The 144,179-nt window shown below is 42.9% G+C and overlaps 1 protein-coding gene across 1 annotated transcript; it reads right to left on the minus strand.

The window, feature by feature from the left end:
* Window positions 1-23,920: 23,920 nt before the first annotated feature.
* Window positions 23,921-82,754, minus strand: LOC126482164 (uncharacterized). Its single transcript, XM_050106141.1, has 2 exons — window positions 82,618-82,754; window positions 23,921-24,209 (listed from the first exon to the last, which is right to left on the minus strand). The coding sequence occupies exons 1-2, from the start codon at window positions 82,752-82,754 to the stop codon at window positions 23,921-23,923; spliced, it is 426 nt and encodes a 141-aa protein (XP_049962098.1).
* Window positions 82,755-144,179: the final 61,425 nt, after the last annotated feature.

Consider the following 144,179-nt stretch of genomic DNA (forward strand, 5'->3'; position numbering starts at 1 on the left):
ATCAGGCACTGTATAAATCCTGAGAAAAAGGCAAGAGTAGCAGAGTCACTATGTAACTTAATCTCTCTCTCATGAAATCCGTCAATTAAATATCCAATTGGCACAAAACCTGCCAGAATTAAACATCTTATACACAGTCCACTTTCCTTCTCCTCTCTCCACATATGACTTGCTTACCCGCTGTACCAGTATAAGAGGAAAATGCACTATTCGTTAAAACATCACCTCTTAACGGATCACCTGAAAAGAAGACACAACTTTACCAGGAAACATCACAAATATCCACAGGAGAGAATATACGACAAAAATCGATGTTTTTGATGATCTAACAAAGTACATAATACAATTACATCCTACTTCTCACTAAGATACATACAATAACGAAAACTTTTCACAGGAGAAATAAATTCTAAATGCCACATTTCAACAGAGAAATAAATTTTAAATGTCACAGACAAATGTTAGCCATTTCAATGTTTTGTTTTTAGTCGACCCAGTTTCACAGAAGTTTCCAGATATCGAAGACTGTTGAATGATTGCAAAAATGTAACAGAAACAACACCTCATTCTCAGAAGGCTTTCCTGGATATCAGTTGCCGCCAACTTTTGTAATTTCGTCACTGAAATGGGAGAAGGTGGTGACTGAATCGATGTGATGGTGGGCATTGCTTTGTGAGAAGGTTTGCATATTGACAATATTCAATAAAATACTTATGTTACTAATATGATGCACACTCTATGAATTCTTTCACTTAATTCCTTCCACTTAATCTGCTTTCACATACGCAGTCCTCCGATTCCACAGCGATCCACTATACAAAGAGATAAACTAGTGATACAATGCTTTTTGTTCATTTGATGACTAGCGCGACCTCACTAAAACCTTCTGACCCACTGTGAACTACCTTACAGCTGCCTCCAGGTTAGTACATTCCTTCCGACTTCTTGTGGCATGTTTAATGTGATGTAGAGGCAGTGATTATACAAACTTACGGCATAGTGACCGTTGCTTTGAGAAATATACCCATTCCAATGGACACTTGATTCTTTAGCACTGTCGTTGGTATAAGTGATGTGGTAGCTCATTCATAACATCTTGGAAGTCTGTTAGGGAAACATGCTGTTTGGTGTGATACAATCTTCACAGAGTGTGTAACTGTCACATAATACTCCCTTCGCAATTTGAAGTTGGGTGGTACATTGAAATGAAAACTGGCAGTACTATTAGAACCCACTGTCTTGACTTTAATAGCAATGTATTTTCGGAAATCGCCTGTTCCACAAGTACAACATCATTTAAAAAAATTTTGTGACATGTATCTGCCCGCAGCCCTGGCAGTGGTGTTCCACAGTTCAATCAAAGTTGTAAATTTGGACGTCAGTGGCTACCAAACTATAATAGAAACCACCCCTCATTCTTCGACAGGCGCCCAGGAGATGAGTTGCGGTTTACAGCCGTAAGTCCAATGGAACAACAGAAAAAACTGGTGCCTAATTGGATGCAGGTCCTTCCCTTGTGATAAACTTTGTAGAAGGACAGTATTTTTGGGACTGATGACCTCAGCAGTTTGGTCCCTTAAGAATCCATCACATTTGAACAATATTTTTGAAATACAGGCTCCATACAGTTCAAGTGACATGACGTTTTCTATCTAAGGAAACACTTCTGGTAAGGTATAGTATTGTTAAGCAAGGTATATGAGCTGCTGCGGTGGAACGCTGACCCTATTTGAGGATACAAAAATTCATTTTCACCACGTTAATTAAACCAGAGCAATGGTAACAATACAATGATCAATTAGCATTTGCAAATTGCGGTGAACTACACCGATTATCCAATTGTGTAAAAGCAATGAGAATAATTCAAAAAATATTGAAAGGAAAACAGCCTTATGGTCCCACCTTTGAATTAATAAAAAAAATTACTTTACGCAAATATAACTTTAACCTAACTGCATATCTGAGCTCACTAGTTGTGAAATTAAGTCAATATCAGGCCTTGTGAAAATGAAAAATAACAATTTGTAAAAGCTGTTAGGTTCCAAAAATACTCAAACAGCAAGATCATGTAAATACGTGAATTAAACATTACGTAAGACATTCGGCAATATGATCTTAAGATAGCCTGAAAATTCTACACAAATATCAGCATATTCTCGACGACTGTCAATCACATAGGGCACGCGTCTGAATTCCGTGCTCGATACCTGCAGTGAAAACAACAGGAAACAGGCCTGCACACCCCAATTACAGCTTTTAGAACACACAAACCCAGTATTGAAACACAGTTTACTAAGACACTAAACCGACAGCCAAGCACTGGGTAGCGCCAAATGCAGGAAGAGATGTTAAACGTTATGGTGTGACAACAGCAGTTAGTATTGAAGCAATGGTTCATTAATCAATATCCAATGACGTGAAATTTCACTTGATAAATTTATAAACCACGACTGTTAATGACCAGGCAATTCGCACACAACCTTAAATACCAAAGCACCGGTCGACGGCTCAAAATTGTTAGTATTATAGTTGCCAACAAGGAAGAAGTTTGTAATTCCAACATAAATTAGCGGCTTAAGTTTTGTACAGAGAATAAACTTTGATTCATAAATTTGACATTTTACATATTAACAATGAATGAATGAATGGATGAATGAAATAGCCTGTGTTGTCACACGGAGGGCAAAGGCCTCCTACAAGTAGGGGTAGCTGCTTTTAAAGACTCACGCGGTGAGCTAGTCCGCTAAGAGGGTGACGCACACTACTCATTGAATTACACTTGATAACTTAGTTGTAATTCTAGTTCTTTCCACTCCCTTCTGTATTTAGCTATTCTGGTCCACTGTTTTTCTGCTTGTTTCTTGAATAAGTCTGACCATTTGCGTTTTGCTCTTCTTGGGAGTCTCTTGCCGATGTAGGGTTCCCATGTTAACAACAATAACATATTAAAAATAATAATAAAAAAAGGAATCGCCGAGAATCGTCCACACTTGTAATTCAAGAGAAATGCAGTGGAACCAGGACTTGCAATACTATGTATCCCGAAACTACGTTCAACTGTCTTGAGGAATGACTAGCGAAAATCAAAGTGGCTACACGAAGCAGTCACATACGAAAGTTCCACCATAAAATGGCTCTCCATTTAAAGTTAGCCCTGGAGCTCCCTGTTAACATGCACGCCAGGGTAAACTCCCGCGCTCTCCTCAGGATTCGAAATAGACACCACTCTTTAAACAGAGCGTATGGTGACCAGTGCCGCCTCCGCACTTTAGTTCTAGAGATGGGTCGTTCGCGAACTACCAGATAAAGGAACGGTTCCCCAAGTAGAACGGAAGGAGCGAGGAACGAATACCAAGGAACGGTCTTTCATAGGTCACTTCGGTCGCTGCTTTCTACCTATAGTTCCTGGGAACGGAAACGGTCGGTCACGTTCCCTCATCGACACGTCGGCCGGTCTCGTTGTAGCCTCGGTCCCGTTGAAACCAGCCACAGAGTGTCTTACAGAGTGGGCTCAGAGCTGTCAGAGTTATTAATGCGGAGATCTACAAAGCGCTGCCAACATAGAACGCATGAACAGCCTACTTACAGTGACACCTGCTGCTCTCAAAAAATTTTACAAAATAGTTTGGGCAGTGGCCAAGACTAATTCGTTAACAAAATTTCATAATAACAATATCAAATAGATTAAATGCACACAATCAAAATACACTGTTGATCAAAAAAATAAATTAAACTTCCTGGCAGATTAAAACTGTGTGCCCGACCGAGACTCGAACTCGGGACCTTTGCCTTTCGCGGGCAAGTGCTCTACCAACTGAGCTACCGAAGCACGACTCACGCCCGGTACTCACAGCCTTACTTCCGCCAGTACCTCGTCTCCTACCTTCCAAACTTTACAGAAGCTCTCCTGCGAACCTTCTGTAAAGTTCATAAATTTGACATTTTACATATTAACATATCGTCGCACACTCCGCTGCAGAGTGAAAATCTCATTCTAAAAAAATAAATTGTCCTCACAGTCCCTAAAGACAGTCCTAATCAATCATCAGAAGAGTAGCCTATGACAGTTTTATGCACAAAGTCTGAGTAATAAACGAAAATGCACTCCTAAGTAGTGGTCCTCCATGCAGTATTGAAGAAGTAGTGTTGTCCTCCCATGGGAAACACAGTGCTGACTCTTGACCTGAAGATTGGTAATGGGCCACAACAGAGCAAACCCACAGCAGAGTCAGTCGAAGTCTTGCAGAATATTGGTAGAAATGGAAGGTCACCACAGAGCAAAACCCACAGTACTTCTTGTAGAAATTATGGTAGTAATGAGCCACCAAAGTTGTAAACCAACTGTAGTCCTTAAAGAGGTTATGGTAGTAGTGGTCCAACAATGGTGCAGACCCACTGTAGACCATTGAAGAGATGGCCATCAGCCATCCGTTGTGACTGTGCGGGTGCACAATCACAATTGAAGAGTTTTGCGGATAATATGGCAAGTCCGTAAACCACCACTTGTGCACTCACTAATTTTTTGCAATATCCTTAGGACCAGCAATCCTGTTAACCAGTCCCTTATTGAATTATCAACAAATGTGCAAGCACTAACACAGTCATACAACCTTTGTCATTTTATACATATCGTATGACCAACAGAAATCTGTGCAGTAAAGTGAATCCCAACTATTTACTTGATTTGAAGAACTGGTGTCTATACATTACGGTTTTACAGCATAAGAACACAATTAGAAAGTACAGGAAACATCATTACAGTAAAGAACATGATAATACAAATAACATTTGTAGTAATTCTGGCTTTACAAGGAATAGAAATAAACATATACATGAGTATTACAAGAATTATGACCCATAAGTAAATGAATAAAAAATGAGAATATTCTTTGAAACATTAACTTGATCATGAGCATTAACAGAAAACAGAATAGAAAAAATAATGCCTGAACATCTTTACAAAGTAGAGAAAATGTCACAAAACGAAACTAGATTTGGGGATAACAGTCCCATCACTGCTGGCGATTAATTTCGAACTGCAAGTCCGATCAGCCACAGAGTCTCTCACACAGTGTGCACAGCACTGTCAGAGTTATTAGTGCAGAGCGCTACATAGCGCTGCCACCATACAAACGCATAAACAGCCTACTTAACACCGTTCCCGTCTCTGCCTCGGTCTCCCTTGGCCAGACTCGCTTTTCTTCGAGTGGCCACTCGTCGCAGTTCCACTGCCGACTGCTCCTAGTTAGTTCGGTACTGAGTTGTTCGTTTCGATCGCCACGCGCGCGCATCTGTTTCAAACCTTTTTTGAACTCTGGGCGTCTGGTTATTTTCGTATTCTATTTAGCGTGCACGACTGCTAGTTAAGAAGTATTTTATAATTACATAAATTACAAAAAAATTACTTGGTTTGTAATACATACATCTATTCAGTTAACAAAAGGGCATATAAATTTGCTTCACTATTTCGATAAACAGCGGAAGACCTACTTATAAAAAGGCAACTTTTTTGTTATTACATACGCAAAAGACGTCGGCACGGCACACAGGAGTGGCCATTTTTCGTCTTTTTTTGATCCAAAGTAAAACAGCATGTTCATTGTTATGGTAGGCAGATCGGCTTACAACCGAATGAAGCCCACGCTCCATAATCGAGAGTCTGGTGTCCATTTTGTAAAGAGGACCCGGTAACTTCTACAATATTATTTCAGTGGTACAGGGTGGCGCACAAAAAATCGGCCCCGAGTACTAGACTGCTCATTGTCGTCCCCCAATCATCATCTGCTGTTTCGAAGTTGTTTGCATTAGCTTGTTTGTTTTTTGTTTGTTGCGTAATCATTGCATATTTAGCTATTCTGCTCGTAGCTGTCAACAAATCGTGCGTAATTAGCTAGCAGTCTGTACTCGGGGCCTGTTTTTCTTGCGATCATTCAAATAACGCTACAGTTGGCTAAACGAGAGATTTTGAAGAATCACGAAAATTACTTCTACAAGTGTATGTGAATTCTGTAATGAATAAAAACTCTGTACTCCGGAGGGGAGGCAAGTGCCACTCTCAGCACCTTCCATATTCAGTCACCTATGCCACTAATTTTCAAAAATGGCTCTGAGCACTATGGGACTTAACATCTGTGGTCATCAGGCCCCTAGAACTTACAACTACTTAAACCTAACTAACCTAAGGACATGACACATATCCATGCCCGAGGCAGGATTCGAACCTGCGACCGTAGCGGTCACGCGGTTCGAGTCTGAATTGCCTAGAACCGCACGGCTACACCGGCCGGCACTAATTTTCAGTTTTTCATTAGAACCATATACCATGCTCATATGAACGGTGAAGGAGTAAAAATGAACGCTTCCCAAAAAACAGCGATCACCAGTGAACTAGTTCGCAAGGATGAACGAGTTTGCCCGTCTGTATTGTGTATGTGCAATACGAGTTTGTTCAGTAACCCATCTGCTGTACACAACGTCCAGAGTAGAGCTTCAGTTTTTGGCAACGAGGCGCTGTCATGTTGAACGATCGGATTTCTGCCAGTTTCTTGCACGATTTTTCAATTGAGTGACTCACAGTCCTTTCAAGTGTTGTCTGATACTGCACTTGAAGAAGACAGCGAGTCACGCAGTTGAAGTATCATGGAAAAAAGCCACGGATAACCGGCAGAAACTCGATCGATCAATGTGATAACATCCAGTGACTGATTCAAATTCGTTTATCGAAATAGGACCCCTTTCAAGAATAAGTAGTGCTACCTAACTACAGTTTGCTCTTTATTTCCACTTACGTTTTTGAAATTCAAACGGGAGGGTTCTCCTTCTTGCTTCTTTGTAATTTCTGCTAGAGCGGTAGACACATAATTTTCATTCACGGCATTCCTTAGCTAGTAGAGGCTAAAATTCCTTTCTTTTAGTTATTTATTTCTTTTTATCTTCTGTACCCTCAAAAATAGCAATAGTAAAGCATTAACTGATTATAATATTGCTAGTGACAGACACCTGCGTGTGTGTGAGGTTGAATTCTGAAGATATAACACTCACCGGGCAGTTTTTCCTTGTGCGACTTGTGGTTGCCAATAACTGCAAAGCCTTACGGTTTACAGATGCTCCTAGAAATGTGTTGTTGTCTGGCTTATCCGGCAAACATTAATGTTATTGATAACAGTGGAACAAGTGCCAAAAATATAAAATACGTCGTCTGCATAGAAATATTTATCTCTCTAAATATCATTTTTTGGTTGACAAATATATCAAACGAATCTATTGCAAAGTATTGACACACGATTTGTATCAGAACTGGATTAAGTTTATTTGAAAAAGCGTAATAACAAAGGTAAAATTTTGTTACACCCTCTATTCATTATTTACGGCTAGTAGTTGCACAAGTTGCACAGGTTACAAAATAAAAACACAACTTCAATAAAATTCAGAATTCAGCTAGCGTAACCCAATACTCAGCTGCATCAACTGATGGTAAAACACCTTCAATAAAATTCAGAATTCAACTAGCGTAACCCAAATCTCAGTTTCATCAACTGATGTTAAAATACAGATACTCAGAACATTTTATTATATCACAAAGCGCACCCTCATCCACAAAAACAGAAAAATTTCTTTTGCTGAACTCTAGCTGGTGGTTCATTTCCTTACAATACCGAGAATATGTACTATAATGTAATAAGGGTGAAGTACAGTAACAATTAAATTGACTTACGGACGTTAAGTTGGTCATTCAATATTCAAAGAATTGTTCTGATTTTAAGATTAAACAGGGAGTGTGAAATAGATCCCAATCCACACACAATTCAAAATGGTAAGACTAGATGCTTATTGACTATAGGATTTCTCCTATGGCAGGGACACACAAGAGGGATAATAGTTGGACACTGCAGCAGGATAGGAACGATATGTCAAAACTGTGGGTGTAAGGAAGCAAAAGTGGTACTGTCGGGAGGGTACAGCAGAAACTACCTTCTTTGGCAGAAGAATAGAGAAAGAATAGCATCGACGACAAAGCGTAAGGATAAAAATCGGATGGAGGTCGGGGGAAGGCAAAATATATATTGTGTAGCCAGCAATGGCGATCGCCCACTGATGTCGACAGAACAGACAAACTTCCCAAATTGCCGAGTGGTCCCTCTGTCAGGTGACTGTGAGCTGTGAACAATCACCTCAGGCGGGAGCGCCCCCTTCTGAAGGAGAAACCCAGTTGGAAGCAGCGCGCCATTCGGGACGCTGGCAGTCTTTTGGGATTTTCACGCAATGAGCCAATCAACTTGTTTACAGTCAACGTCTGAGAAACGTGAACAGTATGAGGCTAACGATTCAAAGACCGTCCCAGCTGCACCAGGTGCCTCGTGGTTTCACATACTGAAGACGGTCATTTCCTTGCTATGGCAAATCCGATTATTAATCAGAAAGGTGCTGAAGCAGTTGCTGGCCCTGTAAAATCCTGCTCTCGTTTACGCAACGGCAGTTTGCTTTTTTAGACCACTTCCGACTCTCAAGCACAAAAACTGATTACAGCTTCGCTTCTCCACGGCTATCCTGCTCGTGTCGAGCCCCATTGAACGCTGAATTCTTCCAGTGGCGTTATTTCCACTAGGCTCCACGAAGGTCTGACCGAGGAAGAAATTCAAAGTTACATCACCGATCAGGGTGTCATTGCAATCCATCAGGTGATGAAAAAGGTAGATGCCTCCTTAGTGCTGACATGGACTTTCTCACTTTTGATGGTGTGGTGCTTCCATCAAAGATAAAAACATGTTTTGAATTTAGCAGACATTACATTCCTAATCCGATGCACTGCTACCATTGTACTCGTTACAACCAAACTCGAGTCGACATACGACAAAAAGTGTCACCTGTGGTAGGGATGCTCACAAGGGCGACTGTCTGCCTCCTCCCTGCTGTATTAACTGCAATGGCGACTATGCCTTCTCCTCCCGAGATTGTCCAATGTATCTCGATGACCGGGCTGACCAGCAGATCTAGGTGAAGGAAAAAGAGTCTTACACGGTCGCTCGCAAGTTGTTGGCTAGTCAGAAACTCTGCATTCTACCATCCGGCACTGTCAGTACTGTTGTTGGTGCTTCTCGCTCCATGAAGAACGTGGCCACGCAGGCATACGACCTCAGATTCAGCACTGCGGTTGTAAAATTCGGCAGTGTCATGGTAGCAGCCACGTCTCCTGCTCCGGCTGTGCAACAAGCCACCAAACTTTCGCCCCATCGCGCGAAGTCAACTGCTATACATGTACAATTAGCAGGCCCGAAAGGTCAGGACGAACATCTGAGTCTCCCTCTGCCAACTCGAAAGATTCCAAGCAGCCAAACAAAGGCAAATGGTCTTCTCCTTCAGTGACGAAGATCCTCTTCGATGGTGTCGCCACGTGGTACCCTCGCCCGGCCGACGTTCATGTTGTCGTTGCACGCTGCAAACCGTTTTTCTGCCCTGGACGCCACAGACCGACAGAAGGATAATGCTGACACCTCTATAGATCTCGCGTAGCAGGTTCTTCCAGCCTCTGTGCCCTGCAGCAATGAGTCTTCATCGGCTGTTACTTCCAGCCTCCGATGTGACAACCCTTCATTTTTTCCCTCCTTCCTAGTCATGACTCTTCTCCAATGGAACATTCGTGGCCTTCAGTGCAACAAACAGGACTTATGGATGCTCTTAGAATTGCAGTGTTCACTTGGTCTCTGCCTCCAGGAAACAAAATTTCGACCTCAGGTACGTTTTGAGATCCCACAATTCTTCCCGCTCAGCTTTGCCCATCTCACCAAGGACGTCATTCCATCTCATTGGGGAATCATGCAGCTCATCCAGGATTATGTTCATAGTCGTCCCATCTTCCTGACTACCCGGCTTCAGGCTGTTGCCGTTCGTCTTTTCCTCCCTTTGTATTTCTTACATTCCTCATTCATTCGGTGTCACCAGGGGAGACTTCCTCCAGCTAATTAAGCAATTCCCCGCCCCCCTTCTGCTGCTTGGTGACTTTAATGCACACCATCCCCTTCGGGGTTCTCCCAGAACGTGTCACAGAGGTGCCCTCTTGCCTGACCTTCTCAATCAATTTAAACTCATCTGCCTTAAAATGGGAGCAACGACGTTCCTTTCAGTCTCCACACACACCTATTCCGATTTGGACCTCTCCTTCTGCACTGCCCAGCTTTCCCATCGTCTCGTGTGGTCCATTCTCTCTGACACGTACTCGAGTGACTATTTCCCGTGTGCTACCCATTTACAGACACCTACTCCAGCTATGTGGACACCCAGACAGTAGCTTTCTAAGGCCACCTGGAGGCTTTACTCCTACCTGGCGACCTTCCACGAACCACATTTCCCTTCTTCTGATGACCATATAGACTATCGTATATACGTTATCCTTACCACCGCACAACTTTCATTCCTTGCACTCCCTCTTTAATGTTCCTAATTATGGAATTACTGACAGTAAAGTAGTAATTACTGTTGCACTTCAAAATGATATTTGACCTCAAGGTAAAACATATCCTATCCTGAGCCCTTGGTGGACGGAGGTGTGCTGCAACGCCATTCGCTTGCGGAGACGTGCTCTCCACGTTTTTAACCATCATCCTACAATGACAAACTGCGTTCGTTATTAACAGATTGTGCACGGTGTCGTCGTGTTATTCTTGATAGCAAAAAAGCTAGCTGGATTTCATTTACTATTTCTTTCAGTAGGTCCACCACCTCTTCTGTCGTGTGGGTCAACCTCCGATGGCTCTCTGGGACCAAGGTTCATTCACCAGTTTAGGCCTGACGGCAGCAGATGATGTCATAGTGGACCCTATTGCTATCTCCAACATCTTGGCCGCTATTTAGCGGTGATTTCTAGCTCCTCCCACTATCATCCTGTCTTCCTCCATCGTAAACGAACGGACGAGGCTGGGGTGATACCCTTCTCTTCCCACAATCGTGAGTGCTGCAGTATCGCTTTTACTATGAGGGAGGAAAATAATGCTCCGATTTCATGACAGTCCTCCGCCCCAGGGACAGACTATGTTCACGCTCTGATGTTGCAGGACCTCTCTCTGGCGCAGAAGCACTTTCTCCTTCAGAATTACAATCACATCTGGGCAGAGGGCACGTTTTCCAGATGCTGGCGTGAATCTGCTGTCATACCCATACCTAATTCCGGTAAGGACAATCACCTTCCTTCTAGTTATCGCCCCATTTCTCTCACCAGCGGTGTTTGCAAAGTGATGCCCAGATGGTATGGTGGCTCAAGTTTCACAATCTACTGGTCACTGCACAGAGTGGATTTCGAGTGCGCCGTTCTGCAGCTGACCATCTCATCACCTTGTAAAACATCTGGAATACCAGATTTTAGCCACATTTATTGATTTGAAGTAAGCCTACGTCACCCGCTGGAGAACTGGTATCCTCTGTACTGTCTACACATGGGGCTTCCATGGCCGCATGCCCGATTTCCTTCAGGAATTTTTAAAAGACCGAGTTCTCAAGTTATTTGTGGGTTCCGCTTTGTTGGACACGTTTATCCAGAAAAACAATGTGCCACAGTGTTCCGTCATGAGCTTCATCGCCTTTGCTATCACCATTAATTCTATTATGGCCTGTCTCCCACTTGGTATCTCTGGCTCTCTTTTCATTGACGATTTTCCTGGGACTCATGGTCGATAGGAAACTTTCTTGCTCCTCCCACGAGTCTTACCTGGCCGCTCGCTGTACTCCCTCAGTGTTCTGAATGTCCTCAGTAGCACTTCCTGGGGAGCGGATATGGCCACACTCCTCCATTTGTACCCGTCCCTTGTCCATTCAAAACTAGACCATGGGTACTTCGTTTATGCATCTGCACATCGGGCCATCTTATGCCACCTCAGTAAAATCCACCATCGTGGCATCCGTTTGGCCACTGGGGCCTTTTACACTAGCCGTGTTGAGAGACTGTATGCAGAATTTGCTGAAGTACCGCTGTCATACCACAATGACTTGCAGCTCAGCAGATACGCATGTGGTTTGTCTGCCATGCCTGGCTACCCATGCTATGCCTCCTTCTTGGATGACTCCTTTGATCGCCTGTATGGGTCACATCCCTCTTCTGTGTTACCTCCGGGAGTTCGCTTTCGGCTCTTGCTCCAGCAGCTTAACTTCACGCAACCCTCCACTTTGGCATCAGCACCGGTCCTCCCTTCATCGTAACAAGCTCCAGGAAATTTAAGCTCTCCGAGCAGCTTGGACGACCTTCTCTCTGCCCTATCGCCATGAGCAGGTAATTTTAGCTTGGTGGAGCACTGGACACTCTCTATTCAGCCATCGCCATTTGCTAAGTGTTGCATCCCCACCACTTTGTGCTCACTGTCCTCAATCTTTGACGGTTCGCCATTTCCTGACGGAATGACCTGTTTTTTAACCACTTACGTTCCAATTTGTGTTTAACGCCTGAGTTAATGGCCACTTTAGAGAACGCCGCGTGGGCTGTTGGCCGCGTCTTACTTTTTATCCGTCACGGCAATATCACGAAGGACATTTAATCTTTAGTTCAGGATCTCTGTTTCCCTATGGCGCATTTTACGGACCTTTCTCCAAGTACCTGATTTTAGCTGTTTACCCTTCCGTTGATTGGGCTTAACGTGCAGCCACTAATTCAGTATCACTCTAAGTCCCTTCTGCAGAACAACACATGACAAACTGCTAATTTTCATTAATCTTAGGTGGTAAAATTTGAAAATACATCAGGCAAGTACAAAATACATAGGCATGGAGAAACACATGGACAAAAATCTAGAAAAGGTAAATAAAATGTAGGACTCCTTACAACAAAACTAAATACATGGTTGCCCTCTTCAAAAAATTGAAATAGAGGAAAGGAAAGAATGTACTAAGTCCTCAATCAGTTCATAAAATACAGGAAGGTTCGCAGTTTAGATGTGGTTAATCACGATCGACGCGCTCATTTGTAAACAGACTTCCTAGTAACAGACTGATGGCAAAAAACCAGAATGCCGAGCCACTGAAGAAGAGAGACGTTTGTGACGTCACTGGGGACAGTAACACAGTGATGACCAGTTATGTGTGAACGAGGGGATACGGCTTCCAACAGGAGACAGACGTTTCACAGGAGGAGTAGTGGGAGAGGGGACAGGCACGTTGTTGAACGGGCAGCAGGTTGGGGGTGGGAGTGAAAAAGGCTGTGGAGGGAAAGTAGACGGGACACAGCGGTGAGTTGCGTAACTCCCAGTTATTGGCAATAACAAGAATTCGACCACTGAATCAATTCACAACGTTGTTTGATGAACTAGAAACATCGCGTACGACTTCAGACTGATTTACTTCACTTAGGACTGATATCAGGAATTTCTAGGTGGGTCAAATGGCAAGATACTTTGGATTCCTTGTCAGCCAGTATCTCGTGCAGCTGTGGATAATAAGTGTCACAGCTTAATTACTAGTGTCAGATCGCACTTGGAGGCCTTCACGATGGTGTTTGCTACTCTGAGAATTACACTTAAACTCCGCCGTTCGAACAGGCCTCGGAAGGCGCAACAGTACTGACCGACCGCCGTGCCATCCTTAGCCTATAAGCGTCCTTGGATATGGATATGAATGGGCATGTAGTCAGTACACGTTCTCCCGGATGTTATGAGTTTACGCTTGCTGATAGTGCTTGGCAGCTATCCAAGTGCTGGTCAAGCCCGACGGCGCTTAACGCCAGTGATCTGATGTGAATCGGTGTTACCACTGCAGCACATCTTTTGGCAATTAGGCCTACGCTTAAAGGAAGTTCACTATTCACAAGGACAAGGAGAGTTGACTCCTCGGCACTGTGTTGAAAAGATGGGAGACGTGGAGACAGTATGATGTCTGGTGACACTGCGGAAGTTGAAAGTGGCGAATGGGAATGTAAGTTCCAGTTCGCTACAGGAAACGGAAGAAACAATATAAGTGGCTCGCTACGGTATAAACGCTTCCTAACCGTCTAGTGCTCCCGGAGTGTATGCAGTCATAGTAAGTTCTGATGTTTGTTCTGCTTCCATAGCTTCCACCAAATCGTTAAAACTTTTGCTAAGCTGCGATTAACACATTGCCCATTGGTGGTTCCAGCTCTCCTGCTCCACAAACTCCACAAAAGCAGCCGCACAGTCTAGGAAAGTGATTAGCGACTAATTATCGCATCTCACCACGCAGACACATACCAACAAGTTCCATCTGTCGATGCAGCCCTTCCAGAAACGCAATTGGTACAGCACAGAGGAGAAGGTAATACGACCAGCGAGACAAAATGGAGTAAGTGCTACGTATCGACGCAACCCACTAAGCTGTCTTCACCCATGGTCGTGTAAGTTGCACTGCTAGTTTATATAAACGCCCAACAAGCCCACTGGCAACGCATAAATTCTGTGGAACACAGGGGACACTACCACTGTGTGGTCCAACAAGTGGGACTAACTGTACCAACTACAACTCTGCTTTTCTCTTGCTCCAGAGGGTCCCAACACATACCCACCAATGTGAATGATGCATTGTACTGTAAGTTAACTAATGTGCCCACTCCAGTACTACAAGCAGTTTCGAGCCGGATGTCAGTACAAAATATGTTTTCCCCATTCCTTACACCCAAAATGGCCTACAAAATCATCCAATGGAATGCAAGATCGCTCAAGGTAAACAAAGATAACCTGCGGCGTGTTCTGCTCCAAACCAATGTGGACGTTTGGGTCATCACCGGTATATGGTTAAAACCGAACGAACCATTCACACTCCCAGATCAGAGAAGATAGAGTCGATAGCTACGGAGGTGCAGCGTTGTTGGTAAAACGAGGTATCGAGTACTGACACTCAGCATGACCCACTGAACATGGTGGGTATCCATTTGTGGGTGAAGGACCTCCACCTCAATTTCATTTCAGCATACAAAGCACCTAACGACAGACATTTCAAAGAACAGTTAAGAACAATTATTGCCTCTCTAGGAAAACGTCTTCTGCTGCTATGTGACTTTTACGAGTACCATGCACTGTGTAACTGCTGAAATGCCAACACAATGGGAAAAATGCTAGTGTATGTACTAGATTCGGGAATCCTTATAATAATAAATGATGGTTCAAGTACACGGTTACTCTGACCAAATGAAGCCCCGAACGCAGAAGATTTGAGCATAGCATCCCTAGCACTGTCTACCGGAACAACAAGATAAGTGATACCGGTTATTTTAGGATCGGATCACTTGTCAATTGAAATCGTAGTTAACGCACAACACAGAGAGACTTGCAGACACGCAGTCAGCCGCAAATGGAACGTAAAAAAGGCTAACTGGAACCTATAGGAAATGTTACGGGACGAAAAACTGGATCGATCATCGATATAGGAAATTCCGGAATAGACTGTAATGTCTTGGTATGGGATATTAATGAAGCAGCGGAAACCTCCATAATTCAAAAAGGACAGAAGCAAACTATTCATTGGGTGTCACCCTGTTGATGAGATTCAGAATGTGACGCAGTCCTCAAGGAACGAAGGGAGATATTAAGAAAACACAAAATACTCTCTAATGGCATAAATTTTCTTGTTCTTAAGAAAGCACAAGCTGCAGCCAAGAAAATATTGAGGCAAAGAAAAAAGAAAAATCATGACACAATTTCTTCACTGCAGTCTGCAAAAAAAATATATTAATCAGGATCTGAAATTTAATGCGGATCATTAAAACAAATTTGTCAATGAACATGCATATACAACTGCACCATGCGGAGAACTTCTGGAATCATTCTTGTGTATGATAGCTCCACCTGACGTAATGGACGGGAAGACGAGGCGGAACGTGAATAGTAAAACAATGTCGTCACACAACTCCTTTCGCTGGAAGAACTCCAGACTGCCCTCTCCGAAGAGACGAGTACTGCACCAGACCAAGATTACATTGACTGCCAACTGAAATCCTTTTACGGTTAGATAGTGAAATACAGTAACTTCTCTCGTAATATTTAAAAACTATTGTTAATACTTCATTCTCTTTCCTTCACCCCACTGGCACACACACACACACACACACACACACACATATATATATATATATATATATATATATATATATATATATATATATATATATACAGGGTGAGTCACCTAACGTTACCGCTGGATATATTTCGTAAACCACATCAAATACTGACGAACCGATTCCACAGACCGAACGTGAGGAGAGGGGTTAGTGTAATTGTTAAATACAAACCGTACAAAAATGCACGGAAGTATGTTTCTTAACACAAACCTACGTTTTTTTAAATGGAACTCCGTTAGTTTTGTTAGCACATTTGAACCTATAAACAAATACGTAATCAGTGCCGTTTGTTGCATTGTAAAATGTTAATTACATCCGGAGATATTGTAACCTAAAGCTGACGCTTGAAACCTCCGACGTTCAGTTGCGTGTTGTAACAAACACGGGCCACGGTCGGCGAGCAGCATGTGCAGGGACATGTTTACGATGACGACCGTGTTTACGAGTGTGGCTGTAGTGCACTGTTGTGGTTTGGTCTGGCTGTCGCAGTGTCCGCATGTAGGGTTTGCTGCTATTGTTATTCTGCATTCGTATCCGCACGCAGACCAACTGTGGTACACCGTGCTACCAAACGTCTGTGACGGTGTAGTGTTGTAGGAACTGTGACCATGGTGTATTCGAACTCTGAAAGGCGGAGATGATACTCAGCTATGGCGAGTGTCGACGAAATGCAGCTGAAGCCTGCAGGGTGTATGCAGAACGGTACCCGGACAGAGAGCATCCAACGTGCCGCACATTGCAAAACATCTACCGCTAACTGTATGCAACAGGTATGGTCGTAGCACGCAAACGGGTCCGTAACAGGCTCGTCACAGGAGAAGCGGGTGCAGTTGGTGTGTTAGCTGCTGCTGCCATGAACCCACACATGAGTACACGGGACATTGCGAGAGCCGGTGGACTGAGTCAAAGTAGTGTCATGCGCATACTGCATCGTCACCGCTTTCACCCGTTTCATGTGTCGCTACATCAGCAATTACATGGTGATGACTTTAATCATCGAGTGCAATTCTGTCCATGGGCATTAACAGAGAATGCGTTGCAGTTCTACCTGTTTCCGATGAAGCGGGTTTCACAAACCACGGGGCAGTGAATCTACGGAAATGCATTACTGGTCCGTGGACAATCCTCGCTGTCTCAGACAGGTAGAGCGACAGCGACCGTGGACTGTAAATGTATGGTGCGGAATCATTGGCGACCACCTTATTGGTCCTCACTTCATTGCAGGGGCCCAAACAGCTGCAACATACATCGCGTTTCTACAGAATTATCTGCCAACGTTGCTCGAAAATGTCCCACTGGAGACGCGTCGACGTATGTGGTATCAGCATGATCGTGCACCTGCACATTCCGCAATTAACACTAGGCTGACCCTTGACAGGATGTTCGACGGGCGTTTCATAGGACGTGGAGGACGCATAAATTGGCGAGCCCGTTCTCCTGATCTTACACCTCTGGACTTCTTTCTGTGGGGTACGTTAAAGGAGAATGTGTACCGTGATGTGCCTACAACCCCAGAGGATACGAAACTACGTATTGTGGCAGCCTGCGGCGATCTTACACCAGACGTACTGCGGCGTGTACGACATTCATTACGCCAGAGATTGCAATTGTGTACAGCAAATGATGGCAACCACATTGAACATCTATTGGCCTGACATGTCGGGACACACTCTATTCCACTCCGTAATTGAAAACGGAAACCATGTGTACGTGTACCTCACCCTTCATGGTAATATACATGTGCGTCAGTGAAAAAGACCAATAAAAAGGTGTTAGCATGTGGACGTAATGTGCTGTTCCAGTCTCTTCTGTACCTAAGGTCCATCACCGTTCCCTTTGGATCCCTACGTAATTCGGCGCTCTCCGATACACACGATCGAACAGTGGAGGAGTGGTACTCAAGCGTCAACTTTAGGTTACAATATCTCCGGACGTAATTAACATTTTACAATGCAACAAACGGCACTGATTACGTATTTGTTTATATGTTCAGATGTGCTAACAAAACTAACGGGATTCCATTTAAAAAACGTAGGTTTGTGTTAAAAACATATTTCCGTGCATTTTTTTATGGTTTGTATTAACCAATTACACTAGCCCCTCTCCTCACGTTCGGTCTGTGGAATCGATTCGTCAGTATTTGATGTGGTTTACGAAATATATCCAGCGGTAATGTTAAGTGACTCATCCTGTATATATATATATATATATATATATATATATATATATATATATATATATATATATATGTGTGTGTGTGTGTGTGTGTGTGTATGCGTGCCAGTGGGGTGAAGGAAAGAGGATGAAGTATTAACAATAGTTTTTAATCATATCTTACTTATACACATAAGAAATTTAGTGATTTAGATAGTTAGTCTACTTACAGATTAAATTAAAAATATAATTTTATTTACAAGTTGGGTATCATTATTCTGTCAGTTTCAGGCGAATAAATTTGGAGTAATAGGCTAATATACATATTCGGGAATGTTGAATACTATTGATCGTCATGGGACTCTGTGGACAGCCAGAAAATGCACGCTAAGTCATTTCAAAGGAAATACAGTCAAAGACTGTTATTTGATTTGTGAAGCCAGTATACCTAGCGAAAACACTGAGAACCATATGCCTTGTATCCCGATCTACAGGGAAGAGATGCCGCACCTCGTGAGTATGTCCCGCGTCCGGCCATCCTGATTTAGGTTTTTTCGTGATTTCCTTAAATAGTTGTAGGCAAATGCTATAATGGTTCCTTTGAAAGGGCATGGTCGATTTCCTTCCCCTTCCTTCGCCAAACCAGTCAACCCAAATTCATGACCTTGATAGCTAAGATGGCAGCACTAGAATCATAACAAGCGCGAATATAACTTTCTTTTAATACTACCACTCAAACATTTGGAAATGCTTGACTGTTTAGTATATATTAAGAACTAACCGTGACGCTGAAAGAGGTTTTGAAGGGACGTTTACAGACTTACGTCAGTTATTCCCCAGAAGCTTATATAAAACTTCTTCGATAAGCACTTTTATTGTGGTGTGGCTTCCACTGAACAACTGCAGTGCCGATACGTGCACAGTGTCGGTATTTGCCGAAATTACGAGAGGTGCGCAGTCGATTCGTTAGCAGCATCTCTGCCGGATTTACCCTACAGAACGTGCCGTAGACACAACACTACTTTCATGAAAACCACAGATGGACTAAAAGACTAACATATTCTGTTACTCATAATCCGTCTTGATTACAAATTTTTTAAATTCATATGACCGGTTTCGGTTCATTCAAAGCCATCTTCAGATCTGATATTACAGTTACAGGAGTAACACATGTGAAAGTTGCTGGATTACGACGGGTTACTCCTGTAACTGTAATATCAGATCTGAAGATGGTTCTGAATGAACCGAAACCGGTCATATGAATAAAAAAATTTGCAATCAAGACGGATTATAAGCAACATTATAAAATCACTGATTGCTGTTATCCCATCAGACATTTGTCTGTTTTTGCAGAAACCAATATATTCGCCAGTCTGCTGTCCATTTAATCGAAGAAGTAAGCCAGAAAACTGCAGGTTTTCCAGATATGATCAGACTGCATTTGGAACACTGATCAAAGTTGGTTTAACTGTGAAATAAGTTCTGATGCAACACTACTAAAAAGGGGGGGAAATCATTGGTCTCGTTAGTCCAGTCTGCACACAAATCAGTTCTCATTTATACAAGTGATATTGGATTTTCAACGTTGATCGTGAGGGACAAACTTTCGTCTAAAAGTTAAAAAGGCTATTGAAAACAATCTTACTACCATAAACATTCATCTGGAGGCTAGCACAACAGACCATTTAGAATACTTTTTCGTGAATGTTGTTAATGACAATGTCACAAACAAGCAGAAGTGTATACTACGTTGTAATTCTTGGTCTGCTCACAAGGACAGCAGCAAATGGTTAATTTGCCTGTAAAGACACTGAATGCACTATCATTCCGCCAAAAGTAGCAGAATATGTGCAGCGATTGGGCTGGGTATGTTTCTTCCGGCAATGTAAAGTAAATGCAAGAAGGGTTATAGAGTCTACAAGGACTGTTTGCACTGACATCGACACTAAATTAGGAAACAGAATTTTCATAATGAAAATGCATTCTGTTGTTTACAACCAGCTCTGCTTCAGTGTATCAGCCTATGCTTCAATATTTCTAGCATGCAACCGGGTACAATACTCCCCCCACACTTTTCTGAATGCAAAAATATGATTCAAGCTGCATTTGATTTTTTCAACTCAGGGATACGATTCTCAGGATTGTCCAGATACTGCTTTCGCCAAATGGCTCCAAGCACTATGGGACTTAACATCTGAGGTCATCAGTCTCCTAGACTTAGAACCACTGAAACCTAACTAACCTAAGGACATCACACTGCTTTCACCAAATGCGTGTTGTTTCATGCACTTTGCTGAGGATTATCATGTACGTTTTTAAAGTCCGATAGTGGGGAAACTAAGAGTACGACCGTCGAATGTTCTAGCCATCCTAATCGCAGTGGTAAGTAAAGTTTCTAAATAAAATCAGAACACCGAATTTCTGTTCGAACCCAGAGACTTGCCACTCATCTCAACTCATACAATTAACAACATAGTTTCGCTTTATTTACGTTAAACTTCCCAACTTCCACTTACGAAAGGCAAAAGGCATCTACAGAAATTGAATAAAACACGGAGAGAATTAATTTAGTGGGATGAAGAAAAAAGAGAAAGGGAAGACGGAAAAATTTCAATGCTTTTGATCCACAGTCCAGCATGTCAAACAACGTCCCAACTGTTTCGGTAACACAAGTGCTAATCGTGTAATAAAGACTGTGTGTACGCTAGGGACCTATATTCACCTATCCCATCAGTAACCTCATAGACAGTACCAGATTGGCCACAATCTAATAGTTTGCCTACATGCGGATTTTACATGTGTCTTCTCTTGCAATTAAAACAAATTCCCGTCATTGTTCAAATGATTTAGTGCACTAATGATTGCAGAAGGCTTGCAGAGGCGGTACGGAGCCTCAGACGATCATAGAGCCCTTGAAGTGTTCACTTGTGGAACAAGGAGGAAGGAACTACTTTCTTCGGGGGTGCACAGACATAGTGCTTGTAGGAAAGATGAAATAAAATAGAACGGATCATGACACCAAAGCGAAACGGAAGAAATTGCCATGAGCGGCTGGGACAATCCGTGGTTGCCAGAGACATTTCGTTAGCTTCAAGTCCCTGAAGATTAAGAGGAAAATCTATCCTGGAGCCATATTAGCACATACTGTAATACTGTAGAAAATGCAAATGAGCGTATGGCATCGTTGGCCCGGACGTCCTATCGGCCGCCAATGGGTGACTTGCGCCCCAGCCCAGGGACCACCATTTTTGATTACATATTCGTGTAGTACGTAAAGATTACCCAGCCGGTAATCGAACACAGGCCCGCTTGCATGGAAAGCGAGCATGTTACCGCCCACCTAAGCAGGCGGACAACAGTCGAAAATGAACCTATAGAAACTTCTTATCATGAATTACAACTAAGCATGAAATACTTCAAGGAAACCGGGGTACACCAAAAGCGTACACAGTTCCAACAGAGCTGTGTGTCTAAATTAGACAAGCGTTAACTACCCATCCAACCTACCTCTACATGCTAATCTCAAAACAGTTACGCATTCAACATATCTCACAGTAAGTACACTGAGAAAAAGTTACAGCTAAGTCCATCCTAAGTAAAGACTTCTCTAAACAAAAGACAATAACTGAACAAAATTTAACCGTATACATTGTATTTCTAAGTAAAATGTTAAAATGTGTGTGAATTCCTAAGGGACCAAACTACCAAGGTCATCGGTCCCTAGACTTACATACCATTTAAACTAACTTAAACTAAGAACAACACACACACCCATGCCTGAGGGAGGAGTCGAACCCCCGGCGGAAAGAGCCGCGCAGTCCGCGATAAGGCGCCTCAAACCGCGCGCCAACTCCGCGTGGCTGTTTCTAAGTACTGATAGGAAGAAACCCACACAAGCAACAACACTAATGTGGCAAGAAAGCGCAGCCAAGTATCGCAACGTCCAGGAAATTTTTCTAAGAGTATATGGGGCTGTCATGAATTGTGCAGTGACCTTCTAGCACAATGATTCTGACACACAGCATTTTTACATTACAGCTAATTGGGGTCAAAGTAATAGCATTTCATACCAAAAAAATGAGATCTAAAAATCACAGTAGCTACTTCGTCATTTAAAACTATAATTTACTGAACTGAGAGACCTTATTCGCTCTCGACGTTCTCCTCAGAACAAACGGCTAAAGTGCCTAAGTAGGCAGCAACATGTAAGCCCCTGGAAACGATCAAGCATTTTGTCAAACTTGGCTATCTTTGCCAAATATTTGACCATGCACGATGATGTTTGATGTGTTTTTCAAGCATGTATCGTGTTTGACGGGTGCGCGAAAAATTTTGACTGACGGGAAGTTTGACAAGAAGGCGGACGTTGTTTCTGTCGATGTTTCGCCGCATATGTGTAGTCAAAAGTTGTTTTATTACCATCACTCTCACTGTATCGTGAGTTTCTACAACTAAAGCTACGAACACGGATAAATTCCCAAAACGGTAGAGGCATTATATCTTTTCTAGACGTATATTTGTATTAATCACGAAAAGATTGTGAACAAAATCATTATTTTACGCAATACACACAAGCGGGAGTGCATTGAAATAAAAGAAACCGAGTTTCTCCGGTTCTCCTAAAGATGATGTAGGCCACTTCTTCGCACGTAAAAGTGTTTTAACGAGCTGTCATGAGAGTACGATGAAGAATGCAAAAAAATTTTCACATTCCTGCGTCTTCTTTCCCAACATGAGGGCAAAATAAATCGAAACAAGTTATTTAACGTTTCACTGTCTATCTGCAGGAAGTTCATGTAATCATCCGTTTCTGAGTGCAATATTTCCATTAACAGGTCTTCTCCTTATTTTGAACAGTTCCGTGGCCAAGCGCCTTCTTTTCTTTTTCGTTCTTCTTCTTTAAACACATTGCCAGAATCAATGATAGAAACGCTTTATGGGCATTTGTTGCCATCCTCACTAGTGCCAAAATATATCATACACGAAAAACGTCTTCTTCAAGAGCCAGGTTAAATTTACAAGCTTTCTTCGTACGTGTACGGCCTGTTTCACCCAACTATAGTGAGTTTTGTGGCGGTGTTCGTAGCGACAAGCAATTCGCTGTAGAAATGGCTTACGAAGTCACCGCCACACTTTTAATAGCGGGCCGACCGGTCCGCTGGAACAGTGAACAGAAAGATGAAAACTCGGTGGCGAGTATACAACTGAGCGGCGAATACAGAACTGTCCTAGCGCTCGCGACTCCAGCGCTTAAGAAACTCGGAAGCCAGCGGTGGCGCGCGCAGACTTGCGGCGATTTCCTGTCTCGCTGGCGCTGCTTATGCGGACGGCGTCCGGACTTTGATGCTGCCAACCTTTTGGCAGCGGGCTCGGGTGGCATTACTGGCTAGGATAGAACACTCCTCCCCCCCAAATCGCCGCACCGTCGTTGAATAATGACGTGGCGAGCGTCGACGGCGGGTGAGGGGTCGGGCCGCAGGCGTAGCAGAAGAGACCGGGGCGGAGACTGTTGTCGGTGGCAGTCCCCGGTCCGCACCCCAGCATTGGCTGCGCGGGGCCTCGGGAAACACCGACTGAAAACCGAGGTCAGGGTGCACGCCTGTGACCACGGGCGCAGCTTCTGGTACTGGACGCGACGGGGCGTCGGGACCCACGAAGAGAGGCAGCGTCACCTGACGCTGCGTTGACGGCTGCTGAGTGGGCGCCGGACAAGGCGCTGCGGTGTCAGACTCCTTGGGGGTGCCCAAGGAAAGCGGCTGCAGGACAGGCTGCACAGCCACCGCTTGGGAAGGCGGCCCGGCTGAGGGGTCGACGTCCATCAGCTCCGAAGGCGGTGGCGACTGAAGAGGGACCGCAGGCGCCGGAGCGACCACCTGGGGCGCTCCCGGAGGAAGCTGCGCGGGAGGCATCAACGGGACGGGCAGTCGGCGTGGTAGCGGCGACGGCTGCTGCTGCTGCCCTGGGGGCGGCAGCGAAGTCGGAAGGCGCGGCTGGAACCCGCCGCGGACCAAATCTGTGGACAAAGAACGAGCGGCAGAATCCGGGCGGCCAGCGCGGCGCAACTGGTTCTGATGCCTCCTGTGCACCCCAGTAGCACCTTGAACAGTATAAAAACCGCGACCCTGGACACTTATCACGGTACCACGTTCCCAACGACGGCGACCGTGATAAACCCTGAAAAAAACGGCGTCGTTGCGCTGAAAACGCGTGTGATGCTCAGATGCGGCGGGTCGATCCGGGGGGTGCAACAACCGTAGTTGGGTGCGATGACGACGGCCGTGGAGAAGCTCCGCAGGCGAAGGGCCGTCGCGTGGCGTGGTCCGGTACGACGACAGGAACGTGATGAGGGCCTGCTGACGAGAGTGCGTAGCACGAAGGCGGTCCATAGGATCCTTGAATGTACGTACAAAACGTTCCGCTGCATCATTCGATTGAGGGTGGAACGGCGGAGTAAGAACATGGCGAATGCCATTGGCAGAACAAAAACTTTCAAATTCAGCAGAGGTAAATTGTGGACCATTGTCAGACACTAAAACTTCTGGAAGGCCCTCAATACAAAAAATTGAAGTCAACGCCTGTATAGTTTGTGCAGACGTTGTAGACTGCATGGGCACAACAAACGGAAAATTACTAAATGCATCTATCACGATGAGCCAACGAGAATTCCAATATGGACCAGCGAAATCAATATGTACCCGCTGCCAGGGACCGGCAGGGCGTGCCCACTCAAAATAGCGTTGAGGCGGAGCAGATTGGTGTTCGGCACACGTCGAACAATCTGTAGACATCTGCGTAATCTGCTTATCAATGCCGATCCATGTACAATGACGGCGGGCAAGCTGCTTGGTGCGGACCACTCCCCAATGACCTTGATGCAACAAGTCGAGGACCTTGGATTGGAGCACTTGGGGAACCACTACACGAAGCTGGTCATTCTCGGTGCGTAACAGCAAAACTCCGTGCGAAACAGACAACAGATGACGTTGCGGATAATAGCGACGAACCACAGGATCCGATATATCCTTTGCCTTGGACGGCCAACCACGTTGAACAAAACGTAATAGTAAACTCAGATGAGGATCCGTAGCTGTCTCACGTGCCACCTGACGATAATCAATCGAAAAATCCCATCCTCGTCGCCAGTTTTGTGGCGGTGTTCGTAGCGACAAGCAATTCGCTGTAGAAACGGCTTACGAAGTCACCGCCACACTTTTAATAGCGGGCCGACCGGTCCGCTGGAACAGTGAACAGAAAGATGAAAACCCAACACTCTGATCAAATAAAAGTCGGCACTTATCTTTATTAACAAAGATACAGAAACACAGTAGTGAAGTCTAGTTCGAGTCGGAGCGGCTAGGTCAACGTCGGCTGACGACAAACAACAACTCTGCTGCGATGAACACACAACTGTCTAGCAAGTACACAATTCGGTGGCGAGTATACAACTGAGCGGTGAATACAGAACTGTCCTAGCGCTCGCGACTCCAGCGCTTAAGAAACTCAGAAGCCAGCGGTGGCGCGCGCAGACTTGCGGCGATTTCCTGTCTCGCTGGCGCTGCTTATGCGGACGGCGTCCGGACTTTGATGCTGCCAACCTTTTGGCAGCGGGCTCGGGTGGCATTACTGGCTAGGATATAACAGTGAGGGCTTAACAGGTTTGGTTCAAATGGCTCTGAGCACTAAGGGACTTAACATCTGAGGTCATCAGTCCCCTAGAACTTAGAACTACTAAAACCTAACCAACCTAAGAGCATCACACACATCCATGCCTGAGGCAGGATTCGAACCTGCGACCGTAGCGATCGCGCAGTGCCAGACTGAAGCGCCTAGAACCGCTCGGCCACACGGCCGGCCTTAACAGGTTTTTAAAAGTTGCTCTAATCATCGTGTTTTTAGAGTTATAATGTTGTTCGTATATTTCCCTGAGTAGATTTCTCTCTAATTTTAAGCCATTCCCTGGACAAGCGTTGTCTACTTCTTCTTTAAACACAGTGTTAATGTCAATGCTACGACTGCTTTCCCTGCATGTGTAACCATTCTCGCAACTGTCAGTATCCAAATAAACTGGTAAACCAGCTCAACACCGTATAGGTCTCCCGCGAGTGCGCAGAACTGCCGCAACACGACGTGGCATGGACTCTACTGACGTCTGAAGTAGTGCTAGAGTATGGATCCTACAGGGCTGTCCGTGAATCCGTAGGAGTACGAGAGGATGGAGATATCTTCTGAACAGCACATCTCAAGGCATCCCCGATATTCTCAATAAAGTTCATGTCTGGGAAGTTTGGTGCCCAGCGGAAGTTTTTAAAATAAGAAGAGTGTTCCCGGAGCCACTCTGTAGCAATTCTGGACGTGTGCGGTGGCGCATTGCCCTGCTGGAATTACCAAAGTCCGTCGGAATGCACAATGGACATGAATGGATGTAGTTGATGAGACAGGATGCTTACGTACGTGCAACCTGTCAGAGTTCTATGTAGACGTAACAGGGTTCCAAAATCAATTCAACTGCACACGCCTCACACCATTACAGAGCCTCCACCAGCTTCAACAGTCCCCCGCTATGCAGGCTACATGAATTCATGAGGTTGTCTCCATACCCGTATATGTCTATCCGCTCGATACAATTTGAAGCTTCCATATGAAACTGACCGGGCAACTTGTTTCCTGTCATGAACAGTCGGTGTTAACGGGCCCTGGCGAGGAGTAAAGCTTTGTGTCCTGCAGCCATCAAGGGTATACGGGTGGGCCTTCGGCTCAGAAAGCTCATTCGATAATGTTCCGTTCAATGGTTTGCACGACGACACTTGCTGATGACCAAGCAATGGAATCTGCAAAATTTGCGGAAGGGTTGCACTTCTGTCACGTTGAAAGATTCTCTTCAGTCGTCGTTTGTCCCGTTCTTGAAGGTTCATTTTCCCGCAGTATCGATGTCGGAGATTCGATGTTTTACCGGTTTCCTGATATTCACGGTACACTCGTGAAGTGGTCGTACGGGAAAATCCCCACTTCATCGCTTTCTCGGAGATGCTTTGTCACATCGCTCGTTCGTCGACTATAACACCACGATCAGACTTACTTCAATCTTGATAATCTGCTGTTGTAACAGCAGTAACTGATCTAACAACTGCGCAAGACACTTGTTGTCTTATACAGGGTGGTCCATTGATAGTGACTGGGCCAAATATCTCACGAAATAAGCATCAAACGAGAAAACTACAAAGCACGAAACTCGTCTAGCTTGAAGGGGGAAACCAGATGGCGCTATGGTTGGCCCGCTAGGTGGCGCTGACATAGGTCAAACGGATATCAACTGCGTATTTTTAAAATAGGAACCCTCATTTTTATTACATATTCGTGTAGTACGTAAAAAAATATGAATGTTTTATTTGGACCACTTTTTACGCTTTGTGGTAGATGGCGCTATAATAGTCACAAACGTACGTGGTTTCGCGTTACATTCCGATAGTGCGGACGGTATTTGCTTCGTGATACATTACCCGTGTTAAAATGGACCGTTTACCAATTGCGGAAGAGGTCGATATCGTGTTGATGTAAGGTTATTGTGATCAAGATGCCCATCGGGCGTGTGCTATGTATGCTGCTCGGTACCCTGGACGACATCATCTAAGTGTCCGGACCGTTCGCAGGATAGTTGTTATTTAAGGAAACAGGAAGTGTTTAGCCATATGTGAAACGTCAACCACGACCTGGAACAAATGATGATACCCAGGCAGGTGTTTTAGCTGTTGTCGCGGCTAATCCACAAATCAGTAGCAGAAAAATTGCTTGGGAATCGGGAATCTCAAAAAACGTCGGTGTTGAGAATGCTACATCAACATCGATTGAACCCGTACAATATATCTATGCACCATGAATTGCATGGCGACGACTTTGACCGTCGTCTACAGTCCTGCCACTGGGCACAAGAGAAATTACGGGGCGATGACAGATTTTTTGCACGTTTTCTGTTTAGAGACGAAGCGTCATTCACCAACAGCGGTAACGTAAACCGGCCTAAGAGCTAGTGGGCAACTGAAAATCCACGATGGCTGCGACAAGTGGAACATCAGCGACCTTGGCGGGCTAATGTATGGTGCGGCATTATGGGAGGAAGGATAATTGGCCCCTATTTTATCGATGGCAATCTAAATGGTGCAATGTATGCTGATTTCCTACGTAAAGTTGTACCGATGTTACTACAAGATGTTTGACTGCATGACAGAATGGCGATGCACTTCCAACATGACGGATGTCCGGCATATAGCTCGCGTGCGTTTGGAGCGGTATGGAATAGCGTATTTCATGACAGGTGGATTGTTCGTCGAAGCACCACACCATAGCCTGCACGTTCACCGGATCTGACGTCCCTGGATTTCTTTCTGTGGGAAAAGTTGAAGGATATTTGCTATCATGATCCACCGACAACGCCTGACAACATGCGTCAGGACATTGTCAATGCATGTGCGAACATTACGGAAGGCGAACTACTCGCTGTTGAGAGGAATGTCGTTATACGTATTGCCAAATGCATTGAGGTTGACGGACATCATTTTGAGTTTTTATTGCATTGATGTGTTATTTACAGGCAATCACGCTGTAACAGCAAGCGTTCTCAGAAATGATAAGTTCACAAAGGTACACGTATCACATTGGAACAACCGAAATAAAATGTTCAAACGTACCTACGTTCTGTATTGTAATTTAAAAAATCTACCTGTTACCAACTGTTCGTCTAAAATTGTGAGCCATATGTTTGTGACTATTACAGCGCCATCTATCACAAAGCGAGAAAAGTGGCCCAACATTCATATTTCTTTACGTACTACACGAATATGTAATCAAAAATGGTGGTCCCTATTTAAAAAAAACGCAGTTGATATTAGTTTGACCTATGGCAGCGCCATCTAGCGGGGCAACCATAGCGCCATCTGGATTCCCCCTTCAAGCTAGGCAAGTTTGGTTCTTTGTAGTTTTTACGTTTGACGCTTATTTCGTGAGATCAATGGACCACCATGTATAAGCGTTGTCATCCACAGCGCCATATTGTGCCTATTTACCTATCTCTGTATTTGAATAGCATGCCTGTACCAGTCTCTTTGGGGGTTCAGTGTATTCACGAACACGGACAGCGCCTGCTTCAAAGTGAAGTTAAAGTAACAGACTTTTTTTTGTACGTGCATAGTCTTGAGATACCTGCGGCTAGAGAAGGGTACGTTTGACAAACAAGTGTGCTCGGCTACGGGGGCCGTTAGGGTACAGGTGATATGTCTTGACGAGTGGAGAGCGGTGGCGGTGGCGACGGCCGGTCGGCACGTGTGTGCGGCAGCTAAGGACCATAACACACAAGATAACCACGTGGCTACGACTGTGTGGCGAGGGCAGCTGACTGTACGACGGCGAAGATAGCCGCCCTCGTTTTGAGGACAGGACCTTCACGGAGATGGGAGCAGGAGGATGCCCAGCAGCAAACGTGGGGCGTCGCGGGGGCAGACGGACCTCGCGGGGGCAGACGGACCTTGAAGGCTGGTGGTAGCGACAGCATACTCCGCAGCGCAAACATCACGGCTGGCAGGCCTCGTTTCTGCGCTTGCGCACCGTGGCGGCAACGCAGCGTCGCCAGGGCAGCTGCACTCACCGATGCAGGTGGCCGGTATTCGGCTGGCGGACGCCATCTTTCGGCGTCAACCTTAATTAGGGCGCTCGTGCAGTTGGAGACACGTCAGCACCATAGATGTATCGCACAGTAAGGCGCTGCTGGTGTCAGTCAACTGCGCCCAGGGTGACGTTAGTTTAGGGGTAGGAGAAATCGACTGGTTATAATCGAGACCACTATTTTAGACATGAATAAATTTTTTGGTATTTGTTTCGTCTCGGTTACAACAGATGTTTTTCATTTCGTACTATTAACAGAATAAGAAAACCGAAGTATCAATTAGCTGTAGAAGCAGTGGAAAAATTTTTCATTTGTAAATAAATCCTTCATAAAAAGGAGTCATTTTTGTTCGTAAAAATTACATTGTTTTTGAAATACTGAGTTACAATACAAAATGGGAAAAGCGATTAGTGCTCTTTTTACAACACTGCTCACAGAAACAAGCACGTGGCATAAGAAATGGTACAGATTTCCTGAGAGAATAATGTCCCTGTTGGCGTGTGTCTGTGTGACACTTAAGGTGCGCGGGTGTGCAAGACTTCACACTCCTCCCCCCTTACCCCTCCCCCCGCCCAATGCCCAACCCTCCCCCCCCCTCCCCCCACCAATGTGATGGCAGTTTCTCGCTGCCGTCACCAGATATACATTGTACTGCAGAACGGCACCAAGCCTAACAACTGGATATTCTGTCCGAACAGGTCTCGGAAGACTCTAAATACCGTGTCATCATCAGCCTATGCGGAATGGAGGAGCGTGAGGTCAGCACACCAAGCTTCCGGCAGTGTTGGTTTTCGTGATCGGAGCCGCTACAGCTTCGTTAAGCAGCTCCTCAATTGCTGAGCTCTGACCGCTTGGCAACAGCGCGTGGCAGACCAGACGGCCGCCCATCCGTGTGCTAGCCGAGCCCGACAGCGCGTAACTTAGGCGATCTGAGGTGAACCGGCGTTACCACTGCGGCAAGGTCGTTGGCCGGCACTAAATCTCGCCTGGAAATATTTTTACGAGTGACTTAGCAATAATGTACATTGCTTCACTTTCTTTAACAATTAAAGATTGGTCTGGCATTTCTGAGAAATAATAAAAGGGGATGGAAATTTTGACAACAGTAATAAATTACAAATTCAACAGCAATTCACTCAAGGCATAGAATAATAACAGAAAGTGGCTGATCCGCGGCGTGTGTATACAAAAATGCCTTTATCTGCTTGTAGCCCATGAAAAAGGTCAGATTAGCACGAAAAAAATTCTTCAACCTCAGTTTTAGCACTGACTATTTATAATGCCCAAATAGGGGTAATATCGTGGATTATATCGTGATTTTTGAGCAGAGTTTAAAAAATTTGTGTCAGTAGGAGAATACTAGTGACTTTTTGTGGTATTCTTCCACGTAACATTTTTCGAGAAAAGAAGCGAACAATGGACGGACTAAGTTTTCTTTTATATGCTTATTTAATTTCAGTGCTGATTCTTTTGTTGTTGTTGTGCTTGTTGTGGTCTTCTGTCCCAAGACTGGTTTGATACAGCTCTCCATGGTGCTGCATCCTTTGTAAGCCTCTTCGTTTCCGAGTAACTACAGCAGCCTACATCCTTCTGAATCTGCTCAGTGTATTCATCTCTTGGTCTCCCTCTACGATTTTTACTCTCTTTGCTTCCCTCCAGTACTAAAATGGTGATCCCTTGATGCCTCAGAACATGCCCTATAAACCGATCCCGTCTCATCAAGTATTGTCATGAATTGCTCTTCTCCTCAATTCTGTTCAGTACCTTCACATTAGTTACGTCACCTATCCGTGTAATCTTCAGCATTCTTCTGTAGCACCACATTTCAAAAGCTTCTCTTCTTGTCCAAACTGTTTATTCTCCATGTTTCGCATCCACACATGGCTACACTCCATACAAATACTTTCAGAAAATACACTTAAATCTATACTCGATGTTAACAAATTTCTCTTCTTTCGAAACGCTTTTCTTGCCATCGCCACTCTTCATTTTATATCCCCTCTACTTCGACCAACATCTGTTATTTTGCTGCTCAAATACCTCATCTACTGCTTTAAGTGTCTCACCTCCTAGTCTAATTCCCTCAGCATCACCTGATTGAATTCGACTACGTTCCATTATCCTCGTTTTGCTTCTGTTGATGTTCATCTTTTATCCTCCTTTCAAGACACTTTCCATTCCGCTCAACAGCTCTATTGTTACATGTTTATTGCAAACGACATACGGGGTACGCTGCAGCCGTGGATACAAGCTACGGCACCGAATCTTTACATCAGCTATCTTGCCCACGCGCTTTGTATTATGGTAGCTTGCTTTGGGGATCTATCACAATTTTATGTTTCCGTAGCAATGATTTTAAGTTACATCGCTGCTTTCAAAATTATTTTCATTGTTTATACAGTGAAACAATAGAGTTTTATCAGTTCAGAATATGGCCGACTTTAGTTCTGTGCGACATAATATGGCGTGCAGCCATTAGTATTCAAAATTCCACCATTACTTTCGACAATTAATTTTCTTGTGCAGACATTGTCGCACAGCGAGATGAATTTTTACGTTTGTTCTGATTACACATAGGAGTTTAAATTTTTATTGTGTCAAGCATTACGTGTGGCATGGTACTGACGAGAAAACAATTACAAAGATAGAGAACCGGAGGCTACAAACACAGGCGCAATCCGACTCTGGCATGCCATTTAATAATGACGGTGACTTGGCAGTTGACTCGGATACTAACGAGCGACATATTATTGACTATTCTCGTCACTTAAATTTAGAAAATAGACCGTCTACATGTAATATGCCTAAATTTAGTTACGAACGTATTTTGGTGTCTGACGTCATGTCTAACGACATGGCGGGGGCGGAACAGTTGCACATCACTAGCATTGCCAGAATGTTCGATGCTATTTTGAAACAAATGACACAACATAACCAACAGATGACGTCTGTATGAGCCACTTTGAAAAACGACGAGACGAAAACACGACATGATGAAATTAAATCAGATTTAGGTGCACTTAAAACGTCAAACGACACTGTGTAGCCGTGTTGACGAGATAAATAACTGACTGGACAAGTGTCCGCCTTCAACGCAAAAGTTTCAGAGCTTTCATTACAACAAAAAAATCACAAATAACGATGTAACAGATATGAAAGCACAAGTGAACAATCTCAGTAAAACATGCGAGTCTGTAGGTACTCTAAATTTTATCCAGCAGTGCATGATGATATAAAAACACGTATTGCCGATGTCGAAAACAAGGTTCACACAATTGACAAACAGTTTTCTGACAACGATTTCTCACACCTCAGTAGAGAATTTGACAGCTGGATACAGCAAAAAGACAAATATTTTGACTAGTGTTGTCCACGACAATGTCGCAGAATTTATAAGTAAGAACAAACACCTTATCAGTCAAGCACCACAATCTGCCGCTGCGCAATCGAAACAGTTTGACAATTATGCGCAACCAGGTTGCAATGACGGTACTAGCAACCAAAACACACAGTTTGCAAAGAACACAAGTACATTTATGACGCATACACACCACACGCTACGTACTCACAACAACAGTACACACCTCAACATGACTCTGCATTGCAGTCGTGATAATTATCAACATTATATTCCTTGCCATTCGCCAGTTGAACCTTACAGTAATCATTCTGAAACTAAACATTACTATAACGCAAAGGAAGAGGAGAGCCTTCTAAAACACAGTAAATTTCAGCCATTTATACATGGAAAAGAACCGTACATCCTCTCATCAATTCAGAAATGCATTTCCTCGTACGTGGAGGGACCCTAAGAGGATATCTTATGGTATCGGTTATATCCAAGGCGACGCAGCTGTATGGGCGTATAATGAAGCCGACGGATGCGTCACGTACGAACAATTTGAGAGAGCCTTTTATCCAAATTTTGGTCACAATCTGTACAGGATCGACTTCGTAGGCAGACTGTGCATCCTTAACCATTCAGTCCTAAACACAGCAATTGGCGGAGGCATTTGAGAGTAAATATGGGACATTTCCTTGACGAGCCGGTTGCAACGCGCGACATCCTCCGCGCATTGAAGGCAAGACTGCCGTTTAATATGAAAGAAAAACTTCTGCACATCCCAGACAACGACGCAGAGCATTTTCTCACAGTGCCCGATTTGGTCGACACGATTTACGAGTACCACCGTTCCGTAAATTGCCACAATGTTTACACCAGCGTCATGCAAAATACGCAGGGTTGCCAACCCAATTCCGGCGCACCGGCTGCTGTCGGACACGCAAGCCAACAGAATCAACCGCTTCAAATGGCAAATATATATACACAGCAGAATCAACATTTTCAACATAGCACAAACAGCAATTATAACACTCCTTACCCTAATGGCGGCAATCCAAATAAGTGACCACGCAACAACAACAACAACTGCAACACTAATATTAATTAGCAGAATGGTAACAAAAATTTTGAGAGAAACAAAAATAACTATCACTCCCCAGCAAACGAGCAACGGACATGGAGTAACAACTACGCTACCCAGTGTCAGAACACTGCGACAGCACAGCAGCAAAAAAATAATACAGGCCAGTGGCAATTGCCGCCGCCGCAAATGCAAACTCAGAACTGGACTGCAGGTACGAACCCGCAGGTGAGTCAAAATATTAAAACGTAACGACCGCCACGGTTCGGAGATTGGAATAAACAATATTGAAATATAAATATTATCGAAGTAACTAATGATATTCCACCTCCGTCTGTGCCTGCACCCACTACAAATGTGACGACGTAGAACTAAAAACAGTCACTACTGTGCCCCAGGTCCTGGTTGTGGAAGAACTGGGGTTGCGACTTCAGTTTGAATTTATTATTTGACGCACCCACTTTGCAACGGCACAATTATCATGTGCCTGACAGTTGTATAAAGCAACCATTATTATTCATAAAGTATAATCATGACGAAAACTTGTCTGATGAAAAGTTGCGAGGAAACACACAATGGCCTTCGTCAACCAATGAAATTGTTTTGGCCTGAACTACTGGTGTTGTGGGTGCTATTCCCCCTACTATTATTCTGGACACAGGAGCGGCTGTTAGTGTCTTGTGCTATGATTTTTACAAGAAAATGTGTGCGTTTTGAAGCTATACCAGAGTATCTTGTCCAGAAGTGTAAAATTTTAACTGCCGTAGGAAATAAATCTTCTTGGGTTAAGAAACAGGTATTTGTGACAGTCAAGGTAGTTAATGGAATCGTAAAGTGGCCGTTTGTAGTCGTCCAAAACCTGGTCATTAATTGTGTTTTAGGTTTAAATATATTGTGCGAGAAGGACAGGACTATTGACTTCTTCTAACGTAAATGTATACTTAGAGATAAGGGCAGTGAAATTTCAATTGGTCTGGATATCAGGACTCTCAAGCACGATAAATATTGTACAGGGTACAAGGTTCAGTTAACACAGGACACGGATGATGTTGACACACAGAAACACGCACCTGATGCCGAGTTTGAGGACTTGAAAACTTTAATTAGCTGCCACACATGATGAACGTAATGAACTTTATGATGTTTTGTCCAAGTATATAAAAGTATTTAGCAAACGACCAGGTACTATCAACATATATGTGTATAAAATAGTCTCACTAGATTTTTTTCCACAAAACCTATAATGTACTACTATCCCAACGACTGGCTCTGTGGCACGAGTTGAAACAGATGTTAGAGTGGAAAATTATCGAACCTTCCACGTCACCTTATTGCAGCCCTTTACTTATTGTAATGACTTTTCCTAATGTAACCCAACGGGAATATCAGAGTTGTTTTGGATTCTCGTGCACTTAAAGAGACTATTTTACCTGTTCGCACGAATCCTGACAATTTAGTGGAGCAACTCCAGAAGTTGTTCAATTGTATTTATCTACGATAGATCTGACCAATTCCTTCTGACAAGTCCCAATCACGCCGGATTCTAGAAAGTATACTGCATTTCTAACCGGCGGTGGGGGCGAATCTATCAATTTTATGTCCTTCTCTTCGGTCTGAACGTCAGTTCAGGCGCTTTTACCACCGCATTGGATACTGTACATGGTGATGAATTGGATGAATCGTTTACTCACTACATTGATGACCTGCTCACAGCTAGTAAGAGTTGGTCTGAACACATTGATATTTTGCAAAAGATTCTGCGTAAATTCGCACAAGCTGGAGTGACAGTCTCAAAAAGTCGAAATTTGCTTGCAGTGAAATTAAGTATCTTGGACATATTATTAATGCTCAAGGTATACGGCCTGACCCAAGTCAGTTAGATGCAATCAAGACTTTTCCTAGTCCACGGACTAGAAAGCAACTATAATTTTTTCTTGGACTTTGTTCTTTCTTTCGAAGACTTTTACCACACCAACTTTTAAACAGCAAATATCTAAGGAACCTACTAAAAAGAATCAGATGTGGATATGGTCTGACCAGTGTCAGAAAGACATTAATAGTATTAAGCATGCTTTGGTTAATGCAAACATTTTGGATCACACTGATTTTAATTTAGATTTTTATATGACATGTAACGCCTCGTCCTATGGCTTAGGCTGTTGTCTGTTTAAGTTGTAAAGAATGGAGAACAAGAATATGTGAAAATTATTAGTCTTGCGATCCGTACACTTAGTGACTGTACATACTCTACCACAGGACTTGAAACACTCTCTACAGTGTGGGCCTTTTAGAAATTCAGTTAGTATTTGTATGGTAAGCACAATAAAATTTGTACTGACCACTAAGCTCTCACGTTTCTGTTAACTTGTAAGCTTGTACATCCCAGATTATCACGTTGGGCTTTATCTTTGCAAAACTATTCCTTTGAAATTGTATATATTAAGGGCAAAGGCAACATCATTGCCGACGCTTTGCCTCTTATGCCTCAAGGATTGAATGAGTGTAACTTTAACCTGGAGAATGGGGATGATTACCGAATACTTCTTATGCCTCATAAGGTGTATCACCAGTATTATATCGGCTAATGTAGAAATATGTCAACGTTGCAGAAAACTAATCCTCGCTGAAGTAAAGTAAGAGTTTCACTCACAAATCAACCTGGCCATCCTCTGTCCAACCTATATTTGATACATAATGATGTGTTATTTTATCGCCGTCATCCTGAAGCCACTACTTGGTGTGTTTGCATTCCTAAGGATTCCGAACGCAACCTAATTTGGCAGTCATATTTTGTTTGGGGTAATTATGGTACCAAGAAGTGCCTAGCAAAGCTTAGTACCTATTGTTACTTTATAGAATATGAGACGTAAGATCCATATTATGCTCAAAACATGTGCGATCTATCAAAAATGTAAACCCCTGAACTTGTCTACGAAGATTGATTTCCATTCTATTCTGCCCAGTAAACCTCTAGAAATAGAAAGTTGTGACGTAAGTGGTCCACATCCCACAAGCAGTGGTGATGTGAAATATAGTTTTAGATTTTAAGATTTATTCTCCAAGCATGTTAAATTGTATGCTATATGATCTGCTACTGACACTGCAGTCATTTGTCGTTTCTCTTGTGACTACATTCCTCTTGGGGGACAACCAAAAGCTGTTTTATCTGACAATGCTGCACACACTACAGGGTACAAGTGGCTTAAATTTCTCAAAAAATAGTATTAAGAGTATTTTTATCGCAAGGTATAGTCCCCACTGCAGTCCCACTTAACGTGTGTTCCGTGAGATTAACAGGTTTATGAGAACCTACATTTCTACCAAACATACCAATTGGGTAACATATTTGTCTTTATCTGAAGAGGTATACAACAACCTCAGTGTTTATGAAACTCTATACACTACTAATGAGCTCATGTTCGATCGCAAGGAAGACAACGGTTGGACAATGGCGTTACCAAAACTTTAATTTCAGCTAACAACACACGACGAAAATTTAAGTGAAGTCTTTGTGACGCTTACTGCGGAAGCCAAATTAGGAACAAAGCTTATTTGCGCACTGTCAAGAGGAAGCAGGAATAATAGTGCTTTTCCGTACTCACCTTAAGTCGTCTGCTTTTCAGCGTCGCAACAGGAAGTGGTGTCTGCTGTACGACGGTCCTTATGTTATTGTCAGCATTCCAAATCCTGGTGCATCTCTGCTGCAGCATCCTAAAACAAACAGAATTATTGCACTATATGCTCACCGTGATCTTAGAGTATACCATGCTCAACAGTGAATACATCTATGGATCATGCTTAAGTTATACGCAACTATCAAATACACCTAGCTCACAGTACTTCTACAGAGAAGCTATGTAGTAACAGAGTTTTATTTCAGCTATTCTTCCCAGCAGCAGAACGAGGAAGAAGAAATTCGTCTTCGCCGAATACTTACAGAGTCACTTATAATTTTAAAGTAAATTTTATATTAACATTTATACAGGAGTGAAGAACACATATTTTCAGCCTGTGAGACTGACTATGCGCACCTTCAGTCATCGACCACTAACGACTGATTGACGTGAATACTTAATCATTCTACACCCTACACTTTCACCTTCAAACTGATAGGATACGCATCTAACCATTGAACCTACACATACGAATAGCTAACGCCATGCTTACACTGCACACTTACACTCGTGTCGCGAGTATTTTTTGTGTTTGATGTTAGTTCATTGCTTTTGCTATTTGCTTATTTTCAGTTGTGCGCTTGAGCTTCTTGCTGGTGTGGGGTGTCGTGTCTAATCCTTCTCTATTTCAGGTGACATAATTTGCAAAAGCAAAAACATAGATATCTAAACTTGTAATGATTGTAAATACTGTAAATATTGTACACTTAAGTAAAGCTATATGAAAAATATTTCTACGAGAGCAATCATAATTGTGTGAAAACAAGAGGAATATGTCCCTATTTTTATGTAAAGCCAATATATAAAACGTTTGTATCTATTTGTACCTACGTAAAAAACCTATATGTAACATATTTCCATGTATTTATCTGTATTTAGCTAAAGCTAAATGATATATGCTTACTTATATATATGATCTGTACTTGTTATATGTGCCCATATAGGAAACGTTGTGAGACTTACATTACCTGAAACTATTTGTCGATGTTTACCTTACGTCGCTGAACTTGTGACTACGAGGAAACTGTTGTGCAAAACCGAATAATTGAAAAACACTATTCGTGTTATAATACTACGTACGGTCGTGCTCAAAGGTATCCAAACGACCTGAATTGCATTTCGCCTCATTACCATACAACCCTCATAACGCCGCTGTCTAGCAGGTCCTCTAATCGCCCCTCGGTACAGTCGTTTGACTATTGATAATGGTTCCAACAAATCACCACTAGAAAACACTGCTCTGTATCGCAATAACTCAAGATGTAAAGTAATACCACGATACTGCAAATATCAGGGAACACCTTATCACAGATAAGACTGTCCTTAAGGCTTGTAAGCTCACATTTATTACAATAAATGAAATACCTGGAATGTTTCCACTCTCATCATTACGTCGGATAGGTAATGCACGTAGTAAGTTGGTTGTATTCATGATTTCCTCTTCAAAGTAACATACCATACTTATTATTTAACAAAATTACATTAAAAATTTAAGTTTTCATGAGCTGCTAGTTGAGAATCTCTTTGAACTTCAAATGACACGACGAACTGTCTCGTTCTGCGTATGGATTCAAACCCAGGTCATGCAGACTAAGCAAAAATTTCGTGACTGCGGAATCTAACAGTCATTCTTGACTAGGCATACAGAGAGTGATGTATGTCGATTTTAGATAGTATCAGCTGGGAAATATCAACATAAACTTGGCATTATGCGCTCTCCCCATACACATTACAAAAATTTCGAGATGCATCTGCTGCCTGGCCGTCTGTTAAACCTGAAAAGAACAAAATGTCGCAGTAGTTGGCCCATTTTCCACATGCGACTATTTTGGGTTGAGAAGTGAAGGGAATTATATTCAAAGTTCCAGTAGATTGTTAACTTCAGCAGACAGCAGAATTGCGTTAAAAAAAAAAGTAGCAGTGAATGTATTTGAACTCGCGACATTTCGTCAATGGTGAACTACACTTACCATTACGCTACCAGCTAAACCACCGCTACACCAACTCCAGAAGTCAACAACAATTCCTCAAGAACTTCCTCATTCCACAGTGTAGTGAGATAATGCATATGGCCGGATGTAGACTTCTGAGAAACAGACAGTTACAGCTTTTCTTTTACACTCCACGACGTTTTCAACAAACAGATGGTGCAATACAGTAGCTCAAGTGGAAAGGAACACTTCCTATTTAAGTTTCTGCATCCTGTACTGTTGGCAGTTCTGCGTAGGTGGCAGTTACGTGATTTTATTTCGGCGATTACAAAATAGAGTCGAATGTATGCACTGGGTAGCCGAGACAGCTGGTTCATGGCGATTTGGTCAACCAAGTTAATGAATGTACTGAACATGCTGCAAACCACTACAGGGAGCCTGTGTGTCAAAATTCTTATCCAGTGTGGCGCAACAGCGTTACAATAGAAAAATGAGTCAAGGAGAAGAGGAGTTGGTGGTCTATTGGTTTGGTGATAGATTCATGTACTCATGGTGTGGGTACGATTCCGACTTCTGCCAATGATTTTTGATAGGAAGAGACAGATTCTATTGTCTTCTGGTTACGCCAAGTGAATACGCTATAATGGCATTGTGGTCTGACGGATGACATCATAAAAGTAAAAGGAAGAGCAGCTCGTTTTTTATTATCGCGAAATAGGGGAGACAGTGTCACAGACATGGTACGTGAATTGGAGTCTCAATCATTAAAACAAAGGCGTTTTTCGTTCCGACGGTATCTTCTCATGAAATTTCAATCACCAGTTTTCTCCTCCGATTGCGAAAACATTCTGTTGGCATCCACCTACATAGGGAGAAATGATCATCACGATAAAATAAGAGAAATGAGACGTCGCAAAGAATTTTTTTTTTAAGTGCGCGTTTTTGCCGCGTGCCGTTCGAAAGTGGAACGCTAGAGAGACAGCTTGAAGGTGATTCATAGAACCCTCTGCCAGGCATTTTATTATAAATAGCAGAGTAATCACGTAGATGTAAATGTAGGATTATTAGTACCATTCAGAAATTCTCGTTCTCAGCAACTACATACTCCACCTACTTTGACTGCTGAAGGTGAGGAAGGTGCATCTAAACGAACTAAATAGAAAGCTTCACAAGTTGGATTGTGCAACAAAAACCAAACTAGAGATAGTTGTTTTATAAGTAAAAAATTTGCAAGTGGTTTATTTCAAAGTAAAAGAATATGCAAAAAGTGCACTTGAGTAGTCTAGTTAAACATTACTTACTTGTTACAGGATAAAAGTACAATTTCGAATAACTAGGCAATTCTGAGGTTGTAATGTTTGTCACGTGTTGTTGTAGGATTTAAAACACACACATGCAAAACATAAGGAATTTTTACCTCTCATACGGTAAAAAATAAAGTTCATCAGGTTCAAATAACAATGTGCCCACAATGTTGCTATATATAAAAATAGCTAAACCATTTTAATGACAAAACGTACGAAACACAGTTAAATTTTCTAAATTAAAGCTTTTTGAAATGCGATAAAAATCTTAGGGTAAACTGACATCCACTGGGTGATCTATTAGATAAATCTAAGCTAGACGTTCTAGGGTTAAAAGTAATTCACAGAGTGTATGAGGGCTTTTCCGGGCTGGACTATAGAGGTGTATGCCAGTCTGGGTGTTTGAAATATGAGGGAATAGCAAGGAGAGAGACAGTTGGTTCACATTTGTACCAGCTGGTGACCTGTCAGAGAGAGCAGGGACGTAGGCAAGTGGCAAGAGGCCGTCTGCTCTGACAAGAAGGTGGAAAGGAACCGAGAGCGTCTGTCCTGTCTGGAAGATTGATCACAGGAGAGAGAAGCGACAGCGTTCTGCTCTCTAGGATGCGCCCAGTAGCAACTACGTGACACCTTTCTCAGGCTGCCCATTGGCTGATCAAAGACGAATACACCTTTAGTGCTTTCAGCATAAGGCTGAGAGTGTACCCTGTTAGTAACCATTACTAAAAAAGAACAGCTTTTTTCCTCAAGGAAGAGGCTGGTAGGTCACATAGGCCCTGCAAGAACTCATTCTATATTTCAAGGCTTTACTTCGGTTGCAGCTACATGTATGAAAGAAAATTTTGAAGTCTCGATAAGCTGGCAATAAATTACATCCGATTATCCGAAATGACCAGGCGCCATGTACAAGTGGAATCACATTCTTCTTGAAACAAAACACTGCCTATACCGATTTTCGCGATTTCTGTGGTGATGCAGAACTCACGCGATTAATTAGGTACTCCAAAAAAGAGTCAGTAATGAGTGAAGCAGAAATTTCGACGTCAGTGTAAAATTCCCAGAGCGTCTTATTTCCTCTCAGTTTGCACAAGAGAGGTGTTGATAATGTCACCACACTGATGATTATAGAAGGTGAGGAGGGTCTGTAGTGAAATGAAGTGTTCTTACGGCTAAGTGACTGGGAGTCTCCTTCTGGGTAGTTCAGTCACCTGGTGCAACAGTTTGTATTTGACGCCATTTCAATGACTTGCGCCCAATGTTGATGAAATGACAATGAAAACAATGCAAACAATGCACAGTTCCAGTCCTGAGGAGAGAAAATCTCTGACCTGGTCGGGAAGCGCATCTAGGTTCTCGTGACTGATAGCAACGCTAACAAGAAGACCATGACTATTGTCAGATTAGGCCTAAGTATCTCTTAGTGTTTTGGTACCTGGATGTTATCCGATGGCTTAAATTCTCCATAAGGAAGGCGATATTCTTTCCCTTGCAATGTATGTGACCAAAACACTTTATTTGAATGGAGCCAAAACAGAATTGTTTGATGTTTGCAGTGACATGTTGTTCCAAATTGGGTGGAGCAATGATCCCCGTTCATGTTAGTGCTCTTCCCAAGAATACTTCACTATTATTATGTTGTTAATATACCATATCACCCAGTTTTGTAGCGAAACATCAAGGAAACTAATCATACCGTTAGTTAATGCGGCGGAGGAAATTTTTAGTCCAGAGGGAGAGATCGTGTCCAGCTCCATTTCCCAATATCTGTACTGTATATCAAATGATCCGAAAACTTGAAAGCCATGAAAATTCTGTAACAGCTCTTCCAAGTTCTCTGGTCGGTCGGTCTCTGGCACAATGTAAGAAAGAATTTGGCATAATCTTAACAGGAGGTCTATTGTGTCATCCTTCATGGGCACCACTAACCAAGGGCTGTCATAAGATAAAATCGCCAGGTCGGTCACATATTGATTGACGACTGCCCAGAGTTCTTCAAAGAGCTTTTATTTATAAAACATAGGGATGCTGTGGGACCATACAAAGAAATTTTAATGCTCCATTCCTGAAGTTTATACTGAAAACTCCTTGTGACACCCAACTTTGGTAGGGAAATTATTTCATTATCCTATAACATTTCAGATTCCTCATCTGTTTCATGTGAACGCATATGCTCAATTGCCTCTAACATTTCCAGAATTTTGGGTTAACTACTTTCCTCACGGACTCAATAATTTCGGATGCTATTATTCGTTCGGAAGAAGGCTCTCAGGCCATGCATCAGTACCCTCGGTCCTCGAGCTGTTGTGTAGAACGTACGAGTCTGGCGGTACTCCATCTGACTTTAAGAGAAACATCTTCTACACAGTTTCCAAGAATGCAAGAGCCAACAAGTGAGAGAATTTTCGAACCATCAGCGTAACGGTGGTGCATTCAAGATGCTGACAAGAAAAATATACAGGAGAAAGGATGAGACAATAGAGCAATTGTTGATCAGTTTGGCTTTAGGAAAGGTAAAGGCACCAGATAGGCAGTTCTGACGTTTCCGTTCATAATAAAAGCAAGACTAAAAAATCAAGACGCCACATAGGATATGTCGACCATGAAAATGCATTCGACAATGTCAAATGGTTCGAAATTCTTGAGAACGGTGGGTGTACGTTATAAGGAAAGAGAGGTAATATTACAAGGACCAAGTGGGAAGCCCAAGAATGAAGTGGTAAGTTTAAAAAGAGTGTAAGACAGGGGTGTAGTCTGTCGCTCCTACCTTCAGTCTTTACACAGAGGGGGGAAAGACGAAAACAAAAGAAAGGTTGAGGAGAGGAGTGAAAATTCAAGGTCAAAGGATATCAGTAGTAAGATTCGCTTTTGATGCTCAATGAAATTAAAGAATTACAGGATATGCTATGAGGAAGTAGCAATCTAACGAGTACAGAATACGGTCTGAGAGAAAATCGAAGAAAGGCAAAAGTAATGAGAAGTAGTGGAAGTGAGAACAACGAGAAACGTAGCATCAGGACTGGTGATCACGATGTAGCTGAAGTCAAGGAAGTCTGCTACTTAGGCACCAAAAAAAGACGTCACAGGTAGACCAAAGAGGACATAAAAAGCGGACTGGCACTGGCAAAAAGAGCATTCCTGGCCAACAGAAGTCTACTGCTATAAAACATAGGCCTAATCTGAGGAGGCAATTTCTGAGACTGTACGTTTGGAGGACACCATTGTATGATAGTGAATCGCGGACTGTGGGAAAACCGAAAAAGAAGAGAATCGAAGCATTTACGATGTTGTGGTACAGGCGAATGTTGAAAATTAGATGGACTGATAAGGTGAAGAATGAGGAGGTTCTTCGCAGAATCAGCGAGGAGGGTGATGTATGGAAAACACTGCCAAGAAGAAGGAACATGATGGTAGGACATCTGTTAAGACAGCAGAGAATGAGTTCTATGGTACTAGAGGGAGCTGTGGAGGCTAAAAGCTGTAGACAAGAACACAGATTGGAATACCTCCTGCAAATAATTGAGGACGTAATTTGCAAATGCTTCTCCAAGATCAAGAAGTTGGTACAATAGAGGAATTCGTGGCTGGCCGCAGCAGACCGGTCAGAAGAATGATGACCCCCCCCCCCCCCCCACCCACAAAGAAAAAGAACGTACTGCTTTATCACCACTTACAGCTGGCACATGTTTAAACGCTCATTTTTCTGCCTCAGTATTCTACAGCTTGCACATTCAACTCTATCTCTTTCAAGAGTTGCTGATAACACTGCAATCAACTGTCCATACAAATTATACCAGCCCAATATCTATACTGTGTTCATATTGATTTGAGTATTTCCCAGATTTTATTGCCTCCTATATTGCCTATACAATTTTCTACTTCATTACATATTTTTTGCCAATATCATTCCTTATTTTTGTACCCTTTGACAGGAGCTATTCCTTTTTCACGAGATGTTCTAAGATCCTCATCCACTTTGGTAGTCAGTCAATTCCAATATGATCACATACATACTACCATTGACCGAAACTGTTGTTCACTTCTCTTCTAAATTCATCTAAGGTTTTCAGAAAATTTATGAAGAACTTACTCTATTCTTCCTGTCTCTACTTTTCACTCTTCACTGTTTCCTGATGCCTTTTCATTTCCTTCTATAGCTTTTGTTCTTCTGAGCATTTGTCCAGAAACGTCCTCATGTTAAAATATACACATTCATAAATTCTACAAATCTTAACTGAACACTGAACGCTTTTCGCAGTGCACAAATTACGGGGACTACTGAAATCATACACATACTCTATACAGCAAATTACAAATTAGTAGATCGTAATACGTAGTCTTTACTGCAAAAGTGAAACCTTCTAAACTGTCGTTACTTACACTGTTCTGTTTTCTTCTTTCACTCAGTCTGAACCTATTGCAGCACACCACTTGCAACTAACTTGTCTCTACACAAACACAGCTGTCCAAATAATCGTCGATTTCTCCTTTCAGGTGCTCTTGTATTCCAATCATCCAACCTTATTTAATTCTACTAACAACAGTTCTTTATTTCCGTCGGCTGTACAGCACGAAGCTTCTGGCTGGCTGAGAATTGGAAAACCAGACCAGTAATGCGTAAATACTGTGAGAATCAGTACAGTCTTAGAAGAACAAAAGATATTGCAAACTGATAAAGATAGGAAACCTGCATGGCGTGAAAGGCGGCAACTGAGTAAAATATGAAAAGTGTGCTGTCATCCACATGAGTACTAAAAGGAATCCGCTAAATTTCGGTTACATGATAAGTCACGCTAATACAGAGGCAGTCAATTCAACGAAATTCTTGGGAATTTCAGTTACAAAGTATTTAAATTAGAATGGTCACATGGATAATGTTGATGGAAAGAGCACCAAAGACTGCGTTTTACTAGAAGCAGATCTAATAAAGAAACTACCTACACTACGCTTGTCCGTCGTCTCTGAAGTATTGCTGCGTGGTATGGGACGAATATCTGATAAGATGGACGGAAAAACTCGAAGAAGTTCAATTCGTAACTGCCGTCTGCTTCACATCTGCTGTGCAGCGAGCTACGTTAATTTAAGTATTAACTGTATTTTTCTTACTTGTCACTTCTTCTTCAGTGTGTTTTTGCATTTAGAAAGCTTTAATTTTCGAGTACTAGTAATAGTGTTCCATAGATTTCGTGTTTGTTTTGAATACAGTCAGAGAGAGTCCCTTTATTCAGCTGTAGTGCCAGTAGTGCTACTGTTTGTTTTGAATACAGTCCACAAGCAGGTAGTGCTTATTTTCATTGTTTTCAACAAGAAGTGTCTAGTAACCACAGTTTAGTCGGCTGTCAGCCGCCTTTTGTGAATTAGCAGTCTAGTTAAAAGTTGATTAACTCTCTACAGTAAATTGATTTCTTAGGATGGATAGGATGTGTGACTGCTGCGTACGGACGCAGGAGGAGCTGGCTACTGTTTGCGAACAGCTGAGCGTGCTGATGGCTGCGGTCAGCTGCGGTCAGCTGTCTTCAGGCTGCTGCCTCGGAGTGTAGCGGCAGTGGGGAGTCTGGTGCGTCGCATGGTACACCCCAGGTGTTATATGCTTCGCCCACGGTCCCTGCTGTCGAGACATCTTCGCGAGTACCGGGCGCGGTTGGGCCAACCACCCCCCAAGGGGAGTGGCGGGTTCAGCGGTGTTCGCGGCGCACGAGGCGGAGGGTCAATGTGGAGGCTGGCCGTGTGGCATCGCCCGCTCTGCCTGTGAGTGGACATGTGGCCGCTTCTTCAGCAAGGTCCGAGCAGGCACACGGGGGGAGGGGTTTATTAGTGATTGGGAGCACCAACGTTAGACGGTTGATGGAGCCCCTTAGGCAGACAGCGGAAAGGTCGGGGAAGAAGGCCAGTGTTCACTCTGTCTGCTTGCCGGGGGGTCTCATCCGAGATGTGGAGGAGGCCCTGCCGGCGGCGATAGAGAGCACTGGGTGCACCCGACTGCAAATTGTTGCTCATGTCGGCACCAATGACTCCTGCCGTCTGGGTTCAGAGATCAGCCTCAGTTCATACCAGAGGCTCAGACGATTCTGCGGAGATCTGGGGTGCAAATTTCTCGACCTCCGCTATCGGGTGGAGAAATGCAGGGTCCCCCTGAACAAGGCGTGCACTAGACGCAGGAAGCGGCTACAAGGGAGCGGAGTACGTGTGGAGTGCAAATGTGGGTTTTTTAGTTTAGGGAATTCCCTCCCTAGGCCCGACAAGGCGCCTCCTGAGACGCGACACGGTAGTAGTAGGTAAAACGCAACAGGGAATAACAATATTAATATGCTAGTAATCGATGCAGAAGAAATAAAAACTTTGAGGTTCGCCGATGACATTGTAATTCTGTCAGAGACAGCAAAGGATTTGGAAGAGCAGTTGAATGGAATGGATAGTGTCTTGAAAGGAGGGTATAAGAAGAACATCAACAAAGGCAAAACGAGGATAATGGAATGTAGTCGAATTAAGTCGGGTGATGCTGAGGGAATTAGGTTAGGAAAAGAGATACCTAAAGTAGTAAAGGAATTTTGCTATTTGGGGGGCAAAATAACTGATGGTGGTCGAAGTAAAGAGGATATAAAATGTAACTGGCAATGGCAAGGAAAGCGTTTCTGAAGAAGAGAAATTTATTAACATCGAGTATAGATATAAGTGCCAGGAACTCATTTCTGAAAGTATTTGTATGGAGTGTAGCCATGTATGGAAGTGAACCATGGATGATAAATAGTTTTGACAAGAAGAGAATAGAAGCTTTTGAATTGTGGTGCTACAGATGAATGCTGAAGATTGGATGGGTAGATCACACAACTAATGAGGAGGTAGTGAACAGGATTGGGGAGAAGAGATGTTTGTGGCACAACTTGACTAGGTGAAGGGATCGGTTGGTAGGACATTGTTGAGGCATCAAGGGATCACCAATTTAGTATTGGAGGGCAGCATGGAGGGTAAAAATCGTAGAGGGAGACCAAGAGATGAATACACTAAGCAGATTTAGAAGGATGTAGGTTGCAGTAGCTACTGGGACATGAAGAAGCTTGCACAGGACAGAGTAGCATGGAGAGCTGCATCAAACCAGTCTCAGGACTGAAGACCACAACAACAACAGTAAACTGCAGGAACGTCTATAGAAAGGTCCCAGAACAGTTCTCATTAATAAACGGTCACAACGCCCACATAGTACTAGGGACAGGAAGTTGGCTGAAACCAGATGTAAACAGTAATGACATTCTAAACTCAGATTGGAATGTATACCGCAGAGACAGGTTGGACAGTGAAGGTGGAGGCGTGTTTATAGCGATAAAAAGTACAATAGTTTCGAAGGAAATTGACGGAGATCCGAAATGTGAAATAATTTGGGTGAAGGTCACTGTTAAAGAAGGCTCAAACATGGTAATTGGATGTCTCTGTAGGCCCCCTGGCTCAGCAGCTGTTGTTGCAGAGCACCTGAAGGAAAATTTGGAAAATATTTCGAGCAGATTTCCCGATCATGTTATAGTTCTGGGTGGAGATTTTAATTTGCCGGATATAGACTGGGAGACTCAAACGTTTATACCGGGCGGCAGGAACAAAGAATCCAGTCAAATTTTTTATGTGCATTATCTGAAAGCTACCTTGAGCAGTTAAACAGGGAACCGACTCGTGGAGATAACGTATTAGACCTTCTGGTGACAAACAGACCCGAACTATTTGAAACAGTTAACGCAGAACAGGGAATCAGCGATCATAAAGAGGATCCTGCATCGATGATTTCAGCCGTAAATAGAAATAATAAAAAAGGTAGTAAGACTTTTTCTGTTTAGCAAAAGTGACAAAACGCAGAGTCCAGAGTACTTGAAGGCTCAAAACAAAAGTTTTGTCTCAAGTACAGACAGTGTTGAGTATCAGTGGAAAAAGTTCAAAACCATCGTACAATACGCATTAGATAAGTATGTACCAAGCAAGATAGTAAGAGATGGAAAAGAGCCACCGTGGTACAACAACCGAATTAGAAAACAGCTGCGGAAGCAAAGGGAAATTCGCAGCAAACATGAACATAGCCAAAGCATTGCAGACAAACAAAAATTACGCGAAGCGAAATGTAGTGTGAGGAGGCCTATGCGAGAGGCGTTCAGTGAAATCGAGAGTAAAGTTCTGTGTACTGACCTGGCAGAAAATCCTAAGAAATTTTGATCTGATGTCAAAGCGCTAGGTGGTTCAAAACAAAATGTCCAGACACTCTGTGACCAAAATGGTACTGAAACAGAGGATAATAGACTAAAGGCCGAAATACTAAATGTCTTTTTCCAAATCTGTTTCACAGAGGAAGACTGCACTGTAGTTCCCTCTCTAGATTGTCGCACAGATGACAAAATGGTAGATATCTAAATAGACGACAGGGGAATAGAAAGACAATCAAAATCGCTCAAAAGAGGAAAGGCCGCTGGACCTGATGGGATAATAGTTCGATTTCACAGAGAGTACGCGAAGGAACTTGCCCCCCCCCCCCCCCCTTCTTGCAGCGGTGTACCGTAGGTCTCTAGAAGAGCGTAGCGTTCCAAAGGATTGGAAAAGAGCACAGGTCATCCCCGTTTTCAATAAGGGACGTCAAAGAGATGTACAGAACTATAGACCTATATCTCTAACGTCGATCAGTTGTAGAATTTTGGAATATGTATTAGGTTCGAGTATAACGACTTTTCTGCAGACTAGAAATCTACTCGAAAAAGACGATCGTGCGAAACTCAGCTCGCGCTATTCGTCCACGAGACTCAGAGGGCCATAGACGCGGTTTCCCAAGCAGATGCCGTGTTTCTTGACTTCCGCAAGGCGTTTGACAGTTCCACACAGTCGTTTAATGAACAAAGTAAGAGCATATGGACTATCAGACCAATTGTGTGATTGGATTGAAGAGTTCCTAGATAGCAGAGTGTAGCATGTCATTCTCAATGGAGAAAGGTCTTCCGAAGTAAGAGTGATTTCAGGTGTGCAGCAGGGGAATGTCGTAGGACCGCTGCTATTCACAATATATATAAATGACGTTGTGTATAACATTGGAAGTTCACCGAGGCTTTTTGCGGATGATGCTGTAGTATATTGAGACGTTGTAACAATGTAAAACTGTACTGAAATGCAGGAGGATCTGCAACGAATTGGCGCATGGTGCAGGGAATGGCAATTGAATCTCAATGTAGACAAGTGTAATGTGCTGCGAATACATAGAAAGAAAGATCCTTTATCATTTAGCTACAATATAGAATGTCAGAAACTGGAAGCAGTCAATTCCATAAATTATCTGGGAGTAGGCATTAGGAGTGATTAAAATGGAATGATCACTTAAAGTTAATCGTTAGTAAACCAGATGCCAGACTGAGATTCATTGGAAGAATCCTAAGGAAATGAAATCCGAAAACAAAGGAAGTAGGTTACAGTACACTTGTTCGCCCACAGCTTGAATGTTGCTCACCAGTGTGGGATCCGTACCAGATAGGGTTGATAGAAGAGATAGAGAAGATCCAACGGTGAGCAGCGCGCTTTGTTACAGGATCATTTAGTAATCGTGAAAGCGTTACGGAGATGATCGATAAACTCCAGTGGAAGACTTTGCAGGAGAGACGCTCAGTAGCTCGGTACGGGCTTTTGTTGAAGTTTCCAGAAGATACCTTCACCGAGGAGTCAAGCAGTATATTGCTCCCTCCTACGTATATCTCGCGAAGAGACCATGAGGATAAAATCAGAGAGATTAGAGCCCACATAGAGGCATACCGACAATCTTTCTTTCCACGAACAATACGAGACTGGAATAGAAGGGAGAACCGACAGAGGTACTCAACGTACCCTCCGCCACACACCGTCAGGTGGCTTGCGGAGTTTGGATGTAGATGTAGATGTAGAAGGTCAGCTCGTTATGTATTATCGCGTAACAGGGGAGAGACTGTCACAGATAAGATGATTTGTGATGGCTATCATTTAAACAAAAGCGAACTTGGTTGCGAAGTGATCTTTCCAGGAAATTTCATTCACCAACTTTCACCTCTGCATCCGTATATATGTTGATGACGCCCACCTGCACAAAGAGAAATGATCATTACAATAAAGTAAGAGAAATCATAGCTCTTACCGAAAGATTTACCTATTCTGCCGGCCGTGTTGGCCGTGCGATTCTGGGCGCTACAGTCTGGAACCGAGCGACCGCTACGGTCGCAGGTTCGAATCCTGCCTCGGGCATGGATGTGTGTGGTGTCCTTAGGTTAGTTAGGTTTAATTAGTTCTAAGTTCTAGGCGACTGATGACCTTAGAAGTTAAGTCGCATAGTGCTCAGAGCCGTTTGAACCATTTACCTATTCTGTTTACCCCCTCGTTCTCTGTGAATGGAAAGGGAGATAAATAGTCTGAAGATGGATTGATATCCACTCTGTCAAGCACGTAATAGTGAAACGCAGAGTACTCCTATAGATCTAGATATCAAAATGAAATGTTTAGGTATTATCATACTAAAATTACAGTTTAGTGACTAAACTGAAATTCACTTGCGTTACACTAAGCCTCCTGATTTCAAGCACAGGTAATATTTATGGAAAAAGTCACACACAAGTGCTTGAACTGATAGCCAGCAATTTAAAACACCTGACGCCATTAATAAATAAAATCTCTCTTCATGAATTAGCGGACCAACCCACGTCGGAAGGTGTCCTCACCAGCTGGATTTTTTTTCAGAAGGCTGCAGCTACGTGTCATTCAGTCAATCAATACTGCACCTGGTGGTACAGCCGTTATAAAGCAGTTATTACCATACAATACCTTCTTTGGACATTCGTTAACAGGCTGCGAGACTTAACGTAAGTGGATATTGAAACAAGCATTTACTTTAAGATAGAGCACTGAGCTAGATATACTGTGACTGGAAAAGGAAAGCTAAATTTCACTTTGCTTAATACATGAATTGTTTTACATTTAAATGCTGCTCTAATTAAATCCTTGAAATGAAGTAGCAAAACCACTTTTTAATGCTTTAAAAGTCAGTCTTGTAAATTAAGACAAAATATTCGACAAAGCTCACAAAAGTTTGTCACATAATCATTCAACACATTGTCAATTCTGTACGTTTTTAGTTTTTTTCTGCGGGGAAATTTGTAGAACGTAGAAACTGGCCAACTGCTGAGGTCATCGGTCCCTAGGCTTACACACTACTTAATCTACTTTAAACTAACTTAATATAAGGACAATATACACACCGATGTCCGAGGGAGGACTCGAACCTCCGACGGGGGGAGCCGCACGAACCGTCACAAGGCGCCTAAGACCACGCGGTTACCCCGCGCAGCTTTTAGTTTTTCTTCTACTTTTCTGAGCTTATCATTCAGAGTTTGCAATTAACTTTTAACGTCGCTGTTCCCGGTACTGTGTGAAATATTTGTTGTTTGTTATGAGAGCTGTGCTCTGTGTCGTACGAGAGTGCAGAGATCTTGCTCTGCCTCGCGTTGTCCATGTTAGAAACAAAATAGAGGTACGAAGCTTTAGAACATTATTTTGTATCCATGCATCCATTCGTTACTCATTTACAGATAAAAATTAAAGGGAACGAAACATTTTACTTAGAGTTATATACGCCAGGGTAAACTATGACCAGACAGGGCCTCTCTCCTTGGGACAAAGATCTTTCTACGGCCAAAACATTTGTGGTACACTGCTTGAGAGAAAGACTGAAACACCAAGAAGTGGAGGAGGAGACGCAATGAAATTTCATGAGCTGAGAGGAAAAGTGATGCTATGGCGGCACCTAAAAGAACAGCGTCCAGTTTACAAAAAACTTGGCAGTATGAGGCCACTTATAAGAATGATGTTGCCACTCTCTGGTTGGAAGAGTCTTAGGTGCATCTGAACATCGCGCGGCGCCGAGTGAAAATGTGTACTGGACCAGGATTCGAATCCAGGATCTGCTGCTGACAAGCCAGGTGCGTTACCCACTGCGCCACCAGGAACACAGCTTTATTACAACTGCACATGCTATCTCCGCACGCCTCATGGCAGATTCACACTTCCATCTAGCGCCACATATCCACAGTACCTGCCCACTTCCTCCATGTTCACTACTCTGAGATTCCCTCTGGAGGTCATGTATATTAGTGCATCCACACTGATGAAGGTGGATCAGTTGCCCAGCTAGGTGAGTCAGTTATAAGGATGCGTGTTGTCTGTCCTTTCGACATGTACAAAAGAACAGGCACCACATATTCATCTAAACAAAATTTTGTAACTGTTCCCTGAATTTCTAAATACTCACACCACTGGTTCCGTGCACATGCTATCGGAGCCAGATCTGAGGACTTTGCTAACTGTGAGGGGGAGTACCTAAGCATCATACCGACAGATCATAGAGATGTCCACCATGTGTGAACAAGCACTGTGGTGTTGAAAAATTTTGCCGTGACACTGTCACATCAGAGGTAGTGCGTAACGACACAGCATGTGCGCGATGTCTTGATGTGCCGTCAGATCTGCATCAGTCTCTAGCAGCTGTAACCAGAACTCATGCCTCAAACCTCTGCACACCATGACGTCATGAGATAACACCGCTGTGCCTATCCATAAGATAGAAGGAATCAGAGATTTCTCCAGCTCTCCGCTACACTCCCCAATGATGATAACGCAGGATTGTGTAGACCTGTGATTCATCGTCGAACACAGTGCCATCACTATATCTTTCCCCACTCCAAATGAAGCTTTTTGTGTGTGGTGATAATAGCAGCCTACTGATGAGTGGGTAACTCCTTAGGTATGCTGCTGCTATTCGCCGAATAATGATGTTGAAGGGTACAGAACGGTGCAGGGATTCCATTACTCGTCGACAGACGTCAGGTGCAAATGTGAACTGATACGATGTACTTGGTGAACAACTCGTCCATTCTCCTTGTAGTTGTCAGATGTGGTCGAGGAGAACCTTGACGACAAGTGTCTGCTAACACATTCCCCTTTAGTCCAACAGCTGGCCAATGTCACATCCCATTGCCCCACAAATCTGTATACTGCTCGATTTGACCAACCAGCCAAATGGAGAACCGCAATGAGGGCTCCCCAATCTCTATCAGACACTGATAACATTGTGTTACACGAGTATGCAGCATCTCTGTGTCCTTCACAGTGATGGCTGAACGCTGACAATGTTCATGCTTTTTACATCCCCTATGACACCAGGTAGCAACACTAACAGAGTGAGCCGTGCCGGCTCGTATCGATTGATCGATCGGGTCGGCATGGTGTGATCTTTGGGCTCGGCCGTTTGACGTGGCTTTTGGCCGCGGCGGGCGTGGGGGCTAGAAAGGGGACAGCCGGAGACCGGCGCGGCGTGAGAATCGGAGGAGAGCGTGGTTGAGCAGGCCGGGGCACGACGCAGAGGTTGTAGTGTGTTTCATACGTTTGCAAAACCGAACCTGGCTTGTAGTGTGGGAACTGGACTCAGCCACATTACCCGAATCGAGTCGTGCGGCCCTGATTTGGATCCGTAAAGGATTTTATAAAAGATTTGTGTGTTATAGTGTACTGTGTGCGGCACCCTGTCCAGCTCGCCCGCTTGCTGTGGGTTCTGCGTCTAGCCGCCTCTGGTCTGGGTCCAGTGGGCCCCCCTTCTACTACTTCAATTTGTCCGTGCCTATGTGACGTCACCTATTTTGAAAATGGGTCACGAAGAGGTGTATCTGTTGGTATTTTCTTTTGTGTTAAAAAATTGTGATATCCATTATTGGTTAAACTTTATCTCATTGTTGTAGTCTCCTTTTGGGAGCTTTACTGTGTATAGAATTTAATTAACTTGCAAGTCACTTAATGCTTGGTTAAAGATTAATGTAGTTGTTTGAATAGGGCAGTTGCCCGTGCTTGTAAGGATTTTGAATTTTAAAGATAAAATTTCATTTGGCCAAAGAAAAGTTAATAAAAATGTTGTTGTTATAAACTGTGAATGTTGCTTATGTGGCCCGGCCCTCCCGCTCAACGGCAATTGGCTGATTAGGGTGGATTTTTCACCACACCGTGAACAGCACTAATGCACTCTGTTAGCCATTCCACTGCTTGTGGAGAATAAACAACACTTACCTTTCACAAACTACCTGTAGGGCGTGCATGTAAAAAGTTACATCGACATTCAGCCATGTGTCCAGGTAGTTTCACTTATTTTGTCTGGCAGTATGCAACGAGGTTAATGACACAAAGTGAAACTGGAAACAATGCCTCACCAGAGTTAAAAATCGTAAGAAGTAACATCATACTCTGGCTCCATCTGTCTCCTCTATTTTAGGATACCCACTCATTTGGGCCACGGGCAATCTATATGACTGTGTTAGAAATGCTGATTCCACAGATAGGCCGTCTTCTGAAACCTCAGCTAGCGAGCACAGGCGATGAAGCGGATGTCATGACCGCATCCTCGGCTTTCTCTGTGATGAATAGTTAATTTACTTAAACAAACTCAGTAGGGAATGTTTCCTCCTGTATCATCAGCAATCCGAGGAGCGTTCGCGCATATGTCTGTCGCATCTGGATTTCTGCTGAGCTCTGCGCTCGGAAGACTAAGTTAAACGGGTCGGGCGGCGGCGGCGGCCAAGTTGCATGAAATGTGGTTTCTGCCGTCGCGGCCGGAAGCTGCAGAGCCGCTTCCGCCGGGTGACTGATGGCTGGGCGGCAAGCGAGCGCGGCGCGCGGCGCCTCTGGACTGCTGTCAGCGCCCCCCCCTCCCCCACCCCGCAACCAAACGCCGCCGCGCTAGAAGCTCTCGGCACGCCTCGTCTGCGGAATGCTGCGTATGCTGAGCACCCATTCGTCATCCCACTCGAGCGGCTGTGCTGCGTTGGGCGCTCGTGGGCGTCCGAACACCGAGTAATGATGGAAGATTGATTAGTTTCCCGGCCCGCTCTGGTCGTCCACTTCAACTGTTTTTCCATAACACTTTACTTAATTAGAAAACAGAGACAGCCAATAACGCAGGAAATGGATGACCATGTAGGCGGTATTCACAGACCTGTGGTTTGTCTCCATGACATATGCATTTTTTTTCTTTCAATAAACCTTTCCTCTTCTGTGATGGTAGCAAATTATGTGCCCCGTGTCTTACGTCATCTATGTATGCAATACGTCCAATTCGAATAGGTTTAACCTTTGACATCGTAATAATGAAAATATATATTTGTATCACATCACCCGCGCCCACACAAAGTTTTCAAAGAGGGATCAAAATTCTTTAATAGCCATTTTCATTGTAATTGATTTCGTGAGTTGGAAATGTTGGTGTCCCAATTACCGTGTTTGAAAAATAGCATACAAGACTAATGATATATCAGAAGACTGGTAATCATGCGCGCAATGCCAGTTATTTCGTCTGTAACATGTATCTCTCACTATAACATCCAAATTGTGGAGGTAATTTTTCTTAAAATGAGGCATCAGCATTCTTTATTAGACCCAGATAGGCCAACCCTTAGTATTATCACAGTGATCTCTACGTCTCCTGACCGCTACGGTCGCAGGTTCGAATCCTGCCTCGGGAATGGATGTGTATGATGTCCTTAGGTTAGTTAGGTTTAAGTAGTTCTAAGTTCTCGGGGACTGACGACCACAGATGTTAAATCCCATAGTGCTCAGAGCCATTTATTTCAACATCTCCTTCCAAAACACTGGCATGTACTGCACAGTTCAGTATCATCTGTTAATGAGTGTGATTTGTCGTAAGTCATGTAGGGAGTAACACACCACAGGAAATGTGTAGACTGTGCTAACCTAATATCTACTCGATGCAATATCGGCGTGTTTTACATGAAACGTAGTTGGTTCCGTTAACATCTGTAACGCTTAGGAAGTCGGGATTAGCATGGAAGCTCAAGGCATCTATAATACAATCCGTAAACACAGCAACTAGTAGATCAATAATTTATTGAAGACCACATTTATAAAAACAGCTAACATACAACCAACATGTGGCCATCATTAAGACAATATCGACAACTGACAGCTTCCTTCTTAAGCAAGCAGGAAATTACAATTACTTAACGAACAGTAAATAACATCAGAAGTCTTTCAAAGAAATGTTGAACGTGTCTCCAAATATATATATATATATATATATATATATATATATATATATATATATATATATATATATATATATATATATATACACTCCTGGATATTGAAATACGAACACCGTGAATTCATTGTCCCAAGAAGGGGAAACTTTATTGACACATTCCTGGGGTCAGATACATCACATGATCACACTGACAGAACCACAGGAACATAGACACAGGCAACAGAGCATGCACAATGTCGGCACTAGTACAGTGTATATCCACCTTTCGCAGAAATGCAGGCTGCCATTCTCCCATGGAGACGATAGTAGAGATGCTGGATGTAGTCCTGTGGAACGGCTTGCCATGCCATTTCCACCTGGCGCCTCAGTTGGACCAGCGTTCGTGCTGGACGTGCAGACCGCGTGAGACGACGCTTCATCCAGTCCCAAACATGCTCAATGGGGGACAGATCCGGAGATCTTGCTGGCTAAGGTAGTTGACTTACACCTTCTAGAGCGCGTTGGGTGGCACGGGACACATGCGGACGTGCATTGTCCTGTTGGAACAGCAAGTTCCCTTGCCGGTCTAGGAATGGTAGAACGATAGGTTAGATGACGGTTTGGATGTACCGTGCACTATTCAGTGTCCCCTCGACGATCACCAGTGGTGTACGGCCAGTGTAGGAGATCGCTCCCCACACCATGATGCCGGGTGTTGGCCCTGTGTGCCTCGGTCGTATGCAGTCCTGATTGTGGCGCTCACCTGCACGGCGCCAAACACGCATACGACCATCATTGGCACCAAGGCAGAAGCGACTCTCATCGCTGAAGACGACACGTCTCCATTCGTCCCTCCATTCACGCCTGTCGCGACACCACTGGAGGCGGGCTGCACGATATTGGGGCGTGAGCGGAAGACGGCCTAACGGTGTGCGGGACCGTAGCCCAGCTTCATGGAGACGGTTGCGAATGGTCCTCGCCGATACCCCAGGAGCAACAGTGTCCCTAATTTGCTGGGAAGTGGCGGTGCGGTCCCCTACGGCACTGCGTAGGATCCTACGGTCTTGGCGTGCATCCGTGCGTCGCTGCGGTCCGGTCCCAGGTCGACGGGCACGTGCACCTTCCGCCGACCACTGGCGACAACATCGATGTACTGTGGAGACCTCACGCCCCACGTGTTGAGCAATTCGGTGGTACGTCCACCTGGCCTCCCGCATGCCCACTATACGCCCTCGCTCAAAGTCCGTCAACTGCACATACGGTTCACGTCCACGCTGTCGCGGCATGCTACCAGTGTTAAAGACTGTGATGGAGCTCCATATGCCACGGCAAACTGGCTGACACTGACGGCGGCGGTGCACAAATGCTGCGCAGCTAGCGCCATTCGACGGCCAACACCGCGGTTCCTGGTGTGTCCGCTGTGCCGTGCGTGTGATCATTGCTTGTACAGCTCTCTCGCAGTGTCCGGAGCAAGTATGGTGGGTCTGACACACCGGCGTCGATGTGTTCTTTTTTCCATTTCCAGGAGTGTATATATATATACCAGGTGATCAAAAAGTCAGTATAAATTTGAATACCAGGTGATCAAAACGTCAGTATAAATTTGAAAACCGAATAAATCACGGAATAATGTAGATAGAGAGATACAAATTGACACACATGCTTGGAATGACATGGGGACCAGGTGATCAAAAAGTCAGCATAAATTTGAAAACTGAATAAATCACGGAATAATGTAGATAGAGAGGTACAAATTCACACACATGCTTGGAACGACTTGGGGTTTCATTAGAACCAAAAAAATGCAAACGTTCAAAAAATGCCCGACAGATGGCGATTCATCTGATCAGAATAGCAATATCTAGCATATCAAAGTAAGACAAAGCAAAGATGATGTTCTTTACTGGAAATGCTCTATATGTCCACCATAATTCCTCAACAATAGCTGTAGTCGAGGAATAATGTTGTGAACAGAACTGTAAAGCATGTCCGGATTTATGGTGAGGCATTGGCGTCGCATGTTGTCTTTCAGGATCCCTAGAGATGTCGGTCGATCACGATACACTTGCGACTTCAGGTAACCCCAAAGCGAATAATCGCACGGACTGAGGTCTGGGGACCTGGAAGGCCAAGCATGACGAGAGTGGCGGCTGAGCACACGATCATCACCATACGACGGGCGCAAGAGATCTTTCACGCGTCTAGCAATATGGGGTGTTTTTTTTTTGGTTCTGATAAAACCCAATTACACATGCGAGTTTATCAAACGGGTAGTGACTCCCGGCTGACCTGGGCACAATGTGACTTAACTTAAAATTCCAGAAGCAGCAGAACAACCATCCAAACAACGCCTAAACGCCAGGGCCCAACCGGGAGTCACTTCCCATTAGACGACGCGTCACAGCTTCTGTGCACCGAAGCGGGACGTGGCGCCCCACCCACGCGTCCCAATTCTCAGAAAAACTGGAACACAAATAGACCGCAGAAAACACGCCAGACACCAAGCAAACATCAATTAATATAAGTTAAGAACCAATACATAATAATTTTAAGAAAACCAATAAGTACTTTCAATAAAACGTCCAAGATATCAGATTTTTACACTCTCATAGGCAAAGAATATATGCACGTGTCATTAAGGCTGACAATGTTTACAGAGATGTAATGTAAATTATTTCAAGATAATATTACGTTATTCAAATGCACAAGTGCAGCACAAACTAGGTATTGTGAACTTTAATTTCCTTGCATAGGTCTGCAATTTACTGTCAATAGTGTAAGCTTGGTATACAGAAAATTACAATTAGTCTATGGCCTAATAACGTCAGTAGCTTACGGTTACTACTTGTTTTGGAGACGTTGATTTCCTTAAAGGTAGTAGTGACTGCTGCTCTCCTTACGATCATACACCTTACCGGCTGCTCTTACTTCAACAACACACATTAGGGCAACCAACAAACCCACAAGTGACAGTCGCTACAACGCAAATGGTTCCACGAAACAAAGGCACCATGACAACTTACACCTTCGATGGAAAGCGTTGTTCGAGATGGTCTCGAGGAAGTGGTCTTATCCCAGAAAACAGATACCAAAGCAAGGCGACGAGCAGCGCCCAGAGTTGACATGAGGGAGGTGCAGCACTAACTCGCGACCGCCCTGCAAGGTTAACCGTCCGCGCCGCTGCTGGCCGAGACCGCGTGTTTTGCTCCTTCGTCCCCTGAAGCACGTCCTAGCGCCTCGTAGCTAGTCCGATAACCAACTCTCCGACCGCAAATACCCGCCACCAGATCACAACAGGGGCAAAAGATCGTAGTACAGCCGGGTAATCGATAGTCGTCCAAAGAACTGGTGTCACAGAAAAGGCGCACCTCGGCTCAATAGCTTCTATAATTCGTCTCCTGGACCCACATATCATAATGTGATATTATCGCTGTGATTTAGGATACATTTAGAAAAAGACTGGAATCACAGGAAGTAATCGGATTTTATAACAGAAGTTGGGGAGCCTTCATATAAGTACTAGCTGTATAGTAGTGTTATGACACGACATACTATGTGTGCTTTAATAGGCCGACGGCGACAAAGCATTCTAACTTACACATCAAATTACAAAGTGCGTGGGTCGAGCCAACTATGTAAGATTACGCTATGAAATAAGATAAAACGACAATATAGGGGGAAAATGACAGCACATAGGGGATGCAAGTATTGGTCAGGCAGTGGCATGATTCTCTAAGGAGCTATCGGAACAGTTTGACAGTTGGTCAGTGTAAATGGTTCAAATGGCTTTGATCACTTTGGGACTTAACTACTGAGATCTTCAGTCCCCTAGAACATAGAACTATTTAAACCTAACTAACCTAATGACATCACACACATCCATGCCAGAGGTAGGACTCGAACCTGCGACCGTAGCGCCTTGAACCCCTCGGCCACACAGGCCGGCTTGGTCAGTGCACCTCCTGTGGGATCATACTCGTCGAAAACGTTGCATGTAGGTTGGGGTTTTGCAGTAGGTAACATTTTGCTGCATGAGGTCATAGATGTCTGTCTATAAGAAGGTAGCGGACTGCAGAGGATCGATGATTCCTACGCGGACTTGGACACATGTAAATGTAACAACACCGTGTCAATAGACGAAGAGAGCCATTCTGTATCTGTTACACAATTAGTGAGAAATCGCTTGTGGCTGTGAAATAACAGGGAGGAATTAACCTCACTGGTCTAGAGTGTAATGATTGTATATTAGAGATTGTAAGAAAAGTGCATTACAGAACACTTATTCCACAATTTTTTTAAGTATTGTCTGCCAGTCTTGGTCTTTAACAATGCTGGATCAATATGAAATCCAACCAACATTGGTACATTTTGTCACGGGATCGTTATGGAGATGTTCAATAGAGTCCATAGGCGGTCGCTCAAAATGAGGCATTACGTGTTATGGAGAGGTTTACTATTGGAAAACTCGGTGAGGGTATGTTGTGGGTAATATATTACCTCCTTCAACAAAGAGAAATTAGGGCTGATGCAGGGGTTTTACAATCATTCTTTATATATGAACGGAGCATGTGCTTGGGTTAAAAGTCACATGTAAGGTGATACGCAGTTGTCACGCGTCTCAGTTCTCGATGTATACATTAGCATCGCTTGGGAAAAAACGGTGATTGCATGAAAAACAGTCCGGTCATCCTCTGTGCTCGAGCCCAACTGTCGTAAATCCCGTCCATATGTCTCTTAAAAGCTGTAAATTACAATTCGTCTCCATCTTTGGAAAGATTTCTAAGTAATAATAGATACTATAGCCGAAATCCGATACCAAAGTCGTTAAATTCTCGAATAACAAGTGAGAAAAAAATGATTAATTTGCGTGTTATAATCTCGTGGGGAGGATCTTGTTGTACGATGTGATACTGAACTGTCGATGGTGTACTAAGCAGTGTGTATATGTTACACTAAGCAATGTACAATTATACACTCCTGGAAATTGAAATAAGAACACCGTGAATTCATTGTCCCGGGAAGGGGAAACTTTATTGACACATTCCTGGGGTCAGATACATCACATGATCACACTGACAGAACCACAGGCACATAGACACAGGCAACAGAGCATGCACAATGTCGGCACTAGTACAGTGTATATCCACCTTTCGCAGCAATGCAGGCTGCTATTCTCCCATGGAGACGATCGTAGAGATGCTGGATGTAGTCCTGTGGAACAGCTTGCCATGCCATTTCCACCTGGCGCCTCAGTTGGACCAGCGTTCGTGCTGGACGTGCAGACCGCGTGAGACGACGCTGCATCCAGTCCCAAACATGCTCAATGGGGGACAGATCCGGAGATCTTGCTGGCCAGGGTAGTTGACTTACACCTTCTAGAGCATGTTGGGTGGCACGGGATACATGCGGACGTGCATTGTCCTGTTTGAACAGCAAGTTCCCTTGCCGGTCTAGGAATGGTAGAACGATGGGTTCGATGACGGTTTGGATGTACCGTGCACTATTCAGTGTCCCCTCGACGATCACCGGTGGTGTACAGCCAGTGTAGGAGATCGCTCCCCACACCATGATGCCGGGTGTTGGCCCTGTGTGCCTCGGTCGTATGCAGTCCTGATTGTGGCGCTCACCTGCACGGCGCCAAACACGCATACGACCATCATTGGCACCAAGGCAGAAGCGACTCTCATCGCTGAAGACGACACGTCTCCATTCGTCCCTCCATTCACGCCTGCGCGACACCACTGGAGGCGGCCTGCACGATGTTGGGGCGTGAGCGGAAGACGGCCTAACGGTGTGCGGGACCGTAGCCCAGCTTCATGGAGACGGTTGCGAATGGTCCTCGCCGATACCCCAGGAGCAACAGTGTCCCTAATTTGCTGGGAAGTGGCGGTGCGGTCCCCTACGGCACTGCGTAGGATCCTACGGTCTTGGCGTGCATCCGTGCGTCGCTGCGGTCCGGTCCCAGGTCGACGGGCACGTGCACCTTCCGCCGACCACTGGCGACAACATCGATGTACTGTGGAGACCTCACGCCCCACGTGTTGAGCAATTCGGCGGTACGTCCACCCGGCCTCCCGCAAGCCCACTATACGCCCTCGCTCAAAGTCCGTCAACTGCATATACGGTTCACGTCCACGCTGTCGCGGCATGCTACCAGTGTTAAAGACTGCGATGGAGCTCCGTATGCCACGGCAAACTGGCTGACACTGACGGCGGCGCCATTCGACGGCCAACACCGCGGTTCCTGGTGTGTCCGCTGTGCCGTGCGTGTGATCATTGCTTGTACAGCCCTCTCGCAGTGTCCGGAGCAAGTATGGTGGGTCTGACACACCGGTGTCAATGTGTTCTTTTTTCCATTTCCAGGACTGTAGATGCAATAGCAAGGCCTGTTTGTTCATTGATCTATTAATCTCTCATGTGTTCTTGGAATATGTTTCATTCAAACCACAGTCTTCCTGAGATTATTTTAACACACAACTTGCTTTAAAAGGCTGTAATGGAAGGGGTATTGCAGCCTGCTTGTGTGGGAACTACATTCTACTGTTCCATAGCTTTTAAGAAAAATGTAATTTAAAATTTCACCTGTTCCTACAAGTACTGTAATTCCCCAGGTCATAAGAAAAAAGATAATGTTTTTAACAGGCATAAACAACCCTTTAAAAAAATTACTTCTTTAACTATAGTTAGTACCTTATGTCTATGAAAAAGGAAAAAAGGAAACTCGAAGAGAACGAATTAAGAATACGAAAACTTTAGTTCTTGGCGAAGACCACTGCCGTAATGGAAGCATTTGAAATGTTACTGGAAAAAGAGGAAACCATATCACATATTAAGGCTAACCAAACATGTTACTTTGAAAACAGTTTTTGGAGATATCTGGCTACAAGTGGAGAATATAAGATATTGGCATTTAGTTTAAATGCCAACGGTAAGTGGCCACACATTGGCGTAGTGGGCAAAGGAGGTGGGTTCGACCACATTTATTATGCTAAAGAACGCACGAAAAATCTCTCTATAAAGCTCCAATCCTGTTTGGATCTGCTTAAAAACGTTGGTTACATTGAACCGATATGTAGTGGGTGGAATGTTGTGCATCTGCAACGGAATAGTTAAATTTAATGCGCACTTATTTGCAAAAGTACCAGACAAAGATTTATATTGTAATTTCGCAATCATATGGAGTAGAATAATTCCCAATGTACATCCAAGAAGTTGTGGAATGTTTTATCAATAGTGTAATGGAGGAGATCAGAGGCAAAATCTAAAATACTGAATGGTCTTGGGTCGAAGAGTTGCAAGAAAGAAGAGACATAAGTTAAAAATAAAGCTGAATATTATTAGAAGTACAGAGCAGACAAAGAGAGTGTAAGCACAGATCAATAAATGTTTCCTACTGGAAACTTTTTTTCTAATTTACCACCCTGTCAAAAAATCCTCTTTTCGATGTTTACGTTGCAAAGCAGTTGCAAGTGGATAGATCAAATGCTAGTTCATAGAGTTTCGATGAAATGCGTACTAAACAACAACAGTTAGAATTATGAATGACTTGGTAAAATTATAAAAATCGTTCATCTACATTCTAAAGAAGCTGTGACTGGTAAGTCTGGAAAGCTCTACGAACTGCATAGTGTAGAAAACATAAGATAGTAACATCATCAAAAAACGCTGGAGAAGTTTTCATTCAGTGAATACATTTGCTGTGAGTGTATGTTAACAGAGAGTAGACGACAGCCATTGTGAGCTTAGGTTAGTGGACGATAGCGGCTAGCTGCTGTGGTGAAATGCTCAAATGGCTGAATTAGTTAGCTACAGGGAGCTGGCGAAAAGTGTTACTGTGGTCTGATGAGCTAAGCCAACGCTTCCAGACAGTGTACTTAGTGAGAAGCTACAGGAGAAGACAACATCAGTGCAGGAGGCGGGTGTTCTTTGTCTGTTTCCAGACAAGCTACCAAGCTACCACGACGTGTGGTGAAGCGTGCGCAGCACAACAGCGTATTGTTCGCTACGCTGGCGTAACGTTTTATGTGTTTCCACGTGGGCGGAAGTCGAGGAGAATGCAGCAGTTCATCTCAAGGAACCTCAGGAAGCTGACGCCATCTGCTGTTGTCACTCGTCGTAAGATGTCACTCGTCGTAAGATGTCAACAAACCGCAGAGTCCTTTCAGAGATCTCAGAAGCGTCGACGTCACAGACAATTACTGCAAGCATTAATGAATTACTGGAATCCAAAGAAGATTGGTATATTTCGTTGGTGGATCGTTACGGAGATATTCAACAGAGTGCAGAGGCGGTTGCTCAGAATGAGACATTGCGTGTTATGGAGAGGTTTACTGCTGTAAAACTCGGAAGGGGTATGTTGTGGGTAATATATTACTTCCTTCAACAATGAGTGTGTGTGTTTTCAGAAAAAAGAACACCTTGAACGACTACAGATGGGACGTTCATATTCAAAGGACATGTACGTTAGTATGTTCTGCATAAATGATTAGCATATGAAACAAGACGGCCAGCGGTTCACTATGAAGCGAAGATAATGTATCAGTGTACTTCAGTAGATGTACAGGATGCCTCGCAGACGTATGCGAGAACAGTAATGTCAATTCGGTGAATTTGAGAGAGGGGTATTATTGACATTAGAGGATGTGATATATTCACATATCCACCGGATAATCTGTTGCTCGTGTGGGACAAAGTGTTCTGGCAGTGCAACAGGTGTATGCAACATGATTCACGGAAGGCCGTAAAACGCGAGATGGGTCAGATCGCTCCCCCCCCCCCCCCCCCCCCGAGAAGATCAAATGGCTCCGAGCACTATGGGACTTAACATCTGTGGTCATCAGCCACCTAGAACGTAGAACTACTTAAACCTAACTAACCTAAGGACACCACACATATCCATGCCCGAGGCAGAATTCGAACCTGCGACCGTAGCGGTCACGCGGCCGGCTTGCATAGCAAATATTCATCCTCCTCGCCGCTGACGCAAGAGTGAAACGTGTAACACATCGTACACTATGAGGGGTGACAGTCCGTCGCCGTTTATTACAGCATGGTGTACGTGCACGGCGTCCACTTCCACCTTTAAGGAATGTGCAAATACATGCTAGACGGCAGTGGTGTATGGAACAACGTCACTGCGGACAGGAATGCCATCTCACAATGTTCTCGGACTAATCCCGTTTCTGGTTGTTTGAAAATCATGGCCGGAATTTGGTTCGACACAGACAGGTTAGCGGCATCGTAGTGACCGCATTCGCACAAGACAGACAGCGCCAGCTAAGTCCTTATGGCTTGGGGTGCTGCTGGGTACAACCACAAATCACAGATGGTGCTTATCCAGGGCACAGTGACCAGTGTGATCTACGTGAATGACATCGTGCAACCTATAGCCATACCCTTTCTGCAAAACACCTCAGACGTCATTTTCCAGCAAGACAACGCATGACCACATGTTGCTGCACAAACACGTGTTTTCTTGGTGTCACAGGATGTCAGCCTTTTGCTCTGGGCCGCCAATCGAAAATGTGTGTCTAGTGGTGAAACAACAGGGTCAGTGCTGTGACATAATGCCAACCACCATCGATGAACTTTGGAACCAGATGAATGCAACATGGATGGCTATACCACAGGACGCCATTCCCGACTTTTACGAGTTGATTGCTTTACACATGCAATAAGTGATCTGGGCCTATGGCGGACTCTGGGACTTCTAGGCAATAGGACACATGCTGAACCGAGATGACTGTAATGCTAATAATTTCTGCAGAATACATCAATTTACACGTCCTGAGAATAAGGATCTCCAGTCGTTCAAGGTTTTTTGTTGTTTCTGAACATGTTTGGACAATCGTTACGAGTGTTTCATAACGTGATAAAATCTGTTTTGGAGTCGCGTATTTGAGATTGAATCAATTCAAGTTATGAAAATTAATCAATATTTTGGAACGATTAGAGTGTAAGCTGTGCGCCAGGTAGTGGGACCTCTGCTGTGAGCTGTAATAGTACGTAAAAGACAACAGAAACATAATGTTTATGAAGGCACTGTTTAAACGAAATTCTCTAAGAGGTGTCTACTGATGTACCACTATTGCTTTACCTATCCCTTGAAAGTGATAACACCTGCCACACCATCTGCACTAGTGGATGATGCATTACTAAAGGTATCTGCTACTGTAATCTCACACTCAGCACTCATCATATTTTTCCTTCAATCTCCAGATGGTTCCAGATGAAGCTTGGTGTTTCCTCTAGCCATCGTTAAAGTGAAGCGAAAGTTCCATGGTGCGGATGTATCCTGATACTTAATTTTATGTTCCACGGCTCATTTACATGATAAAACTTAATGGTGTGGTACGAGTAATTTTATAGTGAAATCATAATTTATTTTGTAAATGTGGCTACATGTTGATCATTTTATTTCTATTTTTTTCGATAAGAATGACATATGCATGTGATTTACCAATTCTAACCCAACAGCGTTTATGCATTACACTAACAGAAATTCTTCTACGGAATAGCAGTAGTCAAGCAGAAACTTTTTCAGTTAGTTTGAAACGTCCCCTTAGAACAATTATACATGACTGTGCTTAAACTGACACACAATATTTTGTTAGCGCAACGCAATCTGACTTTCAATAATCCCTACAAAAGAATGGGCCCTGACTAACAGTAAACTATACCTTTCACAAATCACTTACCTCACAAAAATCTTCGCTACTCAAGCTACTGCAATACAGCGAGCGCCAGTACTGCCAGCTAAATAAAAGATTCAAACTACTGAAGGCACTAACTACTGATAGGGATAGTTAGCAAATGAAAGATATCAATAGAGAACAAACAATGTATTTACCTTGATATCATCATACATAAATATAGCAGTTCATGACAAATTTCAAAACTCCACCATCTCTCTCCCCACATCCACCACTGCTGGCGGCTCACCTCCAACTGCGCAACGCTACGCGCTGTTCACATCCAGCTGCCGCTGCCCAACACTACAATGGCAGACAACAATGCAAACTAGCCACAGACTGCACACAGCACAGCCAGTGATTTTCATACAGAGGTGGCGTTACCAATAAAAAAGCCTAAACAGCCTACTTACATAGCCCCCATGCTCCCAACAAAAATTTTTACAAATTGGATTGGGCAGTGGCCAATACAGATTTGAAAAAAAATTTTCATAATTACAATAACAAAGAAATCAAATGCACACACTTATTGATACAATGTTGGTCAAAAGCTAAAAATTTCTCACAGTCCATAAAGACAGTCCACATTGTTCATTACAGTAAAAATGCAGAGTTTTTCTCAAAGTCTGAGCAGTAAAAGAAAATGCACACAGAAGTAGTGGATTTCCATGCAGTCTTGAAGAAGTAGTGTTGTCCTTCCAACGGAAAGACAGTGCTGACTCTCGACATGCAGACAAGTATTGGGTCACAACAGAGCAAATCCACAGCAGAGTCATTCGACAGTTTGAAGAAGAGTATTGGTAGGTAGGTCATCACAGAGCAGACCCACTGTAGTCCTGGTAGAGATTACGGTATTGGTGGGCCACCAGAGGTGCAGACCCACTGCAGTCCTTGTAGAAATAATGGCATGGTGGGTCATCATAGATGCAGACCCACTGTAGTCCTGGGAGAGATAGCCAGCAGCCATCTGTTGTGACTGTGCAGGTGCACAATCACCGTTGAAGAGTCTTGCGGATAATATAGCAAGTCCATAAACCACCACTTGTGCACTCACAAAGTTTTTGGAAACAATGTATTTACCTTGATATCATCATACATAAATATAGCAGTTCATGACAAATTTCAAAACTCCGCCATCTCTCTCCCCACATCCACCACTGCTGGCGGCTCACCTCCAACTGCGCAACGCTACGCGCTGTTCACATCCAGCTGTCGCTGCCCAACACTACAATGGCAGACAACAATGCAAACTAGCCACAGACTGCACACAGCACAGCCAGTGATTTTCATACAGAGGTGGCGTTACCAATAAAAAAGCCTAAACAGCCTACTTACAAGTTCTCAAATTTTACTTTGCTGTCTGTCAGAGATTTTACACCACTGGATAAGTGATCAAAAATTTTGGTTGCGTCATTGTGCAACCCTCTATGTATAAAGATAACTAATGTAGCCTAGGGTGCTGTAATTATTTATTTTTAACCGAGGAAGGTTTTTTTCCTTAAATGTGAGTCACCCCAGAACATTATTCCATATAACATTATTGAATGAAAATATCCAAAAAATATGGCATCTTGTTGATTTGTGCCTTCCTAAGATTTTAAAAGATTCTAGCGGCAACTGAGGCTGAACAAAGTTGTTTATAGGAGTACCAAAGTGTGCTTCTTCCCTTTTTAAATTCTCATCAGTATGCACACTAGTGATGGGCAGCTCGTGAATGAGTCGTTCAAATGAACGCTTCACTCCAGTGAAGTGTGAACTAACCACTCAATTACAATGAACTGGTTGGTACTTCTAACTCATCACAGATAGCACACTCCACACTTTTTTCTAGTTCACTCACTCTCTTCCCCTCTCCCTCTCCCGCTACACCGGCGCTACGTCACTCATTCTCCCTTCACTTGAGTCCGTCCTCTACTGCCTGTCAACGAATCGCGCGGCGATTGTTGGGAACGATAGGTTTTGGTGGGGTTGGGGGGTGAGGGGCGAGGGGCAGGCAGCGTCAACTGCTTCCGGCAGTGCTGACATCATTACCCGTGACTATTTGTGCAGTAATACTTCGCGTCTACGGGTAGCCTACCGTTGGCAGCGCTTGCTGACGAACGAATATTAAACATACAAACGAAGAGGCTGGCTGTGTGAGCACGAACAGCCAACATGAAAATAAAATGCTTACCTAGTGAGTTTGGAACTGAAGCATGAAAGAAAATCGTCCATGTAGGAATGTTTATCTCGTGCACATTATTGAAATAATTACACTAAATATCAATTTTGAATTGTCCTAATCAAATTTAAAAAAATACATATATACTTATGAATAAACATCAACGGATTTGGTGAATGTTCAGAGATTTCCGTTTAAAAACATGATTTGTTCAACATTTTTCCTGTCAGGCGATTTCGTCTGTCAGTTATAAGGTGTCCTGCCTTCGAGAACACTCTTTCACACGGCGTGGCGGTTGCAACAATACACAGTCGTATTTTTGCAAGTTCAAAGAGCGAGGGGTATACTGACAGCCGTTCAGACCACCTCTGAAGAGGATTGCCTTGTCTCTGTAGCAGGGCCTCTTGTAAATATTTATCCACTTCCACTATTGCAGCAGCTCTCGGGTGTGGATTACTCTACAGCCTGGAAAACACTTCAGCAAATTCGAGCCAGAGACTGAAAGTAGATTCAGTGATTGGATGTGAGATTGTTGCAGTAGCAGTGGATGTGTTATTCACAAATTTCTCACAGTGCCTGATCCGGTTTAATTTCACCTTCTCAGCAGAATTTTTATCAGAAAAACCATGTAATTTGAACCGGGGATCCAATGAAGTTGCTTCTGCGAAAATGTAATTTTCCTCTATACTTCGAAATCGTCGTTTTAGGTCTTCAGCTAACTTTTCGGCCACCTACTGCACGTCCACATGAATTTCAGTGTTATTAACAAACCTGCAACACCATTTTTTCAACGAGCAACTAAGGAGTATAACTTTAGAAGCAGTGACAACATTTTCACTTGACATTTCCTCAGTGCAGCCTTTGAAAACTTTCAACAGATCACAGGCTTCTGTTACACTTGCAATGTTCTCTGAAGTCACATTTGGAAGATCCGGATAATTCAGAGTGATAACTGTCATTAGGGAATTCTTAACCTCGATTACTCTTCGCAGCATATCGTAGGTTGAATTCCGTCTTGTAACAGTGTCATGTTTTAGTGTTAGAACTGGCTCTTTTAACTGTTCCTGCATCTTTTTCAGTTTTGTGCAGGACTGCGAACTCCTTTTAAAAAATTCAACTTTTGTTTTACATTATTCAGAAAGGGTTGAATTTGCGGGTGCCCATTCTGCACAATTATAATGAGTGTGTATGCAAAGCAGGGGATGTGTTTCCAGGCTGCGAGTTTTATAGCTGCCAAAATATTAGCAGCATTGTCGCTAACAACACACACGACTTTTTCTTGAATGCCCCATTCCCTAGTGACACATCGCAGTTCTTCGGAGAGTTTTTCTGACGTGTGCCTTTCGTCATATTTAAAGCGCTCTAGGAGGGAAGACGACAGCTCCAGGTCCTTAACGTAGTGTGCTGTCACCAACAAATAAGTCTCATTTGTGGTTGAGGTCCACCCATCCATTGTCAGCACAACCGCTTCCGCAGAATTAATTTTGACTCTCACAATTTCTTTCATCATGGCGTACTGCTGTTGTAGTAGTTTATTGGAAATAGTCTTCCGAGCTGGCATTCTGTAAGCACCATTAAGTTTGCCTACAAAACTTTGGAAATATTTGCTTTCCACTATGTTGGAGGTAAAATAATCCTTTACAACAGTCTCCAGAAGTGGGAATTCTATCTCCTGATTTCTTTTGTTCGAAAGAGGTTTCGGAAAATAAATAGATAAAGTTCCATGATATTGATGTCTGCTGTCTGATAATGAAGTGATACTGTTATTTTCTGGCACCAACTGCTGTTCGCTTGTGCCAGTTGCTGATGTTGGTTCCGGATTTTCTGGGTTATTTGTCGAAGAAATATCGGAAGATGCAGGAGCAGGGGGCGCTAAGCGCCTGACTGACAATGACACTGTTGGATGCAGCACTCGAACATCACGCGCTAGATACTGTATTTCCCACTTTATATGAAATACACTTAAAACAACGGTTGCACTTTGCTTTCCCATCTCCTAAATTGGCGAAGAAACCCAAAATTTCACTACTTCTACGCGATCGCGAGTCGCTAGCCATTGTATAAGAGTGAAAAGACATAAAAACTGCTTTCCGAATAAAATAAAGAGGGACTTTACCTGAAATCGTACCAATGACTACAGCTGACAGTTTACGTTTTGGATTTGGAGCGGGCCGGCCGGAGTGGCCGTGCGGTTCTAGGCGCTACAGTCTGGAACCTAGCGGCCGCTCCGGTCGCAGGTTCGAATCCTGCCTCGGGCATGGATGTGTGTGATGTCCTTAGGTTAGTTAGGTTTAGTCAGTTCTAAGTTCTAGGCGATTGTTAACCTCAGAAGTTAAGTAGCATAGTGCTCAGAGCCATTTGAACCATTTGAACCATTTGAATTTGGAGGGTTATTATTCTCAACAAAAGCAATATCTACTGAAAAACTTCTGAATAATTACTTAACATAGGTATATAGACTTTGTGACAGTGGTAAACATACTCATTCTATTTTGGATTAAATTTTGAAAGGAACATATAATTGGACTGCATTTCGTTGGTAGCCCTAGTTTTCAGTCCATGAATACAACAAATAAGGTTGAAAATGGGTCTGAGCACTGTGGGACTTAACTTCTGAGGTCATCAGTCCCCTAGAACTTAGAACTACTTAAACCTAACTAACCTAAGGATATCACACACACCCATGCCTGAGGCAGGATTCGAACCTGCGACCGGAGCGGTCGCGCGGTTCCAAACTGAAGCTCGTAAAGTCGCTGGGCCACCACGGCCGGCAACAAATAAGGTTTCACTTGGCAGATAAAGACTTTTTTGGTCGCTTCTTAAGAAAATGACGAGCAAGATAAAATGTAATACCTTATGTATATGTGATAGGCTTCTCTGTTCATATTTCCTTTGTCCCCTTCGACCATGCTCTATTTAAGTTAATTCAGACGCTTTAAGAGCGTAAAACGTTTCGTGCACGTTACTGCATAGTTCGGCCATCTGTTGGTAAAATTATGAATCATTACGAAGCTTTATTGTACAAGCGAGGCGAAGTGCGCGTAGCCGCGGTTCAGCGGCGAACTGGGCAACTTCGATAGGCTTCCGTACTTCATGAATGAACTACTTCATTTGAACGCTTCACCGCAAAGAGTGAAATGAATGAAGTAGTTCACGGTAATGAACGAGTTCGACCCATCTGTAATGCACACATGAGAATTTTCAAGTTTCCACTATTTATTATTTCCTCGCCATGTGTTACTCGTACTACGGGTGTGGTAGCTCTAGACGTAGAGAACTGCATGTTGGCCTTTTAAAATTAAATATGTGACAATTCGCAGAGAAGCAGTCAATGATGCTTCTAAGAACACCGATTGCGTTTTCTTGTTTTGCTGTTTTATACTTGGACTGAATACAGTACTAGTGTCATTCACAATAAGATTAAATTCTGCTTGCCTCATATTAGATGGAAGATCCTTCATAGGCAAAAAGAACTAATTCAGCTTTCTTTATCTCTTTCAGGCCCTGGACGCACAATTGTGCGCGTCTGGTCTTGACTGCTTTATTTCTTTGTGATTCACGCGTGGAAGTTGAGACAAACAATTCACAATTGTGCCTTCTACGCCTTTAACACGTGCGATAGGTCTCAGTTCCTTTCCTCTTCCATGGATGGCACCAGAAGTTGGAAAATTTTCAGTTTGAGTGAGGATGGCGTGCAGTGAAGCGCACGATCGAAGTTTAGCCTCTGCTGTTGTAACGTAAGTTTACTTTGAATCGTTTTCATGACATAAATCTACTTTAAATAGATAATTGCTCGTAAATACGTCGTAAGTTTCTAGTTTATTTGAATATTGACTTAGATATGAAAAGAAACGATAGCACACGCACAACTGTGCGTGTTGAGCCTAATGTAACGTTTTTAAGACAATGGCGCGTCAACAGAGTCTCGATATCTATACTTGTTTCGAAGTGTGTAGCTATCATTTCTCAAGCCACTTGATCTTGTGATGTTGTTTAGTAATTCCTTTGAAAATAACATGCTGTCTAATATAATTCTCAGAATAAAAATAAATTACTGGCGTCATTTCAGCACCTTTGAGTGAATCTGCGATCGCTGCTTTGGTAAATTCATCAGATTTAGAAGTTTTAAGCAGTGAGGAAGACACTCTTGATTGAATTTGGCTTGCAACGACAGAGAATAATGCTGAGAATAAAGTGAACCCCTGCAGGATGGAAACCAACAAAAAGAACAAACAACTGCACCAGAAAATGGTAAAAAAATCTAGTGATACACATATTTGGAGAAAGAGGTCTTTTCCATCCCGATAGCCATAACCTTTCGGAGACGAGGTAGAATAGTACATATTTTCACTTGTTTATAAAGCAGAGATTTTACTTCTGTATTTTTTTCTATAGAAAAATTTTATTTCATTTGTTTCAGGATGTTGTCGAAGTGGCATTTATAGCAACTTACTTCCTAAATTATTTTAATGAGCAGTTCTTCCACGAAGCTGCAGCATGTACAAACATTTATTCCAGGACAAAAACGGGACAATAACTTAGAACAACCTTACAGGAAATGAAATGAGCATATGGCATCATTGGTCGGGAGGCCCCATCTGGGGAAGTTCGACCGCCGAGTGCTAGTCTTATTGCATTCGACGCCACATCGCGCGACTTGAGTGTCGGTGATAAGGATGAAATGATAATGAGAACAACACAACATCCAGTCCCCGAGCGGAGAAAATCTCCAACCCGGCCGGGAAGGAAACAAAGCAGTTTTTCAGTGTGCACATTCTAATGGGATGTACACAACATTTTCGTACACGAATGTATTGGGAAACACGTATTTCAGCTTCCATTTGTGGCTAATGCTATGTCAAAAAATATCTTTTTTTTATAGTTGCCAGTGGCTCTTCACGTTACTGATATAGACACTATTTCTGCTGTATAAAACGAAAATAGACGATGGAAAGTTCAGCCAGCTATTGTGTACCTTAAGCCGCCGACAACCTTAAGACAGAACTTTTCCATTGATGAACACATGATACCATTTTGCGGTCGTTGCTCACTGAAGCAGTATGTACCAAAGAAATTCAGACGAATGGGATTTAAAAATTTGGTTCTATCCACAAGCAGTGTATTAGTACTGGACGTTCAAATTTACCAAGGAAAGTCCACTCCTTTGCCAAGAACTGATCTTGGTCTTGGGTCAGGAATTGTCTTTCAGTTAGCAGAAACATTTTGACAGGGAGCATACATTTATTTTGATCGTTATTCCACTACACTGGCTTTCTTGGTTACGCTGAAATCAAAAGGACAGGAGGTGACAGGTACAATAATGAAGACCCAAGTCATGGTTGTTCATTTATTAGAAGGCAATGAAGCGTATTGACATGGAATAGTTCTGTCGAGATGACGACAAAATTGTTGTTGCCCAGTGGAAGGACTCCAACGCTGTTACCCTTGCTTCAACTGCAACAGGATATTATCCTGTCGAAACTGTTTGCAGATGGAGCAAAATAGAGCCAGAGTATGTCATGGTTCCATGCCCATCAATTGTACGCAAGTACAATCAACCAATGAGAGGAGCTGATATGCGTGACCAGCAGATGGAGCCATACCACAAATACACAAAAGCTAAGAAGTGGACTCTGAAGGTAATTTTACATCTGATACACAGGGCATATGTGAATTCGTGGCTTCAGTACAGAAATTACAGGAAAGCTAATGAAGTCCCACATACATGATCTTCTAGGTCTCTAGATGGCTGTGGGGGAATACCTTCTCACATCACAAAGTGGGATGCCACACCGAGATGATGACAAAGAAGAAAAACAAGAGGACGTACATACACTCAGAACAAACAGATATAAACCGTCATGTTCAGCATGCACAGGCAAGAGGCTGAACAAATCTGATTACTGACATATTGTTGACGATTTAAAATCCGCAGGAAGTTGCCACAAAACTGGTTTCCAGCGGCGTACTAGAGCAAGGTTTGGTAAGTATAACATGTAGTTGTTTTTGTCAAAAGATGCCAACTGTTTTCCCTTCCATCACGTATAGAAATAAGGATGAAGACATTTTAAAGTTCGATACTGTATATCATGAAAAATTGTAGTAAAGGACCAAATCGCACAATTGCGTGAGTGCTAAAACTCTGAAAATTTTAGAATATCAATTTATTTTAATTTTTGTAATGAGTTACTCACTGATTTTTTACATCCTAAAAGTTCCTCTTTCCAAAACTTCAACCTTGGGTGTGAAAGCTTTATATCAGAAAGAAGACGGTTTACATATATGAGGAATAATAGTGGACCTATGATTCATTCTTCAGGAACCTCACACGTGATTTCTCCCCAGGTAATGCCCCTGACTAAATAGGTTGAATTATTAATTTATACTTTCTCCATTCCTTTGGTAAGATACAAACTAATGGATTGATTAGCTATACCATCAGCTCGTTAAAATATCAGTTTACCCATGAGAATATTGTGACTCACACTATCAAATGCCTTAGAAAGGTCTCAGAAAATACCAACCGGCGTTAGAAGGGAGATATGGCTAGCATCTCTTCCTGTGGACCTCATCTGACCATAACGTGCAAACAAGGACTGGAGCCCAGCTGTTGTTTTATGTATTACGCCTGTCCATGTCGCCACAGATCCGTCACTCCCCATAAAAGTGACATAAACAATGCATATGTGGACATCAACTTAATGGTGCTGGCTGTCAAACTACAGAGCTGAATGTTAAGTTAGCTTGTGAGCAAACTTACCCACTTACTTTCTAACACAGCACTGGCAATATGAAATAAAATGGCTATGAGTGACCGAGGACGACACGTGTAGGGCTACACCAAGATTAGTAGTACCTCCCATGCTTTTCAGTGCATTTAAATTGGTCCTATACTATGTTTTGCCACAATAAGTAAAGAGTTTACAGTATTCTGAACACCAGTGTATTTATTCGGCGAGTGACAAGCTTCTTGGTGATGTGGTCAAGGTAGATCAAGCTCCGTCTGAACTACAAACATATGTTGAGGAGAATGGTTTCGATAAATCACCTAGGAAGTCTTCACAGGTACAGAGTTGCTGGCAAGGAGACACTGAAGCTTGACCCGTACAAACTAAAAGAAAGTAGTCATATATCTTGGACTCCATACCAACCATTAACTTCGTTGTAATACACATATTATAGACACTGTCCTGAACAGCAAAAAGCCCGTTAATATATTGACCCTATCAGGGATCTTCTGGGGAGCAGATGCTGACATTGGACTGAGATGGTATCTTGCCGTAGTACATATATGCATGGACTATGGTTGCCTTTTTCTAGGGTCAACTCTGGAGATGTGTCTGTGACGACTAGGCAGATATCGGAACAAAGGGCTTACAGTGTACCTGCTGGCCATGCAGTGTACACCGACTAACGCTCTTTTAGTCACAGCAAATGAGCCTCCCCTATACCTCCGCCGTGAGTACCAGAGTGAAATTTTTTACTGTGACCAGATATTACGAGACGTCTGAACCTTAACCTTGTGCTACAAGTCCACATACAGGCTCTTCAAAAATCTTCTTCCAGTTGTTGCTGCACACATGGGTAGTAGTCCATTTCTCAAAAGAAGTCCTCCTGCACGATGATTACTCTACTTTGAAGTAAATTATCGTATCATTGTGTTGAATCCTCAAGTTGTAGTTTACCTGGACTTGTGCTGTGGTTATTCAAATTACGTTTAGATGGTGCACCTCATCAAGCATACAATGCGAAGGTTATCTACACCACAGCTTCGAAGAATGAAGGTGGCGTTGTACTTACTAGAATGGAATCAGTTTTACTGAAATGAAGTTGATGCAACCTAAGGTACTAACGATTATGATATCGGAGCTTTTGTGAATGTAACGAGTCCTTCAATTCTCCGAGATGCATGTGGGCTAAAAAAAATCTTTTCTGGATCTGTATCACCGCCAGAAATATTAAGGCATACATCCAGAGGACGATCAAACTATAGCGTATGACATCATGAACCTGTTATTACAAATCATAATTAGGAATAAGGTATTTACCATGTGTTGGGTAAAAGTGCAGTACTGTATGCTTGGCATGAAACAGTAGACAAGCTATTGTAGACAATGTCATCATCTTTGATGGAGACAGATGACACATTTGCTGAATAAAAGCACGTTGTTGTATTCCTAGCAGTGAAACAGTAGACAAACTATTGAGTGTAGTCGTCTATGGCAGAGAGAGGTGACACGTTGGTTTACCCCTTACAGACATTTCAAACGGAACGTTAATAATCAGAGAGAAGTAAAACACTGAATGGGAAAAGACCTTGTAATGTCCCAAGTATATGTCACACAACGTAGGAATTGTTCCATTTCATACCGTAGAAAGTATTTCGTTATTCTCTGTCATAAGTTAAAAAATACGATCAGCGTCAGAGCAATTGTAAAAACCTTTACAAAGCAAGCAGTGAGTTCATCAATGAGGGCGCATATGCCATCTAATGGCAGTGGGGTAGAATAAGTTCGCCGTTAAGGTGCTGCCACCAGCCTATAAAGTACGCAACCAATATTCTGTAACAGTGTTTTAAATGTGTAGCTCAAAACTATGTTTTTTTTATTAAACGCTATATATTTTTTAGCAAATTTTAGTTTTGTATTATGAACCTTTGCAATAAAACCTTCAACGGATCATGGCTTTAGGATTAGGTTAAAATCAAAGAAACTTCACTGCGGAAGACTAAGGCAGGAGAAACATTGCGACAAAAAGTTCCCTAACAGTCCTCTGTGTGCCAGAAGGGTTGTTAAGTACCGTGTAGTGCAATGCCCATGAAGTGTATTGTGTGATGATTGAAATGAGCACTATCATTGTTAAATGACCCTGGATGGACGGATAATTATTGCTACACATAATTCTTCAGAATGAAGCAGCTACTTGTCAACCAAGCAAAAGTGGAAATGTTATTACGAGGGCCAGTGCGATGTCGTTTCCTGTGGAGGAGGCAGACATTATTTTTCAACATTACTCACTGTACTGACCAAATATTACGATGGAAACTACGACTTCGAAGCCACTGTGTAAAAGCTGCTAAACCATCCAGTAGTTGCAAAATCTTGTCAGAGCGAGCCATATGTTGCGCAACCCCACAAAAAGACTCAAGTATTTATTTCTGTGATGAAGTTTAGTATATTCTATTTTTCATAGTGACAGACATATTGTAAAAATCCTGATTCGTGATCCTCTTGTACATATTAATACAATTTAAATGTTTAAAAGCAACAACTTTATCACAGTGTTGTTTTTTCAGTAGATGTTTAGTGTCTCCTTCCCACATACTGTGTTCTTTAATAAGCAACATTCTCAAACCATAAGCTGTTTACAAACAGTAGGCCTATATAAAGTCCTTAAAACTATTACGGCCATATTAAAGAATGAGATAGTGTAAAAAATACCTGAAACGTTACTACATTTACCATCATAATAAAAGCAGCTGCAGAAAAAGACATTGCTACAAAAAAGATTATTACTGTGGTGTGCAGAACAAACGATTTTACTGTTTCAAGGTGTGTGACAAACTAAATTTATGTTCCAACAAAAATGCAGGAAAGCGTTTTTGTCATCTTACATTGAAGTACTATCAGTTCAAAAATTCTTCACGTTGAAATTTATCAGGAAACATCAGTGTAAAAACTCATTTTTAGTGAGAGGTGAATTCTGTCTAAGGATAATTTTAAAGAATGATGTTTGTAAGCTAAAAAATTATCAATAACACCACAACAGTAGCTGTGCATCTTCAATAATCAGCAGGATCTTTTCGCTCAACATTTCGGTGTTATTTCACATAAAAGTCTCTCAAGGTTAAAATAGATTCATTCTGTACTGATTAAATTGTCTTTTGCTGAGGTAACGAAAGTAATACATGTGTAGGATCCATATTGTCGATATGCAGTGTATGTCGCTATTTAAAAGTGGTTATGACTTATATTGTATGCTCTTTTGCCCCTTGTTTGCTTTTCAGGTTACTATATCGGTTCCAATCGTTCGAAATTAAAGATTGTTTGGTAAGAACTTAGGTCCACAGTGCTTAGAGAGATTAGTAAAATTAACATTGAAGTCTTACTGGACACGAGTGCCCCACCACTATGAGTACATTCGCTAACCACGGTCCTTTATAGGCGAAAACTGATCCATATAAGGATAGAACTGGGTGGGGCAGCGCAACCTTCAAACACAATGACAAAGATTACGTCATAGTGAACTCTGCACTGACTGCTAACATCAGGCACAAGAAACATCGATGCACCAGAAGACTCACGATAAACGTAGAGCGTGTCATATTCAATCACAACTGTAACAGAAACATCTACATCGTGTTGGTCTGCTCGTATCCCCATTGTAAGATTGCAGTGAATCACATATTTTTTGGCTTCTCAAACAGACACAACTACCAAAACGTTCACTTGCTATCGGTTGCTGTTGCTGACGTGTGAGACCATACTGCTCTGCTTCAAAGAGTTTATATGTGTCACATTTTATATGCCTTTCTGTTAAAAGAGCAGATCAAGTTTTAATACGACTCTAATTTAATGACTGTGTTGATGTACGGTGTATATAATCCCATATGTGGTTTACTTCTCTTTGTATTAAACCTAATGTGTAAGACGATGGCTGTTTAATGGTTTCTGAGTACTGCTGGAATGTCAAAACAAGGAAAAAAGAACAGAAAAAAAGTAATTTATTTACTTCCCACGACGATAATCAAAGCAAACTAATTGCTTTCCCATGTTTAAATCTTTGACAGTATGCATTGAAGAGAACTTCATGCTGTCTGGGTGTGAAACTCTGGTGTCGAACTATAGAACAAGAGTGTGCCTGGAGATTCCTGTGACTTGCAGCGACCACCATATTGTACTTAGGCCAAAAGTATTCAACAGATCTTCCAAGGCTTTTACCGTTCTGACAGAATTACAGTTTCATCACCAAAATTCAAACGTATTAATACTTCTCCCTGAACTTTATATTCCTTTCCAGTTTTCTTCATTATTTTACTGCTTACTTAGTTCACACACAGAATAACATTTACGATAGGATATCATTTGTATTTTGGTTGTAGCATGGTGTAAAACGTAGTATGCTTCCATATTTGTGATCAGTATAAGATGATGTAGTGTATGTGATACGTGCAGTGTACAATAAGTAACTGAAAATTTCAATACAAAATTTTAGGAAGAAAAAATTTTATGTTACCTATATTTTTTTTAGTATGGAACAGTATACTGCCCTACATCACATGTGTATGAAAATAATGTGACTTCATCCAATGAGAATCTGTCACCGATTAACCTGGCCAATTGAAATAAGTGAGGGTTTAGATTAGCAGCACCATTATGTTTTCCCAACTGCGGACGACTGAGGAGTAGCGACTGAGAGATCTGAGGCAGCTGAATGAAGGCTAAAAGTTTTGAGAGCAGTTTTACTTGGGGCAAAAGCGCATACAAAGGTGGTGTTAGTACGTACCTACAAATTTTCATGTTAACTGAACGCATCAAATAGTGTCGTCATAGTCTGTGATGTGAAACAAACACTGCATGTATAATGATGGTGTTACAATAACGTATTCGACGCTAGAAGCCGTAGTAACTAGGTAAAAGTAGGGTATTTCAACGTTCCTAGGAGCAGGCTACGTTTTGTGCTCGGTTTATTGACTAAATAAATTTCGAAGCCAATCTCTAAATGTCATAAAGGATGCAGCATAGGTTAGAGCCATTACAGCTTCTCTTTTTGACCAAGTCCTGTACTCCCTACATCATTGCAAGTAATCATGTGGACTTACTAAAGATATATGCCTTAGATCTGAAACTCAGTATGTCAGACCAAATTACTAACTGGTACCTCACTATTAAATTCATGATGGATACCGCTTTCTGAAGCATTTATATTTTGCCATGTTGCCTGCATGTTGAACTGGAGCAGTCTGAGAATGGCTCTTAACAGTTCTGGTATGTCGCTCCTTCCCATACTTCAGCATAGCGACTGCAATGTTTTACTGCTACGCAAAATAAATTGCTGGTTGATTATATGAGCCTATTAAAGGCTGTCACATATGGTACTCAATATTTCTGGAGAAGAGCAAAATGACGTGTTTTGAAAAACCATGACATACGTCTTGCAACATTTCTAAACTCTAGTGTATTGCACAGGCTGTGTTGCCTTCTTATCCTTTAAGGGTACATTCTGTTGGCCTGTAAGATAATGCAATGAGACTGACAGACAAACCTGGTGGCGCTATTTAAATGATTGAGAGTGAGGGCAATAGTTAGTATACTAATAACATTTAATTTCCAAAAACAAGTCATAAATGATGCTAAACAAGTTATCGATTGAATACTCTAAACAACTAAGAGGTTATTTTACTTCTCTACTGGGTGGATCCTGGGTGGCAGAGGCAGTTTAGCTCTCCTTTCGTCGATGGGACGTGTCACTCTCGACACCCTGCTGTGTCGGTTAGGCTCGGCACGTGCATCGACTGTGGTGCCACGTGACTCACTTGTCCCGCGAGAAGTGACCATTTCCCTTTGCAGCAGGTGGTCCCCCACTCCTGGGCTGCTGCAGCTGAATCATTATGGTGGCCCGCTCCGTTCGCCCCTCGCTGGCTGATGTGGACAATGCTGTCGAGTCTGCCATGTTGGTTCTGCACAATCCTCAAGTGAGTTGAAGTGCCATATTACAAAAAAGAAAATAATGATGACTAAATTTTTTTTGCAATATTACTAAGGACTCAATATCCTAAAATAATTTATTGACTGAAGGGCCCTGTTAACGTTGTATGGATGTAAATTACGTGGTGTGAGGTGTCTTTGTTTGTGTGTGCATTTGTCTTTGTTAGTTTTCGGTTAGCTCTACTCCTGTCATGCACCTTAATTTTACGCTGGCTCTACCTCTATACCTCCACCAAACGTCCGTACTTCACCCAATACTAAATACCAACTCTTTTTTTTTCGATGTCTGGCAGTGCTGTATGCTGACGCTGAAGTAGTTAGGAATTGCGTCTACAGACTCAGGTCATGGTGATTTGCCTGAAATCTTTGTAGTGGCATATAATTTTACATAGTACAACGATGCCTCCTGTCTCCTCTGTCAGGATCGCTGCCACTGAAATGAAACACAAGAATACTTCATTATATGTGTATATATTCCTTTTTTCTAATATAAGTCTCATCCGTGGTCCATCATTTCGTTACTGCTTCCTATTTCCGGGTCAGGTGTTTGACACTCTACCGCGACTTGCAATAGTCCGTGATAATCCCCATACTCAATATTTCGCCAATGGCGCTCAGATGGCGTTGGAAAAATTCCACCATGAGACAGTGTTCACCGCATGACAGGCGATGGCTCATAACACGCCAAGTCTTAGCGTCGACACGCGCACAGAGCGTGGACCGCTAGCACCATACGAAACACATCCGAAAATCGAGACGCACATGCTCTATAGCACGATTTACTGTCTTGACACCACGAAAAATATAAAGTGACGTATATCTGTCCGTTGGGCAGTGTACAAGAAACCACGGAAAGTAAACAGTAACGATTTCAGTGGCGATGGTGATACTTGTGAAGGCTCTTCTATGAGAATGCTATGACAGAGTACTATGCTCAATTGCTGTCAAATCACGACAGGTCTCCTTGCTCTCCTGGGATCGGAAATCGGACAAAAATTGTGAGGTCCAAAGAAATAATAGCAGTACTCAGTTGTTTGGTGTACTAAGTATTGCAAAGTGCCTGGTTTGGTATGCCACAAAAAGGGCCATTTGTTGATGACATATAACTTGCAATGTAATTTTGATACAATCTTCCATGTACCAGCGAATGTTGGCGTGAAGATGTCACAAATACGTAACTCATTTGACCATGTTCTACAAGGACTCATGCTGAAAACCGATTGAGGTGAGAAACAAACAAAATAACACTGAACTACAACAAATGGAAAAATATGCTAAGCAACACAATATCAACATGAAATTACGTTAAACAGGTCATCCATGGAGACTACTTACAAACTGCACCTTTTCTTCCAGTAGCAGTTCTCTTGTATCTTCATACTCTAACAGGTTAATATCGCTCGTTCCGATAGTTGCTGCGGCATTGTTTTGAGCTGAGTCCGCAGCGGCTATGTGTCATTTGCTGTTTGAAGTTTCTCCGCGTGACCCCTGCGAAGGGTTATGTGGCCTCAATTATACGTATTCGCTACGTTGGTAATTCCATTGACCTTGACCGTTGTATGTCCCGCTATTGCTTTGCTGTTCGTCCCTAGAATCCTGTTTGTCCTGGTTCGAATTCTGTTGCTGTCTCCAATTTCAATTTCGTTGGTAGTTGTTGTTGTAATGATTATAATTTCCTTGTCTTCTTCGACTTTCCCATGATGGCTGGTCATTCCCCTTGACGTTTGAATTTTGGTTTCCATTCGACCAATGTTTTCCCCCATTTCGTCCAGCGTCATTCCTCCCTCGCGAATCCGGCCAGTTACGATCATTATTTCTACATCTTTCCCTGGAGGTGTGAATTTCATTCACGTAATCGAGTTCGCACAGCGGTCTTGAAAGCTTCGATTGAATCGCTGCATCTACCGATGAGCGGCTTCTGGTAACGTAAAGGTAACTTAATGTAGCAGTGCTTTAGAATTTCCTTGGGACTGTGCCGTTGAACCAAGGATCGGTTCTTCTTGGCCAGGGATTCGAATAATATGACAGGAGTGCGGAATCCTGACGCTTCTAAGTCCTTTCCTAACATAATCTCCTTTTTTTATCATTTTGTGTGTGTCTTGCGACCAGTATATGCTAAGGAATGCGACCTTAAGGATACAGGGTACTATAAATGGTGAAAAAATCGAATTTTTATGACTTTATTAAATTCTATAGTCTTTCCTGATTACATTGATACATATATTATAGGGTTTCCAATGAAAAATAACCTATATATACCAAATTTTAAAGTTACGGTCATGTATGCCACCATGCACCCTTTATTTCTGTTACCTAAACCAGTAATATTTCGAAAATAACTGTGAACTTCATGTTTACAGCGATTATTCGTATGATACATTACATATGTTGGTAACAAAATGGTCAAATGGCTCTGAGCACTATGGGACTTAACTTCTGAGATCATCAGTCCCCTAGAACTTAGAACTACTTAAACCTAACTAACCTAAGGACATTACACACATCTATGCCCAAGGCAGGATTCGAACCGGCGACCGTAGCGGTCGCGCGGTTCCAGACTGTAGCGCCTAGAACCGCTCGGCCACCCCGGTCGGCTGTTGGTAACAGTGATTCAGATTTTTGTGTTAACAAAGTCGCTGTTTGTAGTGGATTTGTTGTTGCTGATGTGGGCATCTTATCTTCTTTGATAAAGGAAGTGGCGGAATGTAAACAATGTGATGGTGTAGGCTGTCTGGAAATAACTGGACAACAAAGTAGCAGGAAGGGTTTAGCGTCAAAATTAGTTGTTCTGTGTAGATCCTGCAATAAATCTACCTCGAAAATGATTTCGAACCTTGTGCATAATTCATATGATGTGAATTTGAATTTAGTATATGCAATGCGCGCAATAGCAAAGGTAAGAAAGGATGCTCAAACGTTTTGTGGTTTGGTGAACCTTCCTCCTCCTCGCAGTAGGTTCAGAAAGTACATAAAACGTACTTTTAGGTGCCTAGACGGTTGTGTCTAAGGTATCTATGAAAGGTGTAGTGGAAGAATCTGTAAATATTAGTGGAGCCAGGGACATTGATGTTGCACTTGATGGGACATGGCAACGTCGAGGACATTTTCCTTGAATGGTGTTGTAAGTGCTACTTCTCTAGAGAATAGAAAAGTTGTTGAGTGCTTATCTAAGTACTGCCACACATGCCATGGTAACACTGAAGTAGATACTGAACATCAGTGTTCTAAGAATTATGATGGTTACAGTGGAGATATGGAGTGTGATGGATCTCTACAAATATTTCAGAGATTGCTGGCCGTTTATATCGTTAGATATCCGAAGTACCTAGGCGATGGGGACTCTAAAGCTTTCAATAAAATTAATGAGTTCAGCGTTTATGGGGATACATTTGTATTAAAACTGGCGTGTTGTGGACATGTGAAAAAGAGGATGGGTGCTAGATTGAGGAAGCTACAAAGAGACATGAATGGAAAGTTGCTATCTGATGGAAAATCTCTTTCTGACTGAGGCAGATTGACAGAAACTGAAATAGACCTTCTTCAGAGCTATTATGGACTCGCCATTAGACGAACTGCACGTCTGAATGACGTTACAGCAATGAGAAAAGCTGTATTGGCCACTTACTTTCATAAGTTGTCCACAGATGACCACCCTGTTCACAGACTTTGCCCTAAAGGAGCAGATTCTTGGTGTGCTTACCAAAAACAAAAGAAAGAGGTCAAATAAAGCATCATAAGCATTCTCTTCCTGAACTAGTTATGAATGAAAAAAAAAAAAAAAACAATTTTTAGAGACCTGAGGGACCCTGTTTTGCTTAGTAAATGTCTTCATGGGGGCGCCGAGAATACAAATGAAAGTTTCAACCATTGCACATGGGAAAGTTTACCCAAGAATGTTTTTGTAGGACTAAATACATTGAAAGCTGATGTACTAGAGGCAGTGATATGTTTCAATGATGGAGTGATAGGAAGGTTGTTAGTACTGTGAAATTTAGGCACAAAATGTGGTTATAATGTGGAAGATCAGTTGCTTGTGTGTGACAGACAACAGGTGCATGAAGCTGAAAGATTCGTTCTTTAAGTTGCCAAAGAAGTAAGAAGTACTAAAAGGAATGCCAAGAGGAAGCTTGAAGATGAAGAATGTAGTAGGATGAAGACTATGCTTCAGGAATATTATGAGCCGCAGTTTGATTGGACTCGTATCTTCATTCAAGTTTCCCACAAGTTATATTTTTCAGAATTCAGGTACAAATATTTCCTGATGTTTATAAAGCATTGTTCTAATTTTTTCTGTAACTTGCAAAAGTCCATACTTATGTAGTAGACCTAAGCTTTATCGCAGAATCAACAAAATTATTGAAGAAATAACATTTTTGGGGAAAAAATTATAAAAATTAAAATGTGAGATGTGATATTTTTTATGCTGGTTATGTACATAATAGGTGGATTTAAATAGGTCCAGTACCTCAGCCACCATGTCATGCATATCTGGTAAAAATTTGGTCTCCTTCAAATTTATAACACTGGATTAAATGGTACCTAAATTTGAGGAAGCATTTTGGGAAAAAAAATTGCATCAATTTCTTTGTAATTTTTAATAACCCTAGGCAGGCTTAAAATATTCAGAATACTTCTGATTTGTTTGGAAAGTGTGCTGCATTACCTGATAATCAACACAAGATCAGTGAAACATATACATTAGAAACAGTGCGTGAAAGAAGTAGGTGTTGATTTTTACATAATATGGAGCCGTTAGGGTACCCTGTATCCTTAAACTCTTGGTAGGAGCGACTACTCTCCGCAACTTCTCACATATTTCTGCAATCGACCCTTCTAAGAAACCACAGATAAACTGAAGCTTGTTCTTCAGTGGCCAAGATTCTGGTAGCACGAGATTTTTGTTTGTAACGGATCTGAAGATGACAGTAGCTGAAACCGGTAATAGTGAAGTGTAAAAAGTCTGTGTGATCAAGATGGACCTGAAAAATAAATTGCCAAAAATATGATCACGGACTCATTTTCAGACTTTATGTTTCCAATTCATAAGTTTGCGCCGAGTCAGGCCAAGAATGTAAAACTGTTCCTAAAAACAAAAATGCACATTAAGAAAGGTATAATGAAAGTAAGGTTTAACAAATTCTGTTTGGATGGGAAAATTGTTCCTAAATACTTTAATATCAGGATTAATAATAATTCTGCAGCAGCAATACGTGTGAAAGGCATAAGTGAAATTCTGTGGATAAGAACTGAGATCAGGGAAGCATACAAGAATAAAGAAAAATGTAATTATAGGCAAATTACTCTCGCCATTACAATTCTCAAGTATGTTCAGAGGTGTTTGTAATGTAGTGGACAATGAACAGAAAAGGACCGCAGTGAGACATAGGAAGAAAATCTCCAATTTACAGACCACGAATAGTGTAAAATTAGATGAAAAGCGGGATGCCAAAATGAATATGGGGACAGGGTGTTTAACCTCACGAACGTATAAATGATGGATAATGAAATGGATCTTCTGAATAAGGATTTACATTTTAGTATTATTCCGAAACTTAGCCCAGGCGTAATAAAAAATACTATTGCGGAAGTAAAAGTTGCTTATGACGTGGCTGAACTCAGTAAATTTGATCATAGGGACATAGCAGTAAAAACTAACAAATGTATATCCAAAGTACATTGTTGCAACAGTGCTTATGGAGTACAATAAATGATCACATTTGTAGATCACAAGAGGTTCTGAGGTACAAAGTAGCGACCCACGTTGAAACACCAGCATTAGTACGTAATGTAGCCTCCCGAGGCGGCAACGCACGCACTGACTCTGGCATCGAATCGACCGTACAAGTGGCGCATACTGTCCTGGGATACGTTATTCCAAGCCTACTCAACCTGCTCATGTAAGAGCTGTTCGTTGTTGAGTAGCACGAGTCACTACTCGTCCCATCATATCTCACATGTACCCGAATGGTGACAAGTCCGGAGATAGTGCTGGCCAGGGAAATTGCTGCTTGTCTTGTAGAGGACATTGAGTTTCATTGGCAGTGTGTTGGCAAGCTTCATCCTGTGTTGCAAGAACGGGAAAAGAGCGTGTCTAACAACATTTTGCAAGTACAGAGTGCTGGTTAGCGTCTTCTCCAGAAACACTAAAGGTGAACGAGTACGAGACACCACTCGCCAGGTCGTACACACAAACGATCGTCGCTTGCACGCAGACAGGACTTCCTTTCATCCCTGAGGACCACGGCGCCCCATTCCAAATCATTCTCTGATGGTGTCTGTCGAGCCATGCTGGTAGATGCTTTACCATGAGCGGAAGACGTATTAGAAGTGTGAGGCCCCTAGTTCCACTGCTAATAACCCGTTCCCAACAGTTCGTGTTGACACATTTGGGCTCGCAAACCCTCTTATCTGTGCTGTGCCAGCTGTACGATCTGCCACTGCTGCCCTTACAATACGATGTTCCTGGTGGGTGTCTCTGGTGCGTAGACGTACAGTAATTCGTTTACAGATGTAAGAATGTTCACATGACCACTGCTACCAGCATCATTGCAGAACTGGCGCAGGACAACCAAAAACCCGTTCTGCGATAGGGCCGTCCAGCCACTAGGAAGGCCGTACGTAGTATGACCCCATTCATAATCGTTCAGTTACCTGTAGGAAGTACGAGTGATCTACTTGGCATGGTTGCCTGCTTGCATGAAACGTTTGTATCCCACTGAGCCTTCCGACTGTGAACATTCCCTGTTAAATCGGAGACACAGATGGCGCAATGGTAACTATGCCACTACCCACTTCGTTGGCGGACGTCTTTGAAACCGTTATCAGTACATATACTATTCCCCAGCTGGCTATTCCGGCATTGGATCGAAATCAACATCGGCTTTCCACGTATGCTAATTTTCTCTGGCAGTGTAGTAATTGTAGTTCTGAAATTTACACTGAAGTCATCTAGCACGTTAGGGGATTATGGTTCAAATGACTCTGAGCACTATGGGACTTGACATCTCAGGTCATCAGTCCCCTAGAACTTAGAACTACTTAAACCTAACTAACCTAAGGACATCACACACATCCATGTCCGAGACACGATTCGTACCAGCGACCGTAACGGTGGCCCGGTTCCAGACTGAAGCGCCTAGAACCGCTCGGTCACAACGGCTGGCGCAGGGGATTAAGATTGAGTTCAATATAAAAAGGTTTTCTAAGAACACAAAGAAATTCGGTCATCTGTTTGTAAATATAATAACAGTTCCATTTTCATTTATTTGACACCCACAGTAATCGAAGTGTTTTCCAACACATTAAACTTTTTCTTTTAACCCAGCGTTTCCGCTCCTCTGCAGTGTAGAGTTCCTAATCGCGTAGCGTCGTAGAAAGTATTTTTTGCAGACGACATTTGTGTTATAATAAATCCCATTAGAGAGAAAGCAGCAGAAGAGTTAGTAAATGATATACGCTGTCAGTTTTTTGGCGTTTCAGTAGTTTGTGCACACGCTATCAGATTTTAGTTATTGTTGTTGTCTTCGTCTGAAGATTGGTTTGATGCAGTTTTTCATCCTATTCTGGCCTGCAACCTATATCTTTCTGAATATGATTACTGTATTCAACTCTTCGTCTCTTTCTACGATTTTTATCCCCCACAGTTCCCTCCAGTACTAAACTGGTGATGCCTCGGCGTCTCAGAATGTGTGCTATCAAGATGTATCACAGATTTCTTATCTCCCCAGCTATATTCAGTACTTCCTCATTAGTAACGTAATCGACGCATCAAATCTTCAGCAGTCTTCTGTAACATCACGGTTCGAAACCTTCTATTCTCTCTTTATCTAAATTGTTTATCGTCTATGTTTCACTCCAAACAAATATCTTCAGAAAAGACTTCATAATACTTAAATCTGTATTCGATATTCTTTCTTGTCATTGCCACACTACATTTTATATCCTCTTCACATCGGCCATCTTCAGTTATTTTGCTGCCCAAATGGCAAATCTCATCTGCTACTTTAAGTGTATCTTTTCCTAATCTGATTCCCTTAGCATCTTCTGATTTATTTCGACTACATTCCATTACCCTTGTTTTGATTTAGATTATGTTCATCTTATACCCTTTCAAGACACTGTCCATTCCGTTCAGCTGTTCTTCCAAGTCCTTTGCCGTCTCTGACAGAATTACAATGTCCTCCGCTAAACTCAATGTTTTTATTTCTTCTCCTGGACCTTAATTCTTACTCCGGACCTTTCTTTGGTTTCCTTTATTGCTTGTTCAATGTACATATTCAACAACAACGGGGACAGCCAGCAACCATATCTCACTCCCTTTTCAACTACTGCCTCCATTGCATGCCTCTCGACCCTCATAACTGCCTTCTGATTTCTGTACAAGTTGTAAATAGCCTTTAGCTCCCTGTTTTTACCCCTGCTGCCTTCAGAATATCAAATAGAGTACTTCAGTCAACATCGTTAAAAACTTTCTCTAAGTCTGCAAAAACATGTAGTTCCTACATTCGTCTGTAAGGAATTTGTGTTAGTATTTTGCAACCATTAATTATCAAATGACAGTTTGGTAATGTCCAGAGATGTCAGCGACTGCCTTCTTTGGAATTGGAATTACTACATTATTCTTGAAATCTGAGGGTATATTGCGTGTCTCATACATCTTGCACGCCAGAAGGACGAGTTTTGTCATGTCTGGCTCTCCCAAGGTTATCTGTAATTCTGACGGAATATCTATTCCCGGGACCTGTTTTCGACTTAAATCTTTCAGAGAGTTGTTAAATTCTTCCCACAGTATCATATCTTCCATTCTCATATTCATCTACGTCCACTTCCTCTTCCAAAACATTGCTTTCATCTTCCTAGTATATAACCCCTACGTATTCCTTCTTTTTTAGGACTCGTTTACCATCTGAGCACTTGATATTCATACAGGTGGTTCTCTCTTCCCCAAAGGCCTCTTTAATTTTGCTGTAAGCAGTATCTATCTTTCTCATGGTGAAATATGATTCTAAATCCTTACATTTGTCCTCTAACCGTTGATGCTTAGCACATTTTGCCTTCCTTTCAATCTCCAGTTCTCCTGCTCCATTGGCAGCATTTTTAAGTTTTCTGTTTTCTTCATTTATGTTCAATATCTCCAAAGCCACGGACTTCTACTAGACCTTATCTTTTTACTTATTTGATCTTCTGCTACCTTCACTATTTCATCTCTTAAAACCACCCATTAGCCGGCCGGTGTGGCCGTGCGGTTAAAGGCGCTTCAGTCTGGAACCGCGTGACCGCTACGGTCGCAGGTTCGAATCCTGCTTCGGGCATGGATGTGTGTGATGTCCTTAGGTTAGTTAGGTTTAAGTAGTTCTAAGTTCTAGGGGACTGATGACCACAGAAGTTAAGTCCCATAGTGCTCAGAGCCATTTGAACCATTTTTTTGAAAACCACCCATTCGTCTCCTACTGTCTTCCTCTCCCCTGTTCTAGTCATCAATTACTCAATGCTCTCTCTGAAACTCTCAACAGTCTCAGGTTCTGTCAACTTATCCGCGTCCTATCTCTTTAATTTAGTATCTTTTTCCAGTTTTTTCAGCTTTAATCTGAAGTGGTCAACGTTCACATCAGCTCCTGAAAAATCTGTTTCCTGTATCTCTGTTTAACCATTACATGTCCATTTTGAAACCTTCCGGTCTCTCCAAGTCTCTTACACTGCTTTTATGATTGTTAAACAAAGTGTCAGCGATGATTAAATTATGTTCTGTGCAAAACTCTGCCAGGCAGCTTCCTCTTTCATTCCTTTCCTCGTCTATTTCCACCCACTGTTTTTCCTTCTCTTCCTTCTCCTACTATTGAATTCCAGTCCCCATCACAACTAAATTTTCTTCTCTTTTGACTGTCTCAATAATTTCTTTTACCTCATCAAACATTTATTCAGTCTCTTCATCATCTGAAGAGCTAGTCGGCGTGTAAACTTGTACTACTGTGAAAGGCGTGTGCATCTTGTCTATGTTGGCTGCTACAATGCGTTCTCTATGCTGTTCATAGTGGCTTACCCGCATTCCTGATTCTTATTCATTATTAAATCCACTCCTGTATTACCCCTAAATGACTTTGCATTTATAATCCTCTATTCAGCTGACCTGGAAGTCCTGTTCCGTCTGCCACCGACCTTTATTTTAATTCCCACTATATCCAACATCGTCGTTGCCATTTCCCTTTTCAAATTTTCCATCCTGTCTGTTCGATTAGTGGATCTGAAATTCCACACACCGATCAGTAGAATTCCGGTTTTCTTTCTCCTGATGACGACATCCTCCTGAGTAGTCCTCGCCCAGAGATCCGAATGGGGGACTATTTTACCCGGAATGTTTTACCGAGGAGGCCGCCGTCACCATTTAACCAAGCAGTAAAGTTGCTTGTCCTCGGGAAAAATTACGCATGTAGTTTCCCCTACAATCTAGCCTTTCGCAGTACCAGCAACGCGAGGCCGTTTAGGTTTATGTAACAAGACCAGACCAGTAAATCATCCTGACTTTTTCCTCTGGGACAGCTGAAAAGGTTGCTCCCCTTACAGGAATTATACGTTAGTCTGTCCCTTCACCAGATACGCCTCCGTTGTTGGTGTACCTATGGTACGGCATCTGTATTGCTGAGTCACTCAGACCATCCCACTGACAGCAAGGTCCATAGTTCATGGAAGGGGAGGGAGTGGTTGCAATACATTGGGTGTTGCACACGGTTATTGATGATTTAAGAAAACACACTTTAAGATAGTTGAGTGTTAGCTGCCTGCGTACTTTTGCGTAGGTACGTACTACGAGGTAGTTTGTTGTGTTTAGAGTAGTTAATTATCGAGCAGTAGTCTCGGGTCCTAATTCATCAGTGGATCGAGCACAGAAACGCAAGGACTGGGATTCATGGTTGTAGTCAGCGTATTTCGTCCGTAACTAGTAACAGTGATGGGTCAACTGAGATAGTAGTAACCTAGATGATCCATTCTGACTCGGGAATCCAACCAGTAGCTGAGCGTGATGAGTGACATTAAATTAGGATTTTGTATGTGAGAATGCGATAACTGAACACCTGAAGAGGCAAAAATTTTGGAACATATGCTTTTAAATTGGGAGCTTAAGTAATGGTGATGCGTTGATTTTTTTGATTGTTCCTCCCGCTTAGGCTGTGAATAGAGTCTCTCGTTTACATTGGGACGTTTTGAAATATCCCCTTAGAAAAATTTTATAAATGACAGTGCTGGAAAACCTCTGCGTTATTTGATTTACAAACAGCTGAGCACAACTGAACGTACTCAGACATTTCTCCCTTTACTTATTCTGATCATCACTAAACTGACACACAATATTTTATATATATATATATATATATATATATATATATATATATATATATATATATACTCCTGGAAATGGAAAAAAGAACACATTGACACCGGTGTGTCAGACCCACCATACTTGCTCCGGACACTGCGAGAGGGCTGTACAAGCAATGATCACACGCACGGCACAGCGGACACACCAGGAACCGCGATGTTGGCCGTCGAATGGCGCTAGCTGCGCAGCATTTGTGCACCGCCGCCGTCAGTGTCAGCCAGTTTGCCGTGGCATACGGAGCTCCATCGCAGTCTTTAACACTGGTAGCATGCCGCGACAGCGTGGACGTGAACCGTATGTGCAGTTGACGGACTTTGAGCGAGGGCGTATAGTGGGCATGCGGGAGGCCGGGTGGACGTACCGCCGAATTGCTCAACACGTGGGGCGTGAGGTCTCCACAGTACATCGATGTTGTCGCCAATGGTCGGCGGAAGGTGCACGTGCCCGTCGACCTGGGACCGGACCGCAGCGACGCACGGATGCACGCCAAGACCGTAGGATCCTACGCAGTGCCGTAGGGGACCGCACCGCCACTTCCCAGCAAATTAGGGACACTGTTGCTCCTGGGGTATCGGCGAGGACCATTCGCAACCGTCTCCATGAAGCTGGGCTACGGTCCCGCACACCGTTAGGCCGTCTTCCGCTCACGCCCCAACATCGTGCAGCCCGCCTCCAGTGGGGTCGCGACAGGCGTGAATGGAGGGACGAATGGAGACGTGTCGTCTTCAGCGATGAGAGTCGCTTCTGCCTTGGTGCCAATGATGGTCGTATGCGTGTTTGGCGCCGTGCAGGTGAGCGCCACAATCAGGACTGCATACGACCAAGGCACACAGGGCCAACACCCGGCATCATGGTGTGGGGAGCGATCTCCTACACTGGCCGTACACCACTGATGATCGTCGAGGGGACACTGAATAGTGCACGGTACATCCAAACCGTCATCGAACCCATCGTTCTACCATTCCTAGACCGGCAAGGGAACTTGCTGTTCCAACAGGACAATGCACGTCCGCATGTATCCCGTGCCACCCAACGTGCTATAGAAGGTGTAAGTCAACTACCCTGGCCAGCAAGATCTCCGGATCTGTCCCCCATTGAGCATGTTTGGGACTGGATGAAGCGTCGTCTCACGCGGTCTGCACGTCCAGCACGAACGCTGGTCATACTGAGGCGCCAGGTGGAAATGGCATGGCAAGCCGTTCCAGCATCTCTACGATCGTCTCCATGGGAGAATAGCAGCCTGCATTGCTGCGAAAGGTGGATATAAACTGTACTAGTGCCGACATTGTGCATGCTCTGTTGCCTGTGTCTATGTGCCTGTGGTTCTGTCAGTTTGATCATGTGATGTATCTGACCCCAGGAATGTGTCAATAAAGTTTCCCCTTCCTGGGACAATGAATTCACGGTGTTCTTATTTCAATTTCCAGGAGTATATATATATATATATATATATATATATATATATATATATATATTCAATATTACAAATTTACTCTTTCTGATGGACACACGTCCAGGTCGTCCGCTCTCGAAATTCTGCCATCTATCTCCCCACATCCACCACTGCTGGCGGCTCACCTCCAACTGCGCAACGCCACATGCTGTTCACATCCAAGTGCCCAACACTACAATACCAAATATTCCAACAATGCAAACCAGCCACAGACTGCACACAGCATAGTCAGTGATTTTCATACAGAACGCTACGTGTCGTTACCATCATAAAATCTATACAGCATACTTACAGTTTTTCATTGTAAAAAACCTTACTGAAAAAGAGAAAAAAATCTAATGTCCTGCGAGTTTTCATTTACGTTCTAATACAGAAATCGTTTTACAACTAATTTAAAAGGGATGGAAGTTAACGAAATTCAGTTTTACCAGCAGCAGGAGCTAGCTTTGTCAGAGGTGAGATACAGACTCCAAATTGACAGTTGTTGATTCAGAGAGGATAGTGCGCAAAAAATCGCTTACTACGCTCCAGTCCATTAAACCAGTAGAAAGATATTTCAAGGAAGTATTGAGATAAAATAAAAGGTGTTTATCATTTGAGAATATTTTACACAATTTTCTAAAGGTGTGACTTAATTTTCTGTCTAGAGGTAGTAATAAGTAACGAATAAATAGAGAACTGAATAACAGAGGTTGTGCTTAACGGAGTTTGTTGTTGTTGACTTGACTACATGCGAGTCTCTGGATTAAGCGTGAGAACTTTTTAAAAATCCATTAATATCGTATATGAACAATGCCCCGAAATTTTGGAGGTGTGAGTAACATATGGTCAGAATTACTTATTTTGACGTCAAAAGTATTCTGAAGTACAGACGATACTGGGAGAGGAAAGGAAGTTTCTGGATTGCGGCTGATTCACATTAGTGTATATTTATTCCTTGTAGTACGATAAATACATCGTGAAAGTGTTTGGAAATATTTTTAGGTACGATTATTGAGTGCTACGTTTACGAAGTTTCCTCCTTAGCAACGGGTTGACTGGTAGTCGTGTTACTTTACGTTCATGATTAACAGGAAGTTAATTATAAAAGAGTTTATATCCATCTAATCCGGACGTCAGCAATTGTGCTCTATTATGTGTTGTGTACGTCTACATTAATCCAGTATTTATACTTACCTGTGTACTTCTGATAAATAGGATGCATCTCTATGGCGTTTCTCCATTATTATTTAGTAACATTAATTTTTTTATTTATTTTTTCTAGATTTTCTTTTGTACTGGAACGACGTTGTGCCTAAACGGTTTAAAACAGGGCAAATTAGGTGGACACTCGCGGGCAGCAATTTCGGCACAATGCAAATCCAGCTCTCGCTGCCACTAAATTAAAACAAGAGAAACAAGAACTTCCAATTCATGACACGGCGCAGCGCACTACTGGGATTTAATTTAGATTTTAACCACAGGATCGTCTGGCAGCACAGTAAGCGCCCACAGTGCACGCGCAGAAAGCGTTTCTGCGGCTCCCGCCAGGAGGCACTATGAGCGCCGCTTTTCTGCAACTGCGAGAGTCTTCTCGTTCATGCGTATTGCCTTGTCCTGGCCTCCAAACTTTCGGCACCGTCTTTGTATTACCATCAGTTGTATCTTGGAGCAGTGACAACAGCAGCTGTAGATGTCGAACAGCTGTATCGACGAGGCACTGTGGAAGCTGCACAGTGTGATCCGTCGGCAAACCCGAGAAGTTTGTTTACAAAGTTTGCTGGTTCCTGTGGAACATGATTTGCTGACTAACCAACAGAAGCATGGGAGAGATGTCACTTGTTAACTGCCGGCTGCCGCCTGAAACGTCGTGTCCACACTGCACTCTCTCTCTCCCTGGCAACGGCTTTTAGACAATAACTTTTACGTCTTTAACTGGGACGTAGTTATTACAGTAATCTTTACGTATTATTGTGATCGCTAAGACCAACGGCCCCAGAGACCGTACTGGAAGCGCCCATTTGTGTAATGTACACTGAGCACAGAGAACTGGTTAACTTTGAACAAATTCACTGAGAAAAATCACATCAGATGGCCACATCCTAGCCAACCTGACGTGGCCTGCTTTTGCACCTTGTAACGAAATACCCACTACCACCACAATAATATATCAAGGGTAAACTTCACTTCTTAATTTCATAAACAACGAGCAATTTTTATTCCGAAGCAGATGATGTTATTTCCAGGGTGATCCAGCAGCACCTAATTCTGGGTTTTCCGCAATCCACAGTTCTACGTCCAAGAGTTTCATGTTTCGTCGCTTGCTATGCGCTAGCTGTTAGTCCTACAGAATAAATGGACAGGACTATTTTGTGGGAAGTTGAACCAATTTATTACCGGAATACATTTTTGCTGGTAGCCAAAGTTTTCGAGTTATCAAAGAAAAAATGGCGTTTGAAGGTCACTTTTGTACGTTTTACTAGAATAATTCGAAAACTAGCTATAACATATCCCAGTACAAAATTGAGATGCATTAAATTTCCTAAAAAGGTCCTCTTCATTTTTTCTGTTGGACTAATGGTTTCCTGTAGTGAGCGAGGGAATATGGAAATATTGCATGTGGCTTTCATGGTGTAGCGGATTGCATAAGATCCAGGGCTAGCGATAGCTGAATCACTTGTATGTTTGACTATTCTCGCAACATTTAGCAGTCGTCATACTAACTGAGTAGGGAGCGACCAAAGCATTAGGCAATGTAAACTGATGTCACCTGGCACCATTTATGGCATCTGACTAACTGCTGGTTTTGATTTTCCGCATACATCTTGACATGAATGTTATTTAAAACGGTATTTATTAATTACCGAATAATTCAGTGATCAATAGTAGTATGCATAAAATAAGCAACCTAATATTGTTGTCAAAATATCTAAATTTGTTTCTAAGGAGAACAGTACTCATAGGGAGACTAGAGATGAATAGCGTTTTGGAAAAGTGCCAAAAATCAAAACCCGTCGTGCCATCCCAACCTGTTCATAGAGTTCTTTGTGAGAGAGTAAAGTAGTCAGTCGTGGACATAGTGCACGAAGGATTTATCTGATATACAGTCGTATAAAATGGTACGTTTCTGTATTATGTAAAATTGCACCATCATTATACATAATGTAAATCAAATACTCCACAGTTATTGAACAGCCAGCTTTTGCATTGATGAAATAGACGCCAAGACGTTGCATGGTCTGGTTAAAGGCTAACTGTAGTAAAAGTAGTATGCGGGAATGGTATCTACTGGATGAAGCTAACAGGTAAATTTCCTACAGTTGTCGGAATTAAGTATCATCGGTTTTGGAGTCTTGCAACTGATCTTTACAGTGATTACAGTACTCAAATACTCTATAAAAAGTGTTGGGTTAAAATATGAAGGTATAAATATATACTGCCACACAAATGTAAGTGCTTTACTTTTACATATATATACTATATTTTTCAAACAACTGTGAAGTACATAGCAAAGAGTAAGTACCATAGTTATTGGGGTTTCTTCCTGTTCAATTCACATATTGAGCGCAGGAAAAAGGATTGTTTAACTGCCCCTCTTCATGCTGTAATAAATCTATTGTTGTCCACACGATCCCTATGGGAGCTGAAGGTAGGAGGCTGTAGTACTGTAGTATATTCCCATAGTCATCATATAAAACCAGTTCTTCAATATGTATAGTTCTCATCTACGTTAAAGAGTCTGCTAGTACAGTTTCTTCAGTATCTCTGTGACGCTCTCTCGAGAGGTCAAACAAACTTGTGACCATTAGTACTGCCCTTCACAGTGTACGTTCAGTGTAATCTGTAAGTCCTTACTTTGTACAGGTCCCACACAACATTCTTCAATGTGACACATAAGTGTTCCGTAAGCGATCCTCCTTTGTAGACTGATTGAATTTCCCCAGTCTAACACCTGCTGAACCTACGGCTGCGCCTATTTAATCATACAATTTCATATCCTTAAAAAAGTGCTATGCCGAGTTGTTTGTATGAAGTGACCAATTCCAACTGTGACTCAATGATAGTACAGTCATAGGATCTTAAATTTTCTCGTTTTCTGAATTGCACGCTTTTACATTTCTGAACGTTTAATGCAAGTTGCCAGTCTTCTCACAACTTTGAAATCTTATCACGATCTGATTTTTTATGCAGCTTCTCTGAGGCAGCACTTCATTACAGATAACTGTTTCATCTGCAAGAAATGTGACATTGCTATTAAAATTGTCTGCGAAATGATTAACTTACAACATGAACAGCAGGTATCTCAATACACTGCCCAGTGGTATACCTGAAATTACTTCTACATCTGACAGTAACTCTCCATCCAAGATAACAAGCTGCGTCTTCCTTAACAAAAAATTCTCAGTCTAGTCACAAATTGATAATCCATACGATCGTACTTTTCATAATAAGCGTGTATGTTGCATTCAGTAAGATGCTTTCCTGAAATCAAGAAATGCTATAGCCACATGGCTGCATAGATCCAAAACTTGCAATCTGTCATGTGAGAAATGTGTGATTTGGGTTTCGCATGATCGATGTTTTCGGATCCGTCCTGGTTGGTGTGAAGGAAGTCATTGTATCGAGATACCTCATTATAGTACTAGCAATCCGTCCATGCTACGCAACTGATTAATATGTATGGCAACTGGATATATACCCTATCTCCTTCCCCCTCTCTCAGTTTGCCACCTCCAACTCTCTCCCTCTCTTTGTCTGTCTGAACTCTTTCCACCCCTCTCCCTTCAGCCGCTTCCCTCCGTCCTCCTCCTCCTGCCCTATCTCTATGTCCATTTCCTTTCCCTCCCTTCCTCTCTGACCTCTTACCCATCTCTCTGACCTCGAGCCTAGTTTATTAAAAACAAAATCTTGATTGGGAATTGGAATTGCTTAAGAGGAATGGGTAAATCGGCTGGGAACACTGATCTGTGGGGCATGACAGACATCTCTCTAAATGATGAATGTGTAAGGATAATTGCTTTCAAGACAATATTCCACATAGTTTTAATTAGCGAAATGTAGGATTACAAAGTTTTGGGGGATTCGATTCTGTATAGTACTGTAACCATCCGTTGATAAACCATATATACGACTTCACAATTTTCTGTAACACCGACGGCGAGGAAGATAACAAAACAGCACAAGTTTGTCTACTCAATTTTTGTTTGAAATTATGCATAACGAGAAAGAACGTACAGGGTGAATCTCCTAAAATTTCGCCGGCCGATGTGGCCGAGTGGTTCTAGGCGCTACAGTCTGGAACCGTGCGACCGCTACGGTCGAATCCTGCCTCGGGCAGGGATGTGTGCGATGTCCGTAGGTTAGTTAGGTTTAAGTAGTTCTAAGTTCTAGGGGACTGATGACCGCAGATGTTAAATCCCATAGTGCTCAGAGCCATTTGAACCATTTTGAACCTAAAACTTCCAACGCAAACGTTATGGAAATGGAAAGCGCTATTGATGTGCGGTTTTCACAGACTGGATTGGTAGTCATGGGTTCGTATTACTAATCAATAAATAAATTGTAATAACACTCATCTTCTAAAAATATGTACATAGCCAATATTAGTGTGACGTGAAATGAAAATTAGAACGATCCAGTGCATCTTAGGTAACAGAACATACTCATTATTCAAAGGATGCACTGTGGGAAAACTAGTTACAGTGAAGACCATATTTTTCTGTTACGTGTGTCCAAGTTATATCACTGACTGCTCAGTCTTCATTTCAGAGCAACTTCTCTGTTAACATACATAAACTACAATACCTATTCAAAATAGTTGATTTCAAAAACGTTATCACTGGTTCTAAATGTTAATTACGCAATCGCACAGATAAACAAACACTGAACCATCATTATAGCGCCGTTTACTGCTTGCCTTATGACGTATTTGTTGTTTAATACTGTATGCTGTGTTTGGGGCTATTATGATTTTATGTGGGAGTGTGTATGGCGTTGGGCAGTGTTACTCAACTTAATGGACCCCATTTATGGTATTTATCTCACGCCCCAGTAATCTCGTCATTAGAGTGAATGGTTTATTGCAGCTAATGAACTGTCAATCACCACTCCCCACCCAATGGGCCCTCCCCCCTACGTACGGTGTTTTGGTAAGGTTATTAAGTGTAGTAGCTCGAATCGGTTGTCTTATCATTAGATATATGTTACAAAATTAGCTTCCGAGCAGCTACTACACGCTGTTGCTGTTGTTTCAGTCAGATGCCTCACGATCAATATAAGGAACGGACGAATAAGGTGAAAAGAGGCGGCATAACCGCAACCTGTGCAACACGTTGTTCTAATCCACGCTGCTGTGTGGTCCTTGACACGCTAATAAGCTGAAGCGTTAGTAATATCCAGGGAGTCAAATCAGATAACCACCACAAATAAAAAATCAAAACAGTCAGATACCAGAAAAGAACTTACAAGATATTTAATAATAATCAGGGTCGTTCATTCCGGTATTTGACTATAGACGTCCGATTCTTAGCTGCGTCGATGCGTGACTCAATGATTTCTGTGCTATGAGGCAATCAAGTTAGTTAATTCTTCGTTTACAGCTATAGAGTGGAGTTCTTTGACATGTAGAACGTTGATCAATGTGTGCTAAGTTCCTGAACACCTAATTTGTGATTTCTGTGGAATTGCAAAAACTAAAGACCAGTTCTTCACTATCCGAAAACGACATTTGGTAAGAGCGGTCTTCACCGACGAACGGTGATATCATCGTGCAACCAATCAAATGTAGAAGCATCAGCAGAAATGTATTTGAGAAGGTTCTGATCAGGAGTAGAATAATAATACTGTATTAGGCATGTGAGTATGAATGGGGAGAGGGTTTTAGATTAGTTACTGTATTTTCGTTAAGGAATCAACGGCTGAATTAAACAGGTTACTGATAAATTTTGTCTATATTATTCAAGCATTTGCCAGTGTTTTAGTCAACACTGTGCCATTACACAGAGAGTTGAGAATAAAAGATTCATCGTCGAAGGAAGACTGAAAGGAGGCTTACTTGATGTCATCATGAGGAGAGGGTATCCTCATAGCAACGCTAATGCGCAAACTCGGAAGAATGAAGAGCAGATTACATGATTCTCTGTACAGGCTTCTGTGATGACTGCTGGCAGTTCTTGCTGCTGTTCACTAAAGTCTTACCCCGACAATGAAAGAACGGTTATTCTACAGGACGAGGAGCAATGTCAGTAGAAGTGTCTTGATGAAGTTTGGAAGGTAAAAAATTTTCTAAAGTGCAGATTACAAGGATTACATTTGTAACTCCATTCAGCGCTCGAAATCACAAATAAAATAAATTTGTGCATATCCATGATCCCATGTAACGATATCACCGCAAACAACATCGTACCACCTCTATCTCTTACAATACAAGTACATACTAAATACACAGAGATAACCAAGGCGTTTGGTCAGAGGGAGAGAGAGAGTTGAAACATTATGCTCCATGACTTAATGCAACATCGAAACATGGGGCAAAATATGAATAAACCCCTTGCAGTAACGTTACTGAACCGTTGCTCGATTGTCAGTGTCTACTGGAACACAATCTTTGGCGTGAAGGGGGCGTGGCACCTTTGCCGCGAGTCTCGCTGAGGCCGTTTCCCGGGGGAGGCAGTGAGTGGACCAACACAGACAGTGTAGGTCTGCGGTGCAACGGGCTGGCTGTTTATTCTGCCACGGGTGTGACTGTCAAATTTGTCTGGCTCAGCATCTTCCGGACACGAGGTCCGTTCACCGGAGACGGGAGTGGCCACACTAATCCTTTGGCCGACCGGATTTGGAGGCAGACAGTCGTCGTTGTCATCCATCTCCAGGCGTGTCCACGTTTGTCCACTGTTTGACATCGCACAGCAGCTTTGGATGCTTAGTTCGTTGCTTCCGTGCCCAGACCATGCGACATTCGCAAAGACCGATCTTGCTCCCCGGTGTGAACGTTATAATTGTGACTTGTTCGTTTCCTGTGCTTGTTTGTGGTTTGCTGTTTCTATATCGGACTCGGTCCAGACTATCGTTATTGTTCCCTGTTCCTGTTGCAAGCCAACTGATTTCAGGAGCGTGTCACTCATATGAAATCATAACAGCTTCAATTTGGTAGTTGTCGTAGAGTTGTGGTTTGATTGCGACTTAAATTATTGGGGTTTTGGACTGATTGGGTTTATATATACAGACATATATTTACATTCAGTATGCCATTATTCGTGTCTATTTTCCATCTGGTACGTTGTGCATCAAATCATGTAGTCACTTCCTTTAGTTGTTCGGAGCACGCAAGTTGTGTTTAACGTAGGTGAGATGCATCAGCCAACCTTTCGCGTCTACCTCCCACCTATGTTATCCGTCCCGCACAACAGTTATTTATCGTTTCCGCCTAATGGTGTGATTTGATGATGAATTTCTGTTGACACTGAACTTTTTTCTAATCGGGTTACCTTATTCTCTTGTAGAAATTTATCACAACTGTTTTGTCTACGCTGCCAGCGTGTAGTCTGACGACTTAAGTCTTTACTCGTTCTACTGGAAAGTTACGTCTCTATTCATCAAGCTATCCTTGTATGATGTACCCACTGTTTGCTTAGGAAACGTGGAGCGAGCAGCTTATCGAGCCTGCATTAAGTAATTTCCGGGCCGTTCGAACAACGTTGCTCGATGTGTGGTTCCTTTAGATCAACCAGTTTTATCGTTTTTTTTTTAAATTTAAATCTGAGTTATTTGTTGTATTTTAGTGAGACATATTCTGCAGATTTTTATTGCCTGCCTGTTTTGATTATGATGATTGTTGGTTTGTGGGGCGCTCAACTGCGCGGTCATTATGTAGTGTAACGACCCAAGTTTTGTATGAATGATTTTCTTTTTGACATATGACCATGTGCAGACTTCGTCACCTGCGTCAGTTACAACACACTTCAAAATTATTTAAATTCTTTTTAAATTGTCTCAGAATGGTTCTTGAACGAAACTGTAAAACATCGTCATTTGAGTCGTATGCGCAGAATTACGTCACTCAGTTCAATTGGTTTGCGCAAACTTTTCAATTTCGATGTCGTTTGTTTCTCCTCAGAAATTATATTAATGCAAGTTATCTGATTTAATAAATATTAGAACAACATTGAATAAACTTTCAAGACTCAAACTCGCGATGAACATTGTCAAAATTAATGATCTTGTCAAATATATTATTAATTCATTCACATAATTCTTTATAAATAAATTCTCGGAACACGTATTTAAACTTTAGTAGCATCCGCTAGTTTATTATCTTCCCACATATAGACGTGAACCTGAGCCTTGACAAGACAGACCTGAACATTTACAACATGATTAACTTTCTATGACGTCATTCTTGTACAAACATTACAAATTCTTATCTTTTTTTCAATTTTTAGAAGCACGACGCAACAACTCGGTTTCAGGATCTTCTGTTGCTCTTTGGCTGTCGACCCGCGACGTATAGTGGCCAGCAATTTTCTCTCTGGTCCCGGCAGTGAAGATGCTGCCTCCGTTCGTTGCGCCGCCCTCTCCGTACATGAAACATAAAAAATTAATACAAAAGCTTTAGACAATTCACAACCATTACAAATACAGGGCTATTACAAATGATTGAAGCGATTTCATAAATTCACTGTAGCTCCATTCATTGACATATGGTCACGACACACTACAGATACGTAGAAAAACTCATAAAGTTTTGTTCGGCTGAAGCCGCACTTCAGGTTTCTGCCGCCAGAGCGCTCGAGAGCGCAGTGAGACAAAATGGCGACAGGAGCCGAGAAAGCGTATGTCGTGCTTGAAATGCACTCACATCAGTCAGTCATAACAGTGCAACGACACTTCAGGACGAAGTTCAACAAAGATCCACCAACTGCTAACTACATTCGGCGATGGTATGCGCAGTTTAAAGCTTCTGGATGCCTCTGTAAGGGGAAATCAACGGGTCGGCCTGCAGTGAGCGAGGAAACGGTTGAACGCGTGCGGGCAAGTTTCACGCGTAGCCCGCGGAAGTCGACGAATAAAGCAAGCAGGGAGCTAAACGTACCACAGCCGACGGTTTGGAAAATCTTACGGAAAAGGCTAAAGCAGAAGCCTTACCGTTTACAATTGCTACAAGCCCTGACACCCGATGACAAAGTCAAACGCTTTGAATTTTCGGCGCGGTTGCAACAGCTCACGGAAGAGGTTGCGTTCAGTGCGAAACTTGCTTTCAGTGATGAACCAATATGCGAATCTGGGCGGTAGACAATCCTCACGCATTCGTGCAGCAAATTCGCAATTCACCAAAAGTTGACGTGTTTTGTGCAATATCACGGTTTAAAGTTTATGGCCCCTTTTTCTTCTGTGAAGAAAACGTTACAGGACACGTGTATCTGGACACGCTGGAAAATTGGCTCATGCCACAACTGGAGACCGACAGCGCCAACTTCATCTTTCAACAGGATGGTGCTCCGCTTCCATCATGATGTTCGGCATTTCTTAAACAGGAGATTGGAAAGCCGATGGATCGGTCGTGGTGGAGATCATGATCAGCAATTCATGTCATGGTCTCCACGCTCTCCCGACTTAACCCCATGCGATTTCTTTCTGTGGGGTTATGTGAAAGATTCAGTGTTTAAACCTCCTCTACCAAGAAACGTGCCAGAACTGCGAGCTCGCATCAACGATCCTTTCGAACTCATTGATGGGGACATGCTGCGCCGAGTGTGGGAGGAACTTGATTATCGGCTTGATGTCTGCCGAATCACTAAAGGGGCACATATCGAACATTTGTGAAAGCCTAAAAAAACTTTTTGAGTTTTTGTATGTGTGTGCAAAGCGTTGTGAAAATATCTCAAATAATAAAGTTATTGTAGAGCTGTGAAATCGCCTCAATCATTTGTAATAACCCTGTATTACAAAAATACATAAACAAAAACTAAATTAAACTTATATTCACCTGCAAACTGGGCTGACACTGGTGGATGGGTGACGCTTCAATTTCACGTCCCACTACAATCAGCGCCTGTACAAATTCCCAATCTGTACACGGTCCAGTCTAGCCACTTTCACGAATGATAATGCAACGATGAGGGCAGCACAGACACCCAATCCCCAGGCAGAGAAAATCCCCAACCCGGCCGGGAATCGACCCAGGACCGCCGGCCGGAGTGGCCGAGCGGTTCTAGGCGCTTCGGCCTGGTGTCGCGCGACCACTACGGTCGTAGGTTCGAATCCTTCCTCGGCCATGGATGTGTGTGATGTCCTTAGGTTAGTTGAGTTTAAGTAGTTCTAAGTTCTAGGGGACTGATGACCTCAGATGTTAAGTCCCATTGTGCTCACAGCCATTTGAACCCAGGACCCCGTGATGAAGAGGTATACCTGTTTTGAAGACTGTTTTCCTAAAATGTTATATTTGCTATAAAACTGTTATTTGGGGCGTTCTTGCGTTTCGTACTCAATCGTTTATATTCAGAACAAAGGTAAACAATTTTTAAAGAGATTGGTTTTCGATTATCGGTAATTGTTCTTAAATTGTATTGTTAAGTTGGATGGTTATGCCTTAATATGTGAAGGTCCTATTTCCTAAAAACGTTACGCTATATAATGTAAATCAGAACACTGGGAGGAGTAGTGGTCTAAATAACAATTGGTTTACTCTTTCTTAACGTCACATGGCAAATGATGGCTCAAGAAACGCCATACAAACATTTTTATCGGACAATCGGTTTCAGTAATATGCGGTCTATGGTGAACAAAGTTATCAACCGGGGATCGACACACCACACTAACCAGAACGGATCGCTTTATCTTTCATGAATGTGAGTCTGTGGTGTGGCCCAAAAACTACGCTACTATCAGGCATACATATACTATTGCACAAAGAAAAATATGGTTTCAAAGAACAATGCGCTGAGAGGAATATATTCAGCTTTACGCCATTGCAGGGAATACTTTACCCTTCAGCAGGTGAGAGCGGCACAGCACGATGCGCTCGCCGAGCTGAGTCAGGAACGGCGGCAATGTGTTATTAACGGCACGCCCCCGGAAATTTTCAAGTACACGGTCTCGCGTTCGGCTGATATAGAACGCATATACTTCTTTACGAGCCTCTGAAGCCCCGGTGGAGTCCAGTGTGCAGGTAAACCCAATTGCTGGACTGCCAAACCAATTTGACTCCGTGACACGCCTACGCGTGATGGAATATGTCAAACGTTTAGACAGCTGACTCAAAGCAAGTATGTATACCCACACATTACTCGTTGTGCGCGTGATGTTAGAATCAGTACCTCTGATAGTTCAGATGGTGACTGGCACAGGCTCTAAGTGGCACACTAGGAAAGGACACAAGTCTCACCGTCTAGATGAAGACCTGCCCTTCTTTACTAACAAAATGCCAGTACAAAAGAGACCTTCTCTTTCTCAACAGCTGTCCTCTGCAGCTCGGTAGCATAACACATTTACATGCTTGGACTACACCCACTTTAGCACAAGCCAATCACGAGCTGGAGGTCAGCATTCGAAGCTGGGAGACCACCCCCTTGCTCTGCATACACAGAGTTGACCAACCAGCGACTTAAAAAATTAATTAGGAAAAAAGGAAAAACGATTAAGCTACACTCCCTCTTTCCCAAGTGTTTACGTTGTGTCTTCGCTAAAAGCATGACTTGGATGTAACCACAGCCCTCTGTATAAATATCGTTATCTCCCCTGTTGCGTCCAATTCGAACTTTCTAAAGAACGGCTATAAACTAGGCAAAAGCCTTCTGACTTCAGAAATATGTTTTGCAGCAGAGTCGGGACACCCGGGCGCCACTGCCCTGTCACGCCGAATTCGCAAAAACCCTCTGCTGCCTCATCCGCTTTCTTCCTACCAAGAGCCCATATTCTGCTTTATTGCCAACCATCAGGCTGTTCAATGCGCCGGTCAAACCTGCAGCTACGGCTCAGCCCTAGTTAGCCCACCTGCACGCGGTCACTAAGCAACCGGCGCCAACCAACGTGTCTTCACAATGAGACTGGGCAACAGGGCTTTCAGCAAACGTTTTCACCCAAGGTCTGCAGAAAAACCTCTTCTCAGCTCTCAGCTGACGTACGCTTTTACTGCTGCCAATTAACTCGGCACCCTCTTCCTTCAAACACAGGTAAAGCCTACCGCTATGCCTTCACTACAGCACAAAGGCAAGAGTGTCAACTACTGCCAACCATTTCATCATGTGAATGAAGTCAGATCATATCAGATGTAGCAACCAAGTAATAAAGATCCCTTTCCCTATGAACGTTAAGCAGCATGACACCGTATCAATAGTGTGAGTGTCCTGCAATCTCTCACAACCTCCCAGTTACAATTTTTTTCTTGGGGAGTGAGACGATTAAGGTGACACAGAACAGAAGAAACTGTGACACTTTAGTTGGGTGATTATCAAAGAAATGAACATGAATCAATCTTTGTTCACTATAAACCCTGTCCATACCACATTCAACCAGGGATCATACACACACTCTCTGCTGTATGCCTACAAAATTAAAGCGAGAAAGAAAATGAGATGGGAGTACCATCAGGTCATATTTTTGTATACCCAGAGTTTGATGACAATTACTAAACGGTTACAGGGTCATGCAGATATTTATCTACTCATTCATCCTGAAACTGGGCCGAACAAGGCTATTTCTATAACCAGAATATAATATTGTTGTCTTGAGGATTCCTTGACCCCATAGAAAAGTACTACCCCTGCTCAGTTATACAGATGGGTGCATTCATTCCTTGACAGAACAGTCGACCATAAACGTTCTCACATGCATTCAATATAAAACAATCATAGTGTTGTTGTGGCATGTGTCATCTGTTCAGCTTGTTTCTTTTACATGCGTCAGTCTGTTCATTTAGTACAAAAATGTAAGTGTCAACACACCAAAAAAACGTATAAGTATCATAAAAAAGTGAATCTGTACAAAAAACAAAAAATAACGCATGCCTTCATTAAGAAGAATTAAAACTTGGTAAGAAAACACAGAAAATACATGTAATCTAGTAAAAATGACAACAGCATGCCACATATAAAACAAATTAATGAAAATCATCAAATATCTCCTACAGTTCCCGTCTCAAAGGTCTTTAGGGAGCCCAATTTTTTAAATTTACAATTGTCACACGAATAAACACAGCACTTCAAATGTGACTGGTTTGATGTGGCAGCTATACAGGATGAGTTTGACAAGGTGGGTTACCCCTTTTATTTGGCATATACAGTACCGGCACCAGCTTCGGTGTGGCAGGATGTTCTCCTTGTCTGTGGGCAACAATCAGTGAATCACCAGCTGCCATCTTTGTCTGTGTCGTCCCGTGTCTCCAGAGACGTAAGCTCTCCCATTCAGCACTCCGCAGCTTCTCCCTTTGGCCGCACATTTCATTCAGCGGTAGGTCCAGAAAGACCTTGGAAGCTGGAAGCGGCGGCTAAAGTAGGGCACTAGCCCTTTGTTGACAGCTCGTGGCACGCAGAGGCGCGTCCACTCCTGCCTCCCGATGACGTCATGTCGACCAGCTACTACCCTGCTGTCGCTAGGTGGGTCACTGCCCCCCCCCCCCCCCCTCCGCGGCGGACAACGTTGACTGCGCCACTTTAGCACGCCGTCTCCCCCAGCTGTTATGGCTGCCCCGTTGTCAGTGTCCTCTCCAACTGCCTGATGCATCGCCATCCAGTCAGCTACCATAGTCTGCACAATGCTTATATGTGGGCTTAGTGCCATGTTTTTTACAAATATGTTCACATGATAGATACAGTGAGAATTACAACAAGATTGTAAGATACGTTCTGGCAGATAAATCAATCTCATTGAAGACTGTAAAGGATTGCTTTACATGATTAGTCCAAGAAAAACAAAAAAAAAAAAAAAAAAAAAAAATGCTTTACAGAGCTTGTTGGACAAAAGATAAAATAAAAACAGATTCTGTTCTACAATTGCTCCTTGATTGTGTTACAGCTATAATTTTAAATGATTAATTTTCTGTGTCTAAATCTTTATAATCTTAAGTAGTGGTGAGGTCATGATGTTATAATGTATGAGAGTGTACTCTTAATTTCCCACAACCTTTCATACAACTCCAAGTACTAAGCTGAATTAGACTACACATTCTAATCAGTCTCTCTCAAACCATCTAAATGTACTACTTATTCATGCAAGGCGACTTCTATAAAAGATATACGATCTACTGAAGGTACTACAGATTACTTCCCCATTACTTAGTCCCTATGGTGGCACTAATGCTGCTGTATAGCTTGAATCTCTATGAATGCCGATGTCACCAGTCTGGTCTCTCTGCTATGTGGACAAAACAATTCTGCTGCAAAATTCTCTTCTTGCTGAAACTGACACAAAAATTTCTCAGATTGGTGTCCAAATTTTCCACTGCAGCTCATGAAACAAAGATACAAAAAAAAAACAAAAAAAAACCGTATTAGCGACATTTGACTGCAGAGCTACATTTCTTCCGTTCCTCTCTTTCTCGGCAAGAACACACCTAAGTGACTCGCACATTCCATGCTCCCGCCACGTAGTACAAACTATTGCCCAAGATCTACCACTCAGGCGCTCGCGAACCATGCGACACAAATAAACAACGAAGTTTCCGTTGTGAAATCGGCACATTTCTACTCTCAAGAATTGTAAGTAGTCTGCTCTGGGATGAACATCTGTACATCTACAAACTTGATACGTGTACAGTGGAATTCTATCAATCCCTAACTTTTACAACTAGCAGTAATGGGAGAAGTCATTTGCTAATTACCATTGTAAATCACAAAAAAATGTAAAGTAATGATTGTTGTCTCTAACACTATTATAACTAAACAAAACTTATTCAACTAAGCTTATGTTTAGCTGTCATCGACCATTAAAATACCTGTTGTTTGTTCAGAACAGGAATCTTCCAGCAACGGTTCTTCGAGATGGTTGTATCTAATAACGCTGATGAGGCTAGGTCCGAGTTCTGTTGCAGATGCGTTTTGTGCCTCTTCCGCATTTTCAACTAGTCAGTGACGTTGGTTGTCATTTCCTCGCGCCCCTCGTCCTGGGTTCGGTCCCAAATATCAATTTCCTCGGCCTGGCCTCCATTTTCGTTTCCTCCGTTATTGATTCGCGCACATCTTCCATTGTGACTGAAACCGGATCCATGGTTTCACCATCCGTTGTTCTGTGGTCAGTAGCCTTCATTCCTCCTTCCATTCCAGCCTCTACGGTTCCCATTCCAGTCTCTTCGTTGTTCCACTTCATTACTCCCGAAATTTCCCTACCGTGAATGGTTCCCGTAAGGCTTTCCATTTCGTACATTTCCATTACTATTATTATAGATGTTATGTTGTGGACATGACATAGGGCTTAAGACGTATCTGTTAGGATTTCTTCTGTGTTCTCTGATATTTACTGCTCAGAAAGCATACTCTAATTACTAAAGAGTGTTACGGGAAGTACTGACCTCCACATGACACCAGCCAGCTAATACTTGTTGATATGCTGACGGAAGTTTGGTGTTACAGTGACGTATGATTTCAGCGGTAGAGCATGGTACGTCATGATACTTGTTCTTGCATAAAAGAACTTAACTGGGATTTAGTAGCCCGAACTCTCGAAAGCTTTGCCAGAAATCATCTCGTACTTTATGCACTCTTGCGTCCACTCCTGCCTCCTGATGACGTCATGTCGACCAGCTACTACCCTGCTGTCGCTAGGTGAGTCACTGCCCCCCCCCCCCCCCCTCCGCGGCGGACAACGTTGACTGCGCCACTTTAGCACGCCGTCTCCCCTAGCTGTTACGGCTGCCCCGTTGTCAGTAGATATTTAGGAAGCTGTCCTTCAGCATCTGGTAAATCCTACATGTCGCTGATATTCCGCACATTTTCTACGCAACTGACCCTTGCAGGTGCCTGCAAATAAAGTCTGATTTGTATTTTAAAGCCCAATTTGGGGGTAAAGAGAGGTCAAATTGCGATATCCAAGTGCGTGGGCGAGTAAATTTACCCTCATCTCGGAAAATTTCGAATTTCCGGACTTGTAATAAATGTTGAAAATCGAATGGCGTTTGGTCGACAACTTTCGTGCTTCGGAAAATATCAGTCTTTTGGATGTCCTCGTTCGACATCCCCTGTGTTGCCTCCACGGCTTCGAGAAAACGCAACGATCATCACAATGTCCCCTGCTAGCTAATAATGGTATGCAGTTATCCTTGCTGCCCGAAGTTGTTTCTGGTCCTGTTACGTCCGCGCTTGGCTGTATTTGAGATTGTTACCTTAGCGCCTCCCCCAATTTCTTCTCCATGCGCGTGTTTACAGCTTCCTGTTGAGATCTGAACAAAAGAAGAGTCCGGATCTCTTCAGTCTCGCTCACTGGAGTCGCAGTTGTCACTTGCGAACCGGTCCCTAATTTGCACTGTTCAGACTCTAATTTGTCTATGGCTGCTGTCGCATGAAGCTCTGTGACTTTACGTCTTTTCGTGTCAATGCGCAGCTCCGCGTCATTTTGCCCCTTTTGCTCCCCTTCGACCTTCTTGTTCAAATTCATCACTGCCTGTCGTCCTTGCTGTTCGGTGTGTTTACTCGTTTTCGACGCTTTAGCTGTTACTCATCTTGCGGAAGTTGCTACTGCCTTGGCGCCCTCTGCCGTCTTATAACCATCATGTGCCATCTCTAGACTTTTGATTGCTTTGGTGTTTACTTTAAGTAGGTTTTCCTGTAGTTGATTTGCCCATGACGTGTTCCTCTCGCATTTGATTTACCTGAGCAGAATGAGACCGGTGGTCTTGGCTGTCGACAAAAGTTTTCACCCAGGTTCTGCAGAAAAACCTCCCCTCGGCTCTCAGCCGCCGCAAGCTTTTACTGCTGTTAATTAACTCAGTACTCTCTTCCTTTGAACACAGTTAAAGTCTACCGCTGTACCTTCACTACAGCACACAGGCAAGAGAGTTAACTACTGCCAACCATTTCATCATATCAATGAAGTCAGATCGTGTCAAATGTAGCCACCTTGCCTGTGAACATTAAGCAGCATGACACCATATCAAAAGTGAGAGTTCCCTGCAGTCTCTCACAATCATTATTTTGCCCGGTGCTTGCGCACCCGGACCAGTAGCGCATACCACTTACCAGTTAAATTCAACATCTTAGCAGGAATTGCGAGATAAAATATGCCATTTTCCTCTACGAGGTAGAATGACGTACCTGTTTAGTATCAGAATGAAGAAACCTACAACAAGTAATGGATAATATCTGGTGGCTAGTATACCCAGTGCCGTTAGTCGAGTATTCTCAAAACTATTTCGCCATTCATGTTTTAAGAGATTCCAGTACATTTGTGCCTTAATTTCACAATGATTTCTCTCATGTCATATGATAGAGAAAAAAACTAAATATATAACACACTATTCGCATGTATCTGTACTTTATCTGCTTAACTAGAACAACTTATGTATAAATCTCGAGGTACACCATCTCAAGTTAGTACATTACTAGTCGCAGGTACCTATTACAAGCCGGCCGTAGTGGCTGTGCGGTTCTAGGCGCTACAGTCTGGAGCCGAGTGATCGCTGCGGTCGCAGGTTCGAATCCTGCCTTGGGCATGGATGTGTGTGATGTCCTTAGGTTAGTTAGCTTTAATTAGTTCTAAGTTCTAGGCGACTGATGACCTAAGAAGTTAAGTCGCATGGTGCTCAGAGCCATTTGAACCTATTACAAAGTGGTAGCATTCACCTACATTTACGTCTACGTGATCACACTGCAATTCACACGTAAGTGCCTGGCAGAGGGCTCATCGAACCACCTGCAAGGTAGTTCTCTGCCGTGTCACTCTCGAACAACCCGCGAGAAAAACGAACACTTAAATCTTTCTGAGTGAGCTTTGATTTATTTTATTATGTAAATCATTTCTCCCCAAGCAGGTGACCGTCAATTAAATATTTTCACACACTGAGCAGAAACTTGGTGTCTGAAATTTCATGCCGCAGAGAGGAACGCCTTTCATTCAATGGATGCCACACCAATTGTCGTACCACATCCGTGACATTATCTCCACTATTTCGGAATAATACAAAACGAACTACCCTTCATTGAAGGTATACGATGTCCTCCGTCACTCCAATCTAATGCGGGTCCCACACACACCGCACAGCAGTACTCCAGAAGAGGGCGCAGAAGCGTAATATAAATAGTCTCTTTAGTTGACCTGTTGCATTTTCTAAGTGTTCTGCCAATAAATCGCAGTCTTTGGTTTGTTTTCCCCACAGCATCACAGCATTATGTTTGCGATCTCTCCAATTTATGTTATTCGTAACTGCTATCCTAAAGTATTTAGTTAAATTAACAGCTTTTGGATTTGTGTGATTTATCGTGTGACCGAAATTTAATAGATTCTTTTTTTTAGTACTCATTGTGATAAGTAGGCACCATACAGTTATACGGTCTAAATCACTTTGCAATTGGTTTAGATCGGCTGGTGACTTCACAAGAAAACATCACCTGCAAACAATGTAAGAGGGCTGTCTCCTAAATTTCTTGTGTAGATCAGGAAGAGCAGTGGGCCTATAACACCTTATTGGGCAACGCCACATATTGCTTCTGTTTTACTCGCAGTGTTTCCGTCGGTTACTAGGAACCGTGACTTTTCTGGTGAGAAATGACGAATGCAGTCGCTCTACTGAGTCGATATATCTAAGGCACGTAATTGCACTAGAAGTCGCTTGTGAGGAACGGTGTCAGAACTTCTCTGGAAACCTAAAAATATGGGATCAATTTGACCACCCCTGCCGATATCATTACTTCGTGAGAATGAAGAGACAGTTTTGCTTCACAAGAACGTATTTTCTGAATCCGTATTGATCGTTTATCAATAAATCAGTTTTTTCTTCGAAGTAATTCATAATGTCCGAACACAGTATATGTTTCGAGATCCTATAGCAAATCGGCTTTAGTGGTATGGGCTTGTAATTCAGTGGATTATCACTTTTTCCTTTCCTGGGTATTGGTGTAGGGCAACGGCCTTGACACAGTGGATACACCGGTTCCCGTCAGATCACAGAAGTTAAGCGCTGTCGGACGTGGCCGGCACTCGGATGAGTGACCATCCGGGCCGCCATGTGCTGTTGCCATTTTCCGGCGTGCACTCAGCCTCGTGATGCCAATTGAGGAGCTACTCGACCGAACAGTAGCGGCTCCGGTCACGGAAAACCCAGTTGAGGATGACACGGCGGTCGGATGGTCACGGTGGGCCACTTGTGGCCTGAAGAAGGAGTGCTTGGGTATTGTTGTGCCTCGTACAACTTTACAGTCCTTAGGTGCGAATCTTTCGACGAACTAGTTGTTGTATAAGACTCCCAAGTAGGGAACTATTGTAACAGCATACTCCGAAAGGAACCTGACTTGTCTATATTCTGAACTGGAGGCTTTGCCTCTATTAAGTGACGGACACTGAGGTGATGAAAGTCATGGGATACCTCCTAATATTGTCGCGGGAATTCTTTTCCCCGCGTAGTGCAGCAACTGGGCGTGGCACGGACTTAAAAAGTCGTTGGAAGTCCTCTGCAGAAATACTGAGCTGTGATGCTTCTACAACAGTCCATAATTGCGAAAGTGTTACCAGTGTAGGATTTTGTGCACGAACGGACCTCTCGGTTTTGTCCTGTACAAGATTGATGGGATTCATATCGGGTGATCTGGGTGGCCCAATAATTTGCTTGAATTGTCCCCAATGTTCTTCGAACCAATCGCGAAGAACAGTGGCCTGGTGAGACGTTTGGGAACGTGAAGCCCACGAATGGCTGCAGATGGTCTTCAAGTAGCCGGACACGATAATTTCCCGTCAACGATTGGTTCAGCTGTACCAGAGAACCCAGTCCATTCGATGTACGCGGGTGAGTCAAATGAAAACCTTAAATATTTTTTTAAATATTATTTATTGTGCATAAGTGGTACAAAGCTGTATCACTTTTCAACATAATCTCCCTCACGCTCAATGCAAGTCCTCCAGCTCTTACCAAGTGCATAAATTCGTTTAGAAAAAAATTCTTTTGGTAGTCCGCGCAACCACTCGTGCACCGCGTGGCGTACCTCTTCATCAGAACGGAACTTCTTTCCTCCCATTGCGTCTTTGATTGGTCCAAACATATCGAAATCACTTGGGGCATGGTCTGGGTTGCTCGCTCTCTTCGTTTCCAGTTGTGGAAGTGAACCCAGGTTTCGTCCCCAGTAACGATTCTTGCAAGGAACCCATCACCTTCTCGTTCAAAGCGCCGAAGAAGTTCTTGACAAGCATCAACACGTCGTTCTCTCATTTCAGGAGTCAGCTGCCGTGGCACTCATCTTTCAGACACTTTGTGAAACTGGAGCACATCAAGCACAATGTGGTGGGCTGACCCATGACTAATCTGTAAACATGCTTCAATGTCATTGAGTGTCACTCGGCGATTTTCCTTCACTATGTATTCAACTGCTGCAATGTTCTGTGGAGCCACAACTCATTGTGTCTGACCTGGACGAGGAGCATCTTCCACTACAGTCACACCATTTTCGAACTTCCTATTCCATTCGTAGACTTGCTGCTATGACAAACATGCATCACCGTGCTGAACCTTCATTCGTCGATGAATTTCAGTACGTTTCACACCTTCACTACGCAAAAACCGAATGACAGAACGCTGTTCTGCCCTGGTGCAAGTCACAAGTGGGGCGGCCATTTTTATTCTGATACTGTGACGGTAGGTGTGCATCTATACTATGCTGCCACCTACAGGCCATTCTGCACGCTGTTGGTAGCACGCTTACCAACTTACAGGATAAAGACGCGAAACTTCGATTTGTTATTACAAATTTAAGACTTTCATTTGACTCACCCTCGTAAATACATCCCACATTATTACAGAGCCACCACCAGCTTGCACAGTGTCTTGTTGTCAACTTGGATCCGTGCCTTCGTGGGTCAGTTGCCCAGGAAAGGTGATGTTGTGCTGTTAGCAAAATCCCTCGCGTCGGTCATTTGCTGCCATAACCCATTAACATTAGATTTCGACGCACTGTCCTAACAGATACGTTTGCCGTACGTCCCACATTAATTTCTACGGTTATTTCACATGTGTTGCTTGTCCGTTAGCACTGACAACTCTACGCAGACGCCGCTGCTTTCGGTCGTTAAGTCAAGGCCGTCAGCCACTACGTCGTCCGTGGTAAGAGGTAATGCCAGAAATCGGATATGCTCGGTACACCCTGGCATTGTGGATCTCAGAATATAGCATTCCCTAACAATTTTCGAAATGGAATGTCCCATCATCTAGCTCAGCCTAATATTCAGCATTCAAAGTGTCTATATTCACGTTGTGTGGCCACAATCACACCGGAGACCTTTTCGCATGTACCACCTGAAGAGAAACGACTGCTTCGTCATTGCACCGCTCTTTTATTCCCTGTGTACGCTATAATACCGCCATCTGTATATGTGCTTATCCCTATCCCATGATGTCCGTCACCTCAGTATACGCTACTTTCTTTCACTGTACATTGGTATGGTGATTAACACGCGCTGTTTAACATTAGGTCTGCTTTTTATTTATTTTTGGAAATTTTGTGTTGTTTCCTTGGCCTCTCCCCTTTGTACGAAACTAATATTTCTCCTCCTCTCTCTTGCGAAACGTGGCAGCCACCTGTACTTCAGAATTGGGGCACGCTCTGGGCGTTGTAAGCGTAAGGTTCTGAGGCCTATGAAGATAGACAGGAAGCTGGTCACTCGAGGCTTCGCGATCACCCCGCCGGCTCTGCTGTTGAAGCGATCCCAGACAAAAGATATCCTGCTTCTCCCCAGTGAATCCCCAGGGCGCACGCCAGCCTGGTGAAACTTTCATGCGACTTAAAAAGCAGTCTTACGTCAGAGCAGGAGGGAGTAAAAAAGGGCAGGCGGCCCTCAGAGTGGCAGAGCATGTCTGGAATTAAGGATGAGCGCCTCGTGGCAAATTGTCCGCATCTGGACGGGTTTTCTTTCATTTCTGCTTTGTTGAATAGCACGGCGGAAGGAAAAGTCTGAGGGATGTAACTCGGAAAAACTGTAACTGCAGTAACAATTAGTTCCTTTGTAGTAACAGCGAAATTTAAACGTTAAGAACAGCTCATTTTATGAAAAGGTCTCACAATATAACGTCAGAAGGAGCTGGCAGCCAGTCTTTACACTCGACTTCTTGAAAATAGCGAGGGCGATTACTTAACTAAAAAAGAACTTTACTCTAAGCTTGATGTAGGTGGAAGTGATAAGATTAGTAGATCTACATGTGATTTCTGACCTTGTACCCATCAGAATATTTGCTTCAAGTTTATACAGATTTATTTATTGGTTTTATTTTTCGAGTCCAGGACATAAAATAATTACAAAAACTAATAAGTATTGATTCACATAACAAATTTGCTAAATTAAATATGTACGGTAGTATTTATGACACAGATTCAATAATATATACAAACAAGCAGCAGATAAACAAGCAGCAAGATGATTATATTTTTTGACGGGCCCAGTAATCGGCGGTTTTTACAGCAGTTTCGCTGGCTGCAGCAAGACTACAGATAGTGCATGCAGCCGGTAGGTCCCTGCAGACTAGAAGATGTTGTTCGTCCTGTACGTCATCACACTGACAAGTTTCCTCCTCATTAATGAAGCCCCACTTCCTGAGGTTGGCTTTGCCCCTTGACACCCCATCTCGCTGTTTCTTCAAAGTTCATACTGTTTATACAGATAACTAGAGGCGAGGGTGCAGGTGTGGTGACATAAAACCCACTCTTCTCCTACTACTGATACTTTAACAACTTTGATGCTGAGATTCAAGCTATAGATTCTGCTTTGCTACCAACTTTGTGTTCGACTATTACACCCTACAATCATCCAAAGCTGGTTGTCATCAACAAAATTGCCTGTATTGTACTCATTATTTAAGGAGGAATATTTGTCACTAGGTACAATCCATCTTGGAATTCATGGTGATGAAGTGGGAAACCAAACAACCGAGAGGATACTATATACCATTGTAATTCATGATAATGACGTAGGAGATCAAATGATCAAGAGGATATCCCATATTGGAATTCATGGTAATGAGATGACAGACCAGACAGCTGAGACTGGTACTTCAATCCAACAAACCCAAAGTCAATCACTGCCATAAGACTCCCTAGCAAAACCAGTAAATGATTGCTTTCAGAAAGATTGTGAAAAACTTTATTAACAACGCATAGTAAAATTAAGAAGCAAGAAGACCTGTTACTCAGTGGAAAAGTTACTTCAGAAAATGCATGGCACTCTGAAGTAAGAACAGAATGACTAATCATAAGTCAGGGTTTTGGAGGTAGGTTCTTGCACGAAATCGTACTTTTCGTCATCTAAGACGTGTAATGTGCAATAATGACGTCACCGTGATTAAGTGGTTTAAACTACCTACATGCGAAAAAATACAAAAATGTAAAACAGCGCCGGCCGCAGTGACCGAGCGGTTCTAGGCGCTACAGTCTGGAACCGTGCGACCGCTACGGTCGCAGGTTCGAATCCTGCCTCGGGCATGGATGTGTGTGATGTCCTTAGGTTAGTTAGGTTTAAGTAGTTCAAAGTTCTAGGGGACTGATGAACTCAGCAAATAAGTCCCATAGTGCTCAGAGCCATTTGAACCATTTTTTTTGTTTTTTGTTTTTTGTTTTGTAAAACAGCGTCATGTGGAATATCATGCTGGAAATCCAAATAATCAGTGCCCATAAAGAAAGCACAAGAACATTGAGAATAACATCTTAAGAACATTTATAAAAGTTGGTAAGGTATCTGACAATGTTAATCAGGAAATACTATTCGTGGTTTTGTGAGATACATACACAGACTAAATAACAACGGTTCAAATAGCTCTGAGCACTATAGGACTTAACATCTGCTGTCATTAATCCCCTAGAACCTAGAACTACTTCAAACTAACTTACCTAAGGACATCACACACATCCATCCACGAGGCAGGATTCGAAGCTACGACCGTAGTGGTCGCGCGGTTCCATACTGAAGCGACTAGCACCGCTCGGCCACTGCGGCAGGCGACAGACTAGATAGATGAACAATATGATACATATACAAAACCAAAGTGTGGTGGTAGGTGATAATGGAGAGGGACGCACAGCGTAAAATAGAAAACGGAAAACATAAGGTTGCTCGTTGTCGCCGTATTTGTTTAATTCTTTCATCGAAAATACAACTACGAACTTCAGAGGAATAACACCAATTGCATAAGAGTTTGCAGACTACACGGCTGAAACAACTGTTAGTCAAAAACATGCGCAGAGTATACTTTCTTATTTTTGGATCTAGTTCGAGATGCTTTGAATTTAAAATTATCTGTAAGAAAACCATGATCAAGGCAGTAAATGAATTAAAGATAACAATCAAGTACACAGACGATATAAGAGGGTTACAACGGAAACTCGAAAAGCATCTGTTGCAAGAAGAGTCGGGCGACAAAAGACGTAGGTTCAAAATCACAAAAAGAATTGCGCAAGATAACAGATATTTCAGAGGAGGAAGACACTCTACGTGAAAATGTAGTTTCTAATGAAAAGTAAATGCAATCTGTCGAAGTATTTGTTTGGAGACTGCTTCTGTATAGCTGTGAAAGCTAGACACTATTGGTGAGCGAAACTCCTAGCACCGATAGAGATGTGTCTTTGTGGAAATGACAACGACAGTCAACTTGAAAGAACGTACAACGAAGATATTTTGAAAGGTGTCAATGAACAGAGAAAACTTATAGGAATTACAGTGAAGGAAAGAACATTATTGTACATGGAGATATGACCTCGATTTTGATCCGATGACGGCATATGCCAGCTGGGGGTAGTAGACGTACTTATAATGGTTTTCAACATCGTCCGCCAACAGTTAACCGTAGTGGCGTAGCTATCAGAGCGCCTACTGTGTCAACCCTTTAATAGGGAACGCTCACAGCCAGAAGGCTCAGTGTGGTGCAGACGTGTGAAGCAAGCAGGCAACCATGCCAGTGGGACACACTCATGCCCTCTACAGCCAACTGAGTGAGTATGATAGGGGTCAAACTTTCGTCTTCTGAGGGGCAGGCTGGTCCTTTCGGGAAACTACTACACAGAATGGACGTGCTGCGTTAGTTGTGCAACGGTGCTGATATTAGCGACCACGTGAACTTCGGAAGTGGGGATGAGGGGTACACTTAGGATGGAAGATCAAGTCCTCTATAATGTCACTCCTTAAACACAACAACTAGCAATTTAAAATGGCTCTGAGCACTATGGGACTCAACTGCTGAGGTCATTAGTCCCCTAGAACTTAGAACTAGTTAAACCTAACTAACCTAAGGACATCACAAACATCCATGCCCGAGGCTGGATTCGAACCTGCGACCGTAGTGGTCTTGCGGTTCCGGACTGCAGCGCCTTTAACCGCACGGCCACTTCGGCCGGCAACTAGCAATTTAAGAAAAATATTAACAATTTATTTTAGAGCACATTAATCAAATAGCTAACATACAACTAACATGTGGGCATCATGAAGACAATTTATGACAGCTTAATTCTTAAGCAAGCTGGACATTACACTTACTTAACGAACAGTAAATTACATCAGAAGGATTTAAAGAAATGTGGAATGAGGCACCATATATATATATATATATATATATATATATATATATATATATATATATATATATATATATATATATATATATATATGGTAAAAATCGTAGAGGGAGACCAAGAGATGAATACACTAAGCAGATTCAGAAGGATTGAGGTTGTAGTAAGTACTGGGAGATGAAGAAGCTTGCACAGGATAGAGTAGCATGGAGAGCCGCATCAAACCAGTCTCAGGACTGAAGAACACAACAATATATATATATACTGGGTGATCAAAAAGTCAGTATAAATTTGAAAACTGAATAAATCACGGAATAATGTAGATAGAGAGGTACAAATTGATACACATGCTTGGAATGACATGGGCTTTTATTAGAACCAAAAATATACAAAAGTTCAAAAAATATCCGACAGATGGTGCTTCATCTGATCAGAATAGAATTAATTAGCATAACAAAGCAAAGATGATGTTCTTTACAGGAAATGCTCAATATGTCCATCATCGTTCCTGAACAATAGCTGTAGTCGAGGAATAATGTAATGAACAGCACTGTAAAGCGTGTCTGGAGTTATGGTGAGGCATTGGCGTCGGATGTTGCCTTTCAGCATCCCTAGAGATGTCGGTCGATCACGATACACTTGCGACTTCAGGTAACCCCAGAGCCAATAATCGCACGGACTGAGGTCTAGGGACCTGGGAGGCCAAGCATGAAGAAAGTGGCGGCTGAGCACAAGATCATCACCAAACGACGCGCGCAAGAGATCTTTCAAGTGTCTAGCAATATGGAGTGTTTTTTTGTTCTAATAAAGCCCCATGTCATTCCAAACATGTGTGTCAAATTTTATCTCTCTATCTACATTATTCCGTGGTTTATTAAGTTTTCAAATTTATACTGACTTTTTGATAACCCGGTATATATGCGAGTTTATCAAACGGGCAGTGACACCAGGCTGACCAGGGCACAAAGTAACTGAACTTAAAATGCCGGAAGCAGCAGACCAGCCGTCCAAACAACACCTAAACGCCGGGGCCCAACCGGGAGTCACTTCCCATTAGACGGCACGTCACAGCGTCTGTGCAGCGAAGCGGGACGTGGCGCCACACCCACGCACCCCAGTTCGCAGAAAAACTGGAACACAAACAGACCGCAGAAAACACGGCAAACACCAGTCAAACATCAATTAATATAAGAACCAATAAATGGTAATTTTTTAAAAAACCAATAAGTTACTTCAATAAAACGTCTAAAATATGGTATTTTTACGCTCTCATAAGTAAAGACTATTTGCACATATCATTAAGGCCAACAATGTGTACAAAGATGAAATGGAAATAATTTCAAGATAATATTACGATATTCAAAGGCACGACTTCAGCACAAACTAGGTTTTGTGCACTTTAATTTCCTTGCATAGGCCTGCAATTTACTGCCAACAGTGTAGGCTTGGTATGTAGAAAATTACAACTAGACTATGACCTAATATCTTCAGTAGTTTACAGTCACTACATCTTTCGGGGACCCTGATTTCCTTAAAGGAAGTATTGACTGCTGGTATCCTTCCGATCACACACTTTGTCGGCTGCTCTCACTTCATCCACACATACACTAGACCAACCAACCCACAAGTGACAGTCGCTACCACGCGAACGGTTCCACGAAACGAAGGCACCAAAACCACTTACACCTCCGATGGAAAACGTTGTTCGAGATGGTCTCGAGGAAAGTGTCTGTTCGAGAAAACGGGTACCAAGGCAAGACGACGAGCAGACCCCGGAGTTGACATCAGGCAGGTGCACCACAAACTCGCGACCGTCCTGCAAGGTAGACCGGCCGCGCCGCTGCTGTCCGAGCCCGCGTGTTTTGCTCCTTCGTCCCCTGAAACACGTCGTAGCGCCTCGTAGCGAGTCCCACGAAAACTCCCCTACCGCCAATACCCGCCGCCAGATCACACCAGCGGCAAAGATCGTAGTACAGCTGGGTAATCCATAGTACTGCAAAGAGCTGGTGTGTCATAAAAGGCGAACCACGGCTCAATTCTCACATCAGTAGAGGGGATTTTCGACGTCCAAGCAACACAGGCAGCCGCCAGAATCGTCGTACTGCCAGGGCAGCAGTGGTAGATCGTACAGCTACCACAGCAAAGATAAGAGGGCTTGTGAGCCCAGCAGTGTTAAAACGAACTTGTAACACCGTAGCTCTAATGCTGTACGAATTTGTTTTGCCTTTTGTTTTATTTAATGTTACATCGTTGAGCTTCTGTAAATATTGTTTGTTTCAATAGATAACACAACATTGTAGACTCTTTTCCTTGTTAAGACTTTGATGTCAGGATTTGATTCTATACAATGTAGTGTATCTGTCATTTAAATTCTTTGTCCCATTTAGAAGGAACAAAACTTACTGTATGTAATTGAAATTTCTGTGTGATTAATTTTTTGTAGAAATGTCAATATGTGCAAATGTTCTGTTTCATTTAATGTATTTGTTTGCTGTTATGTAAACTGCTGATCCTCACTTAGGGTTCTTAGTTATTCTGTATGTAAAAGTTGTTGTGGTTCCCCTCGGGAACGGAATTGTGGTTGGCCTAAGTAGAAAAGGTGGAACCAAGAGTCAGTCGGGGACGAGCTACGAGTCGGGGACGAACTACCAAACTGTGAACTCCCATGCAAAAGTTGCATAGTGCTGGCTCCGAGAGAGGCTTTTTCTGATACTTTCCAATGCCTCGGATGCATGGACAAATAGCTGGAACTATTCTGGAATTTGTATCTATCATCGCCACCAAGAAATGACAGAGTCCAGCAATTCTGCCTGCAATTCCACCTACCAACATGCAGTTGCCACCACATTGCGCAATCATTGCATCGGAATGCTATAATGATGTACAGTGAAGGATCAGCTTAATGGATGTGTTATTGTGCTCAAATATAAGGTAATTTATATCTGAATTTATGTACCTACCTTGATTTTTCTCCTCATCATAACACCTCTCAGGTTCCTCTCCGTTTGAACTAAAGTGATATCCGAGTGTCCTTACTGAAAGAACATTAAAGCCCAGTGTTTTGCTAATTGATTCCTCTTGGACATAGTAAAAAGAAAGTTAAAGTTAATGTGGCAAGAGAGTCAGTTAAAGTTAATGATGCTTGATGAAAATAATTTTCCTAGTAAAACTGCTTATTAATGTGTTGTTGCCAACTTCAACTTAAAAGTTCTGAAGACTGAGGCTTATAAAGTTTCGCTTAGTAAATGATCACATTACTGCCTGTTGTAAATCGCAGAAGGTGAGTCAGTATCTTACATATGTTAATTTTGTCTCTCAATGTAGTAAAAGTGGAAAACCGCAGTTGTGAAAAGTTATATACTCATGTTTGCTAAGTGTTTGTCTCTCTTGTGTATTGGAAGTGCATATTAATAATATAACAGGATCCACAGTTTGTCTATAGTGTTAATGCTGGGTAACAAGTAATGGAAAGACCACTAATTAAGAAAACCATAATTTCTTTATTCAAATGATAGTGAGAAGCAACCTGATAGTGGATTCCAACAAACTTTCTTTTTAAATAGTAAAGTATTTAACTGAGAGAGAGACTTAACCTATATCCAATTAATGATTCTGCAGTGAATAGTAATAATAACATTATAAAGACCATTCAGTTTGTGTAAGCCGTGAAAGTAATAGTGTGTTTCGGTATCTGTTATAATTTTGCAGATAGTTTGTGCTGCTCTAACTGTTAGTTTCAATCTTACCGTAAACATAAGTATGTGTCAGAGTTCACTGCACTCGCGTGTGACAAAGTATAGGTTGTTTTTATCCATTAAAGTTACTAATAACTATTTTCTTGAACGAGAATGTTAAACATTCTCTTGTCTAGTTAGGCTGGCGACCGTTTTCGTTATCCGTTAAACAGTGTAGATAGGCAAAATTTTGTTTGTTACTGTTCAAATATTTACGGAATTCTGACTTTCATTTCCGATAAGCCACCTCCGTTAGGAACAACTCGGTCAACATAACAAAATTCCTCTCAGAGGGTAACACTCCTCTGTTGCTTTATATCATAACTGCTTTAACAAAATAGTGTTATTTCACAACCTGTTTCCAGCTTTAAGGTTATGGTACTGCAGTAGCAGATAGGAGTGTTATAAACTGTCACGAACTGCTTATGAGCAGTGGTTCTTTGGGCACGCACACCTCTAGCCCCTCGTCCATAGATGACACAGCTTCGACATGCGTGGCTCTGCCGGTGACGTCAGAGGATCACTTGGAACATGGAACGCCGCGCCGAGGTTTAAAGACACGAATGCACATTCTGACAGCACGCAAGTGATAGTCGTTTGCGCGAATGAGGATGATTTGTTGAGCTCTGTGCATTCGTCCGAGACACACTGGCCTCTCATCAGGTGTTAAGCTCTGTGGTTGCGATAAACTACTACTCCATCTTTGGTGTTTCTCTACGGAAAGCTAACTAGCGCTAGTTACTTGCAGAATGTTGTTATCCTGCTCTTTTTCCGTTCTTTCAAGAGGAATGTAATGTGTTGTTCCAGCAGCATAATGCTCGACAGCACACTGCACGTGAAACTCAACGCATGCTGGAAGATGTGCAGCAACATCCCTGTCCAGCACGAATTCCAGACTTGTCTCCAATCGAGGACGTGTGGTATATGATAGGATGAGAAATGACATTTGTGTTTCTTAAAACAACAATTTTTACAGAGCTACGTCAATAGCTCGAGGTGGCATTTTAGTATGCATCCCAGTGCAGCATTAGCCGGATGTACGAACGACTGAATGCAAGAGTCAGCCCTTTATTCCCTCCCACGAACACTACACCACGAATTACTATGGGTGTTTCAGCATGATTAGGTACCAAGTACCTCAAAACCGCTTGTGGTGTTGATATGTAAATGTAATCATCTCATGGGAGGCATATCAACTGTTACAACAATAAATATTAAGTAAAATGGAATCCTCTAGAAGGGTGTACAAATTGTTTTACGGCAGTGTATCCAAGAAAGTGACGAATGTTTTCTGTGTTTTATGAGTGCGGCCGTCGATGCAAGCGTAAAAAATACGCGCTTCAGTTTCTCCCTAGCAGACCCATCTATATAATTAAGAATAAATATTCCTCTATAAGTTTATCCAAAACTATCGTCCATTTGGTCACAAAATATAAACCTATCGGAAAGAGATTTTTTTGGCAGTAACATTGTATATCATATCTGTTTTAGTTTTCCGCATAACCGCCGTTCACATCTACACACTTTCTGCAACGATGCACCAGCTTCTTTCAGCCGTCTGCATAGAAGTCTGCCGTCTGGGAATTTAACTAGTTGGTAACGCCAGTCTTCAGTTGACTGTCGTTCGTAATAGTTATCCACACAGTCACTTTTTCAAATGCAGGAACAGTGAATAGTCGCTTGGTGCTAGGTTGGGACTATACGGAGAATGATCGAAAACATCCCAATGGAAATCTTGAATTTCTTGATTTTGGTAGCAGTTTGGGGACGTGCGTTGTCGCGAAGGGGAAATGAACGTTTTGAGTCACTGGCTGGGAGGCCCCTTACGGGGCAACTCCGGCCGCCTTGGCACAGGTCCTATTACATTCGACGCCACATTGGGCAACCTGCGCGCCGGATGGGGATGAAATGATGAAGACAACACAACTCCCAGTCCCTGAGCGGACAAATTCCCCGACCCAGCCGGGAATCGAACACAGGCCCCATAGGACGGCAGTCCGTCACACTGATAATTCTGCTATCGGGGCGGACGTCGCGAAGGATGATAATGCCGGATGAAAGTTTTCCACGGCTTCGATTTTGGATCGTACGTCTCAGTTTGGGTAGCCTTTCTTCGTATACATCAGCTGTAACTGTTGACCCACGGTTCATTAAATCAGTCAAAAGTACTCCCCTTTCGTCCGGAAAACGGTAGCCATCGTTTTTCGTTCGACAACGGTGATCGCTTATACTTTTTTGGTTTTGGGTGACTTTGAAGCGCGCCAGTGGATTGACTGTTGTTTCGATTCCGAACTGTACGATATCCACGACTCGTCGCCCGTATCATCGTGGGAAAACGAATCGTCTCTATCTTGTCTATATGGCTACAACACTGTCGTGCACTACAAATTCTTTACTCTTTGTGCTGCAGTGAAAATTTTTGGAGGCACCTCGCGCACAGTTTGCGAAAATCAAGCAGTTCAGTGTCAGTCCTGTACAATGATGTTCGAGCAATATTTTGGAATTCAGTAGGTAGACCACTAATCGTCAATCACCGATCACTTCGGAGTTTTTGGTGCACTTGATCAATGATGTCATCGGACCGAATACTGTTCCTGCCACACAGCTGTTCATTATGAACATTTGTGCGACCAGTTTAAAATTCTCGAAACCATTTTCGAACTTGTTTGTCACTTATTATTCAGGTCCATGCACTAGGCAAGACGCAAGATGGATTTCAGCAGCTGAAGAACCTTTCGCCAGAAAAAAAAGAAACTAATCACACCGTGAACCTCACACCTGCCGGCAAGTACGATTGTTCGGACATCGCCATCTGCTCTCACCGATTGGCAAACGACTACTGAATCAAAGCTACGCCCCAATAGTTTCCCACGCTGCATTCGCGAAACTTCGTTCAGGCCAACCATCAGTTAAATAATGGTCACCGGGTCTTAGTTTTGGAACAGGCCACGTAAACCATTCTGCAATGAAACTTACTAAATTTTCGCTGCACATGCTGTAATACTGCCACATCAGGCATGACGTTTCAATTTACTAGGCTACTTCGTTACTACTAACTCTGTTCGCAATGTACATTGCGTACGGTATCCACATATATCACTAAATGTGCTAGCAAATTTATATCACTGCACGACACATAGATGAGGACATACAACGTCAAAACATTGAGATGGGTGAGAAACTGTGGCATTAGGCATTTCGTTCTGTTTCATTACTTCTTTACCACCAAATTAACTGGCAACATACTTCGCAAGCGCATTAAAAAGAAATAGATTAAACCACGGGTGCATTTCAACCCAACGTTGTGTCAAAAGTTCAAATTAGTTAGTCAATAACTTTACGAATTTGGGAATGGGATGTTTAACATTGCTACCAAAAATCTCGAAGAGTTTTTGCACGATTTACTACAAATTTTTACACGGCAGTCTAATAAAGCTGCGAACGGGCTACTGCTGCAGCTGCTGCTGCTACTACTACTGCTACTACTACACTGCTGATTATGAATTTGCAATAACCAGGAACAAGATTCACAGTCTGGAGGAAATTTGAATAGAAGATTTATTGGATGGTGGATGGGGGGGGGGGGAGGGGGATATGTTGTATCAAGGAATCCTGCATACTCGGTTCGCTAGACAAAATATTAAACAACTCCCACTAATGAGGTTTACCACAACAATTACAAATACTTAACTTTGAGTTTACATGATCATCCACAAGCGTGATTACATCAATGTGTCGCAAGGGATGGACGACAAACAAAATAATCAATCTTCTTCGTGGTAGACAAACACAAGTAACATTAGTGGTCCTAGCAACCGCTTCTAACAAAATCCATCAAATTAACTGCTGTGACTGCTGATCTCTGAGCTACAATATGTGATTAAAAGTATCCGGACACCACCAAAAATATACGTTTTTCATGTTAGGTGCATTGTGCTGCCACCTACTGCCAGGTACTCCATATCAGCGACCTCAGTAGTCATTACATATCGTGAGAGAGCAGAATGGGGGCTCCGCGGATCTCACGGACTTTGATCGTGGGCAGGTGATTGGGAGTCACTTGTGTCATACGTCCGTACGCGAGATTTCCACACTCCTAAACATGCCTAGGTCCACTGTTTCCGATGTGATAGTGTAGTGGAAACGTGAAGGGACACGTACAGCACAAAGGTGTACAGGCTGACCTCGTCTGTTGACTGACAGAGACCGCCGAAAGTTGAAGAGGGTCGTAATGTGTAATTGGCAGACATCTGTCCAGGCCATCACACAGGAATTCCAGACTGCATCAGGATCCGCGGAGAGTACTATAAAAGTTAGGCGGGATGTGAGAAACTTGGATTTCGTGGTCGAACGGCTGCTCATAAGCCACAAATCGTGCCGGTAAATGCCAACCGACAACTGTCATCTGTCAGCGTGTGTAGTGTCAAAAGTAAAATCGGAAGGGGTGGTGTTATGACGTGGTCGTGATTTCCATGGAGGAGCTTGCACCCCTTGTTGCTTCGCATGGCACTATCACAGCACAGGCCTACATTGATGTTTTAAGCACCTTCTTGCTTCCCGCTGTTGTAGAGCAATTTGGGGATGGCGACCGCATCTTTCAGGACGATCGAGCACCTGTTCATAATGCACTACATGTGGCAGAGTAGTTGCACGACAATAACACCCCTGTAATGGACTGGACTGCACAGAGTCCTGACCTGAATCGCATAGAACGCCCTTTTATAACGCCAACTTCGTGCCAGGCCTCACCGACCGATAACGATACCACTCCTCACTGCAGCACTCCGTGAAGAATGGGCTTCCTTTCCCCAAGAAACCTTCCAGCACCTGATTGAACTATGCCTGCGAGAGTAGAAGCTGTCATCAAGGCTAAGAGTGGGCCAACACCATATTGAATTCCAGCATCACCGATAGAGGGCGCCACGAACTTGCAAGTCATTTTCAGCCAGGTGTCCAGATTCTACATAGTGTTGTAGAGATTGCTAATCATGACGCTGCAATGTGTCAGCTAACGAAATGGCTAGTGTTCAATCTGCTATGTAGGTGGGCTGCCACCAGTCAGGCGCTGCTCTTATGTAATCTTCACCTAAGGGCTGCTGCTGTCGCGGAGTCGTCCTGGAAGGAGGTCAGTTGGCGAGTGACTGGCTGATCTCTTCTCAAAGCCTCCTCTTCTCTGTCGTTCCCGACTGGCCTGCCGGCACTTTCCTTATACCTTATTATATGTCTACAAGGGGTTGGTTCGTAGGACGAGGAACCATCGTAAAATAAATGAATCAGAGTCTGTGTCGGTTAGGGTTAAAGTAGCTGTTAGTTGTAGCAAGATTAAATTTGTAGGTGATGTCACACATTACTATAGAAACTGAAATAAACTACCTATCCTTTCCTTATCAGATGTTTATTAAAAACTCAGAGAAATAAATTAATGATTATACACACAGCAAAAAAGAAACTTATTGGGTCATGGTAAATGGCTCGTCCCAAGTCATCCAAATACTGAATCACCTACAAACACTGACATCTCAGATGGGTGAACCGAGCCGTTGGAGGGGGGGGGAGGGGGCATTAGCACCCATCTTTGATCATATACACTCCTGGAAATGGAAAAAAGAACACATTGACACCGGTGTGTCAGACCCACCATACTTGCTCCGGACACTGCGAGAGGGCTGTACAAGCAATGATCACACGCACGGCACAGCGGATACACCAGGAACCGCGGTGTTGGCCGTCGAATGGCGCTAGCTTCGCAGCATTTGTGCACCGCCGCCGTCAGTGTCAGCCAGTTTGCCGTGGCATACGGAGCTCCATTGTAGTCTTTAACACTGGTAGCATGCCGCGACAGCGTGGACGTGAACCGCATGTGCAGTTGACGGACTTTGAGCGAGGGCGTACAGTGGGCATGCGGGAGGCCGGGTGGACGTACCGCCGAATTGCTCAACACGTGGGGCGTGAGGTCTCCACAGTACATCGATGTTGTCGCCAGTGGTCGGCGGAAGGTGCCCGTCGACCTGGGACCGGACCGCAGCGACGCACTGATGCACGCCAAGACCGTAGGATCCTACGCAGTGCCGTAGGGGACCGCACCGCCACTTCCCAGCAAATTAGGGACACTGTTGCTCCTGGGGTATCGGCGAGGACCATTCGCAACCGTCTCCATGAAGCTGGGCTACGGTCCCGCACACCGTTAGGCCGTCTTCCGCTCACGCCCCAACATCGTGCAGCCCGCCTCCAGTGGTGTCGCGACAGGCGTGAATGGAGGGACGAATGGAGACGTGTCGTCTTCAGCGATGAGAGTCGCTTCTGCCTTGGTGCCAATGATGGTCGTATGCGTGTTTGGCGCCGTGCAGGTGAGCGCCACAATCAGGACTGCATACGACCGAGGCACACAGGGCCAACACCCGGCATCATGGTGTGGGGAGCGATCTCCTACACTGGCCGTACACCACTGGTAATCGTCGAGGGGACACTGAATAGTGCACGGTACATCCAAACCGTCATCGAACCCATCGTTCTACCATTCCTAGACCGGCAAGGGAACTTGCTGTTCCAACAGGACAATGTACGTCCGCATGTATCCCGTGCCACCCAACGTGCTCTAGAAGGTGTAAATCAACTACCCTGGCCAGCAAGATCTCCGGATCTATCCCCCATTGAGAATGTTTGGGACTTGATGAAGCGTCGTCTCACGCGGTCTGCACGTCCAGCACGAACGCTGGTCCAACTGAGGCGCCAGGTGGAAATGGCATGGCAAGCCGTTCCACAGGACTACATCCAGCATCTCTACGATCGTCTCCATGGGAGAATAGCAGCCTGCATTGCTGCGAAAGGTGGATATACACTGTACTAGTGCCGACATTGTGCATGCTCTGTTGCCTGTGTCTATGTGCCTGTGGTTCTGTCAGTGTGATCATGTGATGTACCTGACCCCAGGAATGTGTCAATAAAGTTTCCCCTTCCTGGGACAATGAATTCACGGTGTTCTTATTTCAATTTCCAGGAGTGTATTATATACCGTGCACATGACAGTGGCGAATTTGATTGTGATGTGGCGCTGCAATTCGTCTGTGCCTGAAACGAGGTACATGCATGCGCCACGTCGATGAAGGATCTCGCCTCGCACCCACCGTCTGTTGTCGATAAAAACGAAAAACCCAATATCATGCGGCGCGAAGCGATACTTGCGGCCTTCCTTGGGCACCGGATGCTGAGGAGGGTGATGCAGGCGAAGCAGTGTCCGATGGCGACGGCCGTGAAGCAATTCCGCCGGCGATGATCCATCTCGTGGACGCGAACGATAGTAGTCGAGAAAGTGCTGCAATGCTTGACCCTGGTGTGTGCGTGCGAAGTTTGACTATCCCCTGCTTCAAGGTTCTGACAAAACGTTCCGCTTCGTCGTTCGACTGTGGATGGAACGGTGCACTAGTTACATCCTGTATGCCTTGCGTTCACAGAATATTTCAGATTTGTTTGACGTGAACTGAGAGCCGTTGTCCTACACTGTCTTCAGGCGGACCTTCGAGGCAAAAAATAGAGGAAAATGTCTGAACTGTGCTACGTGACGTTGTCGAGTTTATTGAGACGGCAAAAAGAAAGTTGCTATAGGAGTCCACCACAATCCACCAACGAATGTTCCAAAAAAGGCCCGCAAAGTCTATGAGCACACGTTACCATGACGATTGAGACTTAGGCCAAGCAGAGAATTGTTTTGGCGGAGCGAACTGATTTTCTGCCTGTGCGTGACGCTGTGACGCCATCTGTTGTTTTTGGATGTCCATGCCCTGCCAAGTACAGTGTCGACGCGCTGTTTCGTGCGAACAATCTCCCAGTGTCCTTGGTGAAGTAACTGAAACCCTTCGTTTTGCAAAACTTTGGGGTCAACACATGTGACTGTTTTGAACAAGAGTCACACCGTGCTGTATAGCGAGGCTATACTGACGCACAAAGTATCGGGGCGCTACAGAATTAATCATATACTTATGCAGCGATGGAGACCAAGATGTGCGAATGTATTTCAGCAAAACGTTGAAATCTGAATCAGCTTCCATGGCCTGTGCAGTTTTCCTATAGTTCAAAGGAAAGGATTGAAGCGATTCAAATTCGTAAGCATCTATGTGACAACAAGATGCAGCACAAGCTTCAAAGTCTATACCAGGGCGAATCGGAAGATGTGAAAGTGCGTTCGCATTACCGTGTTGAGATGTCGGACAATACACAATCTCTTACTGGTATTGAGAAAACAGCAGAGCCCACCTTTGCAATTTTTGGGCAGTTAGTATAGGAACCGACTTCATCGAATGAAACAAGGACTGCAATGACTTGTGATCCGTTACTAAGTAGAATTTTCTGCCATGCAAATAGTGGTGGAGTTCGATGACACAATACAGACACAATACACAATAACCTATGTCTCATTCTCTATTTGTGGAAAGTTACACTGACCTTTTCACAATACTTTTGATGCGAAAGCAATAGGCCAGTCTTTATCGCCAAATCTATGCGAAAGTACTCGACCGACTCCGTAAGAGAAAGCGTCAACTTGCATCACAACTGGTTTGTCAGGATCAAAGTTAACCAAGCATCGATCACTCAGCAGTGCATCTTTAAGTTTTTGAAAAGCTTCTTGGTATTCATCTGTCCGCCGGCCGGGGTGGTCGAGAGGTTCTAGGCGCTACAGACTGGGACCGCGCGACCGCTACGGTCGCAGGTTCGAATCCTGCCTTGGGCGTGGATGTGTGTGATGTCCTTAGGTTAGTTAGGTTTAAGTAGTTCTAAGTTCTAGGGGACTGATGACCTCAGAAGTTAAGTCCCATAGTGCTGTTTACGACATGACCGAGATACTGCAAGTCAAGTTTAAAAAAATCAAACAGTCGACACTTTATTGCTGTGTCAGATAACATACGAAACAAAGCACGCAATTTTGCAATGTGTTCTTCAGGTGTACGACCTGCTACGACAATATCGTCCAAATAGTTTGAACAGTCTGGCACTTGTGCAGTCAGCTGTTCCGAATACCGCTGAAAAATAACTGGTGCGGAAGCACTGCCAAAAGGCAAACGCAAATATTTAAACAAGCCCAAATGAGTGTTCACAACACACATTTTTTTAAATTCTTCACCTAGTGGTATCTGAAGATATGCGTCGCGCCAATCAATTTTTTAAAAATCGCAACCAGCGCCTAACTTGTCTGTGAGATCCTCCCGGCGTGGCATTGCATAAGTATCAATAACAGTTCGTGGGTTGACTGTAGACTTAAGGTCAACACAGAGGTGAATGCGACCTGAAGGTTTGGGGGCAAAACTAGTGGGCTTGCCCATTGACTACCTTGTACTGGCGCAATAGCTCTGTTATCTTGCAGTTCTTTACGTTCATCATTGTCCCGTAATGCAATGGGAACAGTTCGCGCCCAGCAAAATTTCGGCTGAGCATTGTGTTTCATACAATAGGTGCAAGAAAGTTGTTAGCCTTGCCTAAACCTTCAGGAAAGAGTTCAGCGAATTCTTTCAACAAGCTAGCTACACTGTCTTTGGCATTGAATGCAGTCACTGACAACACATTGTCCTGAATTTGAAAGCCAAACAAATCAAACGAATCAAGGCCAAATATGTTCTCACAATCATGTGGTTGTAGAACAGTGAAAGTCACAGATCGTGTATGGGTGTGACGCATTCATGTATCGGATTATTATATTAGTATTCAGCGATTAAACGTCTTTTTCTACATTAAACCTGCAACTTCCGAGTGGATTTTTTGTAATGGTTAATTCATCTTAGATTACGATAATGTCAAATTTATTTGCGAACTTGATATCCAGATGAGACAAGCGGCTAATAAACGTGGTATTCTGTTCAGTAATTCTACTCTAAAAATTTCTCTCGTCAGACATAGGTAAAGCTCACGGTAGACTTCAGTTGCTAAGTAGGATACTGCGAAATGCAATCTTGCTAAAAAGGAAACTGGGTTAAACAAACTTGTGCAACACATCCTAGAATCTTCCGAAATGTTTTATAAACATACCAAAACACCGTATACAGTGAAGAGCAGCACAAATGGTCAGAGGCTCGTTTGACAAAAGAGAGAACGAAAGAGAGAGAGAGAGCGAGAGAGAGAGAGAGAGTCAAGGAGTTGCCGAAAACAGTTAACTGGCCGATGCTTCAAGACAGGCGGCAACTATGCCGGAAAAGACTACATCCAAGGTGGTACACGGCTAAACCTTACGAATCGTTCCCATTGGTTCCGTGAATATTGGCGTCACTGCGGAATGCAGGAAGGCATTAAAAAGTAGTTATTGCCACTTGTCACGCTCTGTTCGCAAATGGAAAAGGAGGAGGCTTTAATACGGGGTGAAATTAAAAACTTCTAACAGAGAAGATTGTATATCATAGTTTCAAAACTTTTCAAAAGTACAGATGATTGTCGTTCTCCTTTGGTACTATTAATTTGTACGTTTTATTATGTACGATCAAACGCTACAGCAACATGTATTTATTATATTTTACAATATTCAGAAAGTCTTCTTAATTTTTACGATACTTTGCATATATGAACGTCGCATATCCTGTAAAGGCACGTTGTGATATAACGTTGCGTATAAAAGAGTATTATTTTCTGTTACAATGGCGAAACTAATTGAAAGGATTAACAGGAGATACTACCTAACATACTGAAATAATAAAATGTATTTATTTTATTAACCTCCGAGCTGAAGAAATCTAGTTCTACATAGGACAAGGAACAACAAAAAATAAAACATTAAACAGAGAAAAATAAATTGAACTGTTCACTCAGAAGATACGTTCACATAATATTTCCTGCATTGTACATCAAGGTATTTATACATATCCATCAAGTCTCTCAATCTGTCAGCAGCTCATTGTACAAAAAAAGAAAAAGGTCATCAGCCCCTAAGCTTACACATTACCTAACCTAAATTATCCTAAGGACAAACACGCACACCCATGCCCGAGGGAGGACTCGAACCTTCTTTTCTTTAATTCACCAAAAACAGTAACAAAAATGGCTACAATGAAATGACATAAATAAGGTGACAGATAATTGCAGTCATAAATTACATCAGCACAATTTAGCACCTTCACTGATACCTTCAACGGGTATCAGATCAGCCGGCTAATCCCGCGCAGTTACACAACAAAGAAAACCTCATAACTGGTATGAAGATGTTAACGTGGAGGTAATTTTATTTTTTGTTTTTAGCCAAGGCGAATGACATTATAACTAACATACAGATACACCACAAGTTTGCCAAAAATATGTTGTACAACCTACATTGACGAAAATATGCAATTACTGATAGAACGCGCTACCTAGACCTTCTCGGTGGTTAGCAGAGAATGTAATGATAATGTTAAGACCCGTAACTGAGGCAGGATACCATGAAAAAGCGTTACTGACCGTACTATCGGATTTTTGTCAACCAGACTGAAGCTTAGCATTGAATTACAAGCAAGCCAATAGGTTTCTCACAAAATGACTTCCAACAATTTTTTTTTTTTTTTTGCTTTGTTCTGCGTTGACCATATGGTGTAATTTGTATATGAAATTCAATGCATTTTTTTTATTATTTTGTACTGCAGAAAGGACTGACCGGCTTTAGGCGTCTTCAATTTAAAAATATGTATCTGAAAGTGTATTCGTACGACATTAACGAAATTTTAATAGGTTGAATACTCATGTATTGGTAATGGAAATCTTAACTTATAGAATTTTTCAGTTAACCTAAAATAAGTTCTTATGATTTCTCTAAACTATCTTTTTCCCAGCCCAGAATAAGCATTTAACAAAAGCGTAGATTTCTTCGGAACGTTTCTTTCGTGTTCGTAAGAAACCGCAACAGAGTGATACGGTTTATATAAAAAGTATTGTTCAACATTGGTTCCGTGCGTGTATGACCTTGCGAATAGCGACGCGCACAACTTTGAAATTCAGAGCAGCGTTGCTGCATACCATTACCTACCACTGGAAGACGCGAAACTGAATACTTGCATGCTATTGTTACTATCTGATTGTCTCCATCGTAGTAGCTACAGCATATCATATCTCTGAGACCATCGTTGCGGCGGGTGAACTAGCAATGGTTTTAAGTGTTGTTTATTTCTTTCAGAGTCAGGGTATAAGTAGGGGATGGTATGTTTTCTGTCTACCGGTAACTGGGACGCTGTCTTGGAATATCCTTGACTTCAGTGAAGAGAATATGAGTTACGTCAAAGGAGAATGATGAAAATACGTCGCCCAGGTCAAACAAAAAACTATGTTTTTCCAGGTTGTCAGAAATTCCAGTCCGATGATATTTATTTACGCACGCTACGATGAATTGTTCACAATTTTTACATGACTAATGTTTCTCCATGATTAAAAACCTCTACCTGAAACTGATAGAAAATATGGTAGAGTTTCTGGATATTTCAAACTATAGACCGAGACTCTAAAAAGAATATTGGTAAGATTTTAGTATTTTAAAAACAAGTAAATAGCGTAAAAAGCTCTTGTAAATAATAGAAGCAAACAATTTTTAAACCAGCCATTGGAGGTCCAAAGCCCTCATGAGGAAAAGTTGAAAGAAAATGGGTTTTCCATACCACAAAACAGATTCAAGGACTGAAAATAAAAATAAAACTTCGACCCTTCCCAGCCGTAACTCTTATCACTGATCTTGGAAACGCAGTACTTTATTCCGCTGCCGGCCGGAGTGGCCGAGCGGTTCTAGGCGACACAGTCTGAAACAGCGCGACCACTACGGTCGCAGGTTCGAACCCTGCTTCTGGCATGGATGTGTGTGATGTCCTTAGGTTACTTAGGTTTAAGTAGTTCTAAGTTCTAGTGGACTAGTGTCCTCAGAAGTTCCCATAGTGCTCAGAGCCATTTGAACCATTTGATTCCGCTCCTGCGCCCAGTGCTAGTGGCATGTTGCAGTATCTAAACAATCAGCCTTCATTATTACTCTGTATAAATATCCGTATCACACCGTACGCCCACAGTGGATGCTGTTTGTTACCACAGTGGATGCCGTTTGTTACATCCACATTGAGAGACCTTGAAAACACAACCGTGCTTTCTCTTATATGTTCATTTTGGATTGAGAAATAGTTATATTAGAAAATCGTAAGTACTTTTATCTGGGTTCCTGAAAAATTCAGTAAGTTGAGATTTCCACTACCAATTATGTCCCTATGAGCTATTAAATTTCATTAACAGTGGACAAATAAATTTTAAGCTACTTAGTTTTAAAGAGAACTGTTGCTAGCGAAGATGTCCAAATCCGGACAAACCTTACAACAATCTAAAATAAAAAAATGAGTATTGTACTTTAAAACCAAATTACTCAATTCTGTCTGAAGGAGAACAGAAGAAGAAAAATATTGGTATAACTCATTTTGCGATAGGCCTATTGACTCGCATGTCATTAAAGCCTAAGCTCGAGTCTCCATAATAAAAAATCCGATAGTAGTGTTAACTTCCCTGGAGGAGTCCTAGACGCTTCAAAGTAACCACAGTGGAAATGCGTTTTGCATTCCAAAAGGGCACTTGGGGCGGCGGAGCGCGGGCAGGTTGCGCAACATCACGTGACCCGTCCCTGCTTGTATTCCATCGTCGGCCACGCCGGGGGTGTTTCTGTAGGACTACGTGGCGACTGAGTGCTCCTGCTCCTGACCCCCCACCCCCACGTCCGCACACCAAACCCCACCCAGTCCCTGCGCGCCTTTCCGTGTACCATCAAGGCGCTACATAAAACGCCGGTGTAATAGGATTTCCAAAGGCCTTATTAAATTAACAGTCCAGTTACGCTTCGGCAATGGGAGAGTAGGGGCGAACAGGCTCCATTGTGTTCGCTGGCGCCCAAGGAAACGAACGTTGCCACGTCTGTATCCAAACGGCCGTTATGGCTCCGGTCTCTACCGTGAAGCCACGATTTTGGTCAAATCGTAAGTTCGTAAAACAATACGCCTTACCGAATCAGGCAGTCAGTGATTTCATTCATACAACAACAGCGAAATTCGTCGTTGAACGTCGTCCTACAGTGCTGAAGACTTCAAGATAAACCCAGCGAACTACTCGTAAATGCTCAGAAAGACCCGTTATTGTTTACGTCAGTGGTTATAAATCTCAGCGACCAGTCACAATAATAAAATTATCTAACCCTATGTAGACGGTGTACTTTATTGTCGAGCGAGCACACAAAATTAGTCATAAAAAAATTCATGAAAGAGTGTGCTTCATTGGAAGACTCGTAACTTATAAAACTTGCTTAAGGGGCATTCATTAGAATTACCTGTCAGTCTGGGACGCTTATAAAGAGAATGTTCAAGGAAAAAGTGCGCGTTTCAACATGATTAGGTCTAGTTGGCTTCAGAGCGTAATGTTTAATGAAATTCAGAAGCAAATGATACAAGACAGACATTGCATTCCGCGGAAAGGTACACTATGTGATCAAAAGTATCCGGACACCACCAAAAACATACGTTTTACTAGCGGGGGCATTCTGCTGCCACCTTCTGCCAGGTACTCCATATCAGCGACCTCAGTAGTCATTAGACATCGTGAAAGACAGTTGAAGAGGGTCGTAATGTGTAATCACACAGGAATTCCAAATTGCATCACGATCCACTGCAAGTACTATGACAGTTAAATGGTTCAAATGGTTCTGAGAACTATGGGACTTAACTGCTGAGGTCATCAGTCCCCTAGAACTTAGAACTACTTAAACCTAACTAACCTAAGCACATCACACACATCCATGCCCGAGGCAGGATTCGAACCTGCGACCGTAGCGGTCGCGCGGTTCCAGACTGTAGCGCCTAGAGCCGCTCGGCCACTGCGGACGGCGTTAGTATTATTCTTAGGCGTCGTTTAAGAGGAGCTTTTTCGAAATTCCACCCCTAAGGGCCGCTCGGCCACTCCGGCCGGCTCTATGACAGTTAGGTGGGAGGTAAGAAAACTTGCATTTCATGGTCGAACTGTTGCTCATAAGCCTCAAATCACGCCGGTAAATGCCAAACGACACCTCGTTTGTTGCAAGGAGCGTAAACATTGGACGATTGAACGGTGCAAAAACGTTGTGTGTAGTAACTAATCACGGCACACGATGAGGCGATCCGATGGCAGGTTGTGGATATGGCGATTGCCCGGTGAGCGTCATCTGCCAGCGTGTGTAGTGCCAACAGTAATATTCGGGGGCTGTGGTGTTATGGTGTGGTCGTGTTCTTCATGGAGGGGACTTGCGCCCCCTTGTTTTGCGTGGCACTATTACAACACAGGCCTACATTGATGTTTTAAGCACCTTCTTGCTTCCCACTGTTGAAGAACAATTCGGGGATGGAGACTGCATCTTTCAACACGATCGAGCACCTGTTCATAATGCACTACCTGTGGCGGAGAGGTTACACGACAATAACAGTCCTGTAATAGACTAGCCTGCACAGAGTCCTGACCTGAATCCTATAGAACACCTTTGGGATGTTTTGGTACGCCGACTTCGCGCCAGGCATCACCGACCGACATCGATTCCTCTCTTCAATGCAGCATTCCATGAAAAATTGGCTGCCATTCCCCAAGAAACCTTCCACCACCTGATTGAACGCATGCCTGCGAGAATTACCGATGGAGGGCACCACGAACTTGTAAGTCATTTTCAGCCAGGTGTCTGGATGCATTCGATCAGATAGTGCACATTTCAAAATTTCCGAGGATCCACGTTCCACGATGATTGAATCGACGTATTACTTTCTCCCCGTATAATTCGTCAAACTGTGCTGAAGGTATAAATTTAAAATTCCGAGCTTAATAAAACGTCTATAGAACGAGCTGCTTCCCTCCTTACTTTAGCGAATGGATCAGTGGACGGAAACGATGGGAAAGGGAAGAAAGTGGACCATTATTGTTGTCGATTGCCTTTTACCGCACCTTAAGATGGCTTGCAGCGTGCAAGCGCAAATTTGAATTTAGATGCAAAAGAAAAACTTTGGATAGTTATGAATGAAAAGAATCTAAGATTATCGAAAGATGCAGCATGTATAAAACGATGGCTAGTTGGTGTTTTGAGAACAGAAGTGGTTAAACAAATTCAAAGAGCAATGGCTAAAGCAGATTTCTTTAGCCACTAAATACGAAGAGTTTTCACTACTGACTCATGATGCTGCACCTTTTCCACTATAAATGATTTGTATTTTAACTGTAATTGTTCAGTGTGGACGACTGTCATTAACGTGTGTAGTCTGAAATTTTTAATTTGAGTTTCTTTTGCCATTGATGAAACGAACAGAAAGACGACAACTGTTGTTATAGAACGTAATCAAATCCTCTCGAATAACCTCGACAAGCTAACGATTTTAGGGTGTCCAGATATCCAGCATTTGTCCTTAAGGCACTATGATGAAGTTTGCAAGTTATCTTGTAGTACAATTTCGTGATCAATAACTGCACTCCACCAACTTTCCGATACCTAAAACGTACTAGTGATTAATAAAAAATTAAAAGATACTGCAAACCATTTATGGAGGAGTTGATTCTGGGTAGAGATTTCTACGAGTTTACACTTTATCTCAAAATAAGGTTCTGTGACTCCTAAAGGTCAGTTAGATAAAAATGAAGATCAGTGTTCACAATTCTGTCAACGTCTAGGCGCGAACTCTAAATGAGAAAATGTGTGGAGGGAAATCGAGCAGAGTCGTTTCAGATCACTGCAACACTTATCTCACTTGACTTTGGAAAAGCAAGTTAAATCTAAATCGGGACGGCCAGCCGATGAATTAACTATGGACAGTCAGTTCATATTAGGAAAATTGGCTCTATACTAGACTACCAGTGGCAGTAGTTTGCCCTTCGGAAATCATACAGAAATGAACTACAATTACTTAGTTAGTTACTTAGCTGTAGGATACATAGATCATTTGAACGACTATTTTATCGAAATGGTGTTGAACGGGTCAGTTTACAGTGTACATATACATGATTAATGTTAACGTTAATCGTCACATCATCATTTAAGTCTTTCTAATGCAGCTACACTTAAAAAGCAGTTATTTTCTGGAATCCAGTTTTGAGCAGAAATACATGATTTCAGATTAGATTAGAAACTTATTTCTCTGTCTATCAGACATTTTATATAGCTGGGCAAATGATCAGCATTAACACTGGGTAGTAAAGGTCTTTGTCTCCGTCCTCTCTCCCTCTAGCGTTGTCACTCTTCTACTAAAATTGTGATAGACTATTTATGGCGAATTTCATTAACAATAATATGTATTGTGACGGCGCAGTCAAAATACCTAGCTTCTGTAAGAGGTACCTACGTGATGTCCATGGGTGCACACCACATATTATTCTTGTTGCTCACTTTCATGTATTCAGTACTTTCTTTGTAAGTGATGAGTTACCACGGGAAATTATACCGTATGACATTACTGAGTGAAAATATGCGAAATATCTCAGGCGGTTGATACGATTGCTTCCAAGATTATCTGTTGTACGGAGGGCAAAAGTAGCTCAACTTCATTGTTTGAGAGGCTCAGTATTATGCTTCTTCCGGTTCAAGTTTTCATCAATATGTACACCCAAAATTAGGAACGTTCCACTCTACCTATTGACTCCTGCTCAACTCCGGCTCATGTACTACATCAATTGTTGGTATGACTATTTGTTGCACAGAACTGATTTAAGTGATTTTTTTTTCAAAATTTATGGAGACTGCATTTTCACAGAACCATTTAATAATTCTTCAGAAATTATCATTCACTAACTTTTCTGTTACTTTCTCTCTAACGGGATTTATTGTAACACAAGTGTCGTCTGCAAAGAGTACTTGCTACGACGCCACACGATTACAAACATAACACAGTACATGAGTAGAAACGCTGGATTAATAGAAAGGTTAAATGTGTTGTTAAACATTTCGAATACCATGAGTGTCAAATAAGGGAAAATGGAACTGTTATGATGTTCATAAACAGATGACCGAATTTCCTTTCGTTCTTAGAAAACCTTTTTAAATTGAATTCAGTCATAATACACTAGATGACTAGATGACTACAATTACTACATAGCCAGAGATAATTAGTATACCTGGAAACTCGACGTCGATTTTGATCCGATGACAGCATATGCCAGTTTGGGAATAATAGATGTACTGATAGTGGTTTCGAAGTCGTCCCCCAACAAAGAGCGT

The sequence above is a fragment of the Schistocerca serialis genome, chromosome 5 (assembly GCF_023864345.2).
Source record: "Schistocerca serialis cubense isolate TAMUIC-IGC-003099 chromosome 5, iqSchSeri2.2, whole genome shotgun sequence".
NCBI classification, from domain to species: domain Eukaryota; kingdom Metazoa; phylum Arthropoda; class Insecta; order Orthoptera; family Acrididae; genus Schistocerca; species Schistocerca serialis.

Bases quoted from the DNA above. Each gene is read 5' to 3' on its own strand.
- LOC126482164 (XM_050106141.1), bottom strand. From the start codon at position 82,754: ATGGCAGACTCGACAGCATTGTCCACATCAGCCAGCGAGGGGCGAACG. The intron at 24,210-82,617 runs GTGAGTCACGTG...CTTTGTCCACAG, and splicing joins GGTCACTTCTCGCGGGACAA to ATTTGGTCCGCGGCGGGTTC.